General features: G+C 41.3%; 1 pseudogene; it reads right to left on the reverse strand.

Moving 5' to 3' along the window:
- Positions 1-22715: 22715 nt before the first annotated feature.
- On the reverse strand, positions 22716-74729 carry LOC137661103 (uncharacterized; annotated as a pseudogene).
- Between the last annotated feature and the right edge of the window lie 69450 nt (positions 74730-144179).

Raw genomic sequence — 144179 nt, forward strand, 5'->3', positions numbered from 1 at the left:
AGGAACTTACAGGACCAGACGACTTGTAAACTCTGAAGTGATTAATTTTAATAGCTAATTTTTATGGAAACATTTCAATAGATTAAATGTGTTGAATCTGAAGCCCAGTTCAAGTGTAATTCTTTAGCTGGCTATTAATAGTAACATAAACAGCATTCAGTTCAGGATTAAAGATGCTAAGACTGCTAATTTATGAAAAAATTTATCCTATGTACAAGCTCAGGGCATGACATCTGGAAATAACACCTGAGAACAAATAAGAAAATGGAATGGAGCAAGTCTTCTGTTTCCTATTCAGTTTAGTGAGCCTAATGTAGATGAAAACTCCATTCAGTCTTGCTACAATATTAAGATTAAAGCCATCTGGTACAATAAAGTACTTTCTGTCATGGCTCATGCATTTAAAACACGACATTTGTAAGAAGAATGTAGAAAATAAAATGAGAAAAATATGTTAGATGATGAACTACATAGCTTAGTAGATACCTTGAATAGCCAGGGACAGAAAAGAATTTTGAAAACACTTGTAAGAAGACAGACATTAAAGGCTAATTTTCAAAGCACTTATACTATTAATGTGAGCTTTCGCCTCCACAATTACAGAGCACAGTTGCTGTTTAAGGTCATCTCTCATTTGCAGAGGAAAGTATAGACTAGGAACATTGTGTCCTCTGAGTTGCTCAACATATGTTTTCTTCACTGTGCTTGTCTTTGAACTTGCAAACAACTTAAGTCAGCAAGGTCTTTCATTTTTCATTTGTGTAACACAGAGTATTTGAAGTTCATAGAGAATAATAAACAGGAATAATACATTCAAAATACATACATGCATTCAAAAAGTTATATTTGGCACTTTGTATCTCATGGACATGGTTACTTGAATGAGGAATGCTAAACAAGAAAACATGTGGAAGAAAGTGGTCTTTTTGCTGTGCTCCATTCCAGCAAACAGTTTTGTACATGGCTTATTTTATCCAGGAGGGTAGTCAAGCCAAGTCTAGAGGATATGCTGATCACTGATCCTAGAGACACTATCTACGTATGTCATTACATCAGCTGATCTAGGACTTACAGTATTATCAGTAGCTAGTATGCATTATGTCATATTACCTAGAAATTAAACGGTGGGGCTATACTTGTAAATATATACATATAATTATGTGTGGCCAAGAAGCCACATAATTCTTTTAGTATAGATTCATATGAATGAAACAATGGGTTAACTTCATTTATGACTGAAATTATTTAGATACAGTTAAAATGTAACTATTCATAAGACCATAGTAAGTCTGATTTATACTAATAAAAGAACTTTTCAGATTCAAGCTCAGTAAATCGCTTTCATGACTGCGATTTTGCATGAGCAGATCTTCAGTAATATAAAATTGGAGGTTTATCCTATTTATCTCAAACTCTAGATTCCCTGGTTTCCTGTAAAATTGTTCTGCATCTCTTCATAACATTTCATATTATCTATACATTATATTAGCTTTTATTTGGTCTCTAGCAGTTCTGAATAACTGTACACATGAATAAACAAAGCTTGCCTCCTACATGCTTATGCCTTAATATTAAATATGTGAAAAATATCAGCAAATTTTTAGCACATTTGTTGAAAACATTGTTTATCTTATCTATGTTGAGCAAAAAGAAAAAGCATGCTCTGCTTCCCTTAGTTCCTCAAAATCCTCTGTTGTTCAAAAGGCTGACTGTCATGTATAGTTCACTTGAACTATGAGAATTAGCTTTGTTTCAGTATCACTTCATTTACAGTTTAGGTACAAGGCTCTAATTTGTTTCTTTTGCTACCTTCTTTTCTTCCTTCTTTTGCTGCTTTCATTTTCTCCTCCTCTTTTTTTTGTGAAGAGCTGTTCCTGGAGAGACAGGGCAGATCACCCAAGAAGGCAGGATATGAGATGCATAGCAGGAACATATTCTTTCTTACAAACCTGACTCCAAGAGACAGTAAAGATACAATATATAAGTATTTATTAGGATCTCAAATCCTTTTGAAAACCTTTTCTCAAAGTCTGATTTTTTTCAGTGATGTGTCTCTTAGCCAAATTACAACTAGGATTCAGAAGGACACTCAACAGACATTTTAAGGTAGTATACTCAGGACAAAGTTGTAAGATTTTAAGGGCAAGGATGGTACTTTATTATATGTTTGCACAGTGAATGCTACTTAAATAAAAAAGGTAACCAGTCATAGGAACTACTTCTTGAGGTATACATAAGAAACATTAAAACCTCATTTTACTCTTACAATCTGCAAAAACACTGTTTTAAAATTATAAACTCTGAAATAAAATAAAAGCCATGAAGAGAGAGGACTAAGAATGATTACACACTCTTTTTTATTATAAATACTCTCATCATAATCTTTGCAAGGTTCTTTAGGAAACTGCAGTAACAAGTTCTGACACCTTAATTCTGTAGAATATTTAAATACATGTCTGAATTTAAACACAAGAATGACTTCATTGATTCACGTGGTACTCCCCATGAAACATAGTGTTAGGCATATGCTAGATGTGTTTTAAATAACTTGCTTCAAGCTTAAGGTACGTACTTTAGGTATGCACACAAGTGTATTTTGGGAAAGGTTAGAACTTTAATTTCATAAAAGTTTGTACTGTTCCATATGTATTGGTACAAATATATAACAACATAAATGTTAAACTATCTTGTGGTTATAAAATACTTCCTTTGAAAACAATGACCAGGAGTATAAGTGAATTCCATAAAGAGGCAATAATTGTTCAATATTACACAGCTTTGTGTATTGCAGTCACTTAAGTTCAGACTGCAATTACATAATTACAAGCTGTCAGAAAATGATCGAAGGTATTTATATTCAGAATTATGTAATTTGACATAATTACAGTTATAAAATGAGTTCACAGCAAGACCTATTTTTCTTCATTTTTGAAAAATAATAATAAAAATAAATATTTTGTAATTAAGGGGTGGAAGTAAACATTTAATCCTTCTAGTATGCCAATGTCTGACTGCAAATCAAACAAAATTTTTGTCTTGTGTGCATTTGCAATACTTGAAGGGTTAAGATCTGAGGCATAGGCAAAGAAGTCAAGTGTAATAGCTGATGATTCAAGAAAAATGTTGACCAAAATATGAACCTAGTATGTGTCTGAGAAATACATTTCTATTAACTATCAAAATAACTAGGCTATAATTTCCTGATACAGAATTAAAATGAAACCCACGAATGGGTAAACTTGGGAAATCAAAGGGCTTAACCATTATCCTGCATTTTTTTTCTTTGATAAAACTTCTGTTGAAATCAGTAGCACCATATATAGACTACAGGAGTTCAAACGCTTAAAACCAGCTGCAAGAACAGGAAATTGAAATATAACTTTTCCTTCAGCTTTTATATCTGAACATGGCTAGAAAGCATAAGAGAAGTGGATAGAAGAATGAGTACATTGAAAACTAATTGCAAAGGTGAAAAACATAAATATCACTCACTATTTGCTGTTGCCAAAATATGGTTAAGTCCTTTATAATACTGACAAAAGAACTATCAAACTCAAAATCTGGTGGTAGTCCTATCTTAATGACTTCAAATACCTTAAAAAGTGAGAAAAATGACAGAAGCACAGGTCTGTTTGTGTTCTGATGGTTAGAAGTTAGAAAGACAGTTCAGAAGAGCATTTTAGTTCAGAAGAGCATTAAAATAGTGTGTTCTTTCAAATTCTAAATCTGGAAAGCTCATGAAGATTTGTGTGAATCTAATACCGTGTAAACACATTAAAGACAGTCTTTTTGCCTTAATGAGTACATTTTAAACTTAAACAGTTTAAATTACAATAATTTACACGTGTGTAATGTTCTGTTTAGAAACAGCATCCCAGAAGATGGTGCCAACACCAAAGTAGATATGACACACCCAATAGAAGAACGTGTCATAGAAGCATCTCTCTCGGTAACATTGATTCATTCTGACACAAAAATGACCACCAAATCTTTCTTTGTTTCATTCACAAAGTTAATATTACCAGAATACACCAAGACCAGAAAATGGGCCCACACACTGGCACAGGATTGTCTACACCTTTAAATTTCTAGGCCAGCACCAGGGATGATTTTGACTCAGGCAGGAATTATTCTCCCAAATAATGCCTGAGCAGAGTTTGAAATTATTAAAGGTCGGGGAGAATGTCCTATAAACAAAACTTAGCTTGCTTTGAGGAAGAAAAATGCCATATGATTGTGGCTGGTGCCATGTCACTCGCCCACTGGGTCAGATGGCAAACCTTAATCCTTAATCCTCAAAGAGGATCCACTGAGAAGGGATTGTATTGAATTGTCTAATAATACGGGTGCTCCAGACAGTAGGGTAGGTCAGTGCTTATGTACTCTGGAAAGCTAGAAATTGCTTATCCTTTTTGAGTTTCATTACCCAAACATAAACAAAGAAAAAAACATCAACCTGCTCTGTGGTGCTGTTTTGAGGATACACACATTAAAGAATTAAAGCTGGCCATGTCTGTTGTTGATAGTGTCAGTTATGTGAACTCAGGAGAAAGACTCCAGTCTCCTTATACTGTAAAATTCTTATTCACATTGCAGAGTACTATAGCAATTCAATTCTAATTACTTGTGTCCTGTTACTAAGGGCTAGAAAATTCCTGACAACCTAGTGCATATCGTCATACAAGGAATAAGCAAGCAAAATGATTAAGTAGACTGTCTATTTCTCACTCTTGTCCTACAAGGCTACCTATTACATTTTTTCATACTTCTCAATTTCCTAACTTCTGGGATTATGCTTTAACCTGCAGAAAAATACTCTGTGGCATGGAACACAACCAACCGCCAGCCAGTCAGAAAGGAAGTCCCTAATATTCTGCAAATTAGTTTTGGTTACACCACCACAATTTCTTTTCTCTGTGTATCATTTAGTGCCTTTTCTTACTTGGAAGAAAATAATTTTCTCTGTATGATGTGAGGGTGACCAGAAAAACCTGGGATTTTTCTCATAAATATCTCATAATATCCTCTACAAATTTTCATATAAGCAACAATTAAATGTCTTAATAGAACACTACTATGAGATTAAATGAACTGTGCCTTAATAGCCATTCAGTTTTTGCAATAAATTGTCCCCCCCAAATCAATTTTACTAATCAATTTTACTATTATACTTTTGTTTGATTTTTTTTTTCTTCAGAGTGCCAAAATAATTATAGGTATAAAGGATAATTGCATAAGCCAACAATTTTTCTTTCCATTTTAAAATGCATATTACATATGCTTTCATCCCAGACATACAGCATAGAAGAACAAATCATCTTTCACTAAAGCTAGTGGTAAAACTTCTATTGACTTTAATGAAAGTAAGATCAGATCTACATCATATTTCATATATGACTTTCATATTTTCTATTAGGTTATGTAACAAAAAGCTCATCTGAACACTCACAAAGGAGCACACAGAGAAAATTGTTGCCTTTACTGGCGTGGCGACCCGGTTCGGGAACGGCACGGCGACCAACCCCAGGCCGCTCGGGCCATTAACTCACAGACACCAATGTGGTGGACGGTAAATGGCGTTTATTAGTGTGTAAAACGGTATTATATATCCTGAGTTCACAACGTCACTTACGTCTAGTTGTGCCCTAACCCACACTCTATTGGCTATCAGGGTATTTGGGGAGGGGTCATATCTTTCCTTACAGCCCGATATCTTCCGGCCGCCAGACCCTAACTACCTACATTTCCCCCCTCTCCATGCACGAGTAAATCTACTAAAGTATAACAATCCCAAAGAACACATGTGAATAATGAGAATAAAGAATACGTGTGTCATAGACGTGTATAAAATATGCTAAATACAAAGCGCTCTTACTCTATATCTTAAAACATACATTACAAACTTGAAATAAGGCACGTTATATAAAAGTAAATGGGGGATAGCTGGGGATAGCTAACGGAAATTTTGAGACAGAACATTCTTAAGGCAATTAGAGCATTCTTAAAGCATTTGTCGGCGTTCCATCAGCATAACGTTAACTTTTTCTATCCGACTTCTGACAAACAACACGATCCTATTCAATATACAGGGTCCAAGGATCAATGCCACTACGATCATTATGATCGGTCCCGTCAAGGTTGATATCAGGGTGGTTAGCCATGGTGAATGATTAAACCATGATGCAAACCAGCTCTGCTGTGCTTCTCGTTCCTTTTTCCTTTTTTCCAGTCCCTCTCGCAATTTGGTCATGGTGTCTCTCACCACTCCGGTGTGGTCCGCATATACACAACATTCTTCCTTTAGAGCGGCGCACACTCCCCCTGCTTGTAAGAACACCAGATCTAATCCTCTTCGATTTTGCAATACTACTTCAGATAATGATCTAACTGATTGTTCTAATGCACTTATTGATTGTTCAATTCTAGCTAAGTCCTCATCCACTGCCATCCTCAAGGTGTTAAATTCTTTATTCTGTTGCACCAAAGATGCTACTCCTGTACCTACTCCTGCACCTCCCATGATCAGTAAAGCAGCTATTGTCAGTGCTGAAATGGGTTCTCGTTTTGACAAGTGATGTTCTGGCATAGTATGTAAGTCATAGGCAAAGTCCTCAGGGTGGTAAGAGATTTTAGGGACTATAGCTACCTGAATACAATAGTCGGCAGATTCGTTAAACATGCTTAATGACAAGCAAGGTGTAACTCCCGTAGCAGAACAAATCCATTTGGTATAGCTAGCCGGTATTAGCCATTTTGCTCTTGGATTTTACTCAGTGTTCTAATACACAGTGATTCTACGTTTTTTGGGATTTTACCCACACAAATACCCCTTCCTACCACTTGTGTTAGTGTGATCCCTAATCTTTTTGGGTCCCATATACATTGGGGTGGGTTTGGATGGTTTGCCCATGTGGGTGCATCACTCACTCCCACCGCCTCATAAAAGGGTGGTTTTATTCCATAGCACAGCCAACAATGTTCTGTAAGATTCGGGTTAGTTTTGTTCAGTACCCGATAACTAGCCTGCATCATTTTCCAGAGAGAGTTCCCATCAGGATCTTTGGTGGTGTGTATTGCATCACCTAAGGTAGCATGCCGTGATGGTGTAGGTAGAAGTGCTGGCGTTTGTGGCTTAATGGTGGGGCTAAGCGTGGGTGCTTGTGGGTTAAGAGCGGGGTTAGGCCCGATGGCTTGGGGTGCCTGAGGTAGAAGCTTAATAATGTGTACCACTACTCCCAGATCTGTACCAGCTTTGTAAATGAATACCGACCACATTTTTCCCACCATCCAGCCTGTATTAGTTGGCTGCAGGATTTCTAAACTCATGTGGGTACAGGTACCTCTGAGGGATATCATTCCGTCAATCGCAAATTTTGGGTGGGTGCATCCATTTGGTCCCCATTTTACCCGCAGAAATTTGTCTTCTCTCTTTGGTTTCCATGCATCAGCTGTTACAATGGTTTCGCATCCCCAATGTCCACAGTACAAATAACCTGGATAATTGCAATAACTCATTCCTGGGTTTGAGCTGGGACACCAATATGTTCCCCATAATGATTTGGATTTGGGCCCTCCCACCACGGGGAATAAGTCACCAACTGTTATCGTAAAGGTTGGAGCACCTACTGTTATACTTTCCTTTATCACCCTGCCATCGCTTGTGATGACCCACTTGAATGGTTGATAGGGATGATGCACTGATTCTGCCTGTCCTGTCGTGACGAGTCCTAGGATTAGGATGATGTAAAGGTGTCTTAGCTCTCTTCTGTGGGGGTCATATCGCTGGTGTTTGGATTCCGCGGATGCCGGGCTCTCAGGCGTGTGTAGGAAGCTTGTCGACTCGTCGTCCTGTCTCGCCACCAGGTCATACGGGTCACGAGGGCGTCCGATGAACTGTTCCTGCGAACAAAAACTCACAGTTCTCATTAGTTTCACTCTGGAGGTCTGGTTTAATGGACTTAAGTGGACACCACTTAACTTTCCCGTCCTTTTTGACCGCGGCATACCCTCGCCCTGTAAGAACTAGCCTCCACCCCTGTTCCCATTCTCCCAGCTCATTTTTGATTATGATCAACGGACCTTCCTCTAACGCTCTGGTGGCCCAATGTTTTTGGGTGGGGCTATTCTTCTCTTCCCCCCTAGGAAATTGATTTAGTGCTAGAAGAGCGGTTGCTAACAGGCGTGCTTGGTCCCCCGAGGGAATGGTGTTGGTGAATCCTTCTGTTCTCGCCAACACCTCTAATTTTGATTTCAGAGTCTGATTTGCTCGTTCAACTATGGCTTGTCCAGTACTGTTATATGGGATGCCATGTGTTAGGGTGATACCCCATTTCAAAACAAATGCCTGGACTGATTTAGAGACAAAGTTCGGACCATTGTCTGTTTTGATCTGATTAGGGATGCCAAGCCATGCCATGACTGTTAACCAATGTTGGATGGTTGCTTTGGAGTCGGTTTTGCGGTGTTGTGTGGCCACAATCATTCCACTATATGTATCTACTGTTACCGCTAACCACGCTCGAGGTTTCAACAACTGACAGAGCGTGAAATTTGTCTGCCACACCTTGGAGGCCTTGAGACCTCTGGGGTTGACTCCACTGGACCACAGTGGTGCTTTCTGACAGTGAGGACATGTTGCTACTACATGTTTCGCGTCCGCGACTGAGATTCCGCATTTTTTCGATAGTGCTTTTGCTCCGATGTGGAGAGACTCATGTAGATGGCGGGCATCTTGTAATGTCCATAATCCTTTTGCTGCGGCGTCTGCTTTGTCATTGCCATGTTGGAAAAACCCTTTAATTGGGTTGTGGCTGTTTACGTGGATGACCGATACGGTGCCCTTTCGAGAGAAAAGTGCTTCTTCCAGCATTAGGGCTGCTGTGGATGTTGACATGCCGGGCCCCGACATGGCTCAGCAGAGCTTGGCTACAAACATCGAATCAGTCACTATGTTGAGATGTTCCATTGGGAACAGTCCACACGCCAGTACCACGGCCTTCACTTCTAGCTGTTGGACTGAGAGCGCACGATCGGTCATTTTAATACACTGCCATTCATCTCCTGACTGCCACACCACCGCCGCGACCGTTGGTCCCTGTTGGGGTCGGTCCATGATCTACTGTGGGAGGTCGATGTCGACAATGGCCAGCATTTGAGTCCAGGGGGGTTTTGCAGCATACTGGACTTCGCCGCCGAATCCGGTAAGAGCTATGGCTAGATACTCTGACATCGCCACTGATTGCGTCGGGAGTTGTTTGCGAAAAGGTAGGTATATCCTGGCAGGTTCAGTGCCTAGGTGTCTTAGGGCGAGTTTTCTGCCTTTCATGATAAGATTACCAAGGCATTCGACTCCTGGAGAGAATGCACGTGACGGTTTTCCCAAAACTATCCACAGTATTGGTTGAGCTTTTTCAGGGGGCCTCTGGGCTAGTGCCCCTACTCCTCCCCCCTCTGTGAAATGCACATACAGATCGAGTGGTGCATCCGGGTTCCACCTGGCGAGTGTGCTTGACGATACTTGCCGCTCAATAAAGTCAAGGGAGATCATTGCTTCCGCCATCAGAGTTTTCTGTCCCATGGGTTCTTTCCTTTCAGAAGATCGTACAGTGGGGCCATGATTTCGGGAGGGATCAGGACAATGTGGCGAAGCCATTGCAAGGATCCCACCAACTGTTGCATATCGTGGAGTGTTCTGATGTCTCGGCGGATTTTTATTTGCGGGGGTGTTATGTAGGAGCTCGTGACCCCTACTCCCAGGAAGGTTATACACGGTCCCTTTTTAACCTTCGCACTCGCGATTTCGAATCCGTTTGACTTTAGAGTTTCTGAAACTGTTGATATCAGCTGGTCCACCTGGTTTCCTGATGGTGCGGTGATTAAGATGTCATCCATGTATTGAATGATAGTCGCGGTTGGATTGTCACACCGAACCGGTGCCAGCGCCCGATCCACTGTAATCTGGCAGATAGTGGGTGAGTTGATCGTTCCTTGAGGTAACACTTTCCACTGGAAGCGCAAGTTGGGGTGTTGGTTGTTTGGGAATATGACAGAAAAAGCAAACCGCTCCCTGTCCTCCTCATGCAGTGGTATCGAAAAGAAACAGTCCTTAATATCAAGGACGGCACACGGTTGTCCTTTTGGTAGCATGGAGCTCATGGGCAGTAGTGTTTGAACGGGACCCATTGGTTGGATCCTTTTGTTTACTTCACGCAAGTCATGGAGAAGACGGAATCCCTCGCCGGTTCGTTTGGGTGTTACAAAAACGGGGGTGTTCCATGGGCTGGTGGAAGGCTCTATATGACCTCGTTGTAGTTCGCGGTCGACTAGCTTAAGGAGAGCGTCCATTCGAGGCTGTGACAGGGGCCACTGCTCGACCCATACTGGGTCAGATGATGTCCAAGTCAGTCTAATAGGTGGAAGTGGGTGTACGGCAGTGGCCCTTACTGTAAATTTGTCACCCTGGCTTTCAAAAGAGCTAGGGCATCCCTCCCCAACAGGGGTGGGACCCCTGGTATGACATATGGGAAGAGGGTAATGGTTTTCTCTGGTCCCTTTTCAGTGTAGAGTGTGATTGCTATCCGGTAGGTACTCTTCTCAGCTCGGGCCACTCCCCCAACTCCACCCACCGTGGGGGCGTCCTCCAATTTCCAATGTGAGGGCCATTTTGCCTTAGGGATAACCGTAACATCTGCTCCGGTATCAATCAAAAAGGGGATACTAATGGTGGTGCCGTTTGTGGTATCATAGAGAGAGCAGGTTCCCCACACCACTGGCGGGTTATCACATTTTACTGCCAGGGCCACCCTGGGATCTCGCCCCCAGGAAATAGTCCTTGTTGCCCCTGAGGTAGGGATAGGTTCGGCTGGGTCGCCGGTTGAGCCATAAAGTTGGTTGTATCTCGAGGGGGTAATATGTTCGATGGCACCTCGCCCCATCCAGGGTTGGTATAGCTGGGCCGCTTCGTGCTCCAAATAGGAGAGGGCTGCGCGCGGCCAGGTTGCCCCCTCCCCCTCCCGTTTCCCTGTTTTTTTGATCTATATTCCTTGGCGAGGTGTCCCTTTTTCCCACATGCCCAACACGGTCCTCTGGGTCGATTTTGGCGCGGAGGGGGTGCTGTTGATTGGTCCCCCAGCTGGGGGCAGTTTGCCACCACGTGGCCTACCTGACCACATTTAAAGCATACCATCACATTGGCTATTGCAGTACGAACAGCCACTTGAATCGGAGCTAAATGTTCTTCCTTTGCGACATGCTTAATCATGTCCGCAATACTTGACCCCACTGGCAGCGATCGCAGGATTTCTTTAGTGGCCGAATTACACTGTTGGCGTAAGCAATCTGCCACAACCGGGCCTTTCGCCTCCGCGGGTAAGGTCGAGGAGTCGACCGCTGCCTGGAGGCGGTCCACAAACTGCGTAAAGCTCTCACTTTCAGTTTGTTTAATCGTGGACCATGGCGATGGTTTGACAATGACCCTAGAGGTTGTGCGAATGGCCTCTCTGGCCGCACGAGTAGTTGTCATAACCTCATGGGCCCGCAGGCCTTGGGCCTGTGCATGGGGAGTAATCATTGTTGGATCTGTACCCATCAGCCGCTGCAGGCTGGAGCCATGTAGCGGGTGGTCCGCTCCAGTTACTTGAGCTAGTTGTCTTGCACAGTTATCCTCCCATTCTTGTTTAAAAACAATCATCCCTGCCCCATCAAAAATCAATCTGCAAGTTTGTTTTATATCAAATGGGAGCATATCATCTCCCCCGAAAACACCATCTATAAGGGTAGAAACCATGGCAGAATTAAGCCCTTTATCCGCAATTGCCTTAACGACCGCTTGTATGTCCTTAGGGTTTACTGGTGAGTGGACCCTCTGTCCTCCGTCCGTTACCCGGACCGGGAATGCTAGCACGGCCGATGGGGCCCAATCGGCACATGCAGTCTTTATTTTTCTCCAGTCTGTGAGAGGGATTTTTTCCCTTTGCGGTCCCTTTCTATTTTTGTTTTTAACCGTATATGTTTCCTCTTTCTCCTCTTCTGAGCTTGAGTCAGTTACGAGCCACTCGTCCCAGCTCGTATCCGACCCGGAATCGGAACTTGGCCAGTCAGTTATTTCCGGGTTCCGGTACCCTTCTGTTGGGTTCTGGTCCCGCCCGCTCCCCTTACGCGGGTTCCGGCCCCGCCCGCTCCCCTCACGGGCAGGCCGTTCCCTCCCCCTTGGCTCGCCCCACCCTCTGGTTAGGGGGGGGTTTGCCCTAAAAAGGTATTTTCCCGGGCAGCAGCTCCGATTGGCGTTTTGCCCCGCGCTCGCGCTCCCCCCTCTATGCTGATTGTTCCTCCCACTTGTTTCCTTTTCATTCTCCTCCCCCTCCTGCTCGCGCGCGTTCGTTAACAATGGCGCTTCCGCCCTGTTCCCGCCACGGGCATCTTCGCCCCGCCCCCTCCCTTCCTGCTCGGCGCCATTTTGGGGCGCATAAGGCGGCGGTCTGGTCCAGACTTCCTCAGACTCCGCTTTCTCTGAGGAGCCCCTGGCCTCCTCGGCTAACCCACTCCAGAAGGTTTTAGCTCGTTTCTGCCCCTCCGTAAGTGGGTCGGGGTCCGGGGATTGAGGGGATGTGCCGCCCTCGCACAGCTCGTTAGGCACTGCATAATCGCTATCCTCTGGGGGGTGCAAAGTCTGTGTGGCTGCCCCGACTCCCAGTTTAGGGATGGTTTGCAAACAGTCCTTTGCCGCCCTCCAGGTCTCCTGTTCTTGTATTGCTTTCTGCAGGGCCTGTACGACTTTTCCCCACGCTTTAAGATTTTTCCCACAACCCGAAGACATCGTCTCCTCAGCCAACGCTTTAGTGCATTTATCCCACACCTCAGGGTGGAGAATATCCACCGGCTGGTCGATAACACCAGTTTGCAAGAGCCTCGCAACAGCGAGAGTAAAATCTTTGGGTTTACAATCGATACCCCACTGCTTATGTAATTCTGATACGACCTTCACAAGGGCTTCCATCCTCCTTGTTGGTCCGGGAGCGTCCTCCCCGCCGGGCTGGTCCTGCCGCTCCGGCCGCCGTTCACCCGATTCCAGGCGAGTTCCCGGGTTTCGGCACCACTTGTTGCCTTTACTGGCGTGGCGACCCGGTTCGGGAACGGCACGGCGACCAACCCCAGGCCGCTCGGGCCATTAACTCACAGACACCAATGTGGTGGACAGTAAATGGCGTTTATTAGTGTGTAAAACGGTATTATATATCCTGAGTTCACAACGTCACTTACGTCTAGTTGTGCCCTAACCCACACTCTATTGGCTATCAGGGTATTTGGGGAGGGGTCATATCTTTCCGTACAGCCCGATATCTTCCGTCCGCCAGACCCTAACTACCTACAGAAAATGGCAGCTGAGGGAAGCCCAAATAATACTCTGCCTCAGCTCCTTCCAGACTCATCCCAGGAAACATCATCCCGTCAAAGGCCCATCTCCGCAAGCCCAGAGGAGCAAAGTGCCCAAAGTCAGGTGAGAACCCAAATTAAAGACTCAGAGAGACAGTCTGTCCAGGCCCCTCCAGGGATGTCTCAGGAGAGCCTCAGCCCCAGTGTCCAGTTGCAACACCCACCACCATGAGTCAATACTGGAACACCTTTCAAACAGAGTGGGTGTAACTGCAATTGGGTATGCGACACATTATGGGATGCAGAGGAAGAATATTTTGGGATTGCACAAGATGTATTATAGGATGTGTAGGGGAGGAACTAAGAGCAGAGAAAGGAAGGGATCTGGGTTTGAGGAAGAACAAGAATGGGAAAATAGAAGGATAAGGGGATGAAAGGCGTCTGTCATATGTCAATAGGGACTGCTTGGTACATTTGGCAGGGGAGTTGGAACTAGATGATCTCGAAGGTCACTTCCAGCCCAAACCAACCTATGATTCTGTGATTCCATGATTCGTTTGGCTATGTCCCATGCTGATCAGCACAGTCTGTCCTGTCTTCTTATTAAGATCCATTTCTAATATTTTCCTTGTGTGAGGGTCTCCCTCTTGTGTGTGCTTGTGTGTTTACAGAGGTCTGAGTGCCAGCAACTGGAGTGAGACCCCTGGTCAGAGGTGCCCGATTGCCCATGGAGCAGCACCTGAAGAGAGTATGCGTGTGCATGTGAGTGTGGGAGCATTAGCAAAGATCTAGCTGGCCAAGCTGGCAAGTAGGTGATGAGGCCTGGGAGATGGGGAGGCAGGAAAGGAAGCATCTCCACGGGCGAGACCATGAGAGGGGCTGGCTTTGGGGTACCAGGGCAGTACCAGCCAGTTCTGTGTGCATCTGTGTGACCGTCTATACCAGCAACAGGAGAGATGTTATGGCCCTGAGGCTTGTATGACTAGGTGCAACTGGGGAGACTAGCATTCAGAGGCAGCTACTGGGCGCACTGAGCATCTGAGTGAAAGCGCTGGAGAGATCCACATTGTACATAGGTATATATATATTTCCCACTGACAGACCTTCATCCTGATCAGCCAGAGAAAGTAGAAGGATGAGGCCTTTGTGCAGTTTGTGTCTGTGTGAATGCTGAGTGTGTCTGCCTGTGTTAATCTGTGTCTCCAGCCGTGTCTATATATATAAAAAATTATATATTTATTTGTGTGTTGCATATGTTCTGTCTGTGCACATGCTCACCAGGAATACATGTTCAGCCTCATTACTAGCTGGACCTAGGTCATGGAGCTGTGTCAGCCTCAGCTCTGTCAGGCAGCGGCATTCAGCCTCTTCCTAATATTTTATTTTCTGAGTTATCCCTTTGCTGACTCTCTTGATCATCAGGTTATTGGTAACAGAGAAAAAAAACTTCCTGAAATTTCCTTTGTATTTTTCATTCAGAGATTGCTTTCTCTTGCAGAAACCTAGAACACAGCTCTCAAAACTTTGGGGTAAAACATAACTCATGAGAATTTTCTCTTTGTATTCTAGATCTGTATTTTACCTCCTAATTCTGTACAAATATAACTCTATGAGCATGAATGTCCTTTTGTTGGAGAAATTGATAAGTGTGACAGACAGAGTTTGTATGCCTTAAACAACTTGTTTTACAACTCTGGCTGGAGGAAGAGATAAGTCCTATGGAGGCAGAATTATTTTTTCCTTGGGGCCAACCTACACGTACAACATCTTTGCCACATAAAGGCATCAACCACACTTGCGCAAAAGCAGTGTCATAAAGCGGACACCACAACTAGGGGGGATCACGATCACCAGAGACCCCCAGGGGACCACAGACTCATTTTGAAAACAATCTAAGACTACAAATGCGCAGGCGTCCCAATTAGCATGAGAAGTGAACAGAGGCGAGGGACAAGAGCGTTATTACCACCCTCTCCTGTCTCGCATGCAGATGACCTAAAGAATTTAGAACTTCCTGCTTGGGATGATGGTGTGCATTTCTGAGATGTTAGAAATTCATCGTGTCCCCCCTTGAATCTAGGGAAGAGTAAACATGTTCATATATCGATACATAAAACTATAGAATGTGGTCACAGAATCAATCAGGTTGGAAGAGACCTCTGGGATCATCGAGTCCAACCATTGCCCTGACACCACCATGGCAACTAGACCATGGCACTAGGTGCCATGTCCAGGCTTTTCTTAAACACATCCAGAGATGGTGACTCCACCACCTCCCTGGGCAGCCCATTCCAATGTCTAATAACTCTTTCTGAAAAGAAATTCTTCCTAATGTCCAACCTGAACCTCCCCTGGCAAAGCTTGAGGCTATGTCATCTTGTCTTATCGCTAGTTGCCTGGGAGAAGAGGCCAACTCCCACTTCACTACAACCTCCCTTCAGGTAGTTGTAGACTGCAATGAGGTCACCTCTGAGCTTCCTCTTCTCCAGGCTAAACAACCCCAACTCCCTCAGCCGTTCCTCATAGGTCAGACCCTCCAGACCCTTCACCAGCTTGGTCGCCCTCCTCTGGACTCACTCCAACACCTCAACATCTTTCTTGAAGTGCGGGGCCCAGAACTGAACACAGTATTCAAGGTGCGGCCTCAACAGTGCCAAGTACAGAGGGACAATCACTTCCCTAGACCGGCTGGCTACACTATTCTTAATAGAGGCCAGGATGCCATTGGCCTTCTTGGCCACCTGGGCACACTGCTGGCTCATGTCTAGCCAGCTGTCGATCAGCACCCCCAAGTTTCTTTTCGCCGGGCCGCTTTCTAACCACTCTTCCCCCAGCCTGTAGCGCTGCATGGGGTTGTTGTGGCCCAAGTGTAAGACCCGGCACTTGTTCTTGTTGAACCTCATGCCATTGGTCTTGGCCCATCTATCTAACCTGTCCAGATCCCTCTGTAGGGCCTTTCTACCCTCCAGCAGATCGACACTCCCACCCAGCTTGGTGTCATCTGCAAATTTGCTGAGGGTGCACTCAATCCCTATGTCTAGATCATCTATAAAGATATTGAACAGCACCCGCCCCAGAACTGAGCCCTGGGGAACACTGCTAGTGACCGGCTGCCAGTTGGACTTTGCCCCATTCACCACCACTCTCTGGGCTTGGCCATCCAGCCAGTTTTTAACCCATTGAAGAGTCCATCCATCCAAGCCCCAGGCAGCTAGTTTGTCTAGGAGGATGCTGTGGGAGACAGTGTCGAATGCCTTACTGAAGTCTAGATAGACTACATCCACAGCCCTACCCTCATCTACTAAGCGGGTCACTTGGTCATAAAAGGAGATCAGGTTGGTCAAGCAGGACCTGCCTTTCATGAATCCATGTTGGCTGGCCCCGATGCCCCGATTGTCCTGCATGTGCTGTGTAATGGCACTCAGGATGATCTGTTCCATCACCTTACCTGGCACCGAGGTCAGGCTGACAGGCCTATAGTTCCCTGGATCACCCTTAGAAATTATTTAAATGTATATGAATAGTGAGCAGAAAGCTGAAAGCCAACAACTTCAAATGAGATTGGTTGCTGGAAGATATTTTTAAATATAGATTTAAAATGTTAATGTCTTCATGAAGGAAATTTCTGTAGGTCAAACAAAATAGAATTGAAGTAATGCATTTATTTTTTTAATAGAAGTCATAAAAATATCTGTGAATGGTTAAGTTGTCATTGATATTAGACAGCTTCATTATTGGTTCATTTTTTGGACATGGAAGACTTGTGACTCCTGTTTTCTACCTCTGTTGTTTCTTTCAAGGGAGAAAGACACAATTATGCAGTGCATAATTAATGAAGTTAAATTGAGCAGAACTATTTATTTTACAAATATTGGTTTTATAAATTGACAATTAGTAAAGACTAAATAAGACAAAGACAGTTTGATTTGAAATTGCTATCTGTAAAGTATGCTTATTTATACTCAAATTTAATGGTTGCTGTGAATGTTAATTTTGCTAATTCAGCTTGGAGATAAAGGGCAGTAACCAACCCCATATTAATTTACTAAGGATTAGCAAGAGGAGTGTTGAGAATACTTGAAAGTGATTTTCATGTGAAAGTAAGAATACAAATCAAAAGAAATCAGATATTCCGATGCAATTCTAGTTTCAGCTAATGTTCCTTTACAGACTGAAAATCATCTGAACAAGTAATATAAAATAATTCTTCTACCTTTTTTAAAATTAATGAGGCTGAATTAATTTTTCTAACTCATTTTGAAAAACATTCCTACAAATAGCTATTAAAAGTCAAAATCTAGCATATGTGTATGTTGTAAACCTTAGATGCATCTAATGGAATGTGATTTAAGAGTGTGATTCTGTATTAATTGTGCAAACCTTTTCCATGTCAAAACAATAACTATGTGATTGGTAATAACAATGTCATCATTGTTTATATTTGTTGTTGATTACAGTTGATACTATCACAGCATCTAGAGGTTTCACTCTGGGACAAGGTCATGCATCAAGTCACATCTTACATACCTAATAAAAAGTCTAAAGAAAGTTATACTGATTTGTAGATCCAGAGGTTAATTACTTTGTTTAATCTACAGAAATTGTTACTTTCTCACTGATATGTTGAAGTCCACTAGTCATGCCATGAAAAAAAAAAACCAAGACTTTTTTAGGCCCCTATTTTTTTTCCCATTATTTCAGATAAAAAAAGGTAACCTTGTTTTGAAGGTTTTGGGATTCTCTTGAACAGATGATGGGTTTGGTGACTGGGAGAAAAGCGGATTGCAATATTATATATTGGTTCCCACAAACTAAAGGAAAATGCTTATAAATCCTGCCGCCTTAGTATGCTATTCAGCAGCTTAAGGAAGACAAGATTCCAATCAGAGACTTGCAAAAGAGTGTCATAAACCAAGATCTAAACTTTCTAAATTGAAATATTAACAGAATTTAAGTGCTTGTGTCCAGGTTATCAATCTAGAAAGCTTTCCTTGGAGGGACCTAGAAACCTTAAAATTTTCAGATCTGATTTGCCTAATAGTCTCTCTAGTTCCTGAAGTTAGCCATTTTGTCTATAAAAAAGTACCATTTAGAAACCATAGTTTGACCTCAGTCCTGTTATAGTACAGTTTTTATGCATCATTGCCAAATTCTACTCAAGGACCCTGATCCAAACCAAAACCACGGAGTTGATTAAATATTCAGCTGGTAGGCATGACTACTTTCATTTTAATATGCTAAGAATTAGTGAGTTACTTAGGAAAGGGAAGATTAATAGTATTTCTTAAACATGCAAAAACATGAAACTATGTCTCAGGTGAAGGATGATCATCTAGATAGGTGACTAGAAGAAATTTTAGAAGACCTTTCTTGTCAAAACAGAGCTTTTGTGTAGTGAGAAATGCAAGCCATGTGGCCGTAAAATCAGAAAGCAAACGAGAACTTGACTCTACCTACAACAAAATGAGGCAGGAAGGAAAAGACAAAACTTTCTTTTACACCCTGTGCTCTGAAAATATACGCATTTATTTTATAAGAAAGAAGACAAGGAGATGAACCCAATACTTCTTCCCAGGTCAGCACCCAATACACTAGATAAAAGTGTGTCCCACAAGTAACTCTTTCTGCCTCTCTTTTTTCTACTAACTTTTACTAAAAGATGATTTCAGATTTTTTTGATCATATATTATGAGCTATTTTACAGTGAGAGTACAAAAAAAGAATATGACCATTTGAAACATAATTACACAACATTGTATTATATATATTTAAATCCTTTACTTCAAGTACCATACCAGTATTGCTAAACTCTTACTCAAAGAAGTTGTATCTTACAAATAAGCTCATAATTTTCTCTAGCTTCTGTAGAAAAATATGCTTCTCAGGGTCTGACTACTCCATGTTTTGCATATAAACCCAACCCTGCCCTACCCGTTTTCTACTGCAGGGCCAGCCCCTCTAAAGAGCTGTGGTGGCTTAGCCTCGGGTAAAGGGCTAAACTCCCACCCAGCCGCCCACTCACTCTCCCCTTCAGTGGGATGATGGGAGAAAATAAGAATAACCAGAACAAGAATGTTCGTGGGTTGAGATAAAGACAGGGAGATCGCTTAGTAGTTACTGTTTTGCATAAATCAGACTTGACTTGGGGAGAACTAACTTCATTGAATGGCAATTAATATAAATATTTAATTACTGATTTGGGTAGGGGAAAATAGAAAGGCACACATTAAAACAACACCTTTTGTCTCCCCCTTTCCCAGGCTCAACTTCACTCCTTCACTCCAGACTCCTCTGGGTGGATGGTGGGTTATGGTCAGTACATAGCAATTTTCCTCTGCCTCTCCTTCCTTATATTTTTCCTGTGCTCCAGCACAGCTCTCCACAGGCCACAGTTCCTTCAGGAATATCCATCCGCTCTGGTGCAGGGGCCTCCACAGGCTGCTGTGCCTTGGACCACCTCCTTCTCCTCCTCCTCTGACCTTGGTGTTATCTTTGTTCTTTCTCATTCTTTTCATTCCTTCTACCTCTCTCTTTCTGGCATTTTTTTGCCATTTTATAATATGTCTTCACAGAGGCATCTCCAGCTTGGCAGACAGGCTGAGCTGTGCCCTGCAATGGGCCTGTTGCAGAGCTGATTGGATCCAGCTGTCTGGCATGGGGTAGGCCCTGGCCTCTCCTCACAGAGGCCAGCCCTGCAGCTCACCCTCCACAGCTACCAAAACCTGGTCACCTACACCCAATGTAGTGACATACCTAATCTTACCTCTGCAACTTGCTAGCCTAGGCTACATGTTTCTATAACTTGGCTATACTGCTTTTAGGCTGGTTCTAGATCATATGAGTCTGGCTCAGTATCCAGAAAAACTGAATCTGCAGCAAGAAAATACCATAAGCAAGTGGTCTTCTGCTATTCTCATTATGTGTCCTATTTTACCAACTTTTAAAGGACTGTAAAGAGGATCAGCCCAAGTTTCTTCAATGACAACCAACAGGTTACGTTTTGCGATGGTATTATCTCATGTCTGTTAAGGAATATGGCCTTTATATGAAGTATAAAAAATTAAGAAATTATTTCCCCATTAACACTTAATATAAATAGATATTTGGGGTGATATGGTATATTTTTTAAGCAAAATACTACAAAATAAATTATTTAGCTTTACATTCAGGTTGCAATAGAATAGATACAATTATTTATTAAGTTTTAATCTAATATTTCAATATGCCAAAAGAAAAAGGAAATTAGAACCTTTGTAATAAAACTAATAGTATACTGTTCTAAACTTTCAGTAGCTGAAAACTGACACTGGGGAAAATATTTATATATAGCCTCTAGTTGAAAAAATTAATCATTTTAGCTGGACGCTGATACCTAAAATGGCTGTTGGTGAATGAGCAGTGAGTATGTAGGCTTGTTATATGCAGCAAAAAAAGAGTGAAATTTTATGAAATACCACAGACATTTCATAAGAAATTAAAAGTTACTGAAGGAACCAAAGTAATATATCTATTTTATCTGCAAGCCTCTAAATTACATTTGGATTCTGTGGAATCCACTTTTAACCAAACCTTTTTTTCAATTGCTTCTTTGAATACTAAAATCAAAGAGTGGATGATTTTCATGGATTAATAGGATTGACCTGATTTACAATTCTCTTTCATTATGTCTGCTTTGGGAACTCAATATTTGCAATTTACAGAAGAAGGAAGATTTCAAGCTCCCTTATTTTGTTGATTCTTTAATAGTTCTCAGTTTAATAATGTTTTCCCCTCAAAAGATATTTTTAGAAAGTCTTGTAAATAAGGTATAAACTTCCAATGTATTTAAAATTTCTCTCACTCTAAATAACCTGAGCCTTTGGAAGAGTCTGCAGGTGTGTACTAGACGTCTGCACTACTTTACCCTTAATTCTGCATGGATTTTTTTTCCTTTTCCTTCCTAATTCTAATCTTGGAAAGTAATATTGCCATTTTTTTCCTTTCTTTCTTCTTTGCAGAGTCTCATCTGTCCAACTAGCAAAGTCTATAAAATTTCAGAATTTATTCTGTGAATATGAGCCTATGTTCTTCCAAGTCAGCCCTATCCAGTCACAAGAAATTTCAAAACACTTAATTTTACTATTACTGTGACTTCGTAGGTTTATACCCCCACCACTCCTGAGACATGGAATAAGAGAATAAATCTAGCACGTGAATATATTTCTCCTCATGCAAATTTTGTGCAACCATCAGACAGAAAAGGACAACATACATCTTATTTGTAGCACAGTGTTGCATCTTTCCATCCACCTGCTGTTTCAACTAGTTAACAAAGTCTAATAGGGAATTCTAGGAGATTCAGTTTAACTATCTAAAAGCTATGTATCTCATCCAAACTATTTGTTTCTGTCTAGTTAGTGGAGAAACAGAAGTTCCATTGGAGAAGGAGATTCATATTACTTAACTGTGTATGAGAAAAGCCCCCATATAATACAAAAATGCTTTATTAGTATGAAAGTTACATTATTTTGCATATGCAGTTTCCAACATGGCATAAAGTATTTTGTTCAGTCCTCTGAATGTAAATGTTTATTGTCATTTGAGATACCTTGAGGTATGCAAGACATTTGCATATGACTGGCAGATGAGTGAGTTTTACATGAATGAGATTGTGGTCTTCTGGTGGCGGCTTGGAATCAAGTAAGATATCTTAGAGCATCTTAAATGGCACTACACGTGTTCAGTTGAGTGATTTGAGCCAAGCTTATGATGATAACATAAATAAGATGACAGCAAGAAAGATAGATATAGAAGATGGAAACTTTTAAAGATAGAAATGAGATTATGCTTCTTGTTATACATTTGGAAATGACCTTTCATGACCATGCAATAATCCTTTTTCTAACTGTATCTTCTGTTTACTTCATCAATTGCACTGTAATTATTTAACAACTTCTAAATTAATGCAGGGGTGATAAATAAGAGTTCATTAAAATGCAGACAAGAAGAAAATCACAAAAGAAAGAGATTAAAAGATCCTTTTAGGATGTCTAATCTCTCTCTTTGCTAATGAAGAATTGTTTCTTATTTTTTGCAAATATTCACACATACACTTACAAGTACACATATTCATGTATAATCACAGGCACTTGAGTATTTTGTATTTAATATTACGGTAGTACTTACTCAAATTTTGTTTTGAATGTCCAAAGTAGTGGATTTTCAAGAGCTTTTCCTTCTTTGTCTCAGAAAATAGTTTTTCTGAAAGACTTATTTACAGAATCACAGAATCACAGAATCAATCAGGTTGGAAGAGACCTCTGGGATCATCGAGTCCAACCATTGCCCTGACACCACCATGGCAACTAGACCATGGCACTAAGTGCCATGTCCAGGCTTTTCTTAAACACATGCAGAGATGGTGACTCCACCACCTCCCTGGGCAGCCCATTCCAATGTCTAATGACCCTTTCTGAAAAGAAATGCTTCCTAATGTCCAACCTGAACCTCCCCTGGCGAAGCTTGAGACTGTGTCCTCTTGTCTTATCGCTAGCTGCCTGGGAGAAGAGGCTGACTCCCACTTCACTACAACCTCCCTTCAGGTAGTTGTAGACTGCAATAAGGTCACCTCTGAGCTTCCTCTTCTCCAGGCTAAACAACCCCAGCTCCCTCAGCCGTTCCTCATAGGTCTTATCCTCCAGACCCTTCACCAGCTTGGTCGCCCTCCTCTGGACTCGCTCCAACACCTCAACATCTTTCTTGAAGTGCGGGACCCAGAACTGGACACGGTATTCAAGGTGCGGCCTCACCAGTGCCGAGTACAGAGGGACGGTCACTTCCCTAGATCGGCTGGCTACACTATTCTTAATAGAGGCCAGGATGCCATTGGCCTTCTTGGCCACCTCTTCCTTTCAAAATTTTTAGCTGTTATTCCTAGCAAATCTACAAATTTACATTTCATTAGTGTTTGCAAGTTTTTAATACCTGTCATGATTAAAAACACTTTGCATGGTCCAGTCTTTCCATAGTAATGCACATGGTGTTGCACTACAGTAATGCACTTACTGTAGCCTGCTAAATCTATGTTTCACTATTATTATAAAAACAGTAAAGACTCTGTGCAGACCCAGCAGTGCAGCAGCTCAGTCTCACCTTGGCGTCAGCTGGGTTTGGCTGGTTTAACTCCTGCACTGGGGCCCAGTGACTGCTGCCTCCCCTGATTTTCCTTCATCTCTGGGGGGTGACTGAGGGTGACGTCCTTCTGGAGGCCACTGCTAAGCTGCAGCTGGCAGCCCAGAAGAAGGAAACAGGCTGTGATAAGAAAAACGGACCCAAAGCCAAGGAAGAAGAAATCACCTCCCAGGAATATCACACTCCCAAAATGAAGGCCTTAGGATATAGGTCATCATAATTACCCCCTCCTTTCTTCCTGAGGAAGTGTTGACTTTGGGACTCAGAAGCATACTGGCAGTATAAGCATCAAACAAGTTTGGGGGCACAAGTTGTTTTCTCCTCCCTCCTTCCATTTTCAGGTGATGACGTGGGATGGAATGTTAGGATTCTCTCTATTAATGCCTGGCTATGAGACTGGTGCTACAGGTAGGGCTTTGGGTTCTTTGATAATGGCTGGTTTTATAAGACACCAGGCGTGACTGTAATACATGGGAAAGGTTTATGTCGTAGGGGCAAAAGGGTTCTGGGACAGGAATTAGCAGGGCTCATTCAGAGAGCTTTCAACTAGATTCGAAGGGGGATGGGGTAGTAGCTGGGCTTGCACCACTGGGGCAACGCTCTAGTGTTGAGGTAGACCAGGAGGCCTCCCATCCCCCTGGGGTGAAATCGGTGTGCTCGGCTCGCTCCCTGAAATGCCTGTACACCAATGCACACAGCACGGGGAATAAACAGGAGGAGTTGGAAATCCGTGTTTGGTCGGGGGGCTATGATTTAGTGGCAATCACAGAGACTTGGTGGGACGCCTCGCATGACTGGAATGTGGTCATGGATGGCTATGTCCTGTTCAGGAAAGACAGGCCACTAAGGAGAGGTGGTGGAGTTGCTCTTTATGTGAGTGAGCAGCTAGAATGTATTGAGTTGTATCCAGGGGCGGATCAGGAGCGAGTTGAGAGTTTGTGGGTGCGAATTAAGGGGCAGGCTGGCAGGGGTGATACTGTTGTGGGTGTCTATTACAGGCCACTGGATCAGGATGAGGAGGGTGATGAGGCTTTCTACAGGCAGCTGAGAGCAGTCTCGCAATTACAGGGCCTGGTTGTCATGGGGGATTCCAACTACCCTGATATTTGCTGGGAGGCCTACTCAGCCAGCCATCCTCAGTCCAGGAGGTTCCTCCAGTGCATTGATGATAACTTTCTGATGCAAATGGTGGATGAGCCAACTAGGAGAGGAGCGCTGCTGGATCTTATCCTTACTGACAAAGAGGGTCTGGTTGAAGAGGTGAAGGTTGAGGGCAGCCTTGGTTGTAGCGACCATGAGATGGTAGAGTTCAGGATCTCATGTAGCAGGACCAGAATAGCTAGCAGAATCACAACCCTGGACTTCAGGAGGGCTAACTTTGGCCTTTTCAAGCAATTGCTAGGGGAAATCCCATGGGACAGGGCACTAGAAGGTAAGGGGGCCCAAGATAGTTGGTTAGCGTTCAAGGACTGCTTCTTCCGAGCTCAAGATCAGAGCATCCCAGCAGGTAGGAAGTCAAGGAAGGGTACCAGGAGACCTGCATGGTTAAACAGGGAACTGCTGGGCAACCTCAAGTGGAAGAAGAGGGTGTAGAGATCATGGAAGGAGGGGCTGGCCACTTGGGAGGAATATAAGTCTGTTGTCAGAGGATGTAGGGAGGCAACTAGGAAAGCTAAGGCCTCCTTGGAATTAAACCTTGCAAGAGAGGTCAAGGACAACAGAAAGGGCTTCTTCAAATACATTGCAGGTAAAGCCAACACTAGAGGCAATGTAGGCCCACTGATGAATGAGGTGGGGGCCCTGGAGACAGAGGATAAAAAGAAGGCAGAGTTACTGAATGCCTTCTTTGCCTCTGTCCATACTGCTGGAGGCTGTCCTGAGGAGCCCTGGACCCCTGCGGCCCCAGAAGAAGTCAGGATAGAGGAGGAATCTGTCTTGGTAGATGAGGGCTGGGTCAGGGACCAATTAAGCAATCTGGACGTCCATAAATCCATGGGCCCTGACGGGATGCACCCGCGGGTGCTGAGGGAGCTGGCGGAAGTCATTGCTAGGCCACTCTCCATCATCTTTGCTAAGTCGTGGGCAACGGGAGAGGTGCCTGAAGACTGGAGGAAAGCAAATGTCACTCCAGTCTTCAAAAAGGGCAAGAAGGAGGACCCGGGTAACTATAGACCGGTCAGCCTCACCTCCATCCCCGGAAAGGTGATGGGACAACTTGTTCTTGATGTTGTCTCTAGGCACATCAAGGATAGGGGGATCATTAGGGGCACTCAGCATGGCTTCACCAAGGGGAAGTCATGCTTAACCAACTTGACAGCCTTTTATGAGGACGTAACCCGGTGGATAGATGATGGTAAAGCTGTGGATGTGGTCTATCTTGATTTCAGTAAAGCATTTGACACGGTCTCCCACAGCATCCTCGCAGCTAAACTGAGGAAGTGTGGTCTGGATGATCGGGTAGTGAGGTGGATTGTGAAGTGGCTGAAGGAAAGAAGCCAGAGAGTGGTGGTCAATGGGACAGAGTCCAGTTGGACGTCTGTGTCTAGCGGAGTCCCTCAAGGGTCGGTACTGGGACCAGTTCTATTCAATATATTCATTAATGACTTGGATGAGGGAATAGAGTGCACTGTCAGCAAGTTCGCTGATGACACAAAACTGGGAGGAGTGGCTGACACAACGGAAGGCTGCGCAGCCATTCAGAGGGACCTAGACAGGCTGGAGAGTTGGGCGGGGAGAAATTTAATGAAATATAACAAGAGCAAGTGTAGAGTCCTGCATCTGGGGAAGAACAACCCCATGTATGAGTACAAGCTGGGGACAGACCTGTTAGAGAGCAGCGTAGGGGAAAGGGACCTGGGGGTCCTAGTGGACAACAGGATGACCATGAGCCAGCAGTGTGCCCTTGTGGCCAAGAAGGCCAATGGCATCCTGGGCTGTATTAGAAGGGGTGTGGTTAGCAGGTCGAGAGAGGTTCTCCTCCCCCTCTACTCTGCCCTGGTGAGGCCGCATCTGGAATATTGTGTCCAGTTCTGGGCCCCTCAGTTCAAGAAGGACAGGGAACTGCTAGAGAGAGTCCAGCGCAGAGCCACGAAGATGATTAACGGAGTGGAACATCTCCCTTATGAGGAGAGGCTGAGGGAGCTGGGTCTCTTTAGCTTAGAGGAGACTGAGGGGTGACCTCATTAATGTTTATAAATATGGAAAGGGCAAGTGTCATGAGGATGGAGCCAGGCTCTTCTCAGTGACATCCCTTGACAGGACAAGGGGGAATGGGTGCAAGCTGTAACACAGGAGGTTCCACATAAATATGAGGAAAAACTTCTTTACGGTGAGGGTGACCGAACACTGGAACAGGCTGCCTAGAGAGGTTGTGGAGTCTCCTTCTCTGGAGACATTCAAAAGCCGCCTGGACGCGTTCCTGTGTGATATGGTCTAGGCAATCCTGCTCCGGCAGGGGGATTGGACTAGATGATCTTTTGAGGTCCCTTCCAATCCCTAACATTCTGTGATTCTGTGTGATTCTGTGAAACAAAAGAAAAGCAGTAGATGGTAGAGCATTTGAAGGATTTTCTGTTTAACAGTTTTAAAGGCTTCTCTTTTTAATTAGTCAGTTTGGACTATTCAACTGTTAGAACACTAATTGGTCTAACAATAAATTCTTGACTCTAAATATATGGTGTCTTTCCTTTTGTTTTTAAAAGGATTCTGAATGTCATGCTACAAAATTTGTATGCTTGCTTTTATCTTTTAATATTCTTTGAGCACTATTTTTCTATATGGCATTAATATTATCTGTGCACATGCATATCTGCAAAGTATCCTTGCTAATTGTATTTTTTCTTCCATGTTTTGTCTGTCATATTTATTTGGATTGATAGCTCTTCTTGGCAGAAATTATGATTTACATAGCCAGTAAGACATAGCCATAAACAGTGTAAAAAGTATTTTTTCTAGTATTAAAAGTGCAAATGTCATTTGATCTCTAAGGAATTAATTTGTTACAAAAAAAATATCACTCAGTTTGATTTGCAACTTCAAAAACACTTAATGAAAGGAGGGTTTTTTTGGAGGAGGTGTTTATGTTTTCACTGCTTACTTGATGATTTTAACAGAAATAATTCAAATAAAAAGACTGTACAGTGTATAAAAAAGCTTTACAACAGTAATAATGATAAAGATAATAACAGCTTCAACACAATCATTACACTATTCTTACCAAGATCTTAATAGCTCCTCCAAAGTCATTAACATGATATGCCATGATGACTCAATTTGTACTCGCAGCATATTTATTTTCCCCATCTGCAGCACGAAAACTAGAAGCAATGTAGCTGTTGAGAGTTTTTAAAAATGGTTACTGCTATGACATTTCAACTTCTTCTTAAGGTTAAAATACTTCCTTTTATGTTAACCATTTTCAAAACCACCGAAAACCCAGAAGACAAGAGGGTTCATTTTTAGACACATAACACATTAATACTGAAAGTGTTGTTTACTAAAAGTTTTCAAATTGAAAATTTCCATTCATTTTTGTACCAGCTGAGAAAAATGACAAGACTTTCTTTAGAGCGTGTTCTATGTCTACATTGCAAGACTTCTCAAATGCAAACAGTAAAGTAGCTGTTCTCATAAGCAAATAAACTGATATACAATGAAATCTAACTTTCTTGGGGACAAGTAGTTAACAATTCTAAAATACTATTTTACTTTTTTACCCCTAAAGTAATGTTTCCAGGAAAATAAATTGAAAACAACTCCAAATTCCACTAGCAGCTACCTAAAAAGGGCTCCAAAGCAAATCATTTCTTGAAAGAAACAATACTAAAATCTAATTGGAAGTACATCTCTGTTTGTTTTGTCATTTAATATTTCTATCAGTGAAAACCTGTCAAAACCCTAAAAAGCAGAACTGAGTATTTATCTTTTGCCTTTCATAAGAGAGGGGAAAAAAGGAAAGGAGCAGAAATCAGGAATAAAACAGCTGGATGTTGGGAAGAAGTAATTACATTTTGCTTTGTCCTGAAATATCTAGAATATAAATCTGTGAGAAGCTTTTGGCAAGCATGTGATCTTTGATTTTTCCTTATTAATTTGAAATTAATTCCATTTTCATTGATGCCTGTAAGAAAGAACACAAAGGCAAAGCAAGACACTGAGATATTAAAAAAAACAGGATCTCTGCTGGATCGTGCTAAGGTCTATCCACTCTAGCACTGCCCTGCAGCAGTAGTAACAAGAAGGAAGAGAGGAGGAAGAAGGCTGGCCTTCCCTGCTTTCTGCCTCCTCCCAGTGGCCTCCCACCCTGGCTGCCTAGGATGTCCACTTCCCACACTTCTCTTCTTGCATAACCTTTCCTCTCCTTCATCCCTTTCCCCTGGGACAGGGCAAGGGAGAAGAGGTTCATCATTGCACTACATCGCTGCTGCAATCCTTACTGCTCTACCACCTACACAGCCACATTTTACAATGCCCTGGCACCACTGATACCTACACCTATGCTACCAGGCAAAACCCCCTAGACTGTAACCTTTCACCATCTCACACAAGAGCTTTTCCTTGAAGATGAAACATGCCACCATGCCCACACTTTGTGCTGCGGGGCTCTTGGAGACTCCTGTTCTGTGGATGAAGTCCAGCCTGGAGCAGGCTAAGGCTTCAGGACAACTGGCAGCTCTTTATCATTAACTTGAGAGTTCTTCTCACAATGACTCTAATCTGGCCAACTTTTACAAGGTATCCTGGTTTTGCGGGGATAAAATTTATAGAATCACTTTTCTGTTACATTTTGGTTCAGTTTGTGGCCAGCTGTGGTATGGTGATCAAGGCCATTAGCAGTTAAATCCAGGGCAGCTGACCCAGGCTGACCCACAGGTGTATTCTGTGACATTAATGTCAGGTTCACTATAAATGGGAAAGCTTGCTGAGGATGGGTGGGGTTTGGGTTTTGTTTTGTTTTTTTTTGTTTTGTTTTGTTTTGTTTATTTTTTTTCCTCTCCTTTCTTTCTTTCTCTGCTCTCTTCTCTCCTTCCCTCTTTTTCTCTTACTTCTCTCTTCTCAGCACTTGCTATCCATGGAGCAACTAGCCACCACTCTGTGGGCTGAGTATAATTTTGTGTCTTTGGCATTAGCACTGATATTGGTTTCCTTATTTTATTAAATCTGTTTAAATTTTGACCCCCAAGTCTCCCTCCTTTTCCCAGTTCCCATTCTCAGTCAGGGAAGGGACACTGAGTGACAGAACTGCTTATTGGTTAGCCCTGGGTGTGGGCTAAATGAAGACAGAAGTTCTTCCTCAAAACCTTCAAGCTATCTGCAGTGGCCATGGAGGAAGACCTGCTGGCAGAATCTCTGCTGCATAGGCCCCACCTTCCTCTGTGGAGACCTCACCCATGTGCAGGAGGATGATCCTCGAGGGCACCACAGAAACTGGAGACTTTATTCACTTACCTTGCTTATGGTACAGCATGGCACTCCCAAGATGTTACCCATCTTTCCTGGCTAGGAGGGCTGCCTTGCATCCCACAGTCACGTTCTATCTTGAGCATGTGGGTGGGCACCCTCTGCTTCTCCCTCAGCCCAGGCTCTGCAGCACTCAGGTTGCTGTTTGCGACCTCCTGGCACGCCACTCCTGTAGGCAGCATGTCCTTCCTCTGGCCCAGAAACACCTCCCTCAGAAATGTCACTACACACTCACTTCTGTCCATTGTGCTTTCTTGCCCTTGTGTGTCATCACAAGAGGAGGATGAGAAACTTACTGGGCCAGTTTGTGCTCCCACACAGTTTCTGATCCTGCCAGATAATACAGGAGGGATGAGTGCAGTGCTGTTCACAGCATGTTTCACAGGCACCCCCAGTTCAGAGAGGGATTTCTCCAAAGAAAGGAAGACCCTAGAGCACTTTTGCAGTCGGTGGGCCAGGCCTCAATACCTGTCCTCAGCCCTCTAGCACTCCTGCTGAGGTTCTGGCTGCACTTCTCCCTTCAGCCTTGTATCCTCCCTGGCGGCTCCCTGGGGTCAGGGCCTGGGAGCAGAGGGAGGTCCCCAGGGGTCCATCAGAGAAGGGCCTGGTAGCCATGCCTATCCCACTGCCCCAGACAGGGGCAGGGCAGCTGGGGGACACCAGCCCTAGGCACTAGGCACCTCCTTAGGGGCAGGACAGGTCAAGGCCAGGCCAGGAGGTCAGCCCTCATGTGGGGTCAGGATCAGCCCTGAGGGGGGGAACCAGGGCCAAATGCAGCCTGGGGACACCCTGGATAAGACTAATCAGGGACAGTAAGGTCTAGTAGTGTGTTGTGGGCCCTGACACCTGTTTCTAGTCCTTAGGACATTTATTCTTTTCTTCCTCACCACCCCCCACTCCACCCCTCCACAGTCCCTGCAATTACTAGGTCTTGTCTGTATTTTCTCCTCAGTCTAACCCCCTTCCTTTTGGGGCAAAAGAGAGCAGTGGTTTTGTCATTAATAGAATAGCGCTCATTTGGTCCAAAACCGTTGATGGGGAAAAAAACCCTTCAAAAACAGTCGTCACAAAAAGACATTTAAGAGAGAGTTTAAGAACTAAAGATGCGTATATGGTACTGCCCAGCATCCTCTGCCAGCATTCAGCCAATTAAATCTCAAGACCTCAAGGACATCCTGCACCATAGGTTATAGATATATATTTCATAACCACAAGTGGATTTGCATAGACTCTGGTAATCTCCTTTTAGCCTATCTAAGCAATTAAAACCCATTATTCAGAGGTAAGTAATGTCACAGTTTAATTTCAAGTGATACGAAGAACTTTTTTAAATTCTCTCACCCATTTTTTTGTTGTCTCCTAGTGTTTATACTGGAAAAGAGAGAAAACAATTATCTCTATCATCTCCCCACAACAATCCTGATTTTTTTTGTTGTTGTTTCATATCACTCATCCCTTTTCTAGACCAAATATTCTTATGTTACTTAACCATTCCTTAACCTAAATCCATTATATGCCTTTGATCATACTTGTCAGCTTTTCTGAAACTTTGCATTTCAACTGTATCCTTCCAGAGCTGGAGAAAACCCTACTGTACAACATATTTAGAGATGGGAAAACTATGGATTTTTACAGTGGAACAACAATGTTTTTGTTTTGATCTCTTACTGATTTACTTGTTTTTATTACTACTTTAATACTTGCTTTGCTTTTTTGATTGCTGCTAAGCACTGAGTTGACATCTTCATGAATTATCTACCATTCTTCAAGTTCTCTTTTCTGATTGATAAAGATTAGCACAGAGTTCCTCATTTTACGCATGAAGTTAGAGTTGTTTCTTTTTTTATTTGTATTGCTGTACCATAGTAACTTTGTGCAGTCTATCACAAATAGCTAGCATTTCTGAATAAACTATTCAGAACAGTGTTTTTTATATCGGGCAATAAAATTGCAAAATTCTCATTAATTTAACAGCTTCAGGAGTTTACCTGGATGTTTGAAACTAACAGACATTAAAATAAGTTAAGCATCCACATTGAAATGTTCACAGGCAAAGGAGAGCTCTATCAGCACAGTTCAGTCTGATTTGATAGGCAGGTAGGGATAGTTGAGATGCCCTGGGGTATCCCTTCTGGCTCTGAGTTATTAGTCCAGAAAGACACACATCTCTCTTCAACCCCGTGTCATAACTATCAAGATAAGTCAGAGACTGAGGGACAGAGCAAATGACAATAGGTATTTTTTAGGCAGCTGAATCATACCTGAGATCAAATATGTCGTCTCAACAAGAAATGGGATTTTCTTACTGTCTTGTAACATATCAGTCAAAATGAGAGGCAACTTTTTTATGTGAATGTATAAAGTCAATCCAGCATAGTAAAAGGCCCAGCTTCTTTCCCAGGATTTGAACACTTATCACCTCACAGTTTTAAAGCTAAATCCTGTCCTATTATAATTGAATCTATTACAACCTTGTTCTATTGTAATTAGAGTTATAATTGACTTTCCTTCCTGATTGTCTGAATGTACCTCAGTAGTCCGAATAAATCATTACTCCACTAATCATTAAATCTATGTATTTTTATGACCTGTGCAGTAAATGAGCTGTGCCTCTCACATACTTTTATTCTCTCATGCTCCCCACTAGGTGTCAGAAGATTACTTAGGGCCAAAGATCCACTGGACTTCAAAATGTTTGTCTTTTGTAGGATTTAGTAGTATGATTAGTAGTATTAATGCTGTTTTCAAGTGTTATTCTGCCTGCAGCTTTGCGTGTGGAGGACGTGCTGGAGCGGGGCAGCAAGGGAAGGGATTGGGGTTGGAGCAATAGTGCAGCCTGGCAAATCCTTGAGGAGGGCAACTGTAGCCCAGAAGTGAATGTTTAAGGCTGAAAAATGAAACCAGCTTATCTGTCACAAAACTACAACTGAATCCCTAGCAAACATTGTGAAGGAGAGAAAGCCCGGCATAAGATGGTATAGAATTTTGGATTAAAAACAAGTATTGCAAACAATAATAACAAAAAAACAGAAAACTGTCCTTTTGACCAGGGACCGTGTACAAAATAGTCACCTCTTTTAATGATGTATGATAAAATTTCCTGCAACCCTTATGAAAGACCAGTATTTCATAAATTTAAAACCAAAAAATTTAAAAATATTAGATTATTTCCTACATACACAGTAAGCATATAGTTTAATTTTGTATTACAAATATACATAATATGCATGTCCTTAAAATCAATATATTATAACATGAGGTCTCTGATTTAGAGATAAGCCAAAAGTCCACTTGTGAATAGAAATGTTCTCATAGAGTAAAAAAAGAACACCAGTTAACCTGAAGAGCCACATTCAGACAATCAAGGTGAAACATAAGACAGAAAATTAATTATTCTTATAGATTTTTTTATTTTTCAAAAACTTTAATACAAAAATATGTGGAAATGCTACATAAAAGGCATACCCAATTCTAAGCATGCAAAATTCAGATTTGCTACAATATAATGCTGCCTACCATGAAACCGTGTGACTGGTCAAATGATTTGTGTAAAATGGAGGGTGCTATACCTTATCTATTAAACTTTATCAAGTAGAGAAAGAAAACACTGCTTGACATTATAATAGCAATAGCAGGCTTGTAGAGTTATATTTCCTGTTTTAATCACAGAACAAGAGAGAAGATAGATAGCACCTTGTTCCTTGATGACATTCCACTTAACAAGCTGTCATGGAGGCACCCACAAAATAGACAGGGCAGGTATTCAAAATAAGATTTATTCTAATAAAAATTAATTAGCACTCCAACAAAGAATAGTAAACCACAAGTTCAGATGCCAGGCGAGAATAATACTACACAGCCAACATAAGAATCCTAAATTTTCACAAACAATCCTTTAGAATGAAGATGCAAAATAGGCAATCACTCAACCATAAAATGAAGGCTCTCAATCCCAGGGAAGTTAACTTGAGCAACTCCAGGCCTGCTAGTGACAGATGAGGTACACTTGTCTCAAAGGAGGAAAAGGATATTTACACAGGAGTTAGCAGGGCTCATCGTAAGTGCAGGGGAAAGGGATAAAACCAGGCTCACTAGAGATATAAGCCTGGGGCGGCACACCAATGCTTGTGGGACGTTGTGCTAGAGACATCTTTCTGTCTGGCATCTCAGTGGAGGTAGGGGATGGAGATCCCTGTAGCAGCAAAGATGCAAGTGTTATTTATACATTAGAAACCACAGAAGTGCCTGAGAACAGTCACATAAGAATTAGGACTTTTCCCCCAGAAAAGGTGACAGGATCAATAGCCCAACCGAAGTGCATCTGCACCAGTGCATGCAGTATGGGCAACAAATAGGAGGAGCTGGAAGCCATTGTGCAGAGGAAAACTATGATACAGTTGCTGTCAATCACAGAAAGATGGTGGGATGGATGACTCACAGAATCACAGAATCACAGAATCACAGAATGTTAGGGATTGGAAGGGACCTCGAAAGATCATCTAGTCCAATCCCCCTGCCGGAGCAGGATTACCTAGACCATATCACACAGGAACGCGTCCAGGCGGCTTTTGAATGTCTCCAGAGAAGGAGACTCCACAACCTCTCTGGGCAGCCTGTTCCAGTGTTCGGTCACCCTCACCGTAAAGAAGTTTTTCCTCATATTTATGTGGAACCTCCTGTGTTCCAGCTTGTACCCATTGCCCCTTGTCCTGTCAAGGGATGTCACTGAGAAGAGCCTGGCTCCATCCTCATGACACTTGCCCTTTACATATTTATAAACATTAATGAGGTCGCTCCTCAGTCACCTCTTCTCCAAGCTAAAGAGACCCAGCTCCCTCAGCCTCTCCTCATAAGGGAGATGTTCCACTCCCTTAATCATCTTTGTGGCTCTGCGCTGGACTCTCTCTAGCAGTTCCCTGTCCTTCTTGAACTGAGGGGCCCAGAACTGGACACAATATTCCAGATGCGGCCTCACCAGGGCAGAGTAGAGGGGGAGGAGAACCTCTCTCGACCTGCTGACCACACCCCTTCTAATACACCTCAGGATGCCATTGGCCTTCTTGGCCACAAGGGCACACTGCTGGCTCATGGTCATCCTGCTGTCCACTAGGACCCCCAGGTACCTTTCCCCTACGCTGGTCTCCAACAGGTCTGTCCCCAGCTTGTACTCATACATGGGGTTGTTCTTGCCCAGATGCAGGACTCTACACTTGCCCTTGTTATATTTCATTAAATTTCTCCCTGCCCAACTCTCCAGCCTGTCCAGGTCTCTCTGAATGGCTGTGCAGCCTTCCGTTGTGTCAGCCACTCCTCCCCGTTTGGTGTCACCAGCGAACTTGCTGACAGTGCACTCTATTCCCTCATCCAAGTCATTAATGAATATATTGAATAGCACTGGTGAGGAGAAGGAACACGCCTCCACAAAATCCAATGTGAATCAAAGTGAAGACATTTATTAAGCATAAGCTGTCCCTTTTATACATTTTTACTTTCCCTGGCTGTAAGCATGTGCATTGCTATTCGTTAATATTACTAAACATACTCTTCTTTGATGTGTTGATTGGTCACTGCTCTGCCACTGGTCCTTCCTTAATTGGCTCCATCAGTTCTTGTTTCTTCTCCTCCGTGTTCGGCTCCCACCGGCTACTCCCTCAATTCTTGTTTGCTCAGCTGCTGTTTTTCCTCATCTCTCGAAGGTCGGCTTGTTGACACTAGCTACATGAATCTTCTCACGCAGCTAGGCCTTCACTCCATACTCTCATACTTCTGGCTCATTACATGACCATTCTGCTCCAAAAACCCCTCTACAATTCCCCCTTTCTTTTCTTGAGCCAGAAAGGCCGTGTTTATTGTCCGCTGCAGGGCCCTTTGCAAGCAGGAGAATAAACACGGTAATACAAGGATGATAATACAAATCACAAACAATCCCATCAATAGCATTTTAATCAATCCGACCAGCCACCCTCCAATTCCCAAATTACCCAACCAGTCATCCAGGAACCCATGCTGTTCCCGTATTTTCTGTGTGGCATCCATGAGCTCTTTGATCTGCTTATGAATTGACCTGGAATGATCGTTCAGATCCATGCAACACATCCCATCAAACTCCTGACATCCGTGACCGTGCACTAATAATAAAAAATCTATAGCAGCTCTATTTTGTAAGGTAGCATGTCGGATACTATCTACATCATTGGCTAATGTTCCTAAAATTCTAGAAGTTTGATCAGCTCTTTTTGCAACCCAGCAAGCTAAATTTCGCAATTGTGTTAGTCCTTGTGCAGCAGCCACACCCGGTGCAAAAATAGAAGAAAGAACTACTTTGGTCCTAGACCATAGTTCTACCTCATCTTTACATTCTTTCCCTAAGGTAGTGACACTTCTTTTAATCTTGTGTAGGTTAGTGTGATTTAATATGACCTTTCGTGTAGGCATTAGTAAGCTTAATTTACCTATGGTACACGGACCTCCCAGTTTTTTACTGGGCAGCCCTGGCCAAGCCCTATCTCCACAAATTAGGAATAAACCTTCTGGTAATTTTCTAGGCATGGCCAAATCCGGTGCTGGCTCTGTTCGACTACGCCCTACGTTTGCACACCAGATAGATTCATTTTGCCACAATGGATTACTGGGTGTGACATTTTGTAATCTCTTTATGTCGTTCTGATAAATGTTTGATCCTTCTGTGTAATTGAAAAACACACAGGATTCTGCCTGTAAAGTTCCTAGGATGTCAAGTTCTTGGGGCTCTAAGGGACTGACAGGCAAGCTATCGTCCCATAAATCCCAATGTTCGCCACATTTCATTGCATTCTCACAGAGGCTCTGTTTCAGCACATTCAACCCTGCCACTATCTCCTTACTTTCAGATCTGTTTAAGGGGACCCCCACTAGAAATGTATGAAAGGGTTGTTCAGGCTGAGCTAAGGAGGCACAAAACTGCGTCTGGTTCAAGCTCCGCATCAGAGTCACCCAAACGTTGTGACTCCCCTTCCATGGTGTAGGTGGAAGGACTATCGGTTGATGACCTTTTGTCAGGTCCAGGATCCAAAGCAGGCTTAACACAGAAAAAACAACCCCGTGCTTCATTATGACTGCGCCTTTTGCTCCCTTTTCTATACCTCCCACGCAAACCTTTTTTCACACTTCCCGCAGTCAGGGCACTGGATCTCTCGAGAGGTCAGTGTTCCGAGGCAGATCCTGAGTTGGCTCCTGTAGTTCAGGTTGTTTTTGTAGCCACGGCTTCACCCACTTAGCTGGTACGCATTTGGCTCCTGTATCTGTAACGACACATGCATACCCTCGACCCAACGTTATTAATTTCATTGGACCTTCCCACACACCAGTCACCCCATTTTTTACCATCACTTTGGCTTGTTCCTGTTCTTTCTGAAAAGCCTCCATACCTCCCTTTAACCCTGCACCATGTTTTACTGCTGGAGGTACAGAGTAGTCCTGTGGCAAGCGTAAAAAGTTTAGTACATCAAGCGCTTTACACAACCTGTCAGGAGGAGATAGCCCTGGCTCTCCCCCTTTTTGTTTTTGTAAAAGGTGTTTCAGAGTTTGATTCATGCGCTCCACAATAGCTTGTCCCGTTGGTGAATGTGGGACACCTGTTACATGTGTTATACCCCACAGTTGGAAAAAGTCCTGTGTGGCACGTGCCACATAACCTGGGCCATTGTCCGTTTTAATCGTCTGTGGAATGCCCAGGGCTGCAATAGCAGAACGCATGTGTCGTTGAACGTGTTTGCTGGATTCGCCTGTTCGTGCTGTAGCCCAGGTAGCAAGGGAGAAACAGTCAACACTCACGTGGACATATTTCAGCCGTCCAAATTCGGGGATGTGTGTTACATCCATTTGCCATATCTCCAACGGTCCAGTACCGCGGGGGTTGACACCAGGTGCTAAACCACCCCCAAGATGTTGACAGTCTGGGCAGGACTGGACTATCCCACGTGCATCTGCACTGCGTAGCCCAAACTGACGCCGCAGTACCTTAGCAGATTGATGGAAAAAGGCATGGGATCGTTGTGCTTGAGCGAAGCGATCAATTGAAGGCGCAGCCCAGGCAGGTGCGACAAGTTTGTCTGCCCGAGCATTGCCTTCAGCTAAGCCTTCCAGGAGTCCTGTGTGACTACGGATATGTGTGATGAAATATGGATGCAGTCGCTCTGTCAGCAAAAGCCATAATTCATGAAAAAGTTGGTATAGTTGTTCATTAGCTATCTCTTTGAGCAGAGCACGCTCCATCCTCTGGACAATCCCTACGACATATAAAGAGTCACATACCACATTAACAGGTGCTGTGTTCCATCGCCGGAAGACCTCCACCACAGCTCGCAATTCTAATTGTTGTGTAGACCCTTGAATGTCAGATAAAATTACATCATGCCACTTCCCATTGTCTAGCCATGTTAGTGCTGCTTTTTGAGCTTTGCCTCCAGCATCTGTAAAAACGGTGACACCACTGACCGGACGTTCTGACCTTTTTGGTAATTCTTCCCATTGACCCAATTGCAGCACGGAGAAGTATTTGTGAGGCGGTAGATGTACCTTCAACTCGCCCCTATAATCCAATAACGCAACTTGTAATGGTATGGAATTTTGTAATGCCCATTGTAGATACTCTGCAACCAGTGGAATAACCAAAAAAGCAGGTTCGACGCCTGCTATCTCTACAACCCTCTGCCTTCCTTTCATTACAAGTTGTGCTATGGCCTCTACTTTTGTAGTGATGGTACGTTTTGGTTGCATAGGCAAAAAGATCCATTCCAGCACATGCAGAGGATCCTTGTCAGTCACCCACTGCATAATTAATGCCAGGGGGTGGCGATCGTGATTGATAACCAATACTCCAATACTGTAATCTGGGTCCCAACGGTGAGTGTATGCCATAGCTATTTTGGTACTCAGGTGTTTCAATGCCTGCTCAGCTTCCTGTGTCAATGTGCGGGGGGCATCTGCACCGCCTCCTCCCTTTAGCAATTGCATCAAAGGTGCCAATTCAGCATTGGTGAGACCACACAGGGTTCGCACCCAATTGAGGTCTCCCAACAGTTTTTGTACATCATTTAAAGTACTGATATTCACACGAATTTCTAGTTTTTGGGGTCTAACAGTTTTGGTAATTTCCCACCCAAGGTACTTCCAGTTTTCCTCCTGTTGTACCTTTTCTGGAGCTATTTGCAATCCACCTTTTGCTAGTTCAGTCTGCAGTGTATGAATCAATTGTTTTTTATCCAATTGTTTCCCTGCTATTAGAATGTCATCCATATAATGGTATATAATCAAATTTGGAAAATTCCTTCGCACAGGAGCAAGTGCCCAGGCCACATACATTTGGCACATTGTCGGTGAATTTTTCATTCCCTGTGGTAACACAACCCAATGATAGCGTTTCATAGGTGCAACTTTGTTCACTGATGGCACCGAAAAAGCAAATTTCTGATAGTCATCAGGGTGCAAAGGGATGGTGAAGAAACAATCTTTTAAGTCAATGATTAAAATGTCCCAGTCTTTAGGGATCATATTGGGGGATGGGAGCCCTGGTTGTAGGGTTCCCATATCATCCATGACCTCATTGATTTTTCGAAGGTCATGTAACAAACGCCATTTGCCACTTTTTTTCGGAATAGTAAATATTGGGGTGTTCCATGGGCTTGTTGTGGGCTCAATATGACCTTTTTCCAGTTGCTCCTGTACCAAGCTTTCAAGGTGGGCGATTTTTTCTGCAGACAGCGGCCATTGATCAACCCAAACTGGGGTTTCTGTTTTCCAGGTTAGTTTTAGGATTGGTCGCCCTTCATCAATGGCCGCCTCTAAAAACCCTCACTGTTAGTTACCAAACGTGCCCCTAATTGACTTAATGCATCTCTCCCCAGTAAACAAATGGGGACAGGCATCACATATGGTCTTACTGTACAGGTACTCCCATCCTGCAATTTGCAACAAATCACATTTGTACTGATTTTAGTGGTCTGTATTCCCCCGACCCCCAAAATGGGCGTAGGGGGGATCTCCAATGGCCACGAATGAGGCCACGCTGCTTGACTGATTATTGTAACGTCTGCTCCAGTATCAATCAGCATAATTACCACGCAAGTTTTCCCACCAGGTTCTTTTAGTGTTACCCGTTCTGTTGGTTTTGCCTTGCTGATATCCATTGCCAGATAAATGTCAGCCTGGCCTGTTGATCCAAAACCCCCAGCCACTCTTATCTGATTCCCAGCTGTGGGCACAGCTGATTTAAAGGGGACCAGTTGTCCAATTTTTTCTCCTTTGGGTATATGAATTGGTGGCAGGGGGGTCCATACCATAATAGATATGACCCCTGTAAAATCGGCATCGATTATACCGGGTAAAACGAAAAGACCTTTTTGGGTCATAGAGGATCGCCCGATAAGTAAGGCACTCAACCCGTGACCCAGTGGGCTTTTCATATCGGTGGGTATACATTGTACTTGCGGGTCTATCAGAGTCACCTCTACTGCTGTGGCAATGTCGACCCCAGCACTCCCTCTTGTGGCGGCGGTGACGCCATCCAGGCAGCCCGGGTGGAAGACCTGTTTTGTGTCATCGCGCTGGGTCTCCTCGCGCTCGCCCCCCCGTTTCCCAGCCGAGTTCCCTGCTTAGTGAATCTAGATCGGCATTCATCTGCACGGTGACCGTATTTCTGGCAGCGATTGCAGGTCCCTGCAAACTCATGACTTTTTACTCGGCATTGAGCCTTAAGGTGTCCCGGTTTGCCACAGTTGTAACATTTTGGTCCCTGATCGCCTCTCCCTGATCGTACTAGAGGTTTCACCGCAGCCGCAAAGGCTGACGCCATGTATCCTGCTGTTTCTTCCGTTGTTCCCACGCGCTCACACGCATCCATCATTTCTGCCAGGCTAGAATTTTTGGGTAATGTCTGTAAAATGCACTTACAAGTAGGATTAGCATTGTCGACTGCCAACGACATTAGCAACGCCTCTCGAGCTACATCGGTCAGCGATGCCCTTTCCAATGCTTCACGCAATCTTTCTAAAAATATCATATAAGGCTCAGATGGACCTTGCCTTATTTTTGTATAGGCAGGAATTACTTTCCCATCTTCTGGGAGGGTTTTAAAAGCCTCTCGGGCTAAGGTGGCAGTAAGTGCCAAGGCTTCTGGTCTAAGTCGTGCCTGTCGTTGTGGATCACTAAACTGCCCTTCTCCCACCAGTTGGTCAAATGTTATCCCTAAAAGAGGATCATTATCTCCCCTCCCCAGGTTTTCCATCGCTGCAGCCTGTGCTGCGTCATGCCACCTCGTCCGCCACAAGAGTTCCTGCATCGGGGTTAAAATCATCGCCATCAATTGCTTAAAATCAAAAGGTGTTAAAAGCGTAGACATAAAGATACTATTTATAAATGCTTGGGTATAAGATGCATGCAACCCATTTTGTTGTACCGCTTTCCGTGCCTCCTTAACAATCTCCCACTGTAATCCTACCCAGTGCGGTAGTTCTCTCCGATTTCCCAAAATAACTGGGAAAGCTGTGGGCAGAATCTCCCCCTCCGCTAGCGCATTCTGTATAACTCCTCGCCACCGTAATCGCGGATCGTCTCCTCCCCCGTCCCCCATGACAGAGTGCATACCAACATTCCCATCCATATTTCTCATGCGGCTAGTCCCAGCCGCCTCAGCACCCCCCCCGGCCCCCCTGGTCCCCCCGCGTAGGCGTTCCCTTTCTTCTTCTCTCCTCTGCTCCTCCTTATGCTGTCGCTCAGTTAAGGTCGTCTGTCTTTCCAGGTCTTGTAATTTTGCTAACAATTTTTCCGCCCAAGCCACCGGATCCTTAAATTTCCCTGGACCGCCGGCAGGCGATGGGGGAGACGACGGGGGCAGAGGGGGATATTCGTATTCGGCGCGATTTGCGAGATTGGCGGCTCGCGGAGGCTTGAAGGGTGGGGGGGTGGGCTCGGGCTGATGCTCATCAACCTCCATTTCCTCCGGTTTAGGGGGCTCCCCTGTTGGTTTAGGGGGTATTTCAATTTTCTCCTGCTCTTCTGGTGGTGCGGAGGGGTTTGAAAAAACCGGTATTGGCGGCTGACCAAAAACAAGAAGACCTCTCGCCCCAGGGTTAACCTCTGTTGGACGCAGAGCCGTAAAAGCCCCTGCTGCAACAGCCCTCTCTGCTTTCATTTCTTGAAGAGCAGTAAGAACAGCCCTCCATGCAGTTGCCAGTTCTATTGCCTCCTTTTCCCCACTGCTTATCGCTTCCCATAAACCCTTTCCAATATCTTCCCAACTGTCCACCTTAAAAGCGCTCTGGGGGTCCGAAGGGAACCCATGCTCTCGACACCAAACTAACAGTCTCCGGAGCAAATGCTCATCATATTTCACTCCTCTCTTAGAGAGGATATGTAGGAGAAGCCTTACTATCGCACTTTCTTCTTTAGAAATATTTTGGCCCATCTCCTTTTTCCCCCGGCTGCTCACCTCACTAAGTGTCCCGTTGCAACGTTCTTTTCTTTTCTTGCGAGTCGTCTTCTGTCTCGCCCCGGTCTTCAGACCTGCTGAGCCGTACTCCAGCCGGTGTACCTCCTTCTGGGCTATTCCCCGAACTTGCCGTCGATCAGCGTCTCATCAGGGTCACCATCTGAGGAGAAGGAACACGCCTCCACAAAATCCAATGTGAATCAAAGTGAAGACATTTATTAAGCATAAGCTGTCCCTTTTATACATTTTGTACTTTCCCTGGCTGTAAGCATGTGCATTGCTATTCGTTAATATTACTAAACATACTCTTCTTTGATGTGTTGATTGGTCACTGCTCTGCCACTGGTCCTTCCTTAATTGGCTCCATCAGTTCTTGTTTCTTCTCCTCCGTGTTCGGCTCCCACCGGCTACTCCCTCAATTCTTGTTTGCTCAGCTGCTGTTTTTCCTCATCTCTCGAAGGTCGGCTTGTTGACACTAGCTACATGAATCTTCTCACGCAGCTAGGCCTTCACTCCATACTCTCATACTTCTGGCTCATTACATGACCATTCTGCTCCAAAAACCCTTCTACACACTGGTTCCAGTACCAACCCTTGCGGGACTCCGCTAGACACAGACGTCCAACTGGACTCTGTCCCATTGACCACCACTCTCTGGCTTCTTTCCTTCAGCCACTTCACAATCCACCTCACTACCCGATCATCCAGACCACACTTCCTCAGTTTAGCTGCGAGGATGCTGTGGGAGACCGTGTCAAATGCTTTACTGAAATCAAGATAGACCACATCCACAGCTTTACCATCATCTATCCACCGGGTTACATCCTCATAAAAGGCTATCAAGTTGGTTAAGCATGACTTCCCCTTGGTGAAGCCATGCTGAGTGCCCCTAATGATCCTCCTATCCTTGATGTGCCTAGAGACAACATCAAGAACAAGTTGTCCCATCACCTTTCCGGGGATGGAGGTGAGGCTGACCGGTCTATAGTTACCCGGGTCCTCCTTCTTGCCCTTTTTGAAGACTGGAGTGACATTTGCTTTCCTCCAGTCTTCAGGCACCTCTCCCGTTGCCCACGACTTAGCAAAGATGATGGAGAGTGGCCTAGCAATGACTTCCGCCAGCTCCCTCAGCACCCGCGGGTGCATCCCGTCAGGGCCCATGGATTTATGGACGTCCAGATTGCTTAATTGGTCCCTGACCCAGCCCTCATCTACCAAGACAGATTCCTCCTCTATCTTGACTTCTTCTGGGGCCTCAGGGGTCCGGGGCTACTCAGGACAGCCTCCAGCAGTATAGACAGAGGCAAAGAAGGCATTCAGTAACTCTGCCTTCTTTTTATCCTCTGTCTCCAGGGCCCCCACCTCATTCATCAGTGGGCCTACATTGCCTCTAGTGTTGGTTTTACCTGCAATATATTTGAAGAAGCCCTTTCTGTTGTCCTTGACCTCTCTTGCAAGGTTTAATTCCAAGGAGGCCTTAGCTTTCCTAGTTGCCTCCCTACACCCTCTGACAACAGACTTATATTCCTCCCAAGTGGCCAGCCCCTCCTTCCATGATCTCTACACCCTCTTCTTCCACTTGAGGTTGCCCAGCAGTTCCCTGTTTAACCATGCAGGTCTCCTGGTACCCTTCCTTGACTTCCTACCTGCTGGGATGCTCTGATCTTGAGCTCGGAAGAAGCAGTCCTTGAATGCTAACCAACTATCTTGGGCCCCCTTACCTTCTAGTGCCCTGTCCCATGGGATTTCCCCTAGCAATTGCTTGAAAAGGCCAAAGTTGGCCCTCCTGAAGTCCAGGGTTGTGATTCTGCTAGCTATTCTGGTCCTGCTACATGAGATCCTGAACTCTACCATCTCATGGTCGCTACAACCAAGGCTGCCCTCAACCTTCACCTCTTCAACCAGACCCTCCTTGTCAGTAAGGATAAGATCCAGCAGCGCTCCTCTCCTAGTTGGCTCATCCACCATTTGCATCAGAAAGTTATCATCAATGCACTGGAGGAACCTCCTGGACTGAGGATGGCTGGCTGAGTAGGCCTCCCAGCAAATATCAGGGTAGTTGAAATCCCCCACGACAACCAGGCCCTGTAATTGAGAGACTGCTCTCAGCTGCCTGTAGAAGGCCTCATCACCCTCCTCATCCTGATCCAGTGGCCTGTAATAGACACCCACAACAGTATCACCCCTGCCAGCCTGCCCCTTAATTCGCACCCACAAACTCTCAACTCTCTCCTGATCCACCCCTGGACAGAACTCAATACATTCTAGCTGCTCACTCACATAAAGAGCAACTCCACCACCTCTCCTTAGTGGCCTGTCTTTCCTGAACAAGACATAGCCATCCATGACCACATTCCAGTCATGCAAGGTGTCCCACCAAGTCTCTGTAATTGCCACTAAATCATAGCCCCCTGACGGAACACGGATTTCTAACTCCAACTCACACAACTAGAGTGCTGCAATGGATGACTAAAAAGTCTTCAGAAGGGATAGGCAAGGGAGGAGAGGCAGTGGGGTGGCCCTGTATGTTAGGGAGCGTTTTGACTGTTTAGAGTTTGAGGATGGTGATGATAGTGTTTATGGGTAAGAATCAGGGGGAAGGCCAACAAGGCAGATATCATTGTGGGATTCTGCTATAGACCACCCAACCAGGATAAAGAGGCAGAAAAAATATTCTGGAAGCACCTGGGAGAAGTCTCACAATCTCTAGCCCTTGTTCTTGTGAGGGACTTCAATTTACCAGTTGTCTGCTGGAAATAGATTACAGCAGAGAGGAAACAATCTGGGAGGTTTCTGGAGTGTGTGGGAGAGAACTTCCTGACACAGCTGGTGAGTGAGCCAACTAGGGAAGGCGCCCCACTGGACCTCTTGTTTGTGAACAGAGAAGGAATTATGGGTGATGTGATGATTGGAGGCTGTCGTGGGCACAGTGATCATGCAATGACAGAGTTTTCGGTTCTCAGAGAAGTAAGGATGGAGGTGAGCAGAACTGCGACCTTGGACTTCTGGAGGGCAGACTTTGCCCTGTTTAGGAGCCTGGTTGACAGGGTCCCTTGGGAGGCAGTCCTGAAGGGCAAAGGAGTCCAGGAAGGTTGGACACTCTTCAAGAAAGAAATCTTAAAAATGCGGGAGCAGGCCGTCCCCATGTGCCAAAAGACGAGCCGGTACGGGAGAAGACTGGCCTGGCTGAACAGAGAGCTTGGGCTGGAACTCAGGAAAAAAAGGAGAGTTTATGACCTTTGGAAGAAGGGGCAGGTGAGTCAGGAGGACTACAAAGATGCTGTGAGGCTATGCAGGGAGAAAATTCCAAGAGCCAAACCCCACCTAGAACTTAATCTGCTACTGCCACAAAAGACAATAAAAATGTTTCTATAAATACATTAGCAGCAAAAGGAGGACTAAGGAGTACCTCCATCCTTTATTGGATATGGGGGGAACGTAGTGACAAAGGTTGAAGAGAATACTGAGGTACTTAATGCCTTCTTTGCCTCCGTCTAATCATTAATGGCCTTCAAACTCCAGAAAACAGGTAATAGATTTTTACTGGAGTTAAAAATAAGTCCGCTGGGGTTTTTTCCTGTCTTGAATTGATGCCAGAAATCAGTCTTTATATCAAAAAAACACAAACTGATGAACTAGATTTTTGACATCTTTTATTGTCAAAACTGGTCTATACAACTGTCGGTTGGTCTGCTTTTAAATACTAACATTAGCAAGTTCATTTTCTCTTCCCTCTGCCCCTGTCTTGCTCTTACAAGAAAATCAAATATTCTACTTTAGGAGCTCCATTTTTCTTCAGTGTCTGTAAATCATTCACTCAGAGCAAACAAGCAGTCTCATGAGTGCTGTTCTTGCATCTGTTTGCTTCAGGTAACCCTGTGGGCTAATGTAATCTACTTTCTTTCCTTTTTCTTCTTTTCTTGCTTCTGACATTGCTGTTGCGTATAACAACTGTGTCTCCCCAGGGCAGGAGCGCCTTCAGAAAAATTTCCTCATGGAGTTATTATCTGACACTAGATCTTTGCATATTGAAATTGTCCTGTACTTCAGAAGCTTTAGGTATTTCCCATGTCCTGGTGCATTCAGCAAAATAACTAACATACTACATACAAAACCTGCAGAAAATAGAAGGACAATTTTTCTTCAGTAAGCATAGTTTCATTTAAAACAAAATCTCTGACAAGCACATGTTGAATTGTGTTGGTTTTCTAACCTAATTTCAGTCATCTTAAAATGTACATAAAGACTATTTCTTTGTTTTTAACTTTGACTTGATTTAATTGCTTTGTAGCATTCGGTTTAGTTCTAACTTTATTAGGTATTATGACTGCATATTTTAAATACAGCCATCTGTTATCAAAAAATTTTAATCACATTGATAATAAACAATTTGACATTACTTTATCAAATGTTTTTTTAAAAAAATCTTGTTTCCTGTGAAATTTCTTATTTTCGTTTAGAGTTAGGTCTAATTGACTGATGCTGTTATTCCTTTTCAGGATGGAAAATTTTCTGGTCCAATTTCAACTGTATGTCAATGTAAGTGTATGACTGATGCAAACAGGCATCTTTGCATGCCTTAAACTTTCCTGGAACTGTGAGCCAGTTCATGTCCTCACAAGCAGAATTGTGAGTTCTTTGCATCATGTTTTATGTATTTGAATCTTTCTGTATTTCTTTATATTCCTACCACTACCATGTATATTTATGTGGTCAAATATTTAGTAATCAATGAGAAAAGATGTAGAAAAATCTCTACGTTCTTCTCATCTGGGTTTGCTTGACGTGAAAGGAAACGGCATCATTACTGTCCTCAAGATGTGCCAAAGCTTTTTGGCATCAAAGCAGCGCACACTGTACTCTTTTGCTCCTGTCAGAAATCAGCACGTTGCTTGTATAACCATTGCCATACCTACCTACGTCTTCTGCTATGGAAATAGTCACATATACATGAAGAAAATAAGAGAAGGAAGAAGAAGGGGCAAAGAGAAGAAAGCAAAATGACAAAATTGGAGTGCTCATAGACAGAGTAACACAGTTTTCCATTTCCCATATCTTTGTTGTATGACTATTGGCAGACAGTTGGCTGCCGGTTGTTTACCAAATTTGTTCAAAGAATATTAAGCACAAAAGAACAACATGAATCAGTGATCACTCTCTGTAGAATCACACTGACAACTCTTATCCCCACAGCTGAAACATAATCCACTGCAGCACTAAGGAGAGATGTGTAGAGTAATACATTGAATGGCAGAATCACAGAATCAATCAGGTTGGAAGAGACCTCAGGGATCATCGAGTCCAACCGTTGCCCTGACACACCCTGTCAACTAGACCATGGCACTAAGTGCCATGTCCAGGCTTTTCTTAAACACATCCAGAGATGGGGACTCCACCACCTCCCTGGGCAGCCCATTCCAATGTCTAATAACCCTTTCTGAAAAGAAATTCTTCCTAATGTCCAACCTGAACCTCCCCTGGCAAAGCTAAATATGCTTGATATGAACCAACTGTAAAGAAGGCAAAGATGTCTCTTTCTCAGAAAGTATTTTTCCTGTTTAAACTTTCCCTGATACATGGTATAACAGTGCGGCATATATCAAAGAAATTTTAGGAAAGTATTATACATTGAGCAACTGACCAAAAAGGAGCTAAACATATGTATACATATTTCTAAGCTATATTATTAGGTCTACCCTTCATTGCTGCAGGATTATAAGCATTTTTATCGTTATCTTCTTTTATTTTTTTTATTTTTTTAGACTTACTAGTTCACCAGACAAAACTTGATAGTATTGAATTATTTTAATTCTTACAGTAGAAAAATTTTGTTGTTGTTGTTGTTGAAAATACTAATTAGTGAAATAAGGGAATAGAATATTTAAAATTACAAAAAGCCATTACCACATCTAATCAAAGTTGTGATTTAAAGACCTGTACTTTCATGCTGACCTAACGGAGCCTTCTGCATGGACTACAATATCAAGAATATACATCTTCTGTCTTGCTATGGGGACAAGGTATACCTGAAATTCATTATAGGGGTGCTTCCACATAGCAAAATGTCCAGGCCACAGGAGATAATTGCTAAACACCAGCTTGTAATTTCAGCTTTCCTGAAATATAGGAAAAGCGTGTTTAGATATTTTAGTCTGGGGACAAAATACGATAATTTTTTAGATAGAATCAGATTTTTTTTGATGTTTGACTTTTAAAAGTAGAAGCACTCGTTATTTGTGCATTTCCTTCATTTATCTACTTACTTATTTTCTATCGTAAAATATTTCCTAGGGAAAAATTTCAGGCCTTAGTTATTAGGTAAGAATTCTACTATCATTATAGTTATTATATTGCATGTTAGAACGCTACTCAGACTGAAACCACAGAACATTTTCTTTCTTCCCTCCTCTTTCTTTCTTTCTTTCTTTCTTTCTTTCTTTCTTTCTTTCTTTCTCTCATTCTCTATATTTTCTGTTCTCTCAGTTTGTATTCAACAGACTTTTGTATGGAGATAGGGGCAACATTACAGGGGATCTTTGTTCCAGTTTTAGCTGTTCATTCTAGATTGTCTCTGCCTGAATACTTCCTCATAGTCAACAGCATTAAATTGCCCTGTCCCTGTCTTTTCCTCCAAAAAAGTAAAAGTGTTACAGTCACAAATGATAAAGAATTGAGTCAAGGGGAGGAATTTGTGTCATGGTAAGTCTGTGAAGCATGTCCTCATTTCATCCCTGACTGTCCACAATTTTCAAAAATACCCTAAATTCATAGCAGCAAGGAAATCTTTGCAGAGTACAATGGAATTAAGTTGTGATTTGGACAGTACTTAGCCTTCATTTCTAAGAGAGGGCAAATCTATCTACATACATGAAACACAGAAGTATGGTTAGGCATTGCTTGTATGATACTATGTCTTTGCAATAGTAAGTTGCTGAAGACTCTGTAGCAGAGAGCTATTTTTAAAACTTTGAAATGTTTTTTAAAAGTACAACACCTTGATTTAATACTGCCATTGGTGTTCACATAAAAAATTGTCATTCTAATGAATCCTCCTGCTGTGCTTAAAGCCCAAATCCATTGCCAGACAAAGGCTTTGTTGTTAGAAATGTTGACTGTGCCGCAATTGATTTTGGATTACAAACCTAAATTGAATAGCAATGTCTGTGAAGCCTTATTTCAAAGGTAATAGGAAACATCGTCATATTATTTGTTCTGAGAAATTACATTACTTAAAACTAACATTCTGGAAAATGTAGTTACAAGGAGACATCAAAGCAGAAGAAAATTTATTGGAGACAAAATAAAAATATTTTCTAGAATCACTAATTTAGTCTTCAGGACTTAGAGGTGTTGAAAGCAAAGGTACTAAGGCCCTTCAGCTCTGATTGATTTCAGTCTCAGACTCAATACCTAAATTTTTATGTTTCACCTCCTGCAGTGTAGAAACAAGATCCCGTGGCACTGAAATGAATTAGTTTTTAATTTATTTATTATTGATGATTACAATGATTATTTGTGCACAGGAGCTTGATTGTTTTTCTTATTGCCATATAAACATTTAGCAGAAATATGATGGTGGTTTTTGCAGTTTACAGCAATAAACAACTGATAGAAGCAGGTAAAGGAGTACAAAGAAACAATGACTTGTAACAGACTCCAGTGTTAGCATATCAGCAGCCAAATTGTTTCTAGCCTCTTAGTTTTGAGGTGGTCTGCTTAAATTCACTAAAGAGTTTTAAAGAGACATTTTAAGGGGAAGAAACTGATATTACATTATTAATTTTTATTGGAAGTTTTTAGCCTCTCAACCGTGTAAGGCAATGTGGGAGAAAGGAGAGAACAATTTGTATGAAAATAATTGGAGTATAGAGTATGGTATCCTTTGCTGATCAGATTTAGTAGCCAAACTATTCACACTAAATGAAAGATGGTGGGTAGAATGTGAATAGACTACATATTCGAAAGAAAGTGGTCACATTTGATATGATGGGAAAGGGGGAGTAAGTGAATACTAAAAAACCCATGACTTAGACAAAGAAGGAAACTCAGGTAACCCAGTGTTTTGAATTGATTTGAGGACTAAAGATTACCTTACAAGCTGAAAATTTAGCTAGACAAAAAGGGGAAGGGTAATCAAAATTTACTTGTGGGATTTAACTCACATCTTTCTTGTCATTTTCAATGTTGGTGCTCATATTTAAGCTTACTGTCTTTGGCTCCCAGTAGTCAATGAAGTTCTGGTCAGTACAGAAATTGGAGTCCAAAGAACAACTAGTGTCATATTAAATAGAGACCTACTCTGGTTGAGATGATTCTCACCCTAAACATTATTGACTGCGTTGGTTAAATCCCTGTAGGGTATACTGATAGCTAAGACATCTATCCCAGATGGGCACATTCATTTAATTAATACTTTGATAAGATAGACACCTTCTAGATGCCTCAGTTTAGACATTTACATCTGAGCTGATCATGCTAGGACCATTTTATGGTCAATGGAGAGAAACAGATACTTTTGAGGTGTGACATGTACAGGCATTTACTTTAAGACAAGATGAATCTTACTGAAGAAGTGCCTGCTTTTTTACACTGAATATAAAGGTAGAAATTTAAGTGACAAATTATGCTGTATGGTTTTATAGTATAGTGTCAAAAATAAAGTCAATTAAACCTCATTTAAGAAGAAAATTCTGCAGTAAAGTATTTATTTTACAATGAGAAATTAACATTTATGCTTGGTAGTGATAATTTCTTCAACAAAACATCCTGAAGGACTCCAAACATTTCAATAGAAACTATTGCTTACTTTTGAGAATTATGCAAATATTATCTTCCATTTAAAAAAAATATTGTCTAAAATCTTACTTAATAGGATCTCATAGAAAAGACTTCATGATATTCATTTACTATATTATATTTTGGGAGGAAAAGGGATTATTTTAGATGAACGATACTAATATTTAGCACACATTTAGTGGACTTACAATTTATTTCAGAAGATGTATACATAACTTTTTAATGTTTATTCTGCATTTTTCAATTAGTGTTTGGCTTTTATGCTATGTAGAAAAGACATTTCATTAAACAATGGAAATGTAATTAATGTCTCCAGAACTAAATGACTACAATATCCATAAGTATAATTTGGTTTTGCAAAACTATATAGTAGAAAAACATGTTTTAAGCACCCTGAAACATAGGAATAAAACACTAAAAGTGTTCCAAATCTTGAAATTGCTTGGCTCTAGAAAAGACCATGCTAAAATTAACTGCTTTTTTTTTCCTTTTATACTTATTTGAAGGTTGTTCCACAATCCTTTTAGCTGGTTAGAACCTTCTTTAATTGTCAGTATAAAGGTTTGTAAGGTTTGTTAATATCCATTTATTTTTCTAATAATATAATTTTTTGTTCAAAGAGCTTTTCACTTTCCTTTTTTTCATAAAAAGTTCATCTGATGCTAGCAAGTTTGACTCCTTTATTGGGTAGAGGCTCTACCAAAGCATAGCATTATTTAGCTGCAAGCTGAATGTTTCCACTATACAGCACTGATCAGTAGAATCTATTATCAAGTGGATGATTTAGTCAGTGCAAAAAAGATTTAGACATTTTTGAACTATGAACAAAGTTTTCTAGAAACAAGATACAAATTTTGCAGCAAGAACTTATTATGTAGAAGTTTTAGTAATAGTAGTATCTCTACAACTGAGTGCATATGCAATAAAAGTACAAATTTTGCAATAAACATCATGATCAGTAGCAGGGCAGAATAGAGACCAGCCTTTAATAAGCAATTTGAGAAAAGAATAGCACAAAATTATGGAAAATGAGTTTTCATAATGTTGCACTTCTTCATACACTGATTAGGTAGTGACTAACCTTTGTAAGGTATATACACAGTAATATGCTTATTACTATAGTAAAATAAAATAGACTGAGTATAAACGACATCGCGGTGCTATTGTGTCTGTGAGATGAAAAAAAACAAACCAAACCAAACCAAACCAAACCAAAGCAAAGCAAAATAAAACAAACATTTCTTTCCAACAAGTCATCAGATACAAATTAGAAAATCCACTTTTAAATGTAATGAGTGCATTAATTAAATGTTCAGGGTTATACTCAGACCAGTTGAATTCCACCTAAATCCCAGAGTAAGTAGGTGGTTAACTTTCAGGGAATGATTCAGAACAGTTATTCTCAAGGAACATTTAATTATTTAGCATTGCAGTTTTGACCTCAATTCATCATTTTTTAAAAACACATTCTTGTGAATTTGTAGAAATTTGAGATACTTGGTGCTACCAGATTCTGTCACAATTCAGAGAACAAAAGAGTGGTGTCATGTTCCAGAAAAGGCCTGCTTATTTACTGTGCTCATATGATGCCTAATTTATTCAGACTGATTCAATCCCTGCACTGTCATTCCTAATCACTACAATGGAGACAGTTTGATGATGCCCCTTTACATAGAAGCATGGTAGCTGAAGCACCTAACCCTGGGCAGCTCTCATCATAACGAGGTTTGAACCCACTGCTCCTCCCTGAAGGGTGTGTAAAACTGGCTTCACAGAAGTAAGACTGAGAAAGGACACGATATAGCTTTTCAAGTTGACTTATTGCTCAGCCCAAATCCATAAGATTTATGAAACCCAAAGGAGATGAAGAAAGTCTAATTCTGTAATTTGGTGTTCTTCAATGAAAGTGAAAACGTATCTAGGTTCTAGATCCTGCTCCCATCATACGAACTCTTATAAGAGAGACAACGTATTATTTTTGTAGCAGACTTTAGGTAAAATTCATAAGAATCATTATTGGCAAGGACAGGTATTCAGGCCTCAGGTAAAGAAGTGAGTTTATCACAAAGTCATGTCTTCTGTGGAAACTTATGATAAATTTTATCTCGCTCTTTTGGGACTTAAGAACAAACACAGTTTCTATGTCTTAACTGTCACCTCATAAGTTTTGAAGCTATGTTACCTCAGTCATGTCTGACCTTTCAATATCTACTCATGAGAATCTAGAGATTACTGCATTATGCACTTTTCTATCTTCATATTCTCTAAATTTATTATGGCCAGTGGAGATAGAGATCTATACGGTAGCTGATTTTCTAGACCAGGGAAAACAAAAGTACATGTGAAATGTTCTTATAGTTACATTGCTTTCCTTTATTTTTTGTATTTTCCCCTTCCTCCATCTAATTCTGAGTCTTGTCAGAGACTCAGGGTGGATTCCTGGAGCCACATTCCTGAACTTTATGTTAGTCTTTAAAAATACTCTTAAAATATTAATCATACATAATATCTATCTACCTATTACTATATGGTTAATCAGAAGTATAAAAGCTCTTTCTCAGAGCTTTGTGCCCTCATAAATCCAGTGGTTTTTAGATTTGGAATGCATAAGCATTGTGAAAACAAAGAACATGTATTACAGAACTGTACAATTTTAATTAAAACTATAAGAAGCAGGATAATTAAGGTACGTTACTAACATCAATATCACATTTAAGTAGCCATTTGGGAACCTTTACAACTAATTGTGTGCTAGAGAAACAGCTTGTTAAGCCTGTTTGAGTTCTGATACTTTGCTTGGAAAAATTACGTCTTCAGCTGGCACATCAGAATCTGGTAAAAATATCTGCTAATATAATTAAAAATTTAACAGAAAAATGCACAGAAGTGAATTATCTGTAGAGAAATACAGTTAAAAAGATTTAGGTAAACTAAATGTATTTTAGATTAATTATATTACTTTATTTCAGAGAACCTGTATAAAGCATATTTGAAAATTTTTAATCAGATTTCTCTCAGATACTGAACTCCATAGACTCCAGTGGTAGTGGCCCCATTCTCTTTCAAGCCCAGTAGAATTAACCAGTATTCAAAATATGGTTTTAGTGAAATAATTATAACAATTTTTATCAAAAAAATACAGTTAAAAAAAACCAGAGCAATTTAACTTAGTTTATCAGATGTTACCAGAATATATATATACACACATATATGTATTACATAAATGTGTGAAATAGGGAAAGTAAGCTGAACCTGCTGTGTATGTGTTTGTCTTTTTAAATATCATAAGTAATTTAGAAATAATAAAAAATACTGTAATAAGATAATAAGTAATATTAAAAACTTAAATTAGTTCATAAACAAAGTTCTTTGGGAAATATTATATATAAAAAAAAGAGTACATGAAGCAATTTTGAAACATAAGATAAAATACCTGCATTAAAGGATGGGTCAATATACAGAATATAAGTAAAGAAGGTTTGCTTAAATAGCTGAAAAAATCTGAATAAAGTATTTAAGTGACACTTTCACTATGGTTATAGAGTATCAGCCTCTTGTGTAAGGATAACGTTTTTTGAAAGTTATTGAAAGTTGTTGAATGCAGAGAGAAATTTGGAGAGTTCGAAATTAGAACATTGAGACTATGATGCATAATGTCAAAAAAGCCTGATGTTATGCAGGCAGAGTTGATGAAGTGGAATCTATTCATTTTTACAAAGATGTCTTTGGTTCACTGGTTAACAAAAATGGTGGGAACAGAAATAATAAATTACAAAAGTAAGAACTAATATAGGACTTCTAGAAAAAGTTATGCAACACAGAAAATCGTAATTGTGCTGTCTCAGGATCCTAGACACAAAGTGGTTTGTCCATAGCAGAAACAGCTGACATAGAAATAACAAAAAAAACCTCTAGACAAGAGAAATAAGGTGAGGATGAAGATTAAATGTTAAAATAGTGCAGATTGTCATAGATCCCCTCTGAACACTGTCCAATAATCTGAAGAACCTTTACTGTAAATACCTGAGATAATACTAAACAAAAAGTAGTTTTACTTATTCAGTATTTTGATAATACTCAGTTATGACTGATATGAAGCCAAAAGTGAAAAGTATTGACAAAGTACAAACTTAGAAACAATAATGTTATATACTATAGCATATTGTAGTTACAATAATAATTGAAATTGCAGATGACGGAAATATACCTGAAGGAAGAGATCATTATAGAAATGGATATTAAAATAGATTTTTATACCCTTGACAGGAGTAGGAAAAAGACTTTTTTTTTAGAAATCTATTCCCTGGAAAAAATGTTTCACCCTTTGAAATAATACACTTTAAAATATCTGCAGCAAGAAACCAATCTATGAAAATAGCTTATGAAGTAAAAGTATAGAGGGCAGTTTCTAGGGAATACCACACATGGGGCTACTGAGAATCATCAAGAAAGAGGCAGAAATTTCTTTGAGCCCTGCAATGAACTCTGTAAGCCTCTTAACACAGGATCTTTTAATATCCCTTGTACTTCCTACCAATAGATATACTAGAAAACCCTCCTCGACAATGGTATTTACTGTCTAATTGAAGCAAATCCTACTTATGGATTCATGTCTTTGTTTATGCCATTCCAAATAAAGGAATTTCCAGATCAGTTGATTTCTGTCAGTCATCAATAATAGTCACCTAAGTGGAAATAATCTATCACTGTTAAAATCAAACTAGTGGTCTGTGAGGGATGGAATGCTATGGAGCTACTAAAAATATTCCAAAGTGAATTTAGAATAACAGAATATTATTTCATTTTCCCAGAATAGAAGGCAAAATAAATTAATGGCAAAAAATGGTGTCTTCTTAAAACTACCACAGGTTGCATTGTGATCATAAAATAATTGAATCATAGAATCATTTTGGTTGGAAAAGACCTTTAAGATCATCAAGTCCAACCATAAACCTAACACTGCTAAGTCCGCCACTAAACCATGTCCATAAGCACCACATCCACACATCTTTTAAATATCTCCAGGGATGGTACCCTTCACTGGGCAGCCTGTTCCAATGTTTAACAACCCTTTTGCTGAAGAAATTTTTCCTAATATCCAATCTACACCTCCCCTGGTGCAACTTGAGGCCGTTTTCTCTCGTCCTATCGCTTGTTACCTGGGAGAAGAGATTGACACCCACCTCGTTACAGCCTCCTTTCAGGTAGTTGTAGAGACCTATAAGGTCTCCCCTCAGCCTCCTTTTCTCCAGATTAAACAACCCCAGTTCCCTCAGCTGCTTCTCATCAGACTTTTTCTCCAGACCCTTTACCAGCTTTGTTGCCCTTCTTTGGACTCTCTCCAGCACCTCAATGTCTTTCTTGTAGTGAGGGGCCCAAAACTGAACACAGTATTCGAGGTAAGGCCTCACCAGTGCCAAGTACAGGAGGACAACCATTTCCCTAGTCCTGCTGGACACACTATTCCTGATACAAGTCAGGATGCTGTTGGTGTTCTTGGTCACTTGGGCACACTTCTGGCCGTCGATCAACACCCCTAGGTCCTTTTCTGCCAGGCAGCTTTCCAGCCACTCTTCACCAAACCTGTAGCATTGCATGGGGTTGTTGTGACCCAGGTGCAAGACTCAACACTTAGCCTTGTTGAAACTCATACAGGGGCCTCAGCCCATCAATCCAGCCTGTCGAGATCCCTCTGCAGAGCCTTCCTACTCCTCAAGCAGATCAATACTCCTGCCCAAGTTTGTGTCATCTGCAAACTTACTGAGGGTGCACTTGATCCCCTCATCCAGACGATTGATAAAGATGTTAAAGAGAACTGGCCCCAACACTGAGCCCTGGGGAACACCACTTGTGACCGGCCACCAACTGGATTTAACTCCATTCACCACAACTCTTTGGGCTCAGCCATCCAACCAGTTTTTTACCCAGAGAAGAGTATGCCTGTACAAGACATGAGCATTCAGTTTCTCCAGGAGAATGTTGTGGGAAATGGTCTCAAATGCTTTACCAAAATCTGGGTAGACAAGATCCACAACCTTTCTCTCATCCAGTACACTGGTCACCTTGTCATAAAAGGAGATCAGGTTTGTCAAGCAGGACCTGCCTTTCATAAACCCATGATGACTGGGCCTGATCGCCTGGTTGTCCTGTAAATGCTGTGAGATTGAACTCAGAATGATCTGCTCCATAACATTCCCCAGCACTGAGGTCAGACTGACAGGCCTGTAGTTCCCCAGATCTTCCTTCCAGCCCTACTTGGAGATGGGCATCACGTTTGCTAATTTCCAGGCATCTGGGACCTCCCCAGGTAGACAGGACTGCTGATAAATGATGGAAAGTGGCTTGGTGAACACTTCGGTCAGTTCCCTCAGGACCCTTGGGTAGAGCTCATCCAGCCCCATAGACTTGTGTGTGTCTAAGTGGCGTAGCAGGTTGCTAATCATTTCCCCTTGAATTACAGGAGTTTAACTCTGCTTCCTGTCCCTGTGTTCCACCTCAGGGGGGTGGATACCTAGAGAACAACTGGTCTTACTACTAAAGACTGAGGCGAAAGCATTAAGTACCTCAGTATTCTCTTCAACCTTTGTCACTACGTTCCCCCCATATCCAATAAAGGATAGAGGTACTCCTTAGTCCTCCTTTTGCTGCTAATGTATTTATAGAAACATTTTTATTGCCTTTTGTGGCAGTAGCAGATTAAGTTCTAGGTGGGGTTTGGCTCTTGGAATTTTCTCCCTGCATAGCCTCACAGCATCTTTGTAGTCCTCCTGACTCACCTGCCCCTTCTTCCAAAGGTCATAAACTCTCCTTTTTTTCCTGAGTTCCAGCCCAAGCTCTCTGTTCAGCCAGGCCAGTCTTCTCCCATACCGGCTCATCTTTTGGCACATGGGGACGGCCTGCTCCCGCATTTTTAAGATTTCTTTCTTGAAGAGTGTCCAACCTTCCTGGACTCCTTTGCCCTTCAGGACTGCCTCCCAAGGGACCCTGTCAACCAGGCTCCTAAACAGGGCAAAGTCTGCCCTCCAGAGGTCCAAGGTCGCAGTTCTGCTCACCTCCATCCTTACTTCTCTGAGAACCGAAAACTCTGTCATTGCATGATCACTGTGCCCACGACAGCCTCCAATCATCACATCACCCGTAAGTCCTTCTCTGTTCACAAACAAGAGGTCCAGTGGGGCGCCTTCCCTAGTTGGCTCACTCACCAGCTGTGTCAGGACGTTCTCTCCCACACACTCCAGAAACCTCCCAGATTGTTTCCTCTCTGCTGTAATCTATTCCCAGCAGACAACTGGTAAATTGAAGTCCCTCACAAGAACAAGGGCTAGCGATTGTGAGACTTCTCCCAGGTGCTTCCAGAATATTTTTTCTGCCTCTTTATCCTGGTTGGGTGGTCTATAGCAGAATCCCACAATGATATCTGCCTTGTTGGCCTTCCCCCTGATTCTTACCCATAAACACTATCATCACCATCCTCAAACTCTAAACAGTCAAAACGCTCCCTAACATACAGGGCCACCTCACTGCCTCTCTTCCCTTGCCTATCCCTTCTGAAGACTTTTTAGTCATCCATTGCAGCACTCTAGTTGTGTGAGTCATCCCACCATCTTTCTGTGATTGACAGCAACTGTATCATAGTTTTCCTCTGCACAATGGCTTCCAGCTCCTCCTATTTGTTGCCCATACTGCATGCATTGGTGCAGATGCACTTCGGTTGGGCTATTGATCCTGTCACCTTTTCTGGGGGAAAAGCCCTAATTCTTATGTGACTGTTCTCAGGCACTTCTGTGGTTTCTAATGTATAAATAACACTTGCATCTTTGCTGCTACAGGGATCTCCATCCCCTACCTCCACTGAGATGCCAGACAGAAAGATGTCTCTAGCACAACGTCCCACAAGCATTGGTGTGCCGCCCCAGGCTTATATCTCTAGTGAGCCTGGTTTTATCCCTTTCCCCCTTCAAATCTAGTTTAAAGCTCTTTGCTCCCATGCAAAGATCCTTTTACGCCTTCGAGACCGGTGTACTCCATCCGCTACCAGCAGGCCAGGTGCCATATAGACTCACCCACGATCAAAGAATCCCAAATTCTGCTGGTGATGTTGGACTAGAAGCCAAATATTGATCTGCTGGCTCTTCCTATTTCTTCATTATTTCCTGCAACTGGAAGACAGAGTAGAACACTATTGTTGTTCCTGATCCCTTAACCAGTCGCCCCAAGGCTCTGAAGTCTCTCTTGATTTCTCTCAGACTTCTTGTTGCAAATTCATCACTGCCTATCTGAAAAATCCATAATGGATTTATTAAATGATCTGAGGGCTGTACCAAGATAGGAGGTTTTCTTTTCACATCTTTAATCCTGGCGCCAGGGAGGCAGCAGACTTCGGAAGAAGTGGATCCAGTCTGCATATTGAGCCTTCTGTTCCCCTGAGGAGAGAGTCTCCTATGACAATGACTTGTCTTTTTTTCTTTATGTAAGCAGTTTTGATGCAGGACATAGGCCGATTTAACCTTGGTGACGCCTCCAACCTAGATGAACCATCGTCCTCTTCACTGTTCAGCTCCACTTGCAGAGCCTCATACTTATTATGATATATGTATGATAACTCCCAGACAACAACAGTAGACTTACACTACCTACAGTTCAGATGTGTTTGATTAATGAATGATCTGTTACAGATGTAGTAAGTATAATTGTAGTTGCATACATTATAATAAACATTTTTTCAGTGTAAGGGAAATTTTACCTCCATTGGACACTAATTATAGAATCAGTTTGATTTAATGTTTGACATATTTTATATGAGTTCTAGTGTCCTAGGCTGAATTACATTAGGGATAAGTCTGGTCCTTTGTTTGAACCATATCACCTCACAGGAGCCTCAGCAGCTGTGTAAACTGGATTACCTGATGTAATCTGTGAATTAAGGCAGAGTAATTACCTTGAACACTGGTAGCAGGCATCCCAAAATACAGATTAATGTTGTCATTTTCCACAATAGAGAAAGAAAAGACATAGTTTCAGTCAGATGATGGCTGTCATTGTCAGTGTTTAGAATTCACATTTGAATTATGGTAGTCTGAGGTCTGATATTCTGATATTCTAAGGGTCAATGTTACACTTCAACTTCTGGATGATATGTCAGTTTCTATTTGTTAATAATTGTGCAACTGTAATTCTACCCATTAGATTTAAATTCCCATATTAATTATTACTACAAATACTACCATACATCAAGACCCAGAATTCTGAACATCACTGAAAATGGTAAAATATTTCTCCAAAAATTAGGAAAAAACATAGCTTTCCTCCTGTTTAAATACACACGAACATTAACTGATCAAATGTTCTTTTCCTTCTCAGAGCCTGCAGTGTGGTGGGCTGCAGTACGCCACAGCACTGAGGACTGAATTGACATTGCCAGCAGGTCTTAGACAGTGTTAAGGGGATTTTTTAACAGGAGAAAATGGTAACGAGTGCTGTTGACTTCAGCAACAGGCTTGAACTGGTATCAAAAGGAAATCTTGTGTGATTGCAAACTATTGTAAAATGACTAGGTGTTCTGACAGAGGTGAACAGTAATAAGACACAGACTCAACAGCATTTTTTTTTAGTACAAGTTATTGTAATTGTATTTTTTAAAATTTTGTTCTGCTTTCCTCGTGTATTGTCTATTGGGATTTTACTGACCCTGCCACTGAAAAATGATCTCATTTAATACAGGATCAACTGATGTTAAGACTTTAAAAAACGGGCAATGAGGATACAAGAAAAGGAGCATAAAGTACAATGTTTTATCATTGTTTTGTCTTATAGCTGCTTCCATTCCCACACTTAGTGCTCTTTTACTAAGATGAATCCTGATCTTGGAACATCTTTCTTACAAGCCAAATCTTCACATCTCTGTGAAAATTCAGTAAATTCATAGGCTTTCTATGGAACAGTTTGTTAGTATTTCCAAATAGTCTGCAAGACTGACTGTAAAGAAATTAAGTTTTTCATGTCTATAATATTTTATCTTACCTTTCATTCCAAGATGAAATGTACATTCTTATTTACTGAAGTTCCCTTTTTTTATGCTATTCCATACAATTTTAAACTAAGAAAGAAATAAAATAATCTTTCTTTTTTTCTGTGAAGAGGCATGGTGTTTTTAAAATATGAACCTACTAAATTTACTTCTACTTTTTCTACTTTTATATAACTGGGAATTATTCAACCTTGATATTCAATATTGTTGCTCATGTCTTATCATCTGGTTGCTACTTGTTGGTACTAACAAGTCATGCACATAATATACTTTATTTTTGACATTACAGACACTCCAAGTAACAGATTGGATGATCATAAACAAAGAATTATGACCCCTTAATGTCATCAAACAGCAGGAGGAGAAATTCTATGAGAAAAAAGCTTTTCAAATATGAGGTCTGTAACAACTGGCAAATTAAGAGACAGAAATAACCATGAAATTTAAAAGTAAATTAAGTAATATTCATAATATACTTTTAAGGGTGACTAAGCTTCTTTTTAGAAACATTTGAGATTACACATTTTCAAATAATTTAGTCCCTTCTCCTTTAGATCTCCCACACATTGCCTAGAACAAATCTCCAGAAATACAACCAAAGCAGACACTTGTTCCATGTAAATGGAAAATGCAATCCTTCTGTTGCCCGGCTGACACACAAATGTTACATTTATCTGTCACAAAAACATATAAATATAATGTTAAAAAAAGTTGTACTATAATTTTTATTTTCTCCAACTTATACTATTATGTTTCCTCAAAAATTGTAAGTTCATAAGAGGAAAGAGCAAAACAACAGGAAAACAACAATGAAGCAATAGCTATCTATTTGCAGTTACATCAGCTAAGCCATGCAAGGTACATCTGCTGATATGCAAGCAATCAACTGATTTCTTTCATTACTGTTTTAGAAAAAATTGTCAGGTATAGATACACTAAGTGCTGGTGCTGCTGCATTCAAAAAGGAGTGGAACTTGTCAAAGTGCTAGTCAAAAAGTAAGAGGGAGGGACAACCATGGTATCATGGTTCAACTACCCCAACATCTGGTAGAAAAGTAGCACGGCAAGCTGTAGGCAATCCAAGAGCCTCCTGGAGGGCATTGAGGATAACTTCTTAAGCCAGGTAATAGCCCTACCAGAGAGGATGTGATACTGGACCTGACGGTCACCAACACAAGTGAGCTAAGCGCTGATGTTAAGATTGGAGGTAGCCTGGGCTGCAGTGATCATGCACTAGTAGAGTTCATAGTCCTGAGGGATATGGGTCAGGCAAAGAGTAAAGTCAGGACCCTGAATTTTAGAAAAGCAAACTTCCAGCTGTTCAAGGAGCTAGTCAATAGGACCCCCTGGGAAACTGCCCTCAGGGACAAGGGTGCAGAACAGAGCTGGTAGATCTTTAAGAACACTTTCCATAGAGCGCAAGAGCTCTCAGTCCCCAGATGTAAGTAATAAGGAAAGGAAGGCAAGAGACCAGCATGTCTGAGTCAAGATCTGCTGGTCAAACTAAAGGGAAAGAAGGAAACACACAGGCGGTGGAAGCAGGGACAGGTATCCTGGTAAGAGTATAAGGATGCTGCCTGGTTGTGTAGGGATGGGGTCAGGAAGGCCAAGGTGCGGATGGAGCTGAAATGGGCAAGGGGCGCAAAGAATAATAAGAAGGACTTCTATAGGTATGTCAGCCAGAAAAGGAAGATCAAAGAAAGTATACCCCCTGATGAACTGTTAACAATGGACAAGGAGAAGGCTGAGGTACTCAACAATAATTTTGCCTCAGTCTTCACTGACAACCTCTCTTCCCACACCTCTTGAGTGGATGGATGGCAAGGCAGGGACTGAGGGAGGGAAGTTCCTCCCACTGTAAGAACAGGCTCGTGACCACCTGAGGAACCTGAATATACGTAAGTCTATTGGACCTGACGAGATGCATCCTGGAGTCCTGAGGGAACTGGCTGATGTAGTTGCCAAACCACTCCCCATGATATTTGAAAAGTCATGGCAGTCAGGTGAAGTACCTGGTGACTGGAAAAAAGGAAACATTGCACCCATTTTTTGACAGGGTAGAAAGGAGGTCCCTGGGAACTACTGACCTGTCAGCCTCGCCTCTGTGCCTGGGAAGATCATGGAACAGATCCTCCTAGAAGCTATGTTAAGGCACATGGAGGACAGGGAGGTGATTCAAGACAGCCAGCATGGCTTCACCAAGGGCAAGTCCTGCCTGACCAACCTAGTGGCCTTCTGTGATAGAGTGACTACATCACTGAACAAGGGAAGCGCTACGTAAGTCATCTATCTGGAATTCTGTAAGGCCTTTGACACAGTCCCTCACAACATCCTTCTCCCTAAATTGAAGAGATATGGATGTGATGGATGGACTGTTCACTGGATAAGGAATTGGCTGAATGGTCACATCCAGAGAGTAGTGGTCGATGACTCAATGTCCAGATAGAGATCAATGATGAGTGGTGTCCCTCAGGGGTCTGTATTGGGACCAGAACTGTTTAATATCTTCATCAATGACATAGTAGGATCAAGTGCACCCTCAGCAAGTTTGCAGATGACACCAAGCTGAGCGGTGCAGTTGACATGCCTGAGGAATGGGATGCCATCCAGAGGGACCTGGACAAGCTCAAGAAGTGGGCTTATGTGAGTTCACATGGCCAAGTACAAGGTCCTGCACCTGGGTCTGGGCAATCCCCAGTATCAGTACAGACTGGGGGATGAAGGGATTAAGAGCAGCCCTGAGGAGAAGGACTTAGGGGTGCTGGTGAATGAAAAGCTGGCATGAGATGACAATGTATGCTTGCAGCCCAGAAAGTCAATTATATCCTGGGCTGCACCAAAAGCAGCATGGCCAGCAGTTCGAGGGAGATGATTCTCCCCCTCTACTCTGCTCTCGTGGACCCCACCTGGAGTACTGCATCCAGCTCTGGAGTTCTCAGCACAGGAAAGACATGGACCTGCTGGAATGAGTCCAGAGGAGGGCCACAAAAAAGATCAGAGGGCTGGAATATCTCTCCTATGAGGAAAAGCTGAGAGAGTTGGGGTTGCTCAGCTTGGAGAAGACAAGGCTCCAGGGACATCTTATTGTGACCTATCAATACTTAAAGGGGGCTTATAATAAAGACTGGGACAGACTTTTTAGTAAGGCTTGTTGTGCTAGGACAGGGGATAATGGTTTTAAACTAAAAGAGGGTAGATTTAGACTAGATGTTAGGAAGAAATTTTTTACAAACAGGTTGCCCAGAGAGGTGGTAGATGCGTCATCCCTAGAAACATTCAAGGTCAGGTTGGACAGGGCTCTGAGCAACCTGATCGAGTTGAAGATGTCCCTAGTCTTTGCGGGGATGTTGGACTGATGACCTTTAATGGTCCCTTCCAATCCAAACTATTCATTTTCTATGATTATATGTCTCGCTGTTACTGACTACTGAAAATTATTAACTCTGACACTTTTTAATAATTCTCTATATCTATTCCCCCTACTCCCCTGTCCTGGTTTGGACTAGGACAGACTTTTCAGTTAAGTTTCTTTTAAGTGACTACTTTTCTGAAGTTGACTACACATGCCAGTTGCCACGGGAACTAGGATCCCTGTTGGGTCTCTGTCCCACAGAAGAAGGGGCTGTAGAGTGTCGCACCTGCAGGGAGGAGCAGACAGGACAGGTGACCCAAACCTGACCAAGAGGGTGTTCCATCCCACCCATGTGATATACTCAGTTAAAAGCTGGGGGACCACGAGGGTCAGGCTCTCTCTTCCCCTATGGCCAACATCCTGGGAGGACCCTGCCCATGCTCCTGCTGTTGCTCCTGGATCCAGTTCCTGCCTGCTGCCACGTGTGCTCCGGGACTGCCCAGCGCCTGCCCTGCAACATCAGTGGTGATGTGGTCGTCATTGGGGGGGGGAGCTCAGTAGAGGTTTTGTATATAGTTCATTATTTATTACACTCTTTCTTTACCTTGTTACTGTTTATTAAAAGTGTTTTACTTTCCAATGTGTAAGTCTCTCTCCCTTTTCTCTTTTCCTTTTCCCCTCTGGGGAAGGAGAAGTTTAACAGAGAGTGTCTGCTGTCCATTTAACCACCCAGCCAGCCTTAAACGGTGACATCCCCCTACCCCATTTTTATACCAGTGTCCATTTAACCACCCACCCAGCCTTAAACAGTGACATCCCCCTACTCCCATTTTATACTAGTGTCCTATCTTTTCTTCTTGAAAAGATAGAAATTTGTGAAAGGAGGAAGAACACGTTGATACTGTACTCCTCCTGATGAAGAAAACAGCTTAAAAGTTGCCATGAACCCTCTTAACCACCATTGTCCTTGAGGAAAGCTGCTCCTGTCAACCTTAGGACCAAGACGGATGTTGGAATGGGGAGCATGACACCAGAAGAAAGGGGAATAAGTATGACTGAGTTTTCTCAGATAAAAGATTCAACCGTTTTATTATTGAAAGTTTTTTGTATTATTTACATGATTAGGACTACTTGACTGAAAACTAGTCAGATTAACAGTAAATTCTTGGCCTCACAAAAAAAAAAATCAGGTTTCAGATATTTAGATGACCAAAAAGGAAAAGGTTATATTTGTGAGGCTTTATAAACTGTATAAAATATTTTCCAAGTACCTTGTATTTATACTATAACTCATTGCCCTGATGAAAGAAGCAGCAAATCTTCATTTTCCCATTTTATTCAGAGAAAAATAAGATACACTGAAGTTATATCAAGTAAGCATTGAGAGAAAAGTCTCAAGCACCCTGTACTGCTCCACTATTATACATTGTAAATAATTTCTTTTAAGTGCACAGGTGTAGTTAGCTTATCAAAGAAATTCCTTGAATAAGCTTAAAAAAAGAAAGACTTTAACAATTTCTCCACTTTTAGCAGGGTCTGGAAATGTCTTAAAACTTGCACTATGTACTCTCTTAAGAAATAAATTTCCTGAAATTTATGATAAATATCTCTTAAGCCTTCAGAAACTGTCAAGACAATAGAAATCTTATTAAATGCAATGCTTGTTTAGTTTTTCTGTGATGTCATGAGGAGCTGTGGAGTTGAGCAGTAAAATTCGGCAGCATTGTCATTATACAGAATAACAATATCCTCTGTGCAACTGACTTGTTGAAGACCCCCCTGCAGCTGGAGTGTGCTGCTTCAGTTTCTCATATGAGAGATTAGGTATCAATCAGCTGGAAACTCAAAGGTAATCCGTAAAATTTTCTCAGGTTATTATTTGACTTTTTTTTTGTACCTTATGTAGAGAAAAGGGAAACATTAATTCTTTTTTTCAAGTTTAAAATTAATTCTGTGAATCTAAACCTGCTTGTCTGTCTTCATTCTTCAAAATTATCACTCTGTGTTGGTTGTTTGGGGGTGGGAGACAGGCAAGAGTGTTCATGTTGGTGTGTGAGCTAACAAAAAACCCTGTAAATCCTAGATCTGATCCCATTGCCTTGCACCTTTTTTTTGTTGTAAACATCAGTGAATAAGATCAAGTTGCATTTAAAATGTCTTGGCGATTTACAATGTAAGTACATGAATACCTTCTCTAGTGAAAAAACAGGTTATAAGAAATCCCTTGCATCCTTGCTCCCTGCTTGCTTTCCTTATATTTCTGTTCCCTGCTACTTCCGTTGTGAGATACAGCTCTCTGGGGGACAACATTGCAACTAAGATACTAAAATGAAGGACCATACACTTCTTTCTGGAAAAAAAAAAAAGCTGTATTTTTAATTAATTGTTGTTACTGTTAAAATACAAATCATTATGAAGATCCAGGTTACTATTTAAACTTGTGATACAGAGTGAAAGGGTAAGAAATTCCTAGAATGGTTTTGTTATTAGGTAGAAACTACATTCTCTCTTTGTGTGGCCTACTCAATAAGTAGGGGTAGGAGCAGCAAATTACATCCACTTTGAAGATACAAAATATTGCATTTGTTTTGTACTGTCTTAATGACATCAGATCCCAGTAATGTGCTGCACATCTGGCACATGTAAAGGGAAGGTGTATTTTTAGTACACGTATTAGAGGGTAAGGCCATCCTAGCAATAGTCAGATTTCACTATAGAACTATATGCAGGTAAATTAACATCTGAAAACATAATATGAACAGAATTTAGTTACGTCACTTTTACAAAGAACAATACTCCCTTTGACACCAATTTCTGAAGAAACTGCCGTCAGGCAAGTTCCTACTGCTGTTAGTAAGATTCTGCCTTGTCACAAGCATATATCTGCAATGAGTCATTGACGGATTAGAGCTTTTACTTGTGGCAAGTGGAAAATATGTTAAGGATAATTCTCATTCTACTCTTTTATTGCAAAGCTACATCACTGCTTACACATAAAAATGTTCTTCTCTTAGTCACTCTATGTGAGAGCCCTTGAAATGTAATGGTGATGACTACTAACTAGCAAGCTAGATAGATGTTAATGCAGAGTGAGTCATTACATTTTAGGTGTAACCTACTGCCTAACACATTCAAATAATTTGAAAGAGTGATATAGGTGTGATATACAAATCATATTAAGTCTCTAACCAGTTTGAAATAGTGCACTCTCTTTTCTCAAACATATTAAGCCAAAGCATAGTCTGGCAATCCATCTCGTTGACCTTTCTCTTCTTTTATGGATCAGGCATGTGAATTCTTTTAGCTTGCAGAATTAAGCGTATAATCAACACACACACACTTCTCCTATTCAGCAGTGAATATCTACTAGTAAAAAAATATGAGACTACCCACTGAACTTCTTTAGACAGAAGTTATCAATTAGTACCACCACATTTTTCTCATATTTATACTTCTAGAAATGAGAACAAATTCTGTGTCCAATCATCAAATGATATGTAATAATACAGGAGCACCACACCACATTTCCCTGTCCATATCACAGCTGGAAAATATATTGACTTGATCAAATCCAGAAAAATATCTAAAAAACCCACACTGTTTGCACTCTAGTGAAATATACACAGTAGTATCAATATAAAACAGCCGGATCAGAACAGTATAGTTATTCTCAATCATACAATGTTATGTAAATTGCATTTCTTGCTGTGTAACACCCTCTGTAAGTCTCTAAATTAAAAAAAAAAAAAAGGAAAATGGGAGAAAACGTCTTCTTGCTGTATTTTTTTTAAATAACAATTTCTATTTGACTTTTCATGTCCCTCTTAATGTGATAGGGAAAAAAAGGCAAGCTAATTTACAGTATCATTGCTGACTACTTTAAAAGTTCATTTAGCACACTTCCTTGTTGCTCTTTACATGAACATCTTGTGACTTCCTTTTACTGACATCCCAAAAGAATTGTTGAATAGCTGATCAGCAGAGTGCCCTTGTGGCCAAGAAGACCAATGGTATCCTGGGGTGCATTAGGAAGAGTGTGGATAGCAGGTCGAGGGAAGTTATCCTGCCCCTCTATACGGCCCTGGTGAGGCCACATCTAGAGTACTGTGTCCAGTTCTGGGCCCCCCAGTTCAAGAAAGATAAGGAACTACTGGAAAGAGTCCAGCGAAGGGCTACAAAGATGATCAGAGGACTGGAGCATCTCTCTTATGAGGAGAGGTTGAGAGCTGGGTCTCTTCAGCTTGGAGAAGAGGATACTGAGGGGAGATCTTATCAACACTTACAAATACCTTAGGGGTGGGTGTCAAGAGGATGGGGCCAGACTCTTCTCAGTGGTGCCCAGTGACAAGACAAGGGACAATGGGCACAAGCTGAAACATGGGAAGTTCCATCTGAATATGAGGAGGAACTTCTTTACTTTGAGAGTGACAGAGCACTGGAACAGGCTGCCCAGGGAGGTTGTGCAGTCTCCTTCTCTGGAGATATTCAAAACCTGCCTGGATGTGACCCTGTGCAACATGCTTTAGGTGAACCCGCTTTGGCAGGGGGTTGGACTAGATGATCTCCAAAGGTCCCTTCCAACCCTTAACCATTCTGTGAAATACCTTAGGGGCAGGAGTCAAGAGAATGGGGACAGACTTTTCTCAGTGGTGACCTGTGACAGGATGTAGTAAGGGGAAAACCGGGGGAGGCACGCTCGCGGGTGCTGGGGAACTGTCCGGAGTAAACTACTTGATCTCAATGTGAGTATGGAAGCTTCTCGTTTATTAACAAAGAAAGCAGTGGTTATATAGACTATGCATATGTTAATCGCGCGCCCCGATCGCACTTGTGATTGGTCCATAGGTTTACATATTCAGAGCCGTGACCGCTCCCTCCCCTCCCGGACGTAGTTTTGCTTCCCGCGAAGCAGGCACCACGAGGTTCTTTGTTCTGCTCCGTGCAAGGGGAGTGCAAGGTCGCTAGCTCTGGGCTTAACCATTGCTCAAAGCCTGGGTTGCTCAGACTGCTCAGTGACTGACACAGGATCGTGCCCCTTCTCACTCAACCAAACCTCTACAATTCCCCCTTCTTGTTTGTGAGCAAGCCAGGCCTGATTCACAAGTTTCATTAACGCTTTCTGCAAACAAGAAAATAAACATGGTAACATTAACAAGATAACTGCAATCACAAGAACTCCTGTAAGAACCATTTTTACCAGTTCCATCACCCATCCGATTTCTCGGGGAGGTGTGGTTTTACTGATCGGCTCGGCACCCAAAGTGGTCCCTGGTCGGTGGCCACGCACATATATCCCCGGCCACTAAGGATCACTGGCACCGGTCCTTTCCACTCCCCTGTAGCAGGTTCCCGATAAATCACCTGTAACTGAGGTATAATGGTGTTGTTATTAAATTTCAACTGCTGGTGATGTACAACAACCGGTGGTTCTTCTCGGTCCCCTGTTAAACACAGAAAATTCAAAGTAAACAACACTTTATGCAACCGCGATGTTGGATCAGTATCTACCTCCTTCTGTCTCCTTAAATATTCCTTTATGGTTCTATGGGTGCGTTCGATGATCCCTTGACCTGTCGGGGAGTGTGGTATACCAGTAACATGTTTCACTCCCCAGCGTGTTAAAAATACACGAAACTTTTGGCTGGTGTATGCTGGCCCATTATCTGTTTTGATCTGTTCTGGCACCCCCATAACGGCAAAACACGCCAACAAATGTTTACAAACCTGTTGCGCCTTTTCTCCGGACATTGCAGATGCCCAGATTAACCTCGAGAAAGTATCTACTGTGACATGTACATATTTTTGTCTCCTAAACTCTGGAATATGTGTTACATCCATCTGCCATAGCTCAAGTGCTGCCAAGCCCTTCGGGTTTACACCAATACCAATGCCTGGTCCCTGAGCCCCACACCTCGGACATGCCTGAACAATAGATTTTGCTTCATTAGCTGTTATTCCAAATTGTCTCTGTATTCCTTTTGCATTTTGATGGAAATGCTCATGTCTTTGTCTAGCTTGTTGAAATTTGTCTAAAGGAGGAATATGGCAAGCAGGGCTAACCAGAGAGTCTGCCACCTGATTGCCCTTCCCCAGACCAAGATCCCATTGATGACTCCGCACATGTATTATGCAACAAGGCGCACTGCGTTGTCGCATAATAGACCGTAATTGCAAGAATAACTGCCCAAGGCGGGGATTTTTTGTGTTTCGGAGCAATGACTCCTCCAATCGTGGGATGACACCTGCTACGTACATAGACTCTGTGACTATATTTATAGCCCCATCCAGCAATTTGTCAAGGCCCAGCCTACGGCAGATAGTTCCAGAGTCTGTAAGGTATCATCGGTCTGACCATACAGCATGTGGTGTACCCAATTCCCTTTTTCCTGCCACACACACACCACTTTGTGCTGTTTCTTTCCCGCATCTGTATAGACCGTTAACCCTTCCACTACCGGTGTTTTCTGTACTTTAGATTTTTCTATCCATTGATTTTTCTGTAATATCTGCCACAATTTACCTTTCGGTTGCTGTGAATGGACTCTTCCTTCGTACCCCAAAAACGCCTCCTGAATGGGTCGAGAATTACGGAACCACCATTCTAGGTCTACAGCATTAACAGGAATACTAATGTCCGCTGGATCCAGTCCTGTTAATTCTACAATCCTAGATCTACCCTTTCTCACTAGTTCCCCTATGGCTTCTGGTCTAGTCTGTATGCTTGTCTTTGGTTGTACACTAAGGAATACCCATTCCAACACCCAAAAAGCTTCATCTTTATCGTGGCATTTGTAGTGGCATTGGTTGTAGCCCTGGGGGAGTTCCCCCTTTTTGTTTTGCCACTGACAAATGACACCACAAACCATATTTTCACTGTTAATTACAAGCAGAGACACAGGTAGTTCACGAATGCGTCGCGAAGACCATGCAGTTTGTAATTTGGCGATGACTGACCGCAATGTGCTTTGTTGAGTCTCAGACAGCTGTATGGTGTCAGCAGGGTGTGATCGTCGCAGCAGTTCGGTGAGGGGGGCAATCTCGGTGTTCGAGATGCCAACACAGTTACGGACCCACTGAATATCTCCGAGAAGTGTTTGTACATCCTTCAGGTTCTTCAAATCTGTATGTAGCTCCACCTTTTGAGGCCAGATTTGAGCATCCGAAATTGTCCATCCTAAGTATTTCCAGGGATCAGTTCGTTGAATCTTTTCTGGTGCAATCACGAGACCTTTCTCCGCCAACGTTGTTGTTAGTTTGTGGAGACTTTCTTCTGAAAAAGGATCGGTCTGACATAACAAAATATCATCCATATAATGATAGATGATAGTCTGTGGCCATAGCTGGCGCAATGGTTTCAGTGCCCATGCCACATAAAGCTGACATAACGTAGGTGAATTTTTCATGCCCTGCGGTAGAACTACCCATTCATACCTTTGAGCTGGTTCCGCTTTGTTGATAACAGGAACAGAAAAGGCAAACCTCATGGTGTCCTGAGGATGTAAAGATATGGTGAAAAAACAGTCCTTCAGGTCTACAATCAATATATGCCATCCTGCTGGTAACATGTTAGGTGACGGAATACCTGGTTGCAATGCTCCCATTGCTTGCATTTGCTCATTAATTTTCCGTAAATCATGTAATAATCTCCACTTTCCACTTTTCTTAGGGATGACAAAAATGGGTGTATTCCAAGGACTAACTGAGGGTTTGATATGTCCTGCTTTTAACTGTTCCTCTACCAGTCCCTTAGTAATCTGCAGTCGCTCTTCAGTCATAGGCCACTGGTCAACCCACACAGGCTCATCTGATAACCAAGTCAAGGGTGGATTGGGCGACTGCTCTCCAGCGGCCATTATCAAAAATGGGTGGTTGTAAGAACCGCACCAATCTGACTTAAAACCTCTCGCCCTATGAGTGCTTCCAAAACCCCAGGCAAGGACAAGACATAAACTTTCAAAGTTACACGCTGTCCCTCTGGAAAGTGTAAGGTCACAGGGTGATGACTAACAGCTGTCATAGAATTCCCGCCAACGCCAGCAATGTGTGAATCAGGTGTTTCTAGTGTCCAATTACTTGGCCAGACGTGTCGACTGACAATGGTGATGTCAGCACCTGTATCCAACAAGGCCTGTACCTTTATATGAGTGTTGTTCTGAGACATTGTGATTGACATATTTGGTCTGTTGTCCATTCTCGTGGTAAAACATACCGCTGGTCCTGTGGAGCTAAATCCACGATCTCCACGGTAGGTAGTCGTATTAGCACCTTGTTGATAGGCAGAAAGGGGGATTATTTGTCCAACTCGACTACCTTTTGGCACAAACATAGGTGGATTAAGCGTATACATCATAATATATACGATCCCCGCATAGTCTGCATCTATGATTCCTGGAAGTATTATAAGTCCTTTTATACCAGCAGAAGATCGTCCTAACAGAAGTCCTCCCATGGGATCGAAATCCCCGCTTAGCGGACCCTGTACATTAGTAGGGACCTTCTGTACTTCTTGACTTCGCAAGGTGACATCTACTGTAATTTCCACGTCGAACCCCAGGCTTCCTCGGGGTTGCTGGTTGGTGCTGTTGTAAAAAAACCTTTGGTTCGTATGATGGGTTGACTTGTTTCCTCACGCGGCCCCTCTCCGCGCTCCTTTGGAAGTTTCCCTGACACGCCTTAGTTGAATGATTATTCCTCTGGCAGGTATCACACCAGACAGCAGCTCGGCAATCTTTTCTGACATGTCCCTTCTCTCCACATCGATAGCAATTTCCTTGAAAGGATTGTCCCGCTCGTGTTGGTCGTCGTGTCCCTTTTTGTTGTACCAGCGCTGCCAAAGGTTGAACCACCTCCTTAACAGCACTTTGCACAGCAGCAGCAACGGTATTGTTAGCTCTCTGCATATCAGCACGTTCGACTCGCTTCACCATTCTTCCACTCCTGCCACCTTTAGGTAAGCTAGCGAGCCAACTGTTTAGTTTGTCTGTTTGTGTTATCAAAAGCCAGGATCTTTAACATCTGCTGCCTGTTATCCTCATCAAGATCAGGATGATTCATTACGGCTTCCCATAGTCTATTAATAAAGTTCTCATATTTCTCCGTAGCTCCTTGAACCACCGATCCGAATGATGGGATCGCGGAGCCAGGCAAGGCTTGAAATGCTTCAAATGCAAGCTGTGCAGATTTTTGTAGTACTACTGCTGGTAACTGTAACTGTGCTTGTACCGTAGAATAAGCTCCTTGGCCTGTGAGAATATCCATAGTAACTCCATGTAAAGGATCATTTGGATCATTCATTCTCCGCGCAGCTTCATTGGCTGCTCGTTGTGCCCATTCTGAACCCCACAACAGGAACTGAGTAGGTGTCAGCAACAGTTTCATTAAATTTCGGGAGTCATGCGGGCATAAAAGATCCGCAGAAAAATCCAGGAGACTATATTCCTTGTAGCATCTGATTTTACTCCATACTGGGTAACTGCAGCTTTTGCTTGTTGGAGAATTTTCCAATCATGTGGTTCCCAAGTAGCTACTCCATTCTGTTGTAGCACTGGAAAAGCTCCTACTCCTCCTAGATTTGCTGCTGCACTCCAGTGTCCTTCTAATATGGCATCACGAATCACCCCACTCCACCTCGGTGCCCTAGGTGCAGGTGGAAGCGGAGCATCCCTGGAGTTGTCTTTGTTTTGTAATCCAGGAGCGGATGCTCTTAATTCGGTTCGCTGTACCTTTAAATCCTGCAATTCCCGCAAAACCTGTTGCAGGAGACTCGTGACATCCGTTTCTAGGTTCCCACGGTCAGGTGGTGTGGATCTTGATTGACAGGGCGAGGGCGGAAGGGGCGGGTACTCCAGCGGCGCAGAGGGGATGAGCCCGCCCGCCTCTCCGCCAGCCAGCCGCGCAGCGTCCGGAGGGGCTGACCACCCCTCCCCCTCCTGTTTCCACTCCCCTTGCCACGCGGTCCTAGGAGCGCCACGTGGTTCTTTGTTCGCAACCTCCTCCTCTAAATTCTTACCGCGCCATTTCTCCTGGGAGCTCGCCGCTTCTACCACCGTACGGACCTCAGCCACGGATGGCTTTATGTTTGCCGACATGCCCTTAACTGCCGGTAACCCGAAGAAACGAGCCAGAACCCCAGGTTTCTCTGTTTTAGCGGGGGGGTTGGGCTCCGGCGGCGCCGGCCGCATCTCAGCAGCCGCGCGGGCGACCTCTCCTTCTGCCCTCATAGTTTTTAAAGTCTCTATCACGTTTTGCCAGAGTTCACGCACCTCCTTAATTTCTTCTTCCTCGGGATCCCTCTCAACAGTCTTTTCCCACATAATGTCTCCCACTTCTTTCCATTCCTCCACAGAAAATACAAGCGCTGTGTCTTTAAAATGTCCCCAGCGCTGGCCCAACTTTATCAGCTTAATTAGCTGTTTCTCCGCTGTCTTGCTCCCTCTCTTAGAGAGGATATCTGCAAGCAGCACGATTGCAGCTTCTATCTCCATGGCTGCCCTTTTTCCAGTGTCTGCTCTGCCCTTTTGACCTGAACAGCACCTGAACTCTGGGAGCTGGGTGGCCAACCCTTCCAGTGTCTGTTCTGCCCTTAATTGAACCTGAACATCACCGCTCCCAGCCGTCTTTTTCCCAACACCTCCTTTTCGCTGCTTACCGCAGTCTCGGAGAGAGCACGCCGAAGGGAACCATCCTCTGCTACCAGTTGTAGTAAGGGGAAAACCGGGGGAGGCGCGCTCGCGGGTGCTGGGGAACTGTCCGGAGTAAACTACTTGATCTCAATGTGAGTATGGAAGCTTCTCGTTTATTAACAAAGAAAGCAGTGGTTATATAGACTATGCATATGTTAATCGCGCGCCCCGATCGCACTTGTGATTGGTCCATAGGTTTACATATTCAGAGCCGTGACCGCTCCCTTCCCTCCCGGACGTAGTTTTGCTTCCCGCGAAGCAGGCACCACGAGGTTCTTTGTTCTGCTCCGTGCAAGGGGAATGCAAGGTCGCTAGCTCTGGGCTTAACCATTGCTCAAAGCCTGGGTTGCTCAGACTGCTCAGTGACTGACATAGGATCGTGCGCCTTCTCACTCAACCAAACCTCTACAACAGGAGAAGGTACTATGGGCACAAACTGAAACATGGGAAGTTCCATCTCAATACGAGGAAAAACTTTACTTTGAGGGTGACAGAGCACTGGAACAGGGTGCCCAGAGAGGTTGTGGAGTCTTCTTCTCTGGAGATATTCAAAACCTGCCTGGATGCGATCCTGTGCAACCTGCTGTAGGTAAACCTACTTTAGTAGGGAGTTGGACTAGATGATCTCCAGAGGTCCCCTCCAACCCTAACCATTCTGTGATTCTGTGATTCTGCCATTAAAGGAATGAGTCAAACTTTTATGTTGACAGGAACTTCTCTTCACAAAAGAATATGTGAAAAAAGCAAAACCCTAGGTTTAACTGGAAACTGAGACTTTGTTAACAATGTGTTATGATATATTTTCCTTTAATTTCCTAGTAATTCAGAAAAAAAGTAGAAAACAGTAGAATTTCTATTAAAATGTTTTTATTTGTTTTTATCATGCAGGGACTATGATTGAAATAAGCATACGCATGAGCAACTTTACAAAATTTTATGTTCCTGAGAAAGAGTTCATGCCACTGATGCATTGAGCATATAAATATTCATAAAATCAATCATTTCTTAGTGTGTCTAGAAATTAGCTTTGTATTGATTATGTCTAGTTATCTGTTGTGTTTGTGACAACATGAAAATGGGCAGAAGGTTCTTTCATTGATTTACTGTCCAATAAATAATTACTATTCATTATTTATTGATTAGAAACTTCCATAATCATTTTACTTCCTTCCTCTTTATGCTATCAGTGTCAATTCTAAAGCTAGAACAATTTACTTGATCAAATTTTAAATCAGTTATGCACAAAGGAAATCTGGCATTCAGTAGAGCCTTTTAAATTCATGTGGGAATACAAGGTTTGTAACCCTCAACTCATTTACACCAGTTTAGCACACTACATTTAGGAGGATAATGGAATAATAATGGAATAATAATGGAATAATAATGGAATAATAATGGAATAATAATGGAATAATAATGGAATAATAAGAGAAGGTGTCCACAGTTTACATTATGATAACTAAAACAATGGAATTCGTATAGTCTTTTTTTTTTTTTTTGAAGGTGCTAAAGACAGGAGTTTTGTGGGAGTAAAAAAGAAGAATTTGATAAAGAATATACTGGGGCAATACCCAACAGACAAAACAAAAAGTATACACTGTACCAGAGACAAATCTGTAATTCTGTCTTCTTCCTCTTCCAGTTTCATGTATAACCAAATATTTCTCATTTAGGACTTGCAAGGACTGTGACTCCTATGCTCTTGCCCAGTGAAATAAAAGCCACCTACTACTGAGGTGTCTGCAGATGAAGTAACTGGGGAAATAGCTCACTATTTCCTCCTTATTTCCTCAGAAGGGATATGAGGAATAATAATGTCTGCAGCATAAAGAAACATGGTAACTTACACAACCATCTTGGAACAAGGATGCAGCCAGAGACAACTATAGCAGTACCCAGAGATGCAAATCACACACAAAAAAAGTCAGAGTTGATATATCAGAAACTTACCGAAAAGCTGTCTGAAGGTCAAGAGTAAGCTCAAACTTTCTTCTTCTAATGAACAGAATTTTAGATGAAGGAACATGTGTATTTTTACCAGAAAAAAGAATGGTAAAAGTGGAACGCTCATAAGAATTCAAAGAGGGTTGAATTATCTTACAATGAAAAAAAAAATGAATCCACTTTTTCATTTTCTGTTTGAATTTTCTAATCATAATTTTAATGTACAAAACTGACAATACCATTACTGACTGTCTTGTACAGAAAGCGACTGTTACTGCTGTGTTTTATGTTTACCCATTTATCTCAGTTCTGCCTTAATCCATTCAGATTCAAGTGAAGTTTAGACACTTTTTGTCTTCACATCCAAATCGCAACAGTTCTAAGGTGAAAAGTAAGCACCCTGGTCTCCACAAAGGAGTTGTTTCACAGATGAGTAGGTGTTTATATTTCTGTGCCAGGGAAATAAAAGCGCTTGCATCCAAATTGAGATTTTAGCTAAATTAGTGCTTAGTGAATTAGAGCGTTTTGATAACCTTTTATTATAAGTGTCTAATTTGTACTGAACTCTTAGTTATTACTTATTAGGCTTCTGGGTCTTGCCTGAGACAACTATGTTTAAAGCTCTTAAGTTCTCACTGCCAGAAAAGGAATGAAGTTCAAATCTGCGCTGAAGCCATGAGATAATACATTTTCTCCTAGCTCATAAATGTTTACTCAACCACCTGATTATTCCTGTTATTTTCATTAAAATAGATACTCCTGTGTGTGTGAAGATATTTTTTTGATGTACATTTTCAGAATTAGAAAAAGTGCACATAATAAAAGATCGTTTAACCTGAATGACAAAGTCTCTTCCTTCTGCTAGGCATTCATAACCATGAAGCCCATTGTGAAGTTTAGGATTCTTTCTGACACTGATTTGAAAATTCATTCTTCCCCACAAATACATAGCAGTAGATGTGAGCTATATGAGTGTGCAATGCATGGAGTATATACAGACTCTGTTCCATTTTTTAATTTTGTCAGAATAAATTAGTTCAGGTAGATTATACAGATTCAATATATCTGTAAATTAACAACTAAAGATATGCTTGTGAATTGTTATTTCATGCCATATAACCAAATAAAGGCTATATAGCCTAGTTCTTACATCCAGTGCAGGTCTATTTTATTTTTCATTGTTGTGAGAGAGAACTGTAGTCTTTGATATACAAGCCGGAGAGTGAATCCTACTCCTCCAGCTAAGAGTTACAGCTCTAGTACTTGAGCGTGCACGCTGCTGAAGTTGCTATGAGTCTGGGTCATCTCAACAAAGCAACAAATTGGCCACTCAGAACTGGAGCAAAAGAGCAAGTGTGCAGAGGTGATGATTAGAGGTCTAGGGTCCTGGAGTTAAGTGAGTCAACGTGACAGCATAGAAACACCCAAGAGTGTTTATTCTCATTTTGTTTGCATGTATCACTTTCTCACCAATATCTGAGTCTGGTGCATGGTGCAAATCAATGCTATACATAATTTTTCACCAAAAAAATGGGCAAATTTTGATTGAAAAAGAAAGAACTTTTTAAAGATGTTTTTACCCCCACAATTAGCTGTCGTAAACAAAAGAAATTTTACACCTGAGAGGAGATAGTATTTCAAAAGGAGTAAATGACTTATCTATTTGGAAAGAAAAATAATTCAAATTCAATTGTATTTACTGTGAAGTGTTTTAAACAATACTGCCTCCATAAGTACTAAGTAGAATTATACATTGTCCTAAAAAGAGAACTTTCCTCTAGGGTAATTCTGAGCCTACAGTACCTTTGTGTCTTTTGGGTGCTAGTCTAGAACACATTTCTCCTAGTTGTCAAAGCTCATGGAAGCTGTAGTGTTGTCATTTATCAACACCATACTGTAGATAAATTTGGACATAGTCCCTGCCTTTGTTATTTTAATTCTGAACTCAGATTGCACAAATAAAAGGTAAGTGAACAGAGAAGCAATCTGAACTATTCAGTGAATAGATACATTTTTTTTATCTCCAAAGCACTTTTCTGGTTTTGTGGTTATAGCACACATATTAAAAAAAAAAAGTCTGATTAAATCTCAAAGAAAAAGAAGCACATGAATTAAAGCTGTTCACTGGAATTTGCTTTGAGTAATCACCGTACAGTTCTGTAACAATGAATAATTCCCATAGCAACCCCTACTGCCATATGGCGCCAAATCTACTCTCATACCTTAAGGACAAAACCTTACCAGACTGAAAAACAAAGTTTAAAAATAACACTTTTGTAATTCTAAATTTTATCCTAGGGATGGTCTGGAAAAAGAAATGACCTTGCAAAGGAAAAGAGATATTTTCATACTAGACTTTTCATTACTTTCCCAATAGACTTTGGTTAAGAGAAAAATCTCAACATAGATTCCTGCATTTTTATATTACACCTCTTCAAGTGATGGTAAATTCTGACAGTCATGGCAAAAAACACAACACTTACTATAATGCAAAGGAATGTACACTGAAATGTTAAACCTCTCCTAGCCATGGACTAAATCATAACAGTAGTCAGCATGGATTTACCAAGGGGAAATCATGCTTGACTAACCTGATAGCATTCTATGACGTCATGACTGATGGGTAGATGCAGGGAGACTAGTGGATGTAGTCTACCTTGACCTTAGCAAGGCGTTTGACACAGTTTCCCATGACATCCTTGTGAGCAAACTCAGGAAGTGTGAGGTAGAAAAACAGAGAGTGAGATGGATTAAGAACTGGCTACACAAAAGAGCCCAAAGAATGGTAATCAATGGTGCCAAGTCCAGCTGGAGACTTGTAATTAGTGGAGTCCCCCAAGGATCAGTGCTGGGTCCAGTCTTGTTTAACATCTTTATCAACGACCTTGATGAAGGGACAGAGTGTCTTCTCAGCAAGTTTGCTGATGATACGAAGCTGGGACATTTGGCTGATCCACCTGAAGGCTGTGCGGCCATTCAGTGTGATTTAGACAGACTGGAGAGCTGGGCAAAGAGGAACCTAATGAGTTTCCACAAGAATAAGTGCAGAGTCCTGCACCTGGGAAGGAGTAATAAAATGCACCAGTACAGGTTAGGAGGCGATCTGCTAGAGAGCAGCTCCGTGGAGAAGGACCTTGGAGTCCTGGTGGACAAGAAGTTATTCATGGGACAGCAATGTGCCCTTGTGGCCAAGAAGGCCAATGGTATCCTGGGGTGCATTAAGAAGAGTGCATCCAGTAGATCGAGGGAGGTCCTCCTCCCCCTCTACTCTACCTTGGTGAGACCTCACCTGGAGTATTGCGTTCAGTTTTGGGCTTCCCAGTTCAAGAGGGACAGAGATCTACTGGAGAGAGTCCAATGGAGAGCTACGAGGATGATTAAGGCACTGGAACACCTGCCTTATGAGGAAAGGTTGAGAGACCTGGGGCTTTTTAGTCTGGGGAAGAGAAGACTGAGAGGGGATCTGATTAATGTGTATAAATATATGAGGGCTGGGTGTCAAGAGGAAAGGGGCAACCTCTTTTCACTTGTGCCCTGTGATAGGACAAGGGGCAATGGATGCAAGCTAGAGCACAGGAAGTTCAACCTCAACATGAGGAAGAACTTCTTTACTGTAAGGGTTACAGAGCACTGGAACAAGCTCCCCAGAGAGGTTGTGGAGTCTCCTTCTCTGGAGACTTTCAAGACCCGTCTGGATGCGTTCTTGTGTAACCTGCCCTAGACTGGTCCTGCTCTGGCAGGTGGGTTGGACTCGATCTCCAGAGGTCCCTTCCAACCCCTAAAATTCTATGATTCTATGATCCGTTTTAAGCAAAATTCCCCATTGGAAATATAAGGGAAAAAAGAGAAACTTTACACAAACATTGTAATATGAAATGGCCATATTTTTTCAAGGGTATCTGCATCCTTGGCATGTACTCACAATGAGGCAGATTCAGTAACCCATCAAGTCTTCTTGACAGAACTGTAATGGCAAAAAGCAAATTTTAAGATGACAATCATGTATCCTCATAGAATTATACAATTTGAGTTGCAAGGGATCTCAGAAGGTTGGTAGTTAAACCTTCAGCTCAAAGCAAGTTCAGCTCTGAGATCAGTCCATGTAAGGGAGTCTTTGAGTAGTGTAAGGCTAGAGTAGTAGTTTGTACAGAACTGTATGCCTTGACATATCCTCAACTTTAAGCCAAAGAAAACTAGCCAAGAGACATCTACACCTGCTTGATAGCCTGCTGCCAAAACAAACCAATAGGGATCAGAGGCAGCCAGCACAAAGTAAAGTAGCTCCAAACTAGCAGCAACTGACAATACCCTGTTTTTCCTATTAATTGTATTACTATTGTAAGAACATATGCAAATTAATTACTTTCCTCAGGCTTTTCAGTTATTTGAAAAGTTTGCTGCACACATTCCACTCAGTGTTATATACATACATATACATGTGTATGTGCATGTGTGCATACATTATATTCCCTCCCATGTAACTCTTAAAAATAACTGATTTCCAGCCATATGTAACAAATCATATAATTCAAACCTAGCCCTTCTGAGGACTTACAGAGTGTAATACACAACTATATATCTTCATTGTTTCTTCCTTTGAGAACTCCAGAGAGATAAATTTATATGAAAGAATTAAAGAACAGTGGTACCAAAGAGTAAAAAATAATACATACCCACATGTCAAAGCTGTATGCAAATTTAGTTGATCAAAGAGAAGATATGTCTTAGAATCATGGAATCACAGAATGGTTTGGGTTGGAAGAGACCTTAAAGATCATCTAGCTCCAACCCCCCTGTCCTGGTTTGGACTAAACCAGGCCGATTTTCCTTTCAGTGATTTTTACTTTCAGCTAAGTCTCCTCTAAGTAACTGCACTTTCTGAAACTAACTGCATGTTTTGCAGACAGTGTCTGCTTCCAGGACTGATAACGCTCAAAGTTTGTAGTTATCGCTGAGGCACCGGTAGGGATGTTGTGTAGTAAGGCTCTTGCTGTACTTAGTCTTAGAGAAACCAAGGTCACTGCTGAATTCCTCACTGCTTACGAGTGAAGAGCCGAAGGGGGGTCGCAGCTGCAGGGGGGAGCAGACAGGGCAGGTGACCCAAAATTGACCAACGAGGGTATTCCATCCCATACACGTCATTCTCAGTATAAAGCGGGGGGATCACGAGGGTCTCGCCCTCTTTCTGCTATGGCCGGTGTCCAAGGAGGACTCCGTCTGTTTTCCTGCTGCCCCCGATCCTGATCCGTGCATCCCTGAATCCAGCTCTCGACCGTCTCTAGGCCCAGCCTGGGTCTTCCCGGAGCCTGCCCTGCAGTGCCGGTGGTGACGTGGCTGACTTCAGGGGAGCTCAATCTTGGTTTTGTATATATATTTGTATATATTTGATTATTTCTATTATTGTTATTATACTCTTTTCCATTATTATAGTTTATTAAAACTGTTTTAACTTTCCAACCCGGAAGTCTCTCTCCCTTTTCCCTTTCCCTTTCCCTTTGCGGGGAGAGGCGAGGATAACAGAGAGCATCTGCCACAGGTTTAATAGCCGGCCCAGCTTTAAACCGTGACACCCCCTGCCACAGGCAGGGACGCTTTTCCACTAGACCAGGTTGCTCAAAGCCTCATCCAGTCTGGCCTTGAACACTGCCAGGGAAGGGGCATCCACAGCTTCTCTGGGCAACCTGTCCCAGTGTCTCACCTCCCTCACAACTGGGAATTTCTTCCTAATATCTAATCTAAATCTACCCTCTTTCAGTTTAAAACCATTCCCCCTCGTCTTATCACTACATGCTCTTGTAAAAAGTCCCTCTCCCGCTTTCCTGTAGGCCCCCTTCAGGTACTGGAAGGTTGCTATGAGGTCTTCGCAGAGGCTTCTCTTCTCCAGGCTGAAGATCCCCAACTCTCTCAGCCTGCCTTCATAGGAGAGGTGCTCCAGCCCTCTGATCATCTTCGTGGCCCTCCTCCGGACTTGATCCAACAGCTCCATGTCCTTCTTATGTTGGGGTCCCCCAGAGCTGGACTCAGTACACCAGGTGGGGTCTCACAAGAGCAGAGTAGAGGGGGCAGAATCACCTCCCTCAACCTGCTAGTCATGCTCCTTTTGATGCAGCCCAGGATACAACTGGCTATCTGGGCTGCAATCGCATATTGCCAGCTCATGTTGGGCTTCTCATCAACCATCACCCCCAAGTCCTTCTCCTCACGGCTACTCTCAATCCATTCTCCACCCAGCCAGTATTTGTGCTTGGGATTGCCCCAACCCACATACAGGAACTTGCACTTGGCCTTGTTGAGTTTCATGTGGTTCACATGGGCTCACTTCTCAAGCCTGTACAGGTCCCTCTGGATGGCATCCCTTCCCTCCAGCGTGTCAACTGCACCGCACAGCTTGGTGTCATCAGCAAACTTGCTGAGGGCGCACTCAATCCCACTGTCCATGTCACCAACAAAGATGTTAAACTGGACCAGTCCCAATCTCTTGTCTTTGGAAAGGCCAATAGTATAAATTCTATATATTGTTGATCTCACTGGATTGATATATTATTCAGTGGCCTTTCCTTCACATATTACATTCACAGCATACTGATTGCAACTTTTGAATCAATTGTTTTTCATCTGAAAGTCAAGATCACATTGGTTTAAGCATGTAGCTATTACACCCACTATTTATTCTTAGTGCAGGGTACTAGTCATTGGACTTGCATGCTTTTAAATTTCTTTTAAATCGTGTTTCTTTCCTTGGCTACTTTATTGTAGCCCCTAGACACACAGTGAAGAAATGAGACCTTGAAACCTGTGTGCCCGTACTTCTACAATAAAGACCTCTCAAATACTGTGCACAGTCTTACCTTGAAACATGTCTATAAGTGTACTCTGTATTTATAATTTAGCTCCTCAAAAGTACATAACAGTTGTGATATATAATACATACAGGCTTAGCATGAGTCTAAAATAAGCTACTTTTTACTTAGGAAATAGAAAGAACTTACAATAATAAAGCAATAAACCCTGAGTTATTTTGTCTTTATCATCAACCTGAAATATGTTCTGTCCTGAGGTCACATTCCTCTGACACATCCAGCACTCTGAGTTTGCTTCCTAAAGTGTTCTGTCCATACTCTACGTTGATTTAGAGCCAAACTGGTTTCACTTTCTACAATAAATCTTATGGCTAAACTGGTCCTCCTTTCCATAAACACATGCCATTTTAATTCCACTTTTCATTGCAAATCAGTCCATTTCCTATCAATGCTTGGTTTCATAGCCTTCCAAATTTAATGTGTATTCATGGAGAGCTGACAAAAAAAATCATTCTTCTAGGACTTAGCGATTTTATCTTTGTTTTCTAACTTTATATAAACTTAGAATTAAGGAACAAATATTAGGTCTCAACAAAGTTGATTAACAAAAGATCAGTTCTATACCCTTTGACTTTTTCCAGAATATCATCAGAGTTCCAGTCATCACTTAGATGAGGGATCCTAGGTGAGGGCTCCTATCATCGCCAACATCAACAAGAATTCAGAAGTTCTATAGAGACAGATACTACAAAATCAGCACAGATGCCTCAACTGTTCAACTATATATCACAGAATCACAGAATGTTGGGGATTGGAAGGGACCTCGAAAGATCATCTAGTCCAATCCCCCTGCCGGAGCAGGATTGCTTAGATCATGTCACACAGGAACGCGTCCAGGCGGCGTTTGAATGTCTCCAGAGAAGGAGACTCCACAACCTCTCTGGGCAGACTGTTCCAGTGTTCGGTCACCCTCACTGTAAAGAAGTTTTTCCTCATATTTATGTGGAACCTCCTGTGTTCCAGCTTGCACCCATTGCCCCTTGTCCTGTCAAGGGATGTCACTGAGAAGAGCCTGGCTCCATCCTCATGACACTTGCCCTTTCCATATTTATAAACATTAATGAGGTCACCCCTCAGTCTCCTCTTCTCCAAGCTAAAGAGACCCAGCTCCCTCAGCCTCTCCTCATAAGGGAGATGTTCTACTCCCCTAATCATCTTCGTGGCTCTGCGCTGGACTCTCTCTAGCAGTTCCCTGTTCTTCTTGAACTGAGGGGCCCAGAATTGGACACAATACTCCAGATGCGGCCTCACCAGGGCAGAGTAGAGGGGGAGGAGAACCTCTCTCGACCTGCTAACCACACCCCTTCTAATACACCTCAGGATGCCATTGGCCTTCTTGGCCACAAGGGCACACTGCTGGCTCATGGTCATCCTGTTGTCCACTAGGACCCCCAGGTCCCTTTCCCTTACGCTGCTCTCTAACAGGTCTGTCCCCAACTTGTACTCATACATGGGGTTGTTCTTGCCCAGATACAGGACTCTACACTTGCCCTTGTTATATTTCATTAAATTTCTCCCCACCCAACTCTCCAGCCTGTCTAGGTCTCTCTGAATGGCTGCGCAGCCTTCCCATGTGTCAGCCACTCCTCCCAGTTTTGTGTCATCAGTGAACTTGCTGACAGTGCACTCTATTCCCTCATCCAAGTCATTAATGAATATATTGAATAGAACTGGTCCCAGAACCGACCCTTGAGGGACACCGCTAGACACAGGCCTCCAACTGGACTCTGTCCCATTGACCACCACTCTCTGGCTTCTTTCCTTCAGCCAGTTCACAATCCACCTCACTACCCGATCATCCAGACCACACTTCCTCAGTTTAGCTGCGAGGATGCTGTGGGAGACCGTGTCAAACGCCTTACTGAAATCGAGATAGACCACATCCACAGCTTTACCATCATCTGTCCACTAGGTTACATCCTCATAAAAGGCTATCAAGTTGGTTAAGCATGACTTGCCCTTGGTGAAGCCATGCTGAGTGCCCCTAATGATCCTCCTATCCTTGATGTGCCTAGAGACAGCACCAAGAACAAGTTGTTCCATTACCTTTCCAGGGATGGAGGTGAGGCTGACCGGTCTATAGTTACCCGGGTCCTCCTTCTTGCCCTTTTTGAAGACTGGAGTGACTTCGCTTCCTCCAGTCCTCAGGCACCTCTCCCGTTGCCCACGACTTAGCAAAGATGATGGAGAGTGGCCTAGCAATGACTTCCGCCAGCTCCCTCAGCACCCGCGGGTGCCTCCCATCAGGGCCCATGGATTTGTGGACGTCCAGATTGTTTAATTGGTCCCTGACCCAGCCCTCATCTACCAAGACAGATTCCTCCTCTATCCTGACTTCTGGGGCCTCAGGGGTCCGGGGCTCCTCAGGACAGCCTCCAGCAGTATAGACAGAGGCAAAGAAGGCATTCAGTAACTCCGCCTTCTTTTTATCCTCGGTCTCCAGGGCCCCCACCTCATTCATCAGTGGGCCTACATTGCCTCTAGTGTTGACTTTACCTGCAATGTATTTGAAGAAGCCCTTTCTGTTGTCCTTGACCTCTCTTGCAAGGTTGAATTGCAAGGAGGCCTTAGCTTTCCTAGTTGCCTCCCTACACCCTCTGACAACAGACTTATATTCCTCCCAAGTGGCCAGCCCCTCCTTCTTCTTCCACTTGAGTTTGCCCAGCAGTTTCCTGTTTAACCATGCAGGTCTCCTGGTACCCTTCCTTGACTTCCTACCTGCTGGGATGCTCTGATCTTGAGCTCGGAAGAAGCAGTCCTTGAATGCTAACCAACTATATTGAGCCCGCTTACCTTCTAGTGCCCTGTCCCATGGGATTTCCCCTAGCAATTGCTTGAAAAGGCCAAAGTTGGCCCTCCTGAAGTCCAGGGTTGTGATTCTGCTAGCTATTCTGTTCCTGCCACATGAGATCCTGAACTCTACCATCTCATGGTCACTACAACCAAGGATGCCCTCAACCTTCACCACTTCAACCAGACCCTCCTTGTTAGAGAGAACAAGATCCAGCAGCGCTCCTCTCCTAGTTGGCTCATCCACCATTCGCATCAGAAAGTTATCATCAATGCACTGGAGGAACCTCCTGGACTGGGGATGGCTGGCTGAGTAGGCCTCCCAGCAAATATCAGGGTAGTTGAAATCCCCCATGACAACCAGGCCCTGTAATTGAGAGACTGCTCTCAGCTGCCTGTAGAAGGCCTCATCACCCTCCTCATCCTGATCCAGTGACCTGTAATAGACACCCACAACAGTATCACCCCTGCCAGCCTGCTCCTTAATTCGCACCCACAAACTCTCAGCTCTCTCCTGATCCACCCCTGGACAGAACTCAATACATTCTAGCTGCTCACTCACATAAAGAGCAACTCCACCACCTCTCCTTAGTGGCCTGTCTTTCCTGAACAAGACATAGCCATCCATGACCACATTCCAGTCATGCGAGGCGTCCCACCAAGTCTCTGTAACTGCCACTAAATCATAGCCCCCTGACCGAACACGGATTTCTAACTCCTCCTGTTTATTCCCCATGCTGCGCGCATTGGTGTACAGGCATTTCAGGAAGCGAGCTGAGCACATACCGATTTCACCCCAGGGGGATGGGAGGCCTCCTGGTCTACCTCAACACTAGAGCGTTGCCCCAGTGGTGCAAGCCAGCTATTACCCCATCCCCTTCGAATCTAGTTTAAAGCTCTCCGAATGAGCCCTGCTAATTCCTGTCCCAGAACCCTTTTGCCCCTACGACGTAAACCTTTCCCATGTATTACCGTCACGCCTGGTGTCTTATAAAACCAGCCATTATCAAAGAACCCAAAGCCCTGCCTGTAGCACCAGTCTCGTAGCCAGGCATTAATAGAGAGAATCCTACTATTCCATCCCTACTTCCATTTTCAGGTGATGACGTGGGAAGAGAAAACCACTTGTGCCCCAGACTCTTTCACCAACCATCCTAGGGCCTTGTAGTCTTTCTTCATCCCCCTCAGACTACGGGATGCAGCTTCTTCCCCCACCTGTCTGGAAGATCAGCAGGGGGTAGTAGTCTGTGGCCTTCACCAGGTTGGGGAGTTTGCTGGTGATAGTCCCTGATTCGGGCTCCAGGCAGGCTGCAGACCTCCCTGTGATGGGGGTCAGCTCTGCATATTGGGCCCTCAGATCCCTTTAGGAAGGAGTCTCCAACCACTAAAACTCTTCTCTTCTTCCTTGTGGAGGAGGTAGCTATACGCCTGTCAGGTTTTTCTGACTGTGGTGGGACCTCTGATATAGGTTGCCTCTCCACCCCATCCCCATTGGACCGGCTGTATTCCACTAGGGCTTCATATCTATTGCTCAGGAGGCACCTGTGGAGGCAAAGTAGGCAAGGAGGGCACTCGCCTTTTGCCACGGCCATAGACTTGCTTCCACTCACTCCTCTCCTCTAGGTTATTGTTTTCCACCTGAGAGGGGCAGAGTACAGGGGTCCCTCGATCCTGGGAGCTCTCCGGCAGGTGCTCCCATTTTTGTTTCAGGGAGGGCAGAGCCTGGCTCCACCAGTCTATCTCTATTTCAGCCTCCTGAATGTTCCTAAGCCTTTCTACTTCAGCTTGAAGCCTTTCAACCTGCTTTGCAGACTGTGCCACTCGGCCGAGCAGATCATCTACCTGCTCACAACGCACACAGCCCCCTGACACCACAGAGACGCTGTAGCATTCCCTGCAGCCTGCGACCTGTACCATCACCTCCTTCCGTGGGAGCTCTGTCTGGGTTCCCACATCCATTTTGGTCTTCTTCCGCCGGGTAGATACCATTGTTCTTTCACTGAGCAGGGAAATACCTGCTGGTGACACGCCTGGTTCACAGCTCCTTGGCACCTTCCTTGCCTTGTGCCCTGGGAGGGAGTCAGCGCCCTCCCCAACGAGCTGCAAACTGCTGCGGCCTCCCCCGCCCTGGGACACACCCAGTCACTGCTGACTCCCCCTCTCCCCTCTGGGCAGGGACTAGTCCCTGTCCTCCCAGAGGCTCTTTATCACCCAATCAACAGGGGGTGGTGCTACGCACCCTCCTCTCCTGATTCATTGCCGGGAACTCCCGGGTCTGGGGCGGGGGGGGAAGCAGCTCGGGACTGCTGCTCGGGGGGGCCCAGAGTATGAAAACCACCCGGTTACAGCCCGATGTCACCCTCGCCCCTGCACTCACCTCAGTCCTGCCGCCGCTGTCGAGGAATGATATAAAAGGAATGATCACAGACATCTGGAAAATTCCTACTTTTTTTTTCATATATTTTCCCCATGTGGAAATGATAGTATACAGTCCTGGTTTTACAGTTGTTCTAATACTTATCTAGTGTCAAAGGAAAAACAACACAGTATGTAATTAGAGTGAAGGAAAATATCAGAAAACACATCTGGGGAAGCGTCCAGAGTTACAGAACACCAATAACAATATAGCCTTGAATTTCCTACTGTTGGGATGAACATTCATGTTCAAATAAAGGGCTTAATCAAAGCTAGTGTTGCATTCACTGGCTGTTTTCAATGGACCATTTTGAGATAAGAGTCTGGGCATAAATAAACTGTGAGCATTTTTGAAGGTAAGCATAAAAGCTGTAGCTGTGGTTGTCTGATAGAAAAAAAAAAAAGGATTACAGCAGCAGTTATTGGTATAGTCACTCTAATCTCTGGGAGACTTCAGTTCATTAGGGAATTTTTGCCTTAAATAAGAGTCACCGTCGCTTAAAATTTGATGGCCTTCTATGACGGGGTTACAGCATTAGTGGATAAGGGGGTTACAGCACTGGTGGATAAGGGAAGAGCTACTGATATAATCTATCTGGACTTGTGCAAAGCATTTGACCCTGTCCCACATGACATCCTTGTCTCTAAATTGGAGAGACACAGATTTAATGAACAGACCACTCAGTGGATAAGGAATTGGCTATGGATGGTCATGCCCAAAGCGTTGTGGCCAACGGCTCGATCTCCAAGTGGACACCAGTGACAAATGGCGTTCCTCAAGGGTCGGTATTGGGACCGGCACTGTTTAACATCTTTGTCGGCAACATGGACAGTGGGATTGAGTGCACCCTCAGTAAATTTGCTGATGACACCACGCAGTGTGTCATGTAGTGACAGGATGAGGGCATGTAGTGATAGCATGAGGGGTAATGGTTTTAAACTGAAAGATGGTAGATACAGACTAGATATTAGGAAGAAATTCTGAATTGTGAGGGTAGTGAGACACGGGAACAGGTTGCCCAGAGAAGTTGTGGATGCCCCTTCACTGGCAGTGTTTAAGGCCAGATTGGATGGGACTTTGAGCAACCTGGTCTAGTGGAAAGGTGTCCCTGCTCATGGCAGGGGGGTTGGAACTAGATGATCTTTAAGGTCCCTTCCAATCCAAACCATTCTATGATTCTATAAAAGAAAGGTGAAGATTCTCTGCTATTTCATTCCTTACACTGAAGTATCTATACGCACCATGGAAGAGGGAATCATATTGCTAATAGACTAAAAGATACTTACATAAGTTAGTCTTTTCTAAGAGGAAGACTTTGGATGGAACTCAAGAAATCAGGGGTTTGGGGAGTTGCTGTAGTAGTGCAAGATACTGAATTCGTAGAGTTCTGAACTTGTGAGCAAGCTGGAATTCAGACCTAGGAACAGTTCTAAACCAAATGTTTAGTTCAAAAAGAAGTTCATACAGTTCTAACAAGTCTTGAGTAAATACCTGAAGTGAACCTACCCTCTGATAAATAAAACACTTGAGATTATGTCATATTACTTATTTCAAGGTATACCTGAAAATATGAGATTTAGAGCAAATTCATATTTTAGACTTCAAATATCTGGCATCAATTTAATATCCAGCATGATTTTAACAGTTGAAACAAGGCATTCAAGGAATGTTGATACCTTAAAGACTGATAAGAGGTCCCTGAACGCTGACATAATGACTAAAAAGATACATAATATTGTGAATCCTACTTTTGGTCTTTGGGAAAAATTGCCTGAAGTTTTATAAGCAAACCAGTTATTTTAAATAAAATTAATAGAAATGCATTCCTAGAAAAAATAACCTCTTTGAAGCACGCTATTATTTTTATCTCAAATGCAATTAATACCTATAGACACCTGAAATTCCTATATAGTAAAAAATAATAAATTAATCTGTATATAACAATAAACATTTGTGAGTCAGTATGTCTTTCTTGATCTTTACAAATATCTTTACAAGTACTCTTTTTCCTTTAGCAGCAAGTGACTAAAATACAATTAGTTCCCTCAAGAATACTCTTTCAAAATGTCTATTGTTCTCAAGACAGTGAGGTTACAAAAGCTGCCAGTAGCTGTTACAAATGCCCTTTATCAAAACGGCCAAACATTCTGTCACTGCTAATAGGAGTAAAAGAAATTGCCCTTACAGAAAAGAGGTGCTTCCTTAGTGATTAGGAGCTTCCCTGACACATCATGATAGAAAGAATAATGAAAAATGAGTAGGACTTAATTCTGAGACTTAAAAAACAGTCTGTGTTAACAGTAATTGAAGATAAGGATCTAAAGTTAGCTGTTCTTTTCAAAACCCATGAAGTATGGTTTGTGTCCATTCTTAGTATTCACTTTCTCACAAAGCCAAATCTATCTCTTCCTTTGAAATACTTCTTTTTTATTCTACAAAGTGTTCATGGAGCAGTATGATTAACATGTATTACGCTGTCATTTTACCTTTATGTCTATTGGGTCCATGTTTCTGAAATAAAGTGGATGCATTACATTGCACGAGTCCAGAGAAGGGCAACAGAGCAGGTGAAGGGTCTGGAGAACAAGTCTTATGAGAAGCGGCTAAGGGAACTGCGGTTGTTTAGCCTGGAGGAAAGGAGGCTGAGGGGAGACCTTATAGGTCTCTACAATTACCTGAAAGGAGGTTGTAGCGAGGAGGGTGCTAGTCTCTTCTCCCAGGTGACAAGAGATAGGATGAGAGGAAACTGCCTCAAGTTGCACCAGGGGAGGTTTAGATTGGATATATTAGGAAAAATTTCTTCACGAAAAGGGTTATCAAGCAGTGGAACAGGTTGGCCAGGGAAGTGGTTGCGTCACCATCCCTGGAGGTGTTTAAAAGACGAGTAGATGTGGTGTTTAGGGATATGGTTTAGTGGTGGACTTGGTAGTGTTAGGTTAATGGTTGGACTTGACGATCTTAAAGGTCCTTTCCAACCAAAACGATTCTGTGATTGGGAATGTTTTTCTGTAGTTTAGTTTATCTTTGTTTTAAAATATTTAGTGTAGACAAAGACAGAGGCAGTTGTCGGAAAGACTCAGTGTTTTGTAACTAGTCATCTCTAGTCAAGACCTGTAAGATCTCTATTTGTGGACGCTGTTGTTAAAGCCATTTTAAATCGGTTTGTTCAGGCATCATTAGCTGGGCACAAGGAGACTGCAAGAAGAATATGGGTAACTCATAAGTCTAAACCGATTTAGTGGCCAATGCACATAAAAAACAGATACTATTTAGCAAACTACAAGGTTAAGAACTGGTGCATCCACACTCTAGTACAGCACCTGGAGAGCCTTCACCAGCTGGGCAGGTGTCAGTGAGGAGGAAAGGGTCAGTGGTCACAGCTCCCGGTAGCCATCATCAGGGGTGTGGAGCTGTCATCTTCGTCCAGCTCCATCAATGGTGACAGCCCTGATGGCTCAACCCCAGCCTGGCAGTTCCTGACTGTCCCTGACTAGACCAGCCTCCAGCTATACTTTCTGCATTATTTTTCTAAATATTTTATCTTTTTGTGTCAATGTTTTCTTTCTTGAATCCTTGATCTAATAAAGATTGCAGATCAGCAGTCCTATCACTCTCTGTACTTTTACTTACCGCTGGGACTTACCAAAGCTGGATCCCTGCACAAGGGCAACTAAACACTTTAGGGGAGAAATTACAGCAGGGGCCACAGAGAGACGGTTACAGTGTTTCGATTTAGAAATTAAAGCTTAAGAAGGATATGATCAAATTGTGAAGTGTGCATGTGGGTCAGGGAAATCCCAAGGACAAATACAGGCTAGGTGGAGAATGAATTGAGAGCAGCCCAGAGGAGAAGGACTTGAGGGTGATGGTTGACAATAAACTCAACATGAGCCAGCAGTGCATGCTTGCAGCCCAGAAGGCCAGCCGTATCCTGGGTTGTATCAAAAGAAGTGTGGCCAGCAGGTTGAGGGAGGTGATTCAGCCCCCTTTACTCTGCTCTTGTAAGACACCCCCCCCCCCCGGAGTACTGCATCCAGCTCTGGGGACCCCAACGTAAGAAGGATATGGAGCTGTTGGAGTGAGCCCAGAGAAGGGCCACAAAGATGATCAGAGGGCTGGAGCATCTCTCCTACTAAGACAGGCTGAGAGAGTTTGGGCTCTTCAGCCTGGAGAAGAGAAGGCTCCACAAAGACCTCATAGCAGCCTTCCAGTACCTGCAAGGGCCTACAGGAAAGCGGTAGAGGGGCTGTTTACAAGGGCAAGTAGTGACAGGAGGAGGAGGAATGGTTTTAAACTGAAAAAGGGTAGATTTAGGTTAGATCTTAGGAAGAAATTCTTTACTGTAAGGGTGATGATATAATGGAACAGGTTGCCCAGAGAAGCTGTGGATGCCCTCTCCCTGGCAGTGTTTAAGGCCAGATTGGATGAGGCTTTGAGCAACTTGGTCTAGTGGAAAGGTGTCCCTGCCCGTGGCAGGGGGGTTGGAACTAGATGATCTTTAAGGTCCCTTCCAACCCAAACCATTCTATGATTCTATGAAAGAGACAAGCAAAGGACAAGTAAGATAAGAAGTATATGATATACAAGAAAAGGTTGAAAGTGAGGGAAGGGAAGGGGGTGGGAAGGAAGAGACTAGAGAAGAGAAAAAAGAGGTAATGCAAGAGACTTCTAATATGAAGACACAGCTATAAAAATGGCAACAGTGGTATGAGAAGAATTAATGGCTAAAATAACAGATAAGGGAATTTCAACAAATTTATAGAAAATGTTCCTACCAGTTGTCTTTGTTTAGCCCACACCCAGGGCTAAACAATAGCAGTTTTTCCTCTCACCCAATGTCCCTTCCCCAAATGAGGAAGGGAATTGGGAAAAAGAGAGAGAGACTCATGGGATGAAGTCAACCAGATTTAATGAAATGAAGAAAACCAATATAAATGACAACACAAAACAGACAAAAATATACTCATCCACAAATCACTGGCAAGTTGCTCCAGGAATAACAACAGCAAACAGAAAGAAGGGAGAAGAGACAAGGAGAGCAGGAAAAGCCCCACCTCTTTCACCCAAACCCTCTTTTTTATAGTGAGCTTGATGTCAATGATATAGAATACACTTGTGGGCTAGTCAGGGTCAGCTGCCCTAGATTTAACTGCTGAGGGCCTTGATCACCATGGCTGGCCACAAACTGAAACCAAATCCCAGTGAAATCAGGACACCAGTATAAAGAGTTAAGCATTGCCCTGAGGAGAATACTATCCATAGTCCATAAAAAAATCTCAAAATGTGATAGCTGTGGTATTCAACTAATAGTTGTCAATAGCCTCCTGTCTCTAGAATTTATTCCATAGACCAGGAATAGGTCCTAAGAAGAATCTGCCTCTTGAAAGATGTTGGTTACGTGCTTGTTGTAAAAGTGTCTGTTATGTCAGAAGACACAAGCTGTCAATCTTTAACTTGGAACTTTTGGAGGTCTTTTCGATATCTTGAAACCAAGCCACAATGTGTCATGAACATAATTTTATGGTAACTAGTATAGAAAGTACAAAACAGCTTTGATATGTTTTTGGTGGTCTGTACCTCTGTATTTAGTTAGAGTTTCCTAAACACTCCAGGCTTCTTGCCCGGGTATATCACATTTCTGTAACCTAGCCAAGAGACTGATGAAAATGTGAATAACCAGGGCCGGCTCATCATATGCTGGAATCTTCTAGAGAGCTGGAAATGCTAGAAAATACTTTTTTATTGAAGCTACTGCACAAACTTACTGTCAGTAAACAAGTTAGGAGTACACATAAGCTTTGATTAGAAATTTTGTGTTACTCTTTGAGCACTGGAAACTACATTTGAGCTGCAAGTTCTTCGAATTTTTCACCTGTGGAGAATGGCTTGGGGATACTGGTGGATGAAAAATTGGACATGAGCCAGCAATGTGTGCTTGCAGTGCAGAAAGCCAATTGTATCCTGGGGTGCATAAAAAGAAGTATGGCCAGCAGGTTGAAGCAGGTGATTCTCCCCCTCTACTCTGCTCTCATGAAACCCCACCTGGAGCACCACATACAGTTCTGGGGTCCCCAGTACAAGAAAGACATGGATCTGTTAGAGTGGGTCCAGAAGAGCACCACAAAAGTGATCAGAGGGCTGGAACAACTCTCCTATGAGGAAAGGCTGAGAGAGTTGGGGTTGTTCAGCCTGGAGAAGAGAACACTGGGGAGAATTTATTGTGGCCTTTCAACACTTAAAGGGCCTTTCAATACTTATAAGAAAGATGGAGAGAAACTTTTTACCAAGACCTGTAGTGACAGGACAAGGGACAACAGTTTAAAACTGAAAGACTGTAGATTTAAATTAGATATAAGGAAGACTTTTTTTACAATGAAAGTGGTGAGACACTGGAACAGGTTTTCCAGAGAAGTTGTGGGTGCCCCATCATTGGAAGTGTTCAAGGTTAGGTTGGATGAGTCTTTGAGCAACCTGGTCTAGTGGAAGGTGACCGTGCCCTTGGCAGGGATGTTGGACTAGATGATCTTTAAAGGTCCCTTCCAACCCAAGCCATTCTGTGATTCTATGAGTTTTACTATTGATGAAGGCACAGGGCTCTTTTTCTTTCTGCTTCTGTTATGTGGTCCTCCAGGAGGGCTAGGTATGTTATGCTCCTTCAATAAGACATATTTTCGATGTTCAGTACTGCTGTATACCCATAATGAAGTTCTGGAAATGAAAAGGATGCCTGTCCTCTTTCGAAACTGAATCATCCATGTGTACCATTGGTACAATTTTAATTACCGGTATGAGATCAAGTTAGGTGTGTCAATCACTAAAAGCACAATTTCAAGACTGTATTTCATAAACTTCTTTGCTCGTAGTCTTACTGTAAAATCTCAAATGCTACTGCTTAAATTTTGATTTTTTTGCAGAATTTTTTAATTCTACTATAAATATTACAGTAGCATTAGAAATACATTTAAACACAAAATAGTCCTTTCAGAATTAAATGATAATTGGGGAGCAATTTTTGGGTGTTATTTTTATGCCACAGAGTTAATACTTAGCAAATCAGAGAGTTAGCTTCTAAAGCAAAATACAAGACTCGTGTCCATTTTCTCTGCCTTCAGACAAAAGAAAAAGTTGAAAGAAAAATAATACCTGACATATTAAAGTTTAAATTAAAAATACTCTTTAAGTAGTTGAGTAATCCAAAAATAGTTAAATCAAAGAATAATCTCATCTCCAAATTACTTTTTCTTGGCAGCCGATTTAATGTCTTCCTCACAATAACAATTGCCTTGGGGAATACTATTGGAAGAAAAAGGAATGAGAAGCCTTACTTGCTTGGAAAGAGACACACTCATTTTCAGTTTCAGTAACAATGTTTTTTTCTGAGTGCTTTGAATGTATTGTAACTTAAAACATTAAATCACAGAATCACAGAATCATCTTGGTTGGAAAGGACCTTTAAGATCATCGAATCCAACTATTAACCTAACACTACAAAGTCAACCACTAAACAATATCCCTAAACAATATTCCTAAGCACTACATCTACTCATCCTTTAAATACCTCCAGGGATGGTGACTTCACCACTTCCCTAGGCAGCCTGTTCCAATGCTTGATAACACTTTCCGTGAAGAAATTTTTCCTAATATCCAATCTAATCTTCCTCTCGCACAACTTGAGGCCATTTCCTCTCATCCTATCACTTGTTACTTGGGAGAAGAGACTAATGTTCTAGGAAGAAGCAGAACAATACTTTTTAAAATACAGGAATACAGGGAAGATGTCCAAGCAGCCAGCGATCAGGTTAGGAAAGCTAAAGCCCTGATAGAATAAAATCTGTCTAGGGATGTCAAGGACAACAAGAAATGCTTCTATAGGTGTGTCAGTGATAAAAGGAAGACTAGGGAAAATGTGGGCCCTCTCTGGAAGGAAAGGGGAGACCTGGTTACCCCAGGATATGGAGAAGGCTGAGGTACGCAATTACTTTTTTGCCTCGGTCTTCACTGGCAAGAGCTCTAGCCTCACCACCCAAGTCACAGAAGGCAGAGGCAGGGACTGTGAGGGTGAAGAACTGCCCACTGTAGGAGAAGATCAGGTTTGAGACCATCTAAGGAATTGGAAGGTGCACAAGTTAATGGGGCCTGATGAGATGCATCCACGGGTCCTGAGGGAACTGGCAGATGAAGTTGTTAAGCCCCTGTCCATAATTTTTGAGAAGTCGTGGCAGTCTGGTGCAGTTCCCAGTGACTGGAAAAGGGGAAATATAACCCCCATCTTCAAGAAGGGGAAAAAAGAAAGATCTGGGGAACTACAGAGTCAGCCCATTTCTGTGCCAGGCAAGATCATGGAGCAGATCCTCCATGACAGCAGAGGATATATAGCAGTCCTTGAATGCTAACCAACTATCTTGGGCCCCCTTACCTTCTAGTACCCTGTCCCATGGGATTTCCCCTAGCAATTGCTTGAAAAGGCCAAAGTTGGCCCTCCTGAAGTCCAGGGTTGTGATTCTGCTAGCTATTCTGTTCCTGCCACATGAGATCCTGAACTCTACCATCTCATGGTCACTACAACCAAGGCTGCCCTCAACCTTCACTGCTTCAACCAGACCCTCCTTGTTAGTGAGAACAAGATCCACCAATGCTCCTCTCCTAGTTGGCTCATCCACCATTTGCATCAGAAAGTTATCATCAATGCACTGGAGGAACCTCCTGGACTGAGGATGGCTGGCTGAGTAGGCCTCCCAGCAAATATCAGGGTAGTTGAAATCCCCCACGACAACCAGGCCCTGTAATTGTGAGACTGCTCTCAGCTGCCTGTAGAAGGCCTCATCACCCTCCTCATCCTGATCCGGTGGCCTGTAATAGACACCCACAACAGTATCACCCCTGCCAGCCTGCTCCTTAATTCGCACCCACAAACTCTCAACTCTCTCCTGATCCACCCCTGGACAGAACTCAATACATTCTAGCTGCTCACTCACATAAAGAGCAACTCCACCACCTCTCCTTAGTGGCCTGTCTTTCCTGAACAAGACATAGCCATCCATGACCACATTCCAGTCATGCGAGGCGTCCCACCAAGTCTCTGTAACTGCCACTAAATCATAGCCCCCTGACCGAACACGGATTTCTAACTCCTCCTGTTTATTCCCCATGCTGCGCGCATTGGTGTACAGGCATTTCAGGAAGCGAGCTGAGCACACCGATTTCACCCCAGGGGGATGGGAGGCCTCCTGGTCTACCTCAACACTAGAGCGTTGCCCCAGTGGTGCAAGCCCAGCTACCACCCCATCCCCCTTCGAATCTAGTTTAAAGCTCTCCGAATGAGCCCTGCTAATTCCTGTCCCAGAACCCTTTTGCCCCTACGACATAAACCTTTCCCATGTATTACTGTCAGACCTGGTGTCTTAAGTAATATATGTTTGTAATATTACTGTTTTAGGTAATATATGTTTGATATTTATACACCTATAGATGTATATATGTATCCTTCCAAGTACGTTGTACAGGTTTGAATGTCCATCTATGTATAGCACAAGATAATTCCTAATGTCCTCATTTTTCTTTTGTTTTGTCATAAAATTTGACCTTATTATTAATTTGAATAATCATGTTATATCTACAAGTATATATAACTTATGTAGCTTTACTGCTGTTATGTCTAACTATCTCAGTTATCTCAGCATAGTATAGCATGACGGCACACTGATGCAGGCAACATTCATTTTGAAGGATGACAACATTTATTTCTCCGGGTTTTGCCTTTAAAAATGGACTCACTCTCTTTTATATATAGCCTTAGAGCCAGTGCTGGAAAGATTTACATCAGAAGGAATGGTAGCTGGAGCATTCATCTATAAGGTTAGAAACTTGGCCTCATTACCCCTTTTATTCTGATTTGGCATATGCATTTGAATCAGTCCTTACCTGTAATGATGTAACTGCTGAGCTACGGCGGGCAGCAAGGAAGGCACAGACTCTGAGATCGAGGATGCAAGGGCCTGAAGCCGAAAGGCCTAAGGCTTTTTATTGTTATCTACTACCCTATTTAACTGCTACAATGCAGGAGCCAGACTAGGCAGTTCAAGATAACATCAACATTCACACGCTAAGCACTCATCACCCATCCTGGGAAGAGCCAGTGTTCTGGACTCAAAACACCAACAATCATTCCTGTTTTCAGCTCTGTGTTCAGAACTGACCTTTAACACATGTTTACTTGTTTCATGCCTCAAAGAGCCCTGTGAACTGGTCTCGGCTCCTTTATCTCAGAAGCAAGCAAAAACTATTCTCAGTGCAGTGTTCCCAAGCAAATCTTATGCTCCCCAAGTAAAGCACAGCTCTTTGCAGGCTGAGGGTCTTCCACACTGAGCATTTTAGGAAATATTTTTTTTAGGTTTTCATTATAACAGTTCTAGTTCATATAGGTATTCTGATCTATATGAAAGAGTGAGACAGTTTGAACGGCTGAAAGATGTTATGAGGAGAGTACCTAAGTCAGTTTGACTATGGTTTGATCTTAAATTAGCTGTAAAGAGTTTTCAAAGACTCTCTAAATAACTATAAGAACTCTGGTCAGTAATCTACTGCATAAAAGAAGACTACCCATTATGTTTCCTCTGATAGTGTTGTGAGTTATGGTGGAAGTAGTTAACACATTTGAAACAAATTCATATAATATTCCAGGATTATTAAAATCATGTTACTGGCAAATAGTTATTTAAAATGTGCTTGCTTTTATTTATTTTCACAGCTCTAGCTGCAAAATATCTTCATATTTAAGTAAACATACACCTTCCTAGAATCCTGATAAACTCTGTTCATGGCTGCCTCTATATGGAAGAGAACCCAGATATATACATATTAGTATGTTACACATCCTATATAAATATGTGCATAAAAATAATATTTTTATTTAAATTTGGGGTAGTATTCATATTTGACAGGGGTTTATAGTAGTTTTTTTTTTTATTTCCTTTTTCTCTTTTATTTAGGTTAAATACTCTTAATTGCTTAAATCTGTCTTTGTTTATAGTATCACCATTTTGGTAATTTTCCTTTCATTTTTATCTATGTCAGATCATGCATTTCTGAATTAAGATCAAAAATTTCACTATAGGATAGAACCTGAGGTCATATTAGACAGTTAATTTCCAGCTGTTAATATTTGCTATAAGAATGTAAATTATATAAAATGTGTAATATTCATGGTGTTATTAATGTGAGCTATTAAAAACTGTCAGTAGTTATTTTATCTAGGACAATATTAACCAGCTTTCATGAGACTCCAAACTAGATCCTAAAACCTTGAAGGCCACTGAATAGATTCCCCATGCTTTGTACAGTTAAAGTGTAGACACTCTTAAAACACTTTTGCTTTCAAAGAAGTATGAAAGTTGCTCTCCAACTCTTGTTTTCTTGAAGAAGTGGATCAAGCAGGCACCTCAGTTCAGAAACTCCTGTGGTTGCTGGTGTTGCTAGTCTCTCATACCTGCCTCCTGATCCCAGTCAAGTACAGTCAAGAGGTCAAATACAGTCCCAGGTCTGGTCACAGGATTTTTGCTGGTATGGGAGTACACCAAGTTCTTGATAAGCTACATGTAGCTTAACAGTTGCATATTGGGCAGCTTCACCCAATACTCAACGCAATACACTAAGCAGATGGGGAGAGAATACGTACATACCTGCATGTAGCAGCTAAGATGTCACAGGAGACACAGAGGGAATAGCAAAAATATATGGTTCAAATGACCTGTGAATCCAACTTGAAATTATTATTCAATACTAAATATTTTAGGTTTTGTCCAAATTAGTTTTAAAAGTTGCAGCACAGACAATTCCTTGAATTTTAAGTTTAAATTTCTGTATTCTGAATCCAGTGTTGGTCTTCTTCCAAGCTTTTTCTTTGTACTATCATACACAACTCTCCTTTGCTCCTCATGGGGATAGACACTTGCAAAACATGAAGGCAAAACAGATAAATATTACGTTTGGGTTTTTAAAATGTGAAACAGTTTAAACATTCTGAGCTGCATATGTAGAAATACTGTGAATCAATGCTAAAAATAGGTTCCTTTTTTAAAAAAATAAAAATATAATAATTTTAAAATATTTGATCGGATTTTATTGGCTACATCTATTTCAGCTTCATTAATGCTGTGAGATTTCAAAGACGGCCAGTTTCATCCCATCTGGCATTATACAATTAGCTGTGTAATTTAGACACTTGTCATTGTCTTACTCTGTGGTCGATGGACCATGACAGACTTTTCGAGAAACTAATTCAGGTTTAGTTGAGCTCCTAACTTAGTCATTTTATTTGGACATCTTAAGTCAGATAAAATAGGTCAGTACCAAAACAGCACATTTTGCCCTGAAAATAAATGTGGCTGTTGTGTTTGTTTATGTAAACTATTCTGAAAGTGAATTCTGCTTGAATCATAGTGAGATTGAGAGACTAGTCTTCATAATGTAATCGTGGCTTTCTAACATTTACTTTCTTCTGTGCATTTTCATAGTCACAGAGGAGTGTCGTGATTTAACCCCAGCCAGCAGCTAATAAGCCCCACACAGGTGCTTGCTCACTCCCTCCTGGCAGGATGGGGAAGAGAATTGGAAGACTAAAAGTGAGAAAGCTCATGGGTTGAGATAAAGACAGTTTAATAGGTAAAGGCCAATGACATCCTGGGGTGTATTAGAAGGGGTGTGGTTAGTAGGTCAAGAGGTACTCCTTCCCCTCTACTCTGCCCTGGTGAGGCCGCATCTGGAATATTGTGTCCAGTTCTGGGCCCCTCAGTTCAAGAAGGCCAGCGAACTGCTAGAGAGAGTCCAGCGCAGAGCCACGAAGATGATTAAGGGAGTGGAACATCTCCCTTATGAGGAGAGGCTGAGGGAGCTGGGTCTCTTTAGCTTGGAGAAGAGGAGACTGAGAGGTGACCTCATTAATGTTTATAAATATGTAAAGGGCAAGTGTCATGAGGATGGAGCCAGGTTCTTCTCAGCGACATCCCTTGACAGGACAAGAGGCAACGGGTGCAAGCTGGAACACAGGAGGTTCCACATAAATATGAGGAAAAACTTCTTTACAGTGAGGGTAACCGAACACTGGACCAGGCTGCCCAGAGAGGTTGTGGAGTCTCCTTCTCTGGAGACATTCAAAAGCCGCCTGGACGCGTTCCTGTGTGATATGGTCTAGGTAATCCTGCTCTGGCAGGGGGATTGGACTAGATGATCTTTTGAGGTCCCTTCCAATCCCTAACATTCTGTGATTCTGTGATTCTGTAAAGCAAAAGCAAAGCAAAATAAGGAATTAATTCACTTCTTCCCATCTGCAGGCAGACATTTAACCATCTCCAGGAGAGAAGGGTAACTTACACGTGTGGGTAACTTGGGAAGACAAATGCTGTAACTGCAAATGTCCCCCCTTCCTCCTTCTTCCCTGAAGCTTTTTTATCCCTGAGCATATCAGTGATATGCAGGATATCCCTTTGGTCAGTTGGGGTCAGCATTCCTGGCTGTGTCGCCTCCCAAATTTTTGTGCACTCCAGCCTACTGGCAGGGCAGCGCAAGAAGCAGAAAAGGCCTTGGCATTATTTAAGCACTGCTCCGCAATAACTAAAACATCAGTGTGTTATCAACACTGTTTTCATCATAAATCCAAAACATAGCCCCACACAAACTACTATGAAGAAATTTAACTCTATCTCACCCAAAACCAGCACAAGGAGCTATTGAATTTTTATGCCTGGCATGGCGTGGTGGGCCTTTCCATTCCAATCAGATCTTTCAATGGGCTGAGGAAAGAGTATCCAGCATCTTAGCAGAATTCCTCTTGTCAAAAATTGCTTATATGAATGTCAGAGGTATACTACATATTCTGGTTAAAGTGGAGAAAGTGAACCTTAAGAATACCCCAATTTTCTCTGTCGAACTGCTATTTCTTGTCAAAACTGCTTTTCACACATATCAGTCGGTCATGCTGAAAAAACATAAAAGAAAGTATTTGCTTAATACAATTAAGGTTCATTTAACTAATGATTTCCAGTGGTACTGGGTTTAAATTAGGAAGAAGGAATACTCTGGGAAGTATACAAATCTATTCAGGCTGACATTACTAACTCTTATTCTCATTTCGAGTATGCTGCTTAAGAGAAGTATTTTAATAATATATTTATATGATTGCTCATAAAAAAGTAATTATATTCATTGTCTTCAAGCCCTACATTTTCCTGTCCCATTAGAGTAAGTCATGGTCTTTATGCTTCTCTCCTTCCTTAAACCACTGTGTTGCCATAAGCAAAATAAGTTAAGTAGGAAATTTATCTGACAAATGCATGGCAAAATTTCTGCCTACCAAATGCTTTTCAAATCCAAAGTAAAAGCAGCCTTGGGAGATAAATCCACAGAATTTCAAACAGCCATACAGAAATTGCCAGAATAATCCCCTGCATTGCCCAAAGCAAGATGTAAATTAAGCAGCAATACACTATGAGTGTAATGGAGCATGTACTTTTCATGCTTCCATTCATCTCATGTAAACAGCTTGTACACTGCACCTCACAGGAATAATTACAAAATAGTAGAATATCTGAAATTATAGATATTAGGACAGAAGAGAAAAAGACAATATTTTATTTTAAGAAGACTTTTTATTGTTAAAATGTTAATAATTGCTATCTTGTTTCTTAATTATCAATTTACACAAGTAGAAAGTAAAAAGAATGAAAAAGACTTTGGGCAAAATCAGCAGGGGAGATACATATTCTGTCTGTTGAAAATAGATGTTAGCTGGCTGGTTGGCATGGCAGCAGCATTCTGTGCTTCCATACGAGACATAAATATTTGAAAAGAACTCAGAACTTCCAGTCTTTAAAATCCGAAGGACAGATGGGTTACAGAGCTGTTACTTGTACCTTTCTGTGAAAAAGAAGATGAATTAGAGATATACCCACACCCAAGATATGTTAAAACAAGCATCAAGGAATTTTTCAAGTTCTTCATCAGAAGATCATCTCAAGTACTACAGTCTGATCTCTTCAATAATCACATGAAGCAACAAACACCAAGAACTGCCAAGAACGCTGCTAGTGCTTCTGCAAATCTGTACACCTCCATAAGGACATTTTCTACTATATTATCATTACTTTTATACCTAATACTTGGCACTTCCATTTAACAAATAGAAGGATAGAAGAATAAATGAAACAATCAAATAAATGACATTAGGGGCTTTAGGGACATCAGTTGCAAGCAGATATTCAAATGAGCAGATGAAAGATGATAGTTAACTGAATAACACGTTCTACCTTTTAAACTTAATAATGACCTGAGCTTCTTAACATAAAAGGTACAGCATCACAGGGACAAATTATAAGGGTAAATTTCACAAGGGGTAGTTCAGAGTGCACTGTGGGTTTTCTTTAGGATTTTCTGATACTTACTAAAAGCAAATGCCTACCAATTCGGAAAATGACCCAACTAGAGAAAGCCCTGAGCAACCTGGTCTGATCCCATAGTTGACTCCATTCCGGCTAGAGACTAGTATTTGTTTTCAACTATTTAACTGGAAAATATTTTATTTCCAAATATGAATGTAAAATACCTTGATTATTTTAAAGGAACATTTTTATATTTTTAATTGTACATTTCTCTATGACAGTGGATATGGTCATACAATGTCTAATTTATACGGACACATATATGTCCATATAAATTTTTACCAGAAATTTGGTAAAATTGCATGAATAAAATTTTGTGTTTTGCACTTAGCTCTGAAAGTGGTATCATACAAAATTTTATCTGCTCAGGTTAATAGGCAGCTCCTATTGATTAGCAGTATGGCTATTCAAAAAACAATAACTCTATTGGTTGAAAAAAACAGCTAAGCTAATTTTTCTCTTAAAAAAAACCCAGAGAAATATAAACTCTAAGTCAGTCACTCAGGAGGTTAAGACTTTCTCCTGAGATGTACAAGAAATAAGGGAGTCAAGTAAACTGTAGATATAATTCAGCCTGTTAGTCGTGCAAAATACTACCCAGTCATAACGTTAAACTCAATACACGCCTGTTTTTGACAATGATGTTCCTCTATAATTTCACATTCTGTTTTTGTGCATACACACGTATCCTGGTCTTGATACATTTTAAGAGCTCATGAAACAGAATAGTTAAGTACAATGAGAATGGAAAAATTAGTCATTTCTCCAATTAATTTTCCATAGTTGTTAGATATTCTGTGAATGTACATACATCTACAGGAACAGACTGCTCACAAAATGCATCAGCTCTTCGCTTCCTGGAGCACACCTGGAAGAAAAAAAAAGTCACATATACTTACCTAAAATATGTTCTCGCTTACACATACTGACTGTGATATAGTAATCAGTAAGGAGAAGGTTCAACCTCACACCCAAGCCTCTCAAGTTGATACCAGGGCTGTAGGCTGTACTGAGGTTAAGAATACTCTTCCCTCTTCTTTTTGAAGCTGTTTTGCTGTGTAGAAAAGAATTAAATATTTATAGGATCAGAAAGAGAGCAAGCATAACGATGACTCAGTAGCCTACTGTTTCAAAATCTCACTTGAGAGAAGAGACCTGGATTCTGTTCTGTGTTCCAAAGACTATACATTTTACATGAGACAGACATTGGATAACATGTATAAGTAGCTCATGGAGCAACCTAGGCCTTTCCAGTCCCAAGTGAATACCTTAACCAGACAACATGAGAGCCATACTAACTATTGGATTTTTCAGTGCCCTCTATGAATATTACATTCTTTTATGCACAGCTGCATGTCGCTCACTATATCTGAAGCTACAGCCTCATGTTTAAAAACGGTCTCCTGGCATGTCTGTTTGATACCATGCAGTGAAAAGAGAAAAAAAAGTTCTAATGAACAGGGTAACTAGGTTACTAGAAGTGCTACATAGCCATCATCTACTTGTAATGTGAAAATTTAGAAGAGAAAATGCCCTGTCCCATTTTAGCATAGCAGAATCCAGACTGCTTCCTTTAAGATTTTTCTTCTCTACTCACTTGAAGAAGGTTCAGCTGCTTCCAGCTGAAAATTGTAGGCTGATTAATTTCCTAAAACCATTCTAAAGACTGATAATATTCACAATTTAGTTTAGAAAATCTGAAAAAAATATTTTGCAATTTATTTTTTATTTTCATGCTGAATATTGTGCTGTGTCTTAATGATTTGTCAGACTCTAGATCCCATTGACTACCTCTGTTACTGTGTGAGACAGCGTATTCACTTTCTTTGTGAGGCTTTTGGCATTGTATTTCTGTGACTGACCAATAAATCCTCAAAATGGAAAAAGGTTCAGAGGATATGGGCAAGGGCGATGTACCCATAAAGTTCAGAGAATTATGCAGGCTGTGACTGACAACAGCTGTTACAAAGAAGCTGACTTTATCTCATCACAAAGGGGACCAGAGGGTGTCCTTTGTTTTAGGTGAACAGGTATAAACAGTTGAGTGGATCAACTGGTGGTGTAAAAGTTTCTACCCAGTTCACTAAAAGAGTCTGAGTGTCTCCCTGAGCTAGCCAGACCAGCATTGAGGCAGTGAATACATGGCTCAGCTCAACATAGAGTATAAAACTAGACAACTGCCAAAAGAATTTAAAAAAAACCAACAAGTTTAAACTGGCTTCAACCCATATTTTCCTTCCCAGCAATTGGGGATGCCCAGCATCCTGACAGTGAGCACATTATAGAGACTGATAATGGCGATCACATTGGTATTGTGATACAACTGTGTATTGAAATTGCTTTATTTTGCTAAGTTTAACTTACATTTGTATTGTGTTATGCAGTATATTTTATATCACTCTGCTAAGTCAGAAATCTCTTGTAACATCAACTGTCTTCAAATAAGTAAATTTGATATTAAACATTATACCTTCCATGCATGGAATATCTAAATGAACCTGGTCAGAGTATTGGACTCTGACAATTTCCTAGAAGAACTTCAAAAATCCATTCTTATTCCCATTAAAGATTTCCTTGTACCATCAGTAAATGTAATTTTTAATAAATTCACCACTATGTAAAGAGGTATTTCAGTCTCATAAATTTTACTTTTGCTGGATATCCTGAAAGTTTATTTACTTATTTACTCCAGCTTCTACATGTATCACAAGGCTATTTTCCACAGATTTTTTAAATTACTTTTTTGTATAATTTTTTTTTCTATTTGTTTTGTTGATGGAATATATACAACATACATTTTCTCCAGATGTCCACAAACATATCTACATTTCTTATTCTGCAGTCTAGGTCCATGGGATGGGAAAGAAACTACTACTACCTTCTCTAGCTTCGGGAAGGTTGAGTAAAACTCTGGTTGTTTTCAGACCAATAGTGTAATTTCCTCATGGCATTTTTCTTTATTAAAAGTAGCAAGTGGGGAGGTGAGAGATCAAATGCCACAGTGTCGGATTTGGTCCTTTGTCCTCCACACTCTGGTACATACTTTAGCTGATGAAACTGAATGTCCTCATGGCAGCAAGAGCTGGTAGGGCAGGTATCAGCAGGACTGTATCTGTGACTCAACCACTGATAGATGGTTTGGGTCCCAGTGCACAGAAGCCCTTCTCTGTCCTTATGGTACTCTCTCATTCTTCTGATTCATAAATATATTTGCCATTCCTCGTAATACTTAATGATTTCTTGATTATATCATTTTCTTATCAATTCTTGTCAAACCTCGGGGGATTGCCCTGGATACTCCTGTTCCTGCCAACCCTATTCTACTGGGTGAAAACCAAATAGGTGAACTCAGAGTCTGAGACATTCCCAGTGAAGCATTCAACTACTAAGAACATGGAATAGTGCAGGAAAATTCCCCAAAACCTCCAAATTAATACAATTAGACATTTTGCTGAGGTCATCGCTTGTGAAATTCTGTGTTACGGTGTATATGGAAGTGAACACGTGATAGTGTGAGAAGGATAACCATTTTATTGGAGCAGTTAGTCATTAACAACATACTAATACTCAGTTCAGTGTAAGCTGTGATTCTCTTACCCTTACTCACAGTGACTTGTATGCAAGTAGTCTCATTGAGCCAGAGCCAGCTATTCATTGAGAAGAAAGTAGAAGAAATCAGGACTGCATCTTACTATCAGCATCACAGCTGTTCTCACTTCATGTCCTACTTGGTAGCTGGGCTGCTGAGAAAAGCAAATACTTCTTTGTCTTATTTCTGCACTAAGTAAATGTCATAGCAACCCATTAGCACTGACAAGGTTCTTGTCTCTGAATATCAACTACTTTAACTCTTTCTCTTACACAAACTGTTTTTCCATGATTTAAGCCATAGAAAGCAATGTCTTTGTTTAAGACTACGTGCAATCACAGAAACTGATTTTTCCAAAATAATAAAAGGATACAAATAACTCATTTTATTCTTATTATACATTTCTATTCTCTATGTGCTTTGAAGTAGTTGTGCATTGCTTAGAACATGACCCTTGTATTCTCTGTAGTTGGTCTTGTCATGGTTTAAAGCTGGGCTGTCTATTAAACCAATGGCAGATGCTTTCTATTGAACCTTCCACCCCCCACAAGGGGAAGGAAAAGAGAAAAGGGAGAGAGACTTACAGGTTGGAAAGTTAAACCAGTTTTAATAAACTATAATAATGAAAAAGTGTATAATAATAATAATGGAAATAATTAAATATATACAAATATATACAAAACCAAGTTTGAGCCCCCCTGACAACAGTCATGTCACCTCTGGCACTGCAAGGCAGGATCCAGGAAGGCCCAGACTGAACTCAGTGATGGATAGGAACTGGGTTCAGGAACGCACCGATTGGAATCGAGGGCAGGAGAAAAATGGACAGAGTGTCCTGTCTGCTTCTCCCTGGAGGTGCGACCCTTCTACCTCTCTTCACTCATAATTACTCAGAAATTTAGCAGTGACCTTGTTTTCTCTAGGAATAAGTACAAGCAAGAGCCTTTCTGCATACCATTCCTACCATTACCTCAGTAATAACTATAAACTTTGAGCGTTATCAGTCCTAGAAGCAGACACTGTCTGTAAAACATGGTTAGTTTCAGAAAGTGAAGTTACTTAAAAGAAACTTAACTGAAAGGAAAAATCACTGAAAAGAAAATTGGTTCTGTTTTAGTCCAAACCAAGACAAGTCTTCTTAAGCAGCTTCTGAACAGAAAATTTTTACTTCTGCACAGGACCGGGCAAATTATATTTGAGTTAAATGAAAATGATGTGAGTAATTCTGTGGACTGATGGAGCTGCTTCCTAAATAACATCATAATTTGAACCCTTGAAATATGCACTAAATGTGTTCCAAAACATATTGAAACCAGCAGTAAAATCCTTACTTCTGTTAACTTAGTTGACTTGGATCAGAGTCATACAGTAAAATTGCTTTAGATTTTTTATTTCATTACCCATATTTCTCTTGCAGTGAAAACCGATATAGTCTTTATTTACCTGCCTCTCAAAAGTACCAGGAAGGTCCTTGGTGCTTTTTTATTATCCCAAACATTTCTGTATGTTTATGTTAAAACTCATTAGAAGTTGCCTTTTGTTATCTTCCTTTCCTATAGTAATTTATAGTTCCACAAGATTAAGTTTTTCAGTGTAGAGATGGATCATCAAGCCCATGATAGCAAGCACTAATTGTCAAAGCTCTCATGCCTGATACCCATCAAAAAATCCTGACACTATCATGCTTCAGAGGCTAGTAAAGCCTTCACTATTTGCTGTGGAAGAGTTACATGGAGTATGAAGATTTTCCCTGAATCTCCACAATTTTCTACAGAATTGGTTCCAAAGTAAGGGAAGCAGAGATAAATTACCATCTGCTTTTGGTTGCAGAAAACCTGAGTACGTTTGTTTTCATCTACTTGTTTCTCCAACTACTTAATAAATTATTACAGGGAAATACGACAACGTAACTTACTAGTCACACAGGACACAGATATATGCTGTTCTGCAGTTTCTGACAGATTGAATTATTGGGTACAGTTAAGTTGATGAAAAAAAAAAGGATGGGTTAGAAGTTCAGGATTCTGGTTTACTGCACTACCTTGTTATGGTATCTTACTAAACGTTGATTTCAGGAACATACATTAAATTGCTTTTCTTCCGATCAAGAAAAACATAACCAATAAATTATATAATAGGAGGTAGCACAAAATATCTTATCTTCCTTGACCTCAGGAGAGCTGTGATGGAGGAAGCAGTGTACAGTGCTATACTATGCTGATAAACATAACTCTTCCAAATTATTTGTATCAGTATCAGTGTTTAACCTAGGTAAACTTCTCTTCATGGAGAAATAAAACCCAAATGCATGTTGTGTGGGGAATTTCTTACTTTCACCTAACCCAATATAGAGATATAAATATTGACACTTGGTGAAAGCTGGGTCCTTATCCCTGTCATATAAACATAGTTGCCTGCTCTTGGCATGTAAGGTAATCTGTTTTATAGTTGTCTACATATGCTTAAGTTTCTGATTTAGAAAATACTCTCTTAGGGTATCCTTTGAGGTCAAATGGCCTTAATCTTTATTTTTCTAACTCACTTCTGTCATTTTCTAACTAACTCCTTTCTGTCATTGATACATGAATCAAAGAAAGATGTACTATGAATATGGAGAGACAATCTATTAAACATGGGGCTCACATCCTTGTCTTGATGTGAAATAATCAAGATTGACATATACTTTATCTGATCAATGGTTAATAATGCACCACTTCACAAGATGAAAAAGAAATTGTTTTCAGAAATACTTGTCTGGACATGTTTCTGATAACATTACATTTAGAAGAAAGTATATGATTTACTTCCTCAGGCGTACTACTTAGTTGGAAAGGCTGTGTGAAACTTTAATATTCAGACTGCTTTGCGTCATTTGATTTTTACTATGAAACAATTCAGTTTTCAGAATTCCAACTTTTATGACTGCTGTAACACTAAATGCCATGTCCTACCAGTTAACACAATAATGACCTATATCTTGAAGAATAAAAGTCTACAAGCATCTGTTACACCCAAAATCTTGTTATAGTCAGAAAAGGAAAAACCCATATATACAGAACTAGAAAATTATTGTTAGTCTAATTTATGTGGATAATACAGAAATGCCTTATTAATAACGTGGTTAAAACTGACCAGAGGACCAGAGTGCGATCTCTATTTTAGGTAAAATGCTGTGTCAGCTGAATGGATCAGCTGGCTGTGTAAATGGTCTTCCCCAAGTTACTCAAAAAAGTATGAGAGTTCCTGAGTGAGCCAGACCAGCATGGGGGAAGTTAATATGTGGCTCAGCCCAACATAGAGTATAAAAACTGAACCACCAACAGAATGAATTTTGAAGAGGACAGCAGGCTGGAGCTGGCTTCAGACCATGTATTCCTTCCCAGTGACTGAGGTCACCCAGAATAACGACAACAAGCATATACAGACCGGTAATGGGAATCATGTTTGTATTGTGATCCAACCACATATTGCAATTCCTATATGGTGTTTACGCTGTTATTTCAGTGAATCGCTTTATTACTCTGTTAAATCAAAATCCCAGGCAGTATCAAATATCTTCAAATAAGTAAATTTGATATTAAAACCTCCTCTTGTGGAATATCTAAAAGAATCTTGTCAGGCTGTTGGGCTCTGACAGTGGGAAATGTGAATACAAAGTTGAATCTGGTTCCTGCAGGTAAGAGCTCATGGCAATTAATGGTTTTGTTTGAATATCCTCACTATCATGTGGAAGCTGGCAGAGACCTGTAGGAAATGATTCTCTGCGAACAGAAGTAGCCATTGTAGGATGTCTCAGTTTTAAAACTTTAGTGTTATCTTGTAAGGCTTTGAACACCGACAGTGACATCCGGGGCTAGGATTTGGTTTTGACTATTAAACTAACTCTAATGAAGAGCTAATATAATGATGACCATTGTAATAGCTCTGGGTATATTACCTGCTTTAAATTGCATATAGAGTGAACCGTAGCATAACAAGTTTGCAATGCTATGTATCCAGCTGTACTTAGATCCTAGTACAGCGTAAGAACCTGTGTGGCAGAAGTCATGTTCTGATAACCACCCTAAACCACCTTGGCAAGATCAAAGATGAAAGGACACTTCTTTGAAAAGTCACAGGTGTTTACTGGTTACTGACTGGGAGTGTCACTGAAATTATGCAGCAACTGTTATAACTAACAAAGCATGAATACATGATCAGTGTTTTTAATAAAAATATGTTGTCCAAGCTCGGCCATGTAGAAGTTTAATAAAATGCAAAAATTGGAAGGGTCGCTTACAAAAAAAGATACATGTCGGCCACAGTGTGTACAATTAATCTAGTGGAAGACGGAAAGCCACACAGCACATGTTATGGTATGTATCAGTACTTACCACAAATTTTATTCAGTTTTTATTGGCTTTCCTCCAATTTTGCTGCCCAACTGGCATGCAACGGTAATGTTCATCAATCCTAAACACACTCATAGTTTTATCCTATGACAGTATTTCTTATATCCTCACACCACTCCATGGAAACTATGCCTTCATTTGCCTTGATGTACATATGCCACAGAGAGACCATCTTGTCTTGGTGGCTTCTCCAGTGTTCTCTCCTCCTTTAACACCTGTTTATTGTGACTGACAGTTTGTCCCTGTGGGCATCCATAAGTTTCAGCTTGACCGTACTGTGGCTGTCAGTCAGATTAATATAATACACTGTCACACTGTATGTATCAACATGGCAGCATTATTTACATTCTGTCACACATAGACATGCAGCCAATGCACATTCCTATCTTATACTTGGTGCTTCATTTTACATTTGTTTTGCACTTTGTTAGACACTACAAAATAGCTCCATTCCTGTACAAATGTTAACATTCTCAAGACTTAAGAACAAATCTTTTATAAAGAGGAGAAAAAGAAAAAAACTAAGATTGAAGGAAGTATCTGACAATAAGGTAAAAATTCTACAGCAGCATATTGTGCCAAGAAAAAAAAAAATAGAAAAAAGGAAAATCATGTACAATGAAATCCAGTATGCATGGTCAAAATATACCGCTAGAATCCAGCTTTCACTAATCATTGACTTTGACTCATGTTCACAGGAAACATTTTTTCTGAAGAATTATCTGTTAATACTAAATGAACTCTTTCTTATAAGAGATAAAGACCTAGTTGCTCAGTAAAACTTAATATCAAAGGAAAGTGAACTAAGAAGAAAAAGTGTTTACTGATTTTTCTAGCACATATTTTTTCACTAAAATTCACCTACTGGGACTGCACTAGTATGTGTTTCCAGGGTTAGAAAATGGCACATTGAACTCCAGAGAGAATGGGGTTTTCCAAAGAACATTTCTTAATGAACAAAAGACCTTTGGAAATTTATAAGCAGATAATAAAATTTGCTCCTAAGCTTTTCCCTGTCTCTCAGTTGTACAACCATTGTGCAATTCTAAAAAAAGAGGAGAAAAAAAATCCTCTTGTGAGAATAACGTTTTAAAATTTGCAACGCTTCACTAGGTTTCGGTAAGAAAGCTTAACTCAAAAGAGTTGTTCAAGACTGTGAATCTTAAGTAGTGGCATACTGATACTTTGAGTTAGTTTCCAAAACAACAGATAGCATAGGTGCTTAAGTCAGCACTACTTGTTGGGCAAACAAGCAGCTTCCCACACTATTTGCTGCATGATTGTAATCCCATTCTGGAACCTCTAATGTTACCATGCCTTCTTATGTGGAAGTGCTCATTTCAGGCTATAGCTTCTACAGTGATCTGGTACCCAACAGTTACTAGCAACCTTCCCTGTGTGATCTGTAGTATTAATGGTGAAGATGATAACATTAAAAAAAAAAAAATGGAAATTTGACTTTGAATGTTCAGACTTAGGAAAACAAGTCTTATTTCCCTCTTCTGCTGCTTCACTTTAGTTTAATGTAAATAAAAAAATAGCTTATTCTCTAGCACATTTGATTCTAATGTATACAATACAGAAGCACATTGTTCAGAAAATTACTCAGACATATAGCACCAGGGAGAAATTATTCTCCCTATCTAGGGGATGCAAACTCCATAGATTTATGTTAGAGCTCAGCATCACACCACAAAAGAGATCTGACCTTCTTGCTGAGGACTATCAGGAAGAATATGTGTAGGCTGGTCATTTGGTTAGTATTGGAAATTTATCACTGATGGGGATAAATTGGAAACTGATTTTAATGTACATATTTTTATATAAGAGAGATCTAATCCTTTGCATAGTCTGTGTATTCATCATAATTTTATATGATAATTTCTATACAAGCATACAATTTTCTAACTCAATGAGGTTCTTGAAAAATATACTATTGTACGCATTTTGACAAAACTTTAGCTTTACACCTTCTTCTAAAACGTATCTTTTTCCTCAATCCTCCTTCCAACAAAACATTGATATAGCTGAACAACATTCAGGAAAAGACTTTTAACTCCTTTTTATTCCAAGCAACCTGCTAGAATATTATCAAAGTAATAACAATCTTTCTAAAAGAGGACAGAACATACATATATGAACAAGATTTCAAAACCAACCTCATTACTCTTATCTTCCTTTAACAATACAGCTCTGTTTATGCTTGTGGCAGGTGCACCTGCCCCGATAAAGACCAGGGCTTTCTGACAGTTAAAATATAGTGGCTGCTGATTCTTTTTGCACTCTTACTTTTTTCACCTTTACTGTGACTGTTATCATGTACACAGTTGCTGGAAAATGGGGCCTTCAGCCAATAAGAACTGACATGGCCATATATGACCACAGATCAGATTCAACCAGGGTATAAATGGAGTCCTGCCAGAAGGCAAATTGAGTTGGTCCTCCTCAGAGCAGCAGGACTGCAGTAGGAACTCTCCCCTTGGGTAAGGACACAGCCCAAGGTAACTCCTTGAGACTGAAAGCCCTCGCCTTATAAGATGAGTGACTGTGCATTTTGGGTCATCGTTCTAAAGCTTAGGAATTCTTAAGTTGGCTGTGTAGTATTAGTTTGGCTTGACATCCTGAAGCTGTGCTTTAATAATGTTTGTCAGAGTGCTAAACAATTTTGATTAGAATAAATCTCGTTTTGAGTGTAATTTGTCACAACATTTACCTGCCTCATGTATTTCGTGAGACTCCACGACATTTAAATTGGCATAGTTAGCAGGATGTTGATAGAGGAAGTATTATGGAGACACAGCTGTGCCCCTTCTCCCCCATGTATAAAATGAGCGAAGGAGAAGTGGTCCAACCTGGTGGTGGTCATAGAAAGGATAGAACAATGCCATGGAAGTAGTCGGGATGGCAAAGATAAAGGAACTATGTGTGCCATACTAGGTGCCTGTTTAATTCAGGTGCAAGACCATTATAATTATTCCGGAATGTTAGAAAAGGATAACTTAAAGAAACAATTAGAAATAGATTATTTAAAGAACTGCAAAAATAAAGAGAGCAGGCACGTCTGTTATAATGAAAAATCAAAATTATGCCAGCATAAGCAAAAAAGCCCGCCAGCATTGTCCAAATCCAAAAGGTAGTTGCAGGTGCAGACCCTGAGGACTTGGATGGGGACATTTGGGGAGACCTTGATGAAAATAGCTCTGAAGAAGCAGAGAAACTGGAGGAAAGGGACATGCGACCCCTTGTTAAGACATGAAGGTCCACTGACCCACAAGGCGGTAACCCCTGAACGACTGACTGTCTGTACAACCCCATGGACAGGATCTGAACTGAGTGAATTCCGAGCCAGATTTTCACGCAGACCAGGAGAAATGGAAACTAAATATCTGTAGAGAGTCTCTTTAACGTGTGTGTGTAGGGGGGGGGGGCGGTGATGGAATACTATTAAGCAATGGTGAGGCAGGGGGATTCTGGGGCCCCAGAGTGTTTCTGAGTGACGGGTCGGAAGGTGACCAGTAAATCATGTCCAGAGTGTCTTACTGGGCTGGTGGTGTAGACCCCAAAGAACGAGGGGAGCCTGCTACTATCAAGGTGAACGGATTGTTGGAATTAGCAGAAGGAGTACAAAAGGCTGCTTGCATCCAGGAAATGTATGAGACAGGGTGGCATGGGATACTGATGGCTGCACCTGTGGACCCCAGCCACTTTAGACCTCTCATTAGAGGGCTACTGGATGCTTTAATTATACATATTCAGTCTCTTAGAGAAAAGATTCAGAGGGCCATAGAACGCAATCAGCAAAACTGTCAGAATCCACCTGTGCATGTACTGACTTTGGCAGAGACATTACACACCATAGTTAGGCACGGGCACGGGGATGGACTGATCTGAGTGGGTGGTGGTGCCAATGGGAATAGGAGGGTCAGACAAGCCAGTCACAAACCTCACCCCAGATGGCCTCCTGCCCTAGGGAGCCTGCACCCTCCCAAGATAAACCAGATCAAACCTACAATCCAGAAAGGAATGACCTTTGGTGAAAGGCACTAGTGTTGGGGGCACCCTGGGTGATGTTGCATGGGCAATCCACTGCTCATTTCCGGAAGCTGGTGGAATTACTAGAAGGAAAAACTAGGGGCCAGGGAGAAACACAGGCAACCACGCCTCTGCATGATATCACAACCAACACTCTTGCACCCCTGTGAGAGGAACCAAGAGTGTCAAAATACTAGAAGTTGCAGTTTGGGGTTCAGGCCGCCCACTCTGCATGGCGAATTCCTGCTAATGGTCTGCTGAAGAGGAGCCTTATATACACATTCCCATGGACCCAAGGCAAATGAGTTTGGAATTCCTAATAGACATGGGGGGCCAAATTAGTGTTCTAAGTAGACAGCAAGCTGATGAGTTAGGAATTAAACCATCAAGAAAAGCTATAAACATAATACGAGTAACAGGTGTAGCAGAAAGATGTTCCTTAGCTCGAACTCAGCTTTGACTACCTGGGGAAAAGAGGATGACAGCCATGGAAGTGTCTCTGAGCTCTTATAAGGGAAATATATTGGGATTCGATGTGCTGGCGGGTAAGTGATGGTATTTACCCGACGGCAGAGTGTGGAGTTTTGAATGCAGAGGGGCAGAGGCGATCTGTGTGAGGGCTTTGCAGGTCGCTCACATGCTACCACAATCTAGAGTAACCCATGTCTCTCAATATCCACTAACAACCCCTGCCAAAAGGGGCATTTCAGAAGTCAAAAGGAACTGCAGGGACCAGCGAGGCCTTTGTTATTCTCCTCCACCTCATTCAAGGAGACCAAACAACAGTAGTCAGATTGGGAAAAGGGAGGCCTTTCCCTCACTAGAGTGGTTAAAGAGTCTGAGAAGCTGGACACAGTACAAGTGTCATAGTACTGGGCCCTTTTACCCTCTTGAACTCGATCCTTAGTGGATCACCCCTTCCGAAGGGAGTAGCCCAAAAGGCCATGGGTCACAAGTGGCACTCATATCTAGAAGGGTTGAGCCAATTGCTTCCATTGAAAGAAGGCCTGACTAAGGCTTCCAGGTTGCAGCAGCCCTCTATAGGCCCTCTCCAATTAAAGAAGTACCTGAGTTCATGGCAAACTCAGACATGCAGGGAGTATGATTTAATGATGCATGCGCTTATTGGGTGGGATCAAGGTGGCAATATAAAGCAGCAGATTAGAAATCAGCACTGGGAAAACATTCAAAGAAAAGGGCGAACAGAGCTCACAAGTAGGAGAATTGCGGGCTTTCTTATTGGCCACAGAAAATGGCGTTATGATCATTTACACCGATTCCTATGTGACCTAGAAGGGCACTATGGAATGCATATGTCAATGGGAATCTAGTAAATGGGAAGTGGCTGCGTGAACGTATGGCGAACAGAGGACTGGCAATGTCTTCTGGCAATAAGGATATCCTGACCTTTGAAGGTGGGATGGTTAAATGGCCACACACGGGAAGGAGCCCCCACTGCAAAATGGAACCAACAAGTAGACCACCTAGCTCAGATCAGGGGGTCACTAGCGAAAAGGAAAATTGGGATCAACTAGCTGAATGTCTGCACATTAAGCGAGACAATTCAAAAAAGCTGACCTCTATTATGAATGCTGATCTAGAGGTTGGCCATTGTCTGTGAAAACCTGTGAGGCAATCCTCACAGCTTGCCCACAATGCTGAATATATTGGGGGCCTCAGAGCTGGACGCAGTACTCCAGCTGGGGTCTCACAAGAGCAGAGTAGAGGGGTAGAATCACTTCCCTCGACCTCCTGGCCACGCTGCTTTTGATGCAGCCCAGGATACGGCTGGCCTTCTGGGCTGCAAGCACACATTGCTGGCTCATGTTGAGCTTCTTGTCAACCATCACCCCCAAGTCCTTCTCCTCACGGCTGCTCTCAATCCATTCTCTGCCTAGCCTGTATTTGTGCTTGGGATTGTCCTGACCCACATGCAGGACCTTGCACTTGGCCTTGTTGAACTTCATGTGGTTCACACAGGCCCACTTCTGAAGCCTGTCATGGTCCCTCTGGATGACTTCTTTTTTTCCTTTCAAAACTTGTGTCGAGGGCTGATTATCAGTAGATCGCAGCGAGGGAGCTGCTCTGCTACGTATGAAATCCTGACCAAGAATCAGATCGTCTACAAACTATTTATCTCCAGGTGCCCCACAATCACGCAGTATGCAATGGGGAAGAAGCGGTGCTGAATTCGTCCACCCCTCTGGTCCCGACCATTAGCGGCCCTCCACACTGGGCCTGCCCCACGTGAGGCTGGCGGCCGGCTATTTTGAGCCCACTGTGGATCTTGTCTACCTAGACTTTAGTAAAGCCTTTGTCACTGTTTCGCACAGCTTTCTCCTGGAGAAAGTGAATGCTCATGGCTTGGATGAGTGTACACTTCGGTGGGTAAAAAATCGTCTGAATAGTTGGGCCCAAAGAGTTGTGGTGAATAGAGTTAAATACAGTTGCCAGCTGGTCACAAGTGGTGTTCCCCAGGGCTCAGTATTGGAGCCAGTTCTCTTTAACATCTTTATCAACGATCTGGATGAGGGGATCAAGTGCACCCTCAGTAAGTTTGCAGATGACACTAAGTTAGACAGGACTGTTGGTCTCCTTGAGGGCAGGAAGGCTCTGCAGAGGGATCTTGACAGGCTGGATTGATGGGCTGAGGCCCCTGTATGAGTTTCAACAAGGCTAAGTGTCAGGTCTTGCACCTGGGTCACAACAACCCCATGCAATGCTACAGGCTTGGTGAAGAGTGGCTGGAAAGCTGCCTGGCAGAAAAGGACCTAGGGGTGTTGATCGATGGCCAGCAGTGTGTCCAGGTGGCCAAGAACACCAGCATCATCCTGGCTTGTATCAGGAATAGTGTTTCCAGCAGGATTAGGGAAATGATAGTCCCCCTGTACTTGGCACTGGTGAGGCCTTACCTCTAATACTGTGTTCAGTTTTGGGCCCCTCACTACAAGAAAGACATTGAGGTGCTGGAGAGAGTCCAAAGGAGGGCAACGAAGTTGGTGAAGGGTCTGGAGAAAAAGTCTGATGAGAAGCAGCTGAGGGAACTGGGGTTGTTTAATCTGGAGAAAAGGAGGCTGAGGGGAGACCTTATAGGTCTCTACAACTACCTGAAAGGAGGCTGTAACGAGGTGGGTGTCAATCTCTTCTCCCAGGTAACAAGCGATAGGACGAGAGGAAACTGCCTCAAGTTGCACCAGAGGAGGTTTAGACTGGATATCAGGAAAAATGTCTCCAGCAAAAGGGTTACCAAACATTGGAATATGCTGCCTAGGGAAGTGGTTGCATCATCATCCCTGGAGGTATTTAAAAGACATGTAGATGTGGTGCCTAGGGACGTGGTTTTGTGGGGGACTTGGCAGTGCTAGGTTAACAGTTGGACTTGATGATCTTAAAGATCTTTTCCAACCAAAGGCATTCTATGATTCTATAGTATCAGATAAATTGAGATTTGTGGTATGGCATTTTTAGAAAGCAGCTGCAGTCAGAGCAAAAACGTCTCTTCATCAATTGAGTGGCATTACCTTGAGTTCTTTGATGGATATTCAAACTCATAGAAGGAAAAAAAAACAATATAAAAAGACTGTACAGAACCTATAACCCATGTGTCAATGTTGCAAAGCAGCGACTGTTACCCCTGCTGTGGGAGAAAAAGTGGCCATAAAGGCAGTTTTCATTTGCCCATAAATTCAGGAATATGTTTTGTACAACAATTATTTAAAGAACTAATACTGGCCTCCTCTGTTCTACACCTTGAGATTTTCTGATAAAAAGTGCTGTTTTAAGAGGTAAGCAGTATAACTTTACAACTACAGATGAGAAGAATGACTGGATTTCAAGGTTTTGTAAGGTACATGAACTCATATGCTGTATACTAAATGATAACTGCAGCTCCAAAGCTAGCTCAAGTTTTTTGTCATATACTTGAGTAAAGTTATCATAAATCTCAAAATACCCAAGAAGCTTGAGTTCAGGGAATGATATCTGCAAAATACTGGTAAATTCTCTTTCTATCATGCTTAACATACTTAACAGAGGAGTCCTTCTGCAGAACTGTGGCCCCTTGCTGTTACTGTAATCATTATTGTTATAAATATATACCAAATACAGTTAGCACAGTTTAGTTAATGGGGTGCCAAGAAGTTACCTTTCTTGTTCCAGCAGGATCTACCACAACCAAGACTACTACTGCTGCTATTATTTTTGCTTTTTCTTCATACATTATTATGCTCAATGATCCTTAAGGTTTTCTCAAGGACTGTTAAGTTTTTCTGGAACATTTTGTCAATAGTCTTTCAGTGTACAGAAATCACGAAGGCTACCCATGCTTTTAAAGAGTGTTTTAAGTACTCAATGTAGTAAAATGCCAGGGAAAATATCTTTTAGCTTGTGTAAATTTAGAGCTAGATTATCAAGATTATTCAATCCAATTTATAGAGATTCTTACTATTCTTGAGAATGAGTACTTAGTTTAGGTGCATTGGTAACATTAAGACATTTTTAAAAGAATGTACAGTACTTTAGAGGTTATAGATGTAAAATGAATTCTCTGTTTTTCAAGATGTTTTCTTCATTACTTTTCATCTGAAATCTATGTATTTAGATATGCACTGTAAAAGAAATTGATAAACCATTGTTCTTACAAAGTTTCAATTACATAGATATTTACCCATTAAATATATTTTAACAGATATTTTTAATATCATTCCACAGCTTAAAAATAAAATATTACTGTAAACATTTTTATTAAGTAATTTATTTTTAATGGGTATTTTCAATTGATCCCTGTTAGACTGACCATTCTTCCATTCATACACTAGAAGACTATCCTCTTAAAAAGCAGACTGTCAAATCTCCTACAGTCTTCTATGAATTTAGGCAGTCAAGCCACCATGGATTGTAATCCTGTCAGACCTAACAAGCTAAGCAGATTCAGGTTGAATTAATAGTAGAGTTGGAGACCTCCAAGGAACACTACAGTGTTACAGCAATTTTTTTATTGTTACTGACTCAGTGGGAGACACTCTTCTAAGTGAGTTAGTACTGAACTAATGTCCCAGCCAGGGAATTCTAAAAGACACTATAATTAGGATGCAATAGGCTGGAGTGCTCAGAAATAGAAAATGGGAGACAAAATATGGCCAATGTGGCTGCAAGTGTCTTAAAGTATGAAGCGGAAAAAAGAAACTGGAAAAGACAAGTAAAGCAAATTCCTGTTGCTAGCAAAAAAAAAAAAGGGAATCACTAACAGAGAATATAAAAATATCTCATTCTCTGGTGGATTATATTTTCTTTATATTTAAGATGAAGTAAGCAGTGTTCACAAAAATTTACAGAAGTTGCTGCCCAAAGACACAGTCTGTATTAAATGCACAGGCTTCTTGGTTATTACTCTCTCCAGGCCTCGACAAGGAATGTGTTGTGGAAAACGCTGGGAAAATTGCTAAGCAGATGTTACTCAAAGATTGAGTGGATATATTAACAGAGGAAGACAAGAAATGGGGGATTAAAAAAAAAAAGTGATGTGATTTTCCCTGAAGGGCAATAAGTTGAAACAGTATATAGGCCTTCCATTAATGTTTCAGTGGAGGTCTTCTACATAAGAAATAAATTGGGATTTTCCCCATAAATTACTAATACTTCACAGGTCAACTTCCTAATCTGTCAGACAATAAATAAAGTTGACAGAATACTTAGCAAGGCACTGCTTATATAAATTATTGAACATTTGCTGATAATATTCAGTGAAGAGCATATGAGAAGCTAGAAGTGCATTGAATATTTTAAGTATTAGCTGTGAATACAACTTCTCAATATCTACTGAAGTTATATGGAAGGTGATATTTTCAAAAGATTGCTATGGAACATTTTAAAAGTTTTATATAAATTCTGAAGAAACATATTAGATCTTAATTTCCTGAAGACAGAAAGAAGACTCTAGAACCAACACCCTTTTCAACCAAATATTCAACAGCAAAACAATATAACTCAGATTATTTTTCTGAATATCATGCTACTGGAGATTTGATAGACATGAGAGTCTGTTTGGGCATTATTTCCTTGATGTTTTCACAGCTCATTATAGAAAATAGTTAGTCTTGCATTTTAGCAATATTTTCACTATTAAAAGTAGAAGCATAAAAATTTTTCTTGTATGAATGTAGCCTCAGAATCATGAATAAAACATTATTCAGTACAGCACAATGCATTTATAAATTGTGCATGATGACTCCCTATTTTAGGTAATCTTAAGCATCATCCAAAGGCAGCAGTGTTACTGTTAGCAAATGAAAAAAATGTTGTAGATGAAATGGAAAAGGTTTGTGTCTTGGTGAATGTTACTTCATTGCATTCTACTGATGACAGAGGATAAGGGAAAGAATTTATTTGTATAGCAGCACTAAAGATGGAGTTGTAAGGTATTATATTTTTAATAAAATACTAAAAATAATTCTATTTAACAAGGTTTGATTGGAGTCACACACCACCTTTTCATACTTAGTTGTCTAACTAATCACACTCTCTTTGGACAATTCTATTATGTCCACCAAAAATTTTTTCACTACTTATAAAATTCAATTTACTTTTCCTCATTTGGAAATTATTACTTTAAGATATTTCCCAGAACTTGTGTACAGTGATGTTTTATTTTCCGCTCTCCAATTACAGAGACCTTTTTTTTCCCTTTTCTTCAAAGGCCCCTTAAATTTTTAAATTTAATTTCAAATTTCAACCATTTTGCATTTTCAGATTAGGACCTGACAGCAATTCAATGTAAAAAAAATTCTGGTTAAAATTATTAGACAATAGCAGCTCTTATGCAGGTGTGGCACACTGATTCTTGTATGTACAGTTAATTTTAGATAGAGAAGTTGTTTTAAAATCATTGAACAGACATGCTTCCTAAACCCAGAGAATTCTTCTGGATTATCAGTTTACAAACATTATTTTATCTTTACTGATTTACAGGATATTAGCTATGAAAAATAGTCCCTGTCCCTCTGTATTTTAATCATAGGTAGTCTGCAGACTAGAAACCATTGCTCATTCAGGCAGACATAGTATTAAATACAGTCTTTGTAACTGAGTATGGTGGCTTGCCAGGAGATAAGGTTCACCAGAGCGCTGCCTATTCAAATGCATTTCTCTGTCTTTTTTTTTGTGAAATAATATTCCTTACACTTCTAGCTGCTCCCTCTTGCACTTAAAAAGTTTGTGGGCATGTTGGTCAGATAGAGAATGATCACCCAACAATGATCAGAAAAGCTGGCAGATGGTACAGGAACTGAAGCTCTACCCTGAACGGGGTCCTGCACATTTAATGGTCTCTGAAAACTCACAAGAATGTTACCCATTGAGTCATGGATGGCTGGAAGAGCCCATGGGAAAATATCAATGAGAATTAATATGATTTGCCTGTGCTAAAAGATATGGAAGCCCATAAGTAAGATTTCCAGTAAGTGTTTGAAAAGGAAAAGAACAATCTGCATTATCCTAACAGTTACTTCTCAGTGAGACCCTGTGTAATACTTAAAAAGACACTTGCATTTCCCAGTATAAGTCTATGGATCATAGATGTTGGTTCTAAATCTTAGTAAACATGTTCAACCATGAAGGATAGGTTATGCCTCTAGCTAGTTATTCAAATGAATGTTGCAGGTAGCAGAGTAAAGAACATGGACAATCTTTAAAATTGAAAGAGACTTCTGTCAGATATAAAAACCAGACCAGTTCTTGCCCCATCATCCCTGGTGAACATAATTCATCCATTTGTGTTATCTATTCAAGGTCAGTTAATTTTCTCAAACAGTAAAGGTATTCCAGACATCTGCATATGGATGACAATGGATGTATGGAAGATTTGTGCCATTCTGAAGAGGCAGCTAAAGCCCCACAGATGGCATGTCAGACAGTGTTAGGTGCTGATGAATGAGCACCAACTCTATGAAACTGTATAAAATCCTTCATCTTGTATGGCAAAAAAAAATCATAGTGAGAATGACCTTATAGTTTCCTTATGGAAGTACACTAGTGGCATAATAAACTGCTTTGGAAGGAAATCTGATCACCTAACAACAGCTCTGGCCTGAGAAGTTCTAAAACTGAAGATTAGGAACATATTTTCGGGGGTGGTTTCAATTAATTCACATGGCTGTTCACTCTCTCTCTGTTTATTTAACTACTTTTCCTTGCCTTTGCCCAATTTTCCTGATCACGGTTCACTTCCGTGTAAACAGTGTTCATACGCCTGTGCTGTGAGCAGGACAACTCCCTCATTCAATGATGAGTAGTTTCCCCTCTGGCTTTAAGTTTAAAAATTAATCATATATATAGTTCTTCTTCACAGTTACTCATGAGAAAGAGTATATATTTCAGAATTTACATAAATGTAAACCCACCTTACTATGCTCTGACTTGCTTTGCATATGTCATTGTTCCTACTTCCTCACTAGTTTAATTATATAGTTCACATGGAAAACTGGTATCAAAATTTAAATCCCTTTCTCTCAGGAGGCATAAATGCCAGCGAAAGAATCTAAGTTCAGATGAGTTTCTGTTTAAAAAGATGTAATTAACTTCCCTAGAGGTCTTAAATAGGTACATTACCTTACTACAGAGAATTCCTGAATCTATAAGGAAGTTTAACCAGCAAGTTCTCATGGGCTCTTCTATCACATTGCAGAATCTTGCCCTGCTCATTGCAAAGACCTGCTAACATTATAGTTGTCAGACCTTCTCTTTCATGAGGTTTTTCCTTAAGAGTAATTTGTTCTTTTTTTCGTGCCAATGAGTGCTTCTCCTTACTATAGAACTCATTAATTTTTAGTTCTTTGTGCTGGGACCAGATTCACAGATTAATGCAGAAATATCAGAAAGAGAGTTAGGATTAATTTCTGGGTATGAATACACTAGATTCCTATCAGACAAAGCTGGTAAGCTGTTAGCATGTTCCAAGCTTTACTTTGGCCCAAGCTCTTTAACAGTCTCTCAGCCAATGTCCAGACAGCGTTCAGGAATTAGCACAGGCAAGATCACAGAATCACAGAATGTTTAGGGTTGGAAGGGACCTCTGGAGATCATCTAGTCCAACCCCCTGACAAAGCAGGTTCTCCTAGAGTATGTTGCACAGGGTCACATCCAGGCAGGTTTTGAATATCTCCAGAGAAGGAGACTGCACAACCTCCCTGGGCAGCCTCTTCCAGTGCTCTGTCACCCTCAAAGTAAAGAAGTTTTTCCTCATATTGAGGTGGAACTTTCCATGTTTCAGTTCGTGCCCATTGCCCCTTGTCCTGTCATTGGGCACCACTGAGAAGAGTCTGACCCCATCCTCTTGACACCCCCCCTTAAGGTATTTGTAAGCGTTTATAAGATTCCCCCTCAGTTTCACCTCCAGACTAAACAGGCCCAGCTATCTCAGCCTCTTCTCATTAAGAGAGGTGCTCCAGTCCTCTGATCATCTTTGTAACCCTCCGCTGGACTCTCTCCAGTAGTTCCTTATCTGTCTGTAACTGAGGAGCCGAGAACTGCACATAGTACTCCAGATGTGGCCTCACTAGGACCGTGTAGAGGGGGAGGATAACTTCCCTCAACCTGCTGGCCACACTCTTCCTAATGCATGCCAGGATACCATTGGCCTTCTTGGCCACAAGGGCACATTGTTGGCTCATGGTGAACTTACTGTCCACCAGGACTCCCAGGTCTTTCTCTGCAGAGTTGCTTTCCAGCAGGTCAACCCCCAACCTGTACTGGTGCATGGGGTTATTCCTCCCTAGGAGCAGGACCTTACACTTGCCTTTGTTGAGCTTCCTCTTGTTCCTCTCCGCCCAGCTCTCAAGTCTGTTCAGATCTCACTGAATGGCAGCACAGCCTTCTGGTGTATCAGCCACTCCTCCCAGTTTTGTGTCATCAGCAAACTTGCTGAGGGTACACTCTGTCCCTTCATCCAGATCATTGATGAATAAGTTAAACAACACTGGACCCAGTACTGACCACTGGGGAGCACCACTAGCTACAGGCCTCCAACTAGACAAGACCAGATATAATTCCCAAAGGCAATTTGAATACAGTCACCCTCTTTTGGACAGGAAGAGAGTTTAGCTGTGCAAACACAAGCTAAGCTGTGTCAGTTGGTCTCAGTGCCTGAAGCCTTTCGTTTACTAGAGTGGACGTAGCCTGTGCATCTAAATATTATAAAAGTTAAAAATATACATTACTAGGTACTGGAATGAATTATTATTGATATAGATACAGTGTTGATTAATGCTTATAGCTTCTTCCAAGCTTGGTGACAAAGTCACATCATTATTAATCTGTACAAAATAAATTTTAGGATCCTTAGCTCAATTAATAGGGCTGCACAACTGGACAGGTAGAACAACCAGACCAGAAGAAGTGCTGAACTAGTCCCTGTCTTTGCGCTCTTTGGACATAACTTGTACTTGATTGTTGCAATGACTCTGGCTGTTTAGAGGAGACTTTCTTTTGCATTCACATCCCCCATGCACTCATTCAACAGCAAGGCAGAATTTATCCCTTACAACATGTATTAATTAACTCAATATGCTATATAATTCTTATTGTTCAACAACTATATAAAATGAGGCAAATCTTCATAATTTTTGGTGGAAGTATGTTGCAGTAAAGAACAAATACAAGCTAATATTGACCTCATGAGCTGAAAACCTGCTTCTTCTTAGTACTCTGTACCTCCAGCAGTAAAACATTAACGTTACTCTAGATTTCAGCTTTTTTTTCTAAAGACACTGATTCATACACCAAGGCCACTTAACCAAATTACCTGACATTCGGAATCCCACTGGAATTACAGACTCAGACAATAGCATCAAAACAAGACAAGTTTAGTGATCAGACATACAGGACTCAGACTGTTCACACAGCAATTTTTATATACAACAGAAGTTTCTTTAAAAGTCCAACACATAACTTGGATTAGTTGTGGACAGGCTTAATCTACTCAGCTGACCTTTATGGGATTGCTATCTCACACTAACAATGACCATGGCAACAATAAAAAAAGCTGTATTTTCTCAGATATAACAACTCTTGATCCATCTATTACATTTTCCAGACACAAGCACGTTATTTTTACATCAGCCATGTCAGTTTTTTGAGTGTTGTCTGTTTTTTTCTTAAGCTAATATGCTGATTGCTTTAAAACTGACATAAGTCTCAGTTTATAGCTGTATTTCTGGGCTATTTCAACAGTACAGTGATTTGTTCCTTTTCCTAAGTATTAATTTTTGGTTAAGATTTACGTTTCATAGAGCACCTAAGTACTGAATTCACTAACACCTTTAATGCAAATATTCTGAAGATGGTCCAGTGTGATTTCTTTTTCTAGTTACATGAAGGATATTTTTTTAGGAAACAGACTACTTTCCTACTGTCAAGACAGGTTTAACAATGGCTGAGACATTGTGGAATAACTGAACATCTTAGCAATTTAACTATCTACTTATGCCTACGAATTATTCCTCTTTGTTGCAGAGGCCCCCACAAAATAGACAGGATAGGAACTCAAAATGAGAATTATTCTAAACAAAATTACTTACCACTCCAGTGAACAATAGTAAACCACAAGTTCAGATGTCAGGCAGGAATAATACTACACAACTGACTTAAGAATTCCTAAGTTTTTGCAAACAATCCTTTAGAATGATGACCCAGAATGTGCAATCACTCACCCATAAGATGAGAGCGTTCAATTCCAGGGAAGTGACCTTGGGTGGCATCCTGATCCAAGGGGAGAGTCCCCAACTGCAGACCTGCTGCTCCGAGGAGGAGTGACTCAATTTCACCTTCCAGCAGGACCCTGTTTATACCCTAGTCGAGTCTGGTCTGTGGTCAATTCTGATTGACTGGGGGCCTCATCTTCTAGTGACCCTGTGTCTGGCAACACTCACCTTAAGTTCATGAAAAGCAAGGTAAGCCCATGAAAAACAAAGTCATCAGGCTAGAACAGTCAGAAGGCCCCAGTCTTTATCAGGTCTTCAGAAAGCCCAGTCTTTGTCAGGTCTTTGTCAGGGCAGGCGCATCTGCCACACTCATGAATCAGAATAACCATCAGTCTCTCCTTTTTCTTTTTTAAGGAATTCACTGTATGTAAAATGATTGCCTGGTCTTCTGATTCATTCCAGATCATTGATTATTTCATGTCATTTCAGAAAAGAACTACTTTAAATATTTTTCAAAAAAAATCACTGAAGAAAGAAGAAACTGATAACATATAATGGACTTTGAGAGTCTTGGAATGGCTTTGTTTCTCTCTTTCTATAGTAACCCTGGAAAATGTACACAGGGGAAGAGGATTAAGAAATAAAATGCATGTATTTTTGTCATACATAAAATGGGATGAATTAATCTTTTCTTAAAGCCTTATCACTGAGAAGTCACTTTAAAGCATTTTAGGTGCAGAAATGACTAGAATGTTTTGCAGAAGCCTTCTTTAACCGTCAAAGTATTCTCTTCACGACATAAATGCTTGCTGCTGCAGAGTGCCAGGAAAAGACTTTGTTGACATGTGATCTTTGCTTTCTTTATTCAACAGAAATATCTTATCTCCAACCATATTTGACATTTCAAGCATTAAACATAATACTGAATATAAATCAGGGCATTGGAGCCAAAACTTTGTCTCATGGGAACCACCTTAAAAAGAATTTTTTAACAGGAAAAAATATTTCGGTCCTAAGGCAAACTCAAAATTTGCATAGGTGCCAGAAGTATTATTAAGATTTAGAATATGTTAATCTAGTGTTCAGAGACATATCTCCAGCAAAGTTTTTTTGAGTCTTGGAAGATGCCAAACAGTGGATTTGTTCTCTGCATAGACTCAACTATGACTCAAGCTGGGTTAATTAGCTTTATTGAGAATGTTAATAATAGTGATAATGCTGATGAATCTTTGTTTTCTCCTGGAATTGGACTATCTTCTCTCACTGGTCAGATAGATCACTTCATCTGGTTAAACTTGGAACAATTGCTCTTAATTCATGCTTTGTTTTGAAGTTTGCTACTTGTCTTTCAAACCCATAGTGCCAAGGACTTACCTACAGTGAAACCACTCTCTTTTTTCAACTGTGTTAGCTAGTGCAATAAAAGTTATTACTTCAGCATGAAAAACTTGGCTACCAGAACACAATCCTTATATACTCCCATAATATTGTGAAGTCAACAAGTATATGTTTATATAATTTATTTCTTACAAAGATTCTTCTATATATCATATTTATTCATACTTGGATGAATCTCTTCACCCAACTAGTTCATTAAAATTACAGGTGAGTGAAACCATAAATTCCAACATGGCTCCATTCTGAAAAGTCTATGAAGCAGTAGACTGGAAGCACAAAATAAAGTGAGGAGAATCATGTCATGTTCTACTGAGAGACATATTTTACCCTTCAGAAGCATATTAGAAATGCATGTTTTAGAAATTGAGGCAAGGCATACCTTCTTCCCATGAGATAGGTTTCTCTGCCTAGAGCAAAGTTTTCCTCTTGGCAGTGTGTTTCAGAACTGGCAAGTTCAACAGTTTAATATCTTTAGTATTTACATTACATTTACCAATTCAGAAAAAAACTAAAAAATTCTATCATACTGTTAGGGTTTTTTACACATAATTTTAATGCATGTGGGGAAGATTGGTCATTTTTCCCCAAAATGCTTTATTTAGACTACTGGGATGTCATGATTTCATTATGTAACGTAAGAGTATATTCACATTGTATTATCTCTCTAGTTCCTAGTCAGATATTCAAATTAAATTAGAAAGATAAATCCAGAAATGCTTGAAAAACAATCTTGTTTGAAGGAGAGAGGTCAGAGCATATTTACATGGTATAGTTTATATGGTACAGCCCTCCCCCACCCCAGCGTTTATTTAGCAGAATACTACTAGCGGAATACTACTTCTGCACTGGATGTAGAGCACAATCAGTGTTCCTTCCTCTAGGACCTTATTGCAGAAGTTCATCATCAGAACATGAAATTGCTAATTATAAAAAAAGGATGTTTGTGACTTTAAGAGACAGAATTTTCAGCGATATGCTTTCAGGATTTCTACACAGGAGAGTAGAGTCCTGGATAATTCTGTCAATTTATATCAATTATTTATAAACCAGGTCAAACAACTTATTTGTACATGTCCATTTTCATTTTCATACTCTGAAGAGTTCTACTTTGATTTTGACCTGAAGCTGTTCGTATTATTTCACCCTCAAATCTAAAAAAGAAATTGGAAAAAGTGTATTGGTTTAACTTTACCAATGTAAAAGTGTGCATGTGTATGTGCGAGTATATGTACTCTTGTAAACCACAGAAGTCACTGGAAGATGAGAAAATACAGATTTGGGTCTTAGAACTAAATGTGGATCTTCTGATTTAAGGTCTTCATAATGAAACTTCTCATTCTTTCTGAAGGTTCCTTGATGACTAACCGAGTTATCTTTTCCACATTTAAGGAAAGACAAGAAGGAGAATAATTGCGATTTTTTTTTCCTTTTTACCTAGATGATTACAATCTCTTGTGGCAATGTTCTCACTATGCTTCTCTGGTAAATTCTTGAGGTGAAAAGGTAGGTTATTGATTGTTGGCACGAAAGGGAGAATTACTTTGCACCAGACTATGATATCATCATCGAGTTTAATCATTGCCATCACAAATTCTCCTGGTTCACTGAAGTTATGTTGACCACCAAACTGAGCAAAGGCTGGAAATGTGTGTGGAAAGGATTTAGAGGAAAGGCAGAAAACACCTGTAGTACATCTTATTGAAAAGGAAGAGGTACTTGCTTTGAACTCCCAGATGTTTGTATTCTAGTGATACAGGTACAGGATAATTGGGTGTGACTAACACGGGAGATGATGTGGAAGCAGGGGCAACAAGGAAGAATATGACATTTGTTCTAAACAGATTTAAAAAAAATCCTCTGCTGTGAGTTTCTTGCTTAAAATTTTGAAAACCTTATCTGAAGTTTGCAAAGGATGGAGGTATGCATTAGTGAATGAAAAGACAGTGCTGAACTTCCTTTGGTTATGTAGACACTCTTTATCTGCTAGCATGCTAATCCGCTTAGAATACAAGTAAAATCTAAGTAGTTATGAACAGCTTATTTACAGTTCTGTAGTGTTGACTATAGAAGAAGGTACACATCCTATGAATTTCATATTCCCAGATTAAGAATTTATGTATTTCATTAGGGAAAAGCAGTCTTAGTCAAAAAATATTTGTACAGATCACGTGAAGGATACTGCTGCAAAAGGGAATATAAGGAATAACTTGTTATCAATCATACAATTTATTATCTATGAACTAGGAAAGGAAAGAAAAATTATGTGTATGGTATCCTCATTAGTTGCAGAGGCAGATGTTCTTCAAGAACAGCAGTTTATTTTGAAATTAGAAAGGTGAAGAGAGAACCAAAGAGAAAGTTAAAGGCAATTTCACAGTTTCTTTCTGTATTGGATGCTGTCTTACACAGAAATTGCAGAGAAGAGCAAGTGAGCTCTTTTACTGTTAGTATATTGTAATCTGAAAGTATATGGGGTGTTATGGGCTTTAAGAACTCTGAGGGCATGAACTTGGCTCACACTTAAAGTCAAAAAGTTCACAATTAACAACAAGAACAAAAAAAAACCAAAACAGACAAATTAAAAAATAAAAAAAAAGGAGAAGAAAAAAGGAGTCATAGAGATGCAAAGAGCGATAGAGATGTCAAATACATAAAGATGGCAGACAGTTTTGGAGACAGCATTTATTAAAATCCTAAAATGTTAAAGGCCTGAAATCTTCACAGTTTCTTTTTATTTCTCAGAAGAAAGGTAGTAATGAAGGAAGATTTTCTAACTCATACAACTACCAATGGTTTTTCTACCAGTTTATTGGCTTTATATAACTATAGTTGTTCTCTTCCTATGTGGCACAGCATCACTCTACAGTAACACAGCTCTAGAGATTTTTTTTTTTTGTTCCTGGTACTTGCCTGCCATCAGCAAAAGCTCTTCACAGTGGGGACTCAGTGTAACACAGAAGCAGGGTAGCCCCTGAAGAACTGGTAGCACTGCAGCACCACCACTGTTGCGGTTAGACTTCTTACTGCAGCTTTCACATTCCTACATCTATCCTGGACTACAAGCCACTATAATAAAGTACAGAAAAGAATAACATTCCTCTGGTGAATGCTGAACTCCTTCAAGAATAGGGAAAGGGCTGCTTCCTTTGCAGCTCATTTCAGGTCCTTATCTACATCTTTGTTCTTAGGTCATGGTTTCATGTCCATGGTGCTCAGCTAGAACTTTGTATTTCAAAATTTTGTTGGGTCTGTGAATTATCAGGAACTTAACCCAAAAAGCATTAGCCATTCAAATCTGCCAATAACTGTTTTTCGTATTTTCTCTGTAAAAGTGAAAAGGAAAACAAGGGTAGATTTTAAAATAGATCTGTTGCTGGACAATATTAAATCAGTTTTCTGAAGTAAATAATTGACATGCATATGAGAGAAAAAGGATTTTGATCTTTAATTGAACTAAAGATGATGAGTAAGATATAACTACTGTAAAGGAAAAACAGACTCCAGAATATACACAAGTATCAAGATGTATGACCAGAAAATTTCAGCCATTCATTTAAATTTCATTTTATTTCATTAAAAAATAACAAAGGTATATACATAGGTTGTCTTACTTTTTTTTATTTTAAATATAACTTTTAATGAAGTTGTAATCTTCAGGTTTAGACTAAGCTAAAGCTACAAATCCTGTGTTCTCCCTGTTGCCATTTCTGTAATTGAAAAAAGTTAAGTTGAAAGGCATTTTTTAAAATTATAAGTTTTGACCTTAACAAAATTCTGTAAAAATGGTAAAACTAAAGTCTTTAAAAAATTGCTAGAAAATACAAATTAAGAAAGAACAGAATTCCTAGAAATCCCTCTTTTATTTTTTTATGTTGCTGTGCTAGCTTAATACCCCAATTCTGTGTACGTGAAGCTGTATTCATTATCTGGCTTTGTCCTCGCAACCACCATCTCATGAAATGATGACTTGATCAGAACCTTGACAAACAGCTCAATCAGCTAGCAATATTCTCCACTTCCTTTTGGTCTGATTCTCCTGTAAAGCTGATATATACTGCCTTTACTGATGATGCACTGGAAAAACACTGTGTCGGATCACTTGATCCTTCCTCAGCACTAATTCATCAAAGTAATCAAGTAATTATCTGTATGGTGTACAATTTCCACCAAATGCTTTTTACTGCATGCTTGTGCTGTGTAGAAAACTTCTGCAGATAAGTATATTTAGAGCAGACTGATTTTGCAGAAGATTCCGTATAACAGCAGAAATTAGAATTTCCAGGAAGACAGGGCTGTCTACCCTCTCTGCCTGATACATGTATATCCACACTAAGCCAATATCTTACTGCTAACATAACAACATTGCAAAGGTGTGGTGAAAACACATGTATTGGGTTTGTGTGGCAAGGTTTTGGTATTGGGGGGGCTACAGGGGTGGCTTCTGTGAGAAGCTCCTAGAAGCTTCCCCTACATCTGATAGAGCCAGTGCCAATCAGCTCCAAGACAGACCTGCTGCTGGCCAAGGCAGAGCCAGCCAGTGCCAATCAGCTCCAAGACAGACCTGCTGCTGGCCAAGGCAGAGCCAATCAGTGATGGTGGTAGTGCTTGTGTGATAACGTATTTAAGAAGGAGAAAAAAATCTGCTGTGCAACAACAGCAACCAGAAGAGAGGAGTGAGAACATGTGAGAGAAACAGCTCTGCAGACACCAAGGTCAGTGAAGGAGTGGGAGGATGTGCTTCAGGTGCTGGAGCAGAGATTCCCCTGCAGCTCATGGTGAAGACCGTGGTGAGGCAGGCTCTCATCCTGCAGACCATGGGGGTTAACGGTGGAGCAGATATCCACCTGCAGCCTGTCGAGGATCGCACACCAGAGCACGTGGATGCATCCAAAGGAGGCTGTGACCCCTTGGAGAGTCTGTGCTGAAGGAGGATTCTAGCAGGACCTCCTGTGACCCTGTGGAGAGAGGAGCCCATGCTGGAGCAGGTTTGCTAGCAGGACTTGTGATCCCATGGGGGATCCACGCTGGAGCAGTCTGTTGCTGAAGGGCTGCACCCTGTGGAAAGGACCCATTCTGGAGCAGTTCATGAAGAACTGTAACTTGTAGGAAGGACTCACATTGGAGAAGTTCATGGAGGATTGTATCCTGTGGCAGGGACCCCACACTGGAGTAGGGAAAGAGTGTGAGGAGTCTTTCAAGGAGGAAGGATTGGCAGAGACAACGTGGGATGAACTAACTGCAACCCCCATTCCCCGTACTGCACTGCTCGAAAGGAGGAGGTAGAGAAATCAGGAGTGAAATTGAGACCAGAAAGAAGGGAGGGGTCTGGGGAAGGTGTTTTAAGATTTCAGGGTTTTTTTTCTCATTAGCCTACATTGATTTCATTGGTAATAATTTAAATTATTTTTCCCAAGTTGAGTCTGTTTTGCCCATGATGGTAATTGGTGAGTGATCTCTCCCTGTCTTCATTTCATCTTCGTTATATTTTCTCTCCCCTGGTCAGCTGAGGGGGGGAGAGATAGGGTGGCTTGGGTGGGCACCTGGTATCCAGCCAGGGTCAACACACCACAACACCCCACACTAGCAAGCTATAACATCAAGGATGTATTTAGCCTTCAGAATAGCATCTAGATCAGAGCCTTCAGCCAGCACAGCCATGTCAATCTGTTACCAGGTTTTGTCACATCCTGAGTCGTAGTCTCAATAATTCTTGTTTTTATTAACAACTAATAACCTAGACACTAGAAGGTATGTCACTAAAAAGCAAAGAAATACTTAATGTAGAAATGAGCATGTAGGTGGTTAAAATTACTATTTTTACACACCTTGACCTTAAACAATTAATGCAGGAGTTCACTGGAAATTAAAAATGGAAGTCAGGCCAAGCAGACTATTTTGCCATGGTGTTATAATTAAGAAAAAAAAAAAAAAGAAAAAAGAAAAAAAGGCAAGAGTTTGCAATGTAACTGAATGTTCTAGAGAAATCCTGAGTGTTGAGTAATTTCAGGGATTACATGTAACATATGAAAACTCAGTACTGTAACAAGTGCTCAATTTTAGGGCCAGTACTTTTTAATGTTTTTATAAATTATCTGGATGCAGGAATCAAATGTACATTAAGTAATTTTGCCTATGATACTAAATTAAGAGGAGCTGTGGACTGCGTAGATGGTAGAGAGGCCTTAAAGAGACATCTGGATAGACTAGAGAGCTGGGCAATCACCAACTGTTTGAAATTTAACAAGAGCAAGTGCCAGGTTCTCCACCTGGGATGGAGTAATCCTGGTTATATGTACAAACTGGGGGACAAGAGGATGGAGAGCAGCCTCACAGAAAGAGATCTGGGGGTTTGGGTGAATGGCAAGTAAATATAAGTTAGCAGTGTGCCCTGGCAGCCAAAAAGGCCAACTGTGTCCTGAGGTGCAGTAAGCACAGCACAGCTAGCCAGTCAAGGGAGGTGATTGTCCCACTCTACACTGCACTGGTGCAACCTCACCTCAAGTGCTGTGTTTTGCACGCCTCAGTATAAGAAGGAAATCAAACTATTAGACTGTGTCCAGAGGAGGGCAACCAAGATGGTGAAAGGCCTCAAGGGCAAGACTTACAAGAAGTGGCTGAGGTCTCTTGGCTTGTTCCACTTGGAGAAGAGAAGGCTGACGGGTGACCTCATTGCAGACTACAACTTCCTCAAGGCGGGCAGTGGAGTGGAAGATGCAGATCTCTCTCCGGTAACCAGTGATAGGACACAAGGAAATGCAATGAAGCTGCATCAGGTGAAGTGCAGACTGGACATTAGGAAAAGGTTCTTCACTGAGAGGGTGGTTGTCACTGGAATGGGCTTCCCAGGAAATACTGTCAGAGTTAAAGGATCCCTTAGTCATATGATTTAGTTCTAGGTAGTCCTGTGAGGAGCAGGGATTTGGACTTCCAACTTGAGATATTCTATTCTAAACATTTTGTTCATGACTAAAAGCATGTAAGACCTTCTGTCCTCTCTCTGAAAGTTAGAAGCTTGTGTTGTTCTTTAAGAATAGGATGGTGATAGGGATGATTCTTGTTCCTTAAAAACTGTGGAGAAGAACATGACCTTTCAAGGCCTTACCCAGAAGTTTAGTACCTGGTGGGTGTTAGAAGACCAGGGCAGACTATCTAAGACTACTCATCGTCGAGCATTGAGTACCAAATCTCCCTAGGGAGTGCCCAGGTGGAATTAAGCACCTCAAAGATGAAGCCATTAGACCTAGAAGTTATTTCAGCAGGAACAGAGAACACCATTTGTCTTCTTCCTTTAAGGCACATAGAGGAAAACACGACCATGTACAAATCTTGCCCTTTAGCTCTTTGCATAGATAGACAGTAAAGACACAGGTTTAATTCTGTACTATCTTTCTTATAAAAGTCTGCTGACTAGGATATTTGCAAGGGAGAGGACAGAGATAATTTTCTAACTTCTCAGAAAGAAAAGGTAATTAATATTTTCTTTTGCAGGAGAAGGTCCTACCCTTTGAGTAAACAGACTAATGAATGACAAGTGTTGTGTTTTTCCCTTCAGATATTGTGTTAAAAATAATGATTGCTGCCATCCTTCCGTTTCCTTTGGGTAGAACCCCAATACTTATTCCAGAGAATTTTCAACATACAAAACAATGTAACGACATTGTGAATTTCTTTTTTTTTAAGAAACATGACACTAAACTAAAACCTATATATAGTGTGGTTAAGCATTGCTGAAAAGGTAGTATTAGGTTCAGACATCTATGTTCCACCTAAATCCTACTTCGTGCTAATTAAAAAAAACCTTTTTGGACCAAATCTCTGTTGCATAACTGTCATTACTTTTGACTATAGCCAGCGTTCAAGCTTCTCCAAAATCATGAATAATCTATTAGCTACTCATTGATATCTATATTCTACAAGCACTTCAGTTTTGTCATTAATCTTCCTAAGAATTTGAATTTCTTTTCTAGGATGTACCATACACATTTTACTGGACATAACTTATAGAATCATTTTCACAAAAAAATACTTTTGTGTGAGAAGGAGCTGTTTTGTTCATTTTACACAATTTGTTAAAGGTAAAAATACTTAAGAAAGTGTAACAACACCTGCTACATGGACAGAATTAATTCATTGCTACACCAAGAATCTTGCATTTTGTCTAGAAAAAATAAACCTAAATTAATTTAAGTTAAATGGGAAATCAATTTCAGCTGTTAAAGAATTCACTCTGGGAGATGAAATATATGCCAGTATTCTGTAATATCTTATATCATAGAATCATAGAATAGTTTGAGTAGGAAGGGACCTTTAAAGGTCATCTAGTCCAACACCCCTGTCGTGAGCAGGGACATCTTCAAAAGACCAGGCTGCAACCTGACTTTGAATGTTTCCAGGGATGGGGCACCTACCACCTCTCTGGTCAACCTGTTCCAGTGTTTCACCACTCTCATTGTAAAAAATTTCTTCCTTATGCACAGTCTAAATCTACCCCCTCTTAGTTTAAAAATATTACCCCTTGTTCTATCACAATAGACCCTACTAAAAAGTCTGTCCCCATCTTTCTTATAAGCCTCTTTTAAGTATTGAAAGACTGAGGTGGACAGGTCCATATCTTTCCTGTGCTGAGGACTCAGGGGAGACCTTATTGCTCTCTACAACTACCTGAAAGGAGGTTGTAGCAAGGAGGGTGTTAGTCTCTTCTCCCAGGTAACAAGTGACAGGACAAGAGGAAATGACCTCAAGTTGCGCCAGGGGAGGTTTAGATTGGACATAAAGAAAAATTTCTTCACTGAAAGGGTTATTGAGCATTGGAACAGGCTGCCCAGAAAGTGGCTGAGTCACCATCCCTGGAGGAATTTAAAAGACTTGTAGATGTGATGCTTAGGGATATGGTTTAGTGGTGGACAAGGTTAACAGCTGGACTTGGTGATCTTAAAGGACCTTTCCAACCAAAACGATTCTAAGATTCTATGATTATATGACTCCGGAGCTGGATGCAGTACTCCAGGTGGGGTCTCGCCAGAGCGCTGTAGATGGGCAGAATCACCTCCCTCGACGTGCTGGCCACACTTCTTTTAATGCAGCACAGGATAAGATTGGCCTTCTGGGCTGTGAGCACACATTGCCAGCTCATGTCCAGCTTTTCATCCACCAGTACCCCCAAGTCCTTCTTGGCAGGCCTGCTCTCAATCCCTTCGTCCTCCAGCTGATATTGATACCAGAGGTTGCCCCGACCCATGTGCAGGACCTTGCACTTGGCCTTGTTGAACCTCATGAGGTTTGCGTGGGACCATTTCTCAAGCTTGTCCAGGTCCCTCTGATTGACGCCCCATCCCTCAGGCATGTCAACCCCACCACTCAGCTTGATATCATCTGCTAATTTGCTAAGGGTGCACTTGATCTCACTGTCTATGTCACTGACGATGATATTAAACAGTAACTGGTCCCAATATGGACCCCTGAGGGACACCACTCATCACTGATCTCCTTCTGGACATTGAGCTGTTGACCACTACCCTCTGGATGAAACAATCTAACCAATTCCTTATCCACCAAATAGTCTATCCAAATCGTCCATCCATCACATCCATATCTCTGCAATTTAGGGAGAAGGATGTTGTGGGGGACCGTGTCAAAGGCCTTACAGAAATCCAGATAGATGATACTTGTTTACTGATGTAATCTTTCTTTGTTTAAAGCTCTTCCCACCAGGTCGCCTGGCCTGTAGGAAAAAATGCTCATGCCCCACTTGATCATGTAGATTCCATCTCTTCCTAGGAGTCTTTGATCCTGAGAAAGAGTTTCATGGTCATATAAGTCAAATCCCTCAACCCATACAGTATCACAGAAAGTCTGAGGTTGGAAGGGACTTTCTGGAGGTCATCTGGTCCAGTCCCACTGCTATAGCAGTGTCACTTTGTGTGCAATCCATAGTGGCATGTTTGACATTCTTTACGTACTTTATTATTTCTAAACACTATTCTTAATCAGTCATTTTGGCTTTTTTAACATCTGAGTCAAGAAATTTATTCCGCTATTTTGAACAAGACTAATTATAGGAGTTTCCTCTCAGTAAGACAAAACTTCCACTGTCTCTTTGTAGATATCAAATTAAAATTTTCCTCTAATTTATCTTCATATAGTTCTTTACTGCATATTTTTTTTTGCCATCAACTAGAGGTATGCACAGTAGTTTTACATTACAGATGAATATTTCGCCTGACAAAAGTATGAACAATATTTCAGGTGTCACTAAAACTACTACCTCAATAACTGTGAGAAATCTCTCTTTTCTCTGTAGCTGAGCTTCTAGTTGAAAAATTTTTACTTTCTGTACATATTCTCTGAATGTTGTTTACTCAGGTAAAGATACATTACTTTTTCTAAAAGAGTTTATTTTCTGAAAGAGTTTTTCAAATGGCTTATGATCTGCTTCTTGTTGCTACATGTAAAAACACTGATGGACCAGGTGGTACTAGTTTCACTTCAATCTTTAGAATACACTTCTTACCCTTTTGAAAATTGTTGGAATAAGTAAGCTGAACATTAAAATGGAATGATCTGTTTATCTGTCTGGATGAAAGGATTGGTTAAGGTACTCTGAGAAAATTAAAAAAAAGGGGAGATAAATATCTTCAAAGGAACAGTAAAATAATCAATACTGGCAATGTCCAATTTTGAGTAAATTAGGTTGTTTCCTAGGGCTGGAAATAGCATGAATTTATTAAAGAGATTTTTGTTTGCAAGTTTTCTATCAATGAAATTTAAATTGTAAGATCTGTGTTCAAACACATATCTAGCTTGTCTTGTCAATGGACTAGTAAAGATGCATGAATCAGAGAGGCAAACAAGTGGGCAATTAGAGTTTTAATGAAAATGACTCCATAGGTCATTCTCATTTAGGTGTACATGGAGTTAGAAATGGATAAATCACAACATCCATTAGAGAACACCAACAGGCCGGAACCTGTGAATAAGTTATTGTTGGTTACTATGTAGTGAAATTCGACTGAACTTGATGGGGAAAAAAAAACAACTATCTGAGGACATATTTGTTTTGCCACAGATGTTACCTTTAGGTGCAATAACTCATGTGCATTCATTTGGCACAAAGCAGTTAGACAAGAGTTCAGCTGAAGTCTGACCTTGGTGCCTCATGCTTTCTGGTGCTTAAAATGTTTTAGATGTCATCTACAAAATGTGTAGGAGGAATTCACATCATCAGCAGTATAGGAACAAAGCAGAGCATATTAGTGTTGAAAGAGCCAGGTTTATTTCACAAACATCAAGATCCTCAACACAAACACTTTTGTGCAAAGTCCACTTTCTTGTGTGTTGACCACCAGTGCAGCTGAATTGCATTTCTGGTATATTTCTTCAGGATATTTGAATTTATACAAATATCTCATCTAAACAAATAGTTTTGTTTTGCTTTCTGTTTTTTTGCATTTCTTTATCTACATCATAATACCTAAGGATTCAATAACAGGAATTTTGATCTGATTTTGCCAATATACTGTTCATTCAATTTTATTTCAGAATAACAGATTCTTTTAAACCAATATGCAGCTCCACTGACTGGCATTAGTGAAGAGACAGGAGGAATTTTCTGCTAACTTGATGACATACAGATTAAAGTATTATTTTTTTAAAAACGAATATTATAATTTATAAAAAAATGTTATTTTTTTATTACCTTATATAACTTGTTTTCTTTGCCATCTCCCTTATCTGCTTATACATATATTGATAAACGCCAGTTATTTCTGATTTAGATAATCTTACTGAATTTAATGCAGATGCTTATTTGTAGTGTCTTTGAGCTCTGCTCCTTTGAACAATTCAGCAAGAAAGAAAATTATTTATTAGAGATTTTGTCTTAAGTTTGTGTTCTGCAGAAATAATTCTCTTCTCCTCAACACCTATGCAAAGTAATTATTTGTCTTTAAAATAGATTCTGATTTTAAAGAGAATTTGTTAAAAAAGTCAGAAAGTGTCTTTATCTTACCTAACTTAGGCTGTGAAACTAAATCACTGAACCAACATCCAGTCAATTCAATAAACAGTATTTGAAGTCACATGTATACCACAATGTACCATTAAATATTTGAGGTGTTAATGGATTTCACTTTTTCTATGCAGAGCATACTAGCAATGACAAGAGAAGTTCCTATGAACTCAGGAATATTACATCACCAGAAATAGAATGAGTACAACTGTAAATTACACACATACCAAAAGTTCAGACTCTCTTATCTGGAGATAAACTCAGTACCTGTTTGCTTTAATTGAAGTGTATTGTCATGGTTTCTAAAGTCCATGAGAGAAATGAGGTGGCTCCAGGTTTATTTTGTCTTTGCTTGAGCTTTTTCCTCTTGTATCAAGAGCTGTGTGCCCTTCAGTAAAGCATTGCTTTAACCTTCATGAAAAAGATATGTTAATACTGACAATACCTAGGCTTGTCTTTTCTTTCTATATCCATCTATATGATAGTGATGTTCTGAAACACTGCCATCTCATGCTGTTTTATGCAGAACTAAACGTAGTCAATGTAGACCTAGTGAATTTGTTTCACTGGGGTCTTATACACATTTGATTTTCATTCCAATACTGGTTTTAAAATTTGGATTAATTCAAAATATCAAAGCCAAAAAACTTGGTTTCTTCCACTTCACCCAGTAGGCAGAGTTAAAAATTTCCTTCAGAACAATGGCAGCCTACATGCTGTAAAATACTATGGGGAACAGTTATCCTAAATGTACTCATTATGACTCTTCCACTTAAAAAAAAATAAAAAAGATAGGAAGGAGAGAGAACATGGTTGAAGCAATTGAATACGACTAGAGGTTAGAGAATCCACTTAGGAAGGAAGAATTTTGAGTGTCTATTCTTGCTCCAGGCATTGCAGTTGAATTTTACACGATAAACTTTAGGAATAAAATGAAAAAATATTTCAGCCCATAATCATAAATGGTTGTCTTAACTATAAAGTTTGTACATAAAATAATACATTGTTTTCTCTCTTATCTGGTAGATCTCTATCCTTTGCACAGCAGCTGGAATTTTTGTTATATCACTTTCTCTCCACTATAATGCAGTGATTAAGATGATGTGTATAATGATTCCATTTTGAACTTCCTCAAGACAAAGGAAATTAATTGTATTCCCAGGCAATGGATTTCATCAGAGCTATATCCCTAGTTGGGAAAAAAGAAGGAAGAATCACTTCCTTTTGAACTAAATTTACATCGTGCAGAAATGTGGCAGATGCAATGTGGGTAATATCTAAACTTGAAAACATGATCATAAGATATGGCAAAAATGAAGTCCAGAAATATCTGAAGTATGAACGTGAAACAGGTCTTGCTATGAACAAGAGCTAAGCAAGCTTTTCAGCTTTGTGTTAACTGAGACACTCTTACTGTTTCCAGAAATGGACTTTTAGGCACTTCTAATGTAAAAAAACCCCAAAAAGCCACAAAACAAAAAGCAGCATTTGTCTCACTTGACTTCAGAAATCTGTTGTGAAGATTTATACACCTGAATTAATCAGACTTGTATGTAGACTCCTTTTATATTAAGTAGAAGGGAATAAACGGTTTTAAAGCACTGTTCATTGCATCCTCAGGTACGCATCTAATATAGTTCATGTAATTCTCAGTCTAGAAACACCTATTTTTTTCAGTTGACTAAAGAAGAAACACAGGGAGAGTACCTCAAATGTCTAACTGACGATATATTTGCATTGTGTGATGAATCCTCCTTTAAGAACCTTCTTAACTAGAGACAAAAAATAATTTTAAAAAGTCGGAGTTTAAAAACTTATGTTTTGCACTTGAGAGACTTCCTCCAACCCCAGTTCACTTTCTATAGCTACATTTTTTGTGTGTCTTTCACATGTGCCTATTTCACCTATCCAGATCTGTGTAGAGATAGCAGTCTGCAATGGAAGTAATGAATTTAAGTCTGTAGTTTAAAACTCAAATGACAAAACAATACAAAGCTAATGTTTATAAGAGCAAAGATGATAACACTTGCTTCTATCAGGCATCTTGATGATATTTTTAATTAGCTATTTTACAAAAGTGTTTGTTGGATCAGATAGAGATTATTGGTTTAATAGAAAATTTTTAAAATAATTAACAAACGGATTCTGTGATGTGAGGACATAAAATATTACTTCCAGGGGCTACTTTACAACATTCAGAGGCATGTGCATTTCCTAAGGCATTAATAACACTGTAATAAGATAGTTTAAAAGAAGAAAATTCAACAAATAAATGAGAAAAAATTGGAAGTGCAGAAACTGCATT

This window comes from Nyctibius grandis, chromosome 1 (genome assembly GCF_013368605.1).
Source record: "Nyctibius grandis isolate bNycGra1 chromosome 1, bNycGra1.pri, whole genome shotgun sequence".
NCBI lineage: Eukaryota > Metazoa > Chordata > Aves > Nyctibiiformes > Nyctibiidae > Nyctibius > Nyctibius grandis.